The sequence below is a fragment of the Taudactylus pleione genome, unplaced genomic scaffold, assembly GCF_031769625.1.
Source record: "Taudactylus pleione unplaced genomic scaffold, aTauple2 ptg001760l, whole genome shotgun sequence".
NCBI classification, from domain to species: Eukaryota; Metazoa; Chordata; class Amphibia; order Anura; family Myobatrachidae; genus Taudactylus; species Taudactylus pleione.
In genome coordinates this window covers 47536-191714 of record NW_028286157.1, presented here as the reverse complement: position 1 = coordinate 191714, position 144179 = coordinate 47536, and the positions used below count along the sequence as shown (strand labels likewise).

Below are 144179 nucleotides of genomic sequence, written 5' to 3'. Positions count from 1 at the left end.
CTGTGTATATACCATCATTTGTGTCCTGATCCCCTCAGTGTAGAGAATAATGTCAGAGTACTGTGTATATATCATCATTTGTGTCCTGATCCCCTCAGTGTAGAGAATAATGTCAGAGTACTGTGTATATATCATCATTTGTGTCCTGATCCCCTCAGTGTAGGGAATAATGTCAGAGTACTGTGTATATCATCATTTGTGTCCTGATACCCTCAGTGTAGAGAATAATGTCAGAGTACTGTGTATATATCATCATTTGTGTCCTGATCCCCTCAGTGTAGAGAATAATGTCAGAGTACTGTGTATATATCATCATTTGTGTCCTGATCCCCTCAGTGTAGAGAATAATGTCAGAGTACTGTGTATATATCATCATTTGTGTCCTGATCCCCTCAGTGTAGGGAATAATGTCAGAGTACTGTGTATATCATCATTTGTGTCCTGATCCCCTCAGTGTAGGGAATAATGTCAGAGTACTGTGTATATCATCATTTGTGTCCTGATCCCCTCAGTGTAGGGAATAATGTCAGAGTACTGTGTATATATCATTTGTGTCCTGATACCCTCAGTGTAGGGAATAATGTCAGAGTACTGTGTGTATATCATCATTTGTGTCTTGATCCCCTCAGTGTAGAGAATAATGTCAGAGTACTGTGTATATATCATCATTTGTGTCCTGATCCCCTCAGTGTAGAGAATAATATCAGAGTACTGTGTATATATCATCATTTGTGTCCTGATCCCCTCAGTGTAGGGAATAATGTCAGAGTACTGTTTATATATCATCATTTGTGCCCTGATCCCCTCAGTGTAGGGAATAATGTCAGAGTACTGTGTATATATCATCATTTGTGTCCTGATCCCCTCAGTGTAGGGAATAATATCAGAGTACTGTGTGTATATATCATCATTTGTGCCCTGATCCCCTCAGTGTAGGGAATAATGTCAGAGTACTGTGTATATCATCATTTGTGTCCTGATCCCCTCAGTGTAGAGAATAATGTCAGAGTACTGTGTATATATCATCATTTGTGTCCTGATCCCCTCAGTGTAGGGAATAATATCAGAGTACTGTGTGTATATATCATCATTTGTGTCCTGATCCCCTCAGTGTAGGGAATAATGTCAGAGTACTGTATATATCATCATTTGTGTCCTGATCCCCTCAGTGTAGAGAATAATGTCAGAGTACTGTGTATATCATCATTTGTGTCCTGATCCCCTCAGTGTAGGGAATAATGTCAGAGTACTGTGTGTATATATCATTTGTGTCCTGATCCCCTCAGTGTAGAGAATAATGTCAGAGTACTGTGTATATCATCATTTGTGTCCTGATCCCCTCAGTGTAGGGAATAATGTCAGAGTACTGTGTATATCATCATTTGTGTCCTGATCCCCTCAGTGTAGGGAATAATGTCAGAGTACTGTGTATATATCATCATTTGTGTCCTGATCCCCTCAGTGTAGGGAATAATGTCAGAGTACTGTGTATATCATCATTTGTGTCCTGATCCCCTCAGTGTAGGGAATAATGTCAGAGTACTGTGTATATATCATCATTTGTGTCCTGATCCCCTCAGTGTAGAGAATAATGTCAGAGTACTGTGTGTATATATCATTTGTGTCCTGATCCCCTCAGTGTAGGGAATAATGTCAGAGTACTGTGTGTATATCATCATTTTTGTCCTGATACCCTCAGTGTAGGGAATAATGTCAGTGTACTGAGTATATCATCATTTGTGTCCTGATCCCCTCAGTGTAGGGAATAATGTCAGAGTACTGTGGATATCATCATTTGTGTCCTGATCCCCTCAGTGTAGGGAATAATGTCAGAGTACTGTGTATATATCATCATTTGTGCCCTGATCCCCTCAGTGTAGAGAATAATATCAGAGTACTGTATATATCATCATTTGTGTCCTGATCCCCTCAGTGTAGAGAATAATGTCAGAGTACTGTGTATATCATCATTTGTGTCCTGATCCCCTCAGTGTAGAGAATAATGTCAGAGTACTGTGTGTATATCATCATTTGTGTCCTGATCCCCTCAGTGTAGGGAATAATGTCAGAGTACTGTGTATATATCATCATTTGTGTCCTGATCCCCTCAGTGTAGAGAATAATGTCAGAGTACTGTGTATATATCATCATTTGTGTCCTGATCCCCTCAGTGTAGGGAATAATGTCAGAGTACTGTATATATCATCATTTGTGTCCTGATCCCCTCAGTGTAGGGAATAATGTCAGAGTACTGTGTGTATATCATCATTTGTGTCCTGATCCCCACAGTGTAGAGAATAATGTCAGAGTACTGTGTATATATCATCATTTGTGTCCTGATCCCCTCAGTGTAGGGAATAATGTCAGTGTACTGTGTCATTTGTGTCCTGATCCCCTCAGTGTAGGGAATAATGTCAGAGTACTGTGTATATATCATCATTTGTGTCCTGATCCCCTCAGTGTAGAGAATAATGTCAGAGTACTGTGTATATCATCATTTGTGTCCTGATCCCCTCAGTGTAGAGAATAATGTCAGAGTACTGTGTATATATCATCATTTGTGTCCTGATCCCCTCAGTGTAGAGAATAATATCAGAGTACTGTGTATATATCATCATTTGTGTCCTGATCCCCTCAGTGTAGAGAATAATGTCAGAGAACTGTGTATATATCATTTGTGTCCTGATCCCCTCAGTGTAGGGAATAATGTCAGACTATTGTGTGTATATCATCATTTGTGTCCTGATACCCTCAGTGTAGGGAATAATGTCAGACTATTGTGTGTATATCATCATTTGTGTCCTGATCCCCTCAGTGTAGAGAATAATGTCAGAGTACTGTGTATATATCATCATTTGTGTCCTGATCCCCTCAGTGTAGGGAATAATGTCAGAGTACTGTGTATATATCATCATTTGTGTCCTGATCCCTCAGTGTAGGGAATAATATCAGAGTACTGTGTGTATATATCATCATTTGTGTCCTGATCCCCTCAGTGTAGGGAATAATGTCAGAGTACTGTGTATATCATCATTTGTGTCCTGATACACTCAGTGTAGAGAATAATGTCAGAGTACTGTGTATATATCATCATTTGTGTCCTGATCCCCTCAGTGTAGAGAATAATATCAGAGTACTGTGTGTATATATCATCATTTGTGTCCTGATCCCCTCAGTGTAGATAATAATGTCAGAGTACTGTGTATATCATCATTTGTGTCCTGATCCCCTCAGTGTAGAGAATAATGTCAGAGTACTGTGTGTATATCATCATTTGTGTCCTGATCCCCTCAGTGTAGAGAATAATGTCAGAGTACTGTGTATATATCATCATTTGTGTCCTGATCCCCTCAGTGTAGATAATAATGTCAGAGTACTGTGTATATCATCATTTGTGTCCTGATCCCCTCAGTGTAGGGAATAATGTCAGAGTACTGTGTGTATATCATCATTTGTGTCCTGATCCCCTCAGTGTAGGGAATAATGTCAGAGTACTGTGTGTATATCATCATTTGTGTCTTGATCCCCTCAGTGTAGAGAATAATGTCAGAGTACTGTGTATATCATCATTTGTGTCCTGATCCCCTCAGTGTAGAGAATAATGTCAGAGTACTGTGTATATATCATCATTTGTGTCCTGATCCCCTCAGTGTAGGGAATAATGTCAGAGTACTGTGTATATATCATCATTTGTGCCCTGATCCCCTCAGTGTAGGGAATAATGTCAGAGTACTGTGTATATACCATCATTTGTGCCCTGATCCCCTCAGTGTAGGGAATAATGTCAGTGTACTGAGTATATCATCATTTGTGTCCTGATACCCTCAGTGTAGGGAATAATGTCAGAGTACTGTGGATATCATCATTTGTGTCCTGATCCCCTCAGTGTAGGGAATAATGTCAGAGTACTGTGTAGATCATCATTTGTGTCCTGATCCCCTCAGTGTAGAGAATAATGTCAGAGTACTGTGTATATATCATCATTTGTGTCCTGATCCCCTCAGTGTAGGGAATAATATCAGAGTACTGTGTGTATATATCATCATTTGTGTCCTGATCCCCTCAGTGTAGAGAATAATGTCAGAGTACTGTGTATATATCATCATTTGTGTCCTGATCCCCTCAGTGTAGGGAATAATGTCAGAGTACTGTGTGTATTATCATTTGTGTCCTGATCCCCTCAGTGTAGGGAATAATGTCAGAGTACTGTGTATATATCATCATTTGTGTCCTGATCCCCTCAGTGTAGAGAATAATATCAGAGTACTGTGTATATCATCATTTGTGTCCTGATCCCCTCAGTGTAGGGAATAATGTCAGAGTACTGTGTATATATCATCATTTGTGTCCTGATCCCCTCAGTGTAGGGAATAATGTCAGAGTACTGTGTATATCATCATTTGTGTCCTGATCCCCTCAGTGTAGGGAATAATGTCAGAGTACTGTGTGTATATATCATTTGTGTCCTGATCCCCTCAGTGTAGAGAATAATGTCAGAGTACTGTGTGTATATCATCATTTGTGTCCTGATCCCCTCAGTGTAGGGCATAATGTCAGTGTACTGAGTATATCATCATTTGTGTCCTGATACCCTCAGTGTAGGGAATAATGTCAGAGTACTGTGGATATCATCATTTGTGTCCTGATCCCCTCAGTGTAGGGAATAATGTCAGAGTACTGTGTATATCATCATTTGTGTCCTGATCCCCTCAGTGTAGAGAAAAATGTCAGAGTACTGTGTATATATCATCATTTGTGTCCTGATCCCCTCAGTGTAGGGAATAATGTCAGAGTACTGTATATATCATCATTTGTGTCCTGATCCCCTCAGTGTAGAGAATAATGTCAGAGTACTGTATATATATCATCATTTGTGTCCTGATCCCCTCAGTGTAGGGAATAATGTCAGAGTACTGTGTATATATCATCATTTGTGTCCTGATCCCCTCAGTGTAGGGAATAATGTCAGAGTACTGTGTATATCATCATTTGTGTCCTGATCCCCTCAGTGTAGAGAATAATGTCAGAGTACTGTGTGTATATCATCATTTGTGTCCTGATCCCCTCAGTGTAGGGAATAATATCAGAGTACTGTGTATATCATCATTTGTGTCCTGATCCCCTCAGTGTAGGGAATAATGTCAGAGTACTGTGTGTATATCATCATTTGTGTCCTGATCCCCTCAGTGTAGGGAATAATGTCAGAGTACTGTGTATATACCATCATTTGTGTCCTGATCCCCTCAGTGTAGAGAATAATGTCAGAGTACTGTGTATATATCATCATTTGTGTCCTGATCCCCTCAGTGTAGGGAATAATGTCAGAGTACTGTGTGTATATCATTTGTGTCCTGATCCCCTCAGTGTAGGGAATAATGTCAGAGTACTGTGTATATATCATTTGTGTCCTGATCCCCTCAGTGTAGAGAATAATGTCAGAGTACTGTGTATATCATCATTTGTGTCCTGATCCCCTCAGTGTAGGGAATAATGTCAGAGTACTGTGTGTATATCATCATTTGTATCCTGATCCCCTCAGTGTAGGGAATAATGTCAGAGTACTGTATATATCATCATTTGTGTCCTGATCCCCTCAGTGTAGAGAATAATGTCAGAGTACTGTGTATATCATCATTTGTGTCCTGATCCCCTCAGTGTAGAGAATAATGTCAGAGTACTGTGTATATCATCATTTGTGTCCTGATCCCCTCAGTGTAGAGAATAATGTCAGAGTACTGTGTATATATCATCATTTGTGTCCCGATAACCTCAGTGTAGAGAATAATATCAGAGTACTGTGTGTATATCATCATTTGTGTCCTGATACCCTCAGTGTAGAGAATAATGTCAGAGTACTGTGTATATATCATCATTTGTGTCCTGATCCCCTCAGTGTAGGGAATAATGTCAGAGTACTGTGTATATATCATCATTTGTGTCCTGATCCCCTCAGTGTAGAGAATAATGTCAGAGTACTGTGTATATCATCATTTGTGTCCTGATCCCCTCAGTGTAGAGAATAATGTCAGAGTACTGTGTATATCATCATTTGTGCCCTGATCCCCTCAGTGTAGGGAATAATATCAGAGTACTGTGTATATATCATCATTTGTGTCCTGATCCCCTCAGTGTAGAGAATAATGTCAGAGTACTGTGTATATATCATCATTTGTGTCCTGATCCCCTCAGTGTAGAGAATAATATCAGAGTACTGTGTATATCATCATTTGTGTCCTGATCCCCTCAGTGTAGAGAATAATGTCAGAGTACTGTGTGTATATCATCATTTGTGTCCTGATCCCCTCAGTGTAGAGAATAATGTCAGAGTACTGTGTATATATCATCATTTGTGTCCTGATCCCCTCAGTGTAGGGAATAATGTCAGAGTACTGTATATATCATCATTTGTGTCCTGATCCCCTCAGTGTAGGGAATAATGTCAGAGTACTGTGTGTATATCATCATTTGTGTCCTGATCCCCACAGTGTAGAGAATAATGTCAGAGTACTGTGTATATATCATCATTTGTGTCCTGATCCCCTCAGTGTAGGGAATAATGTCAGAGTACTGTGTATATATCATCATTTGTGTCCTGATCCCCTCAGTGTAGAGAATAATGTCAGAGTACTGTGTATATCATCATTTGTGTCCTGATCCCCTCAGTGTAGAGAATAATGTCAGAGTACTGTGTATATATCATCATTTGTGTCCTGATCCCCTCAGTGTAGAGAATAATATCAGAGTACTGTGTGTATATCATTTCTGTCCTGATACCCTCAGTGTAGAGAATAATGTCAGAGTACTGTGTATATATCATCATTTGTGTCCTGATCCCCTCAGTGTAGGGAATAATGTCAGAGTACTGTGTATATATCATCATTTGTGTCCTGATCCCCTCAGTGTAGAGAATAATGTCAGAGTACTGTGTATATCATCATTTGTGTCCTGATCCCCTCAGTGTAGCGAATAATGTCAGAGTACTGTATATATCATCATTTGTGTCCTGATCCCCTCAGTGTAGAGAATAATGTCAGAGTACTGTGTATATATCATCATTTGTGTCCTGATCCCCTCAGTGTAGAGAATAATGTCAGAGTACTGTGTATATCATCATTTGTGTCCTGATCCCCTCAGTGTAGAGAATAATGTCAGAGTACTGTGTATATATCATCATTTGTGTCCTGATCCCCTCAGTGTAGGGAATAATGTCAGAGTACTGTGTATATCATCATTTGTGTCCTGATACCCTCAGTGTAGGGAATAATGTCAGACTATTGTGTGTATATCATCATTTGTGTCCTGATCCCCTCAGTGTAGGGAATAATGTCAGACTATTGTGTGTATATCATCATTTGTGTCCTGATCCCCTCAGTGTAGAGAATAATGTCAGAGTACTGTGTATATATCATCATTTGTGTCCTGATCCCCTCAGTGTAGGGAATAATGTCAGACTATTGTGTGTATATCATCATTTGTGTCCTGATCCCCTCAGTGTAGAGAATAATGTCAGAGTACTGTGTATATATCATCATTTGTGTCCTGATCCCCTCAGTGTAGAGAATAATGTCAGAGTACTGTGTGTATATCATCATTTGTGTCCTGATCCCCTCAGTGTAGGGAATAATGTCAGAGTACTGTGTATATCATCATTTGTGTCCTGATACCCTCAGTGTAGAGAATAATGTCAGAGTACTGTGTATATATCATCATTTGTGTCCTGATCCCCTCAGTGTAGATAATAATGTCAGAGTACTGTGTATATCATCATTTGTGTCCTGATCCCCTCAGTGTAGGGAATAATGTCAGAGTACTGTGTATATCATCATTTGTGTCCTGATCCCCTCAGTGTAGGGAATAATGTCAGAGTACTGTGTATATATCATTTGTGTCCTGATACCCTCAGTGTAGGGAATAATGTCAGAGTACTGTGTGTATATCATCATTTGTGTCTTGATCCCCTCAGTGTAGAGAATAATGTCAGAGTACTGTGTATATATCATCATTTGTGTCCTGATCCCCTCAGTGTAGAGAATAATATCAGAGTACTGTGTATATATCATCATTTGTGTCCTGATCCCCTCAGTGTAGGGAATAATGTCAGAGTACTGTTTATATATCATCATTTGTGCCCTGATCCCCTCAGTGTAGGGAATAATGTCAGAGTACTGTGTGTATATATCATTTGTGCCCTGATCCCCTCAGTGTAGGGAATAATATCAGAGTACTGTGTGTATATATCATCATTTGTGCCCTGATCCCCTCAGTGTAGGGAATAATGTCAGAGTACTGTGTATATCATCATTTGTGTCCTGATCCCCTCAGTGTAGAGAATAATGTCAGAGTACTGTGTATATATCATCATTTGTGTCCTGATCCCCTCAGTGTAGGGAATAATATCAGAGTACTGTGTGTATATATCATCATTTGTGTCCTGATCCCCTCAGTGTAGGGAATAATGTCAGAGTACTGTATATATCATCATTTGTGTCCTGATCCCCTCAGTGTAGAGAATAATGTCAGAGTACTGTGTGTATATATCATTTGTGTCCTGATCCCCTCAGTGTAGAGAATAATGTCAGAGTACTGTGTATATCATCATTTGTGTCCTGATCCCCTCAGTGTAGGGAATAATGTCAGAGTACTGTGTATATATCATCATTTGTGTCCTGATCCCCTCAGTGTAGAGAATAATGTCAGAGTACTGTGTGTATATATCATTTGTGTCCTGATCCCCTCAGTGTAGGGAATAATGTCAGAGTACTGTGTGTATATCATCATTTTTGTCCTGATACCCTCAGTGTAGGGAATAATGTCAGTGTACTGAGTATATCATCATTTGTGTCCTGATCCCCTCAGTGTAGGGAATAATGTCAGAGTACTGTGGATATCATCATTTGTGTCCTGATCCCCTCAGTGTAGGGAATAATGTCAGAGTACTGTGTATATATCATCATTTGTGCCCTGATCCCCTCAGTGTAGAGAATAATATCAGAGTACTGTGTATATATCATCATTTGTGTCCTGATCCCCTCAGTGTAGAGAATAATGTCAGAGTACTGTGTATATCATCATTTGTGTCCTGATCCCCTCAGTGTAGAGAATAATGTCAGAGTACTGTGTGTATATCATCATTTGTGTCCTGATCCCCTCAGTGTAGGGAATAATGTCAGAGTACTGTGTATATATCATCATTTGTGTCCTGATCCCCTCAGTGTAGAGAATAATGTCAGAGTACTGTGTATATATCATCATTTGTGTCCTGATCCCCTCAGTGTAGGGAATAATGTCAGAGTACTGTATATATCATCATTTGTGTCCTGATCCCCTCAGTGTAGGGAATAATGTCAGAGTACTGTGTATATCATCATTTGTGTCCTGATCCCCACAGTGTAGAGAATAATGTCAGAGTACTGTGTATATATCATCATTTGTGTCCTGATCCCCTCAGTGTAGGGAATAATGTCAGTGTACTGTGTATATATCATCATTTGTGTCCTGATCCCCTCAGTGTAGGGAATAATGTCAGAGTACTGTGTATATATCATCATTTGTGTCCTGATCCCCTCAGTGTAGAGAATAATGTCAGAGTACTGTGTATATCATCATTTGTGTCCTGATCCCCTCAGTGTAGAGAATAATGTCAGAGTACTGTGTATATATCATCATTTGTGTCCTGATCCCCTCAGTGTAGAGAATAATATCAGAGTACTGTGTATATATCATCATTTGTGTTCTGATCCCCTCAGTGTAGAGAATAATGTCAGAGAACTGTGTATATATCATTTGTGTCCTGATACCCTCAGTGTAGAGAATAATATCAGAGTACTGTGGATATATCATCATTTGTGTCCTGATCCCCTCAGTGTAGGGAATAATGTCAGACTATTGTGTGTATATCATCATTTGTGTCCTGATCCCCTCAGTGTAGCGAATAATGTCAGACTATTGTGTGTATATCATCATTTGTGTCCTGATCCCCTCAGTGTAGCGAATAATGTCAGAGTACTGTATATATCATCATTTGTGTCCTGATCCCCTCAGTGTAGAGAATAATGTCAGAGTACTGTATATATCATCATTTGTGTCCTGATCCCCTCAGTGTAGGGAATAATGTCAGAGTACTGTGTGTATATCATCATTTGTGTCCTGATCCCCTCAGTGTAGGGAATAATGTCAGAGTACTGTATATATCATCATTTGTGTCCTGATCCCCTCAGTGTAGGGAATAATGTCAGAGTACTGTGTATATCATCATTTGTGTCCTGCTACCCTCAGTGTAGGGAATAATGTCAGAGTACTGTGGATATATCATCATTTGTGTCCTGATCCCCTCAGTGTAGGGAATAATGTCAGACTATTGTGTGTATATCATCATTTGTGTCCTGATACCCTCAGTGTAGGGAATAATGTCAGACTATTGTGTGTATATCATCATTTGTGTCCTGATCCCCTCAGTGTAGAGAATAATGTCAGAGTACTGTGTGTATATCATCATTTGTGTCCTGATCCCCTCAGTATAGGGAATAATGTCAGAGTACTGTGTGTATATATCATCATTTGTGTCCTGATCCCTCAGTGTAGGGAATAATATCAGAGTACTGTGTGTATATATCATCATTTGTGTCCTGATCCCCTCAGTGTAGGGAATAATGTCAGAGTACTGTGTATATCATCATTTGTGTCCTGATACCCTCAGTGTAGAGAATAATGTCAGAGTACTGTGTATATATCATCATTTGTGTCCTGATCCCCTCAGTGTAGATAATAATGTCAGAGTACTGTATATATCATCATTTGTGTCCTGATCCCTCAGTGTAGGGAATAATATCAGAGTACTGTGTATATCATCATTTGTGTCCTGATCCCCTCAGTGTAGAGAATAATGTCAGAGTACTGTGTATATATCATCATTTGTGTCCTGATCCCCTCAGTGTAGATAATAATGTCAGAGTACTGTGTATATCATCATTTATGTCCTGATCCCCTCAGTGTAGGGAATAATGTCAGAGTACTGTGTATATATCATTTGTGTCCTGATCCCCTCAGTGTAGGGAATAATGTCAGAGTACTGTGTGTATATCATCATTTGTGTCCTGATCCCCTCAGTGTAGGGAATAATGTCAGAGTACTGTGTATATATCATCATTTGTGTCCTGATCCCCTCAGTGTAGGGAATAATGTCAGAGTACTGTGTGTATATCATCATTTGTGTCTTGATCCCCTCAGTGTAGAGAATAATGTCAGAGTACTGTGTATATATCATCATTTGTGTCCTGATCCCCTCAGTGTAGAGAATAATATCAGAGTACTGTGTATATATCATCATTTGTGTCCTGATCCCCTCAGTGTAGGGAATAATGTCAGAGTACTGTGTATATATCATCATTTGTGCCCTGATCCCCTCAGTGTAGGGAATAATGTCAGAGTACTGTGTATATATCATCATTTGTGCCCTGATCCCCTCAGTGTAGGGAATAATGTCAGTGTACTGAGTATATCATCATTTGTGTCCTGATACCCTCAGTGTAGGGAATAATGTCAGAGTACTGTGGATATCATCATTTGTGTCCTGATCCCCTCAGTGTAGGGAATAATGTCAGAGTACTGTGTATATCATCATTTGTGTCCTGATCCCCTCAGTGTAGAGAATAATGTCAGAGTACTGTGTATATATCATCATTTGTGTCCTGATCCCCTCAGTGTAGAGAATAATGTCAGAGTACTGTGTATATATCATCATTTGTGTCCTGATCCCCTCAGTGTAGGGAATAATGTCAGAGTACTGTGTGTATTATCATTTGTGTCCTGATCCCCTCAGTGTAGGGAATAATGTCAGAGTACTGTGTATATATCATCATTTGTGTCCTGATCCCCTCAGTGTAGAGAATAATGTCAGAGTACTGTGTGTATATCATCATTTGTGTCCTGATCCCCTCAGTGTAGGGAATAATGTCAGAGTACTGTGTATATATCATCATTTGTGTCCTGATCCCCTCAGTGTAGGGAATAATGTCAGAGTACTGTGTATATCATCATTTGTGTCCTGATCCCCTCAGTGTAGGGAATAATGTCAGAGTACTGTGTGTATATATCATTTGTGTCCTGATCCCCTCAGTGTAGAGAATAATGTCAGAGTACTGTGTGTATATCATCATTTGTGTCCTGATCCCCTCAGTGTAGGGCATAATGTCAGTGTACTGAGTATATCATCATTTGTGTCCTGATACCCTCAGTGTAGGGAATAATGTCAGAGTACTGTGTATATCATCATTTGTGTCCTGATCCCCTCAGTGTAGGGAATAATATCAGAGTACTGTGGATATCATCATTTGTGTCCTGATCCCCTCAGTGTAGGGAATAATGTCAGAGTACTGTGTATATCATCATTTGTGTCCTGATCCCCTCAGTGTAGAGAAAAATGTCAGAGTACTGTGTATATATCATCATTTGTGTCCTGATCCCCTCAGTGTAGGGAATAATGTCAGAGTACTGTATATATCATCATTTGTGTCCTGATCCCCTCAGTGTAGAGAATAATGTCAGAGTACTGTATATATATCATCATTTGTGTCCTGATCCCCTCAGTGTAGGGAATAATGTCAGAGTACTGTGTATATATCATCATTTGTGTCCTGATCCCCTCAGTGTAGGGAATAATGTCAGAGTACTGTGTATATCATCATTTGTGTCCTGATCCCCTCAGTGTAGAGAATAATGTCAGAGTACTGTGTGTATATCATCATTTGTGCCCTGATCCCCTCAGTGTAGGGAATAATGTCAGAGTACTGTGTGTATATCATCATTTGTGTCCTGATCCCCTCAGTGTAGGGAATAATGTCAGAGTACTGTGTATATACCATCATTTGTGTCCTGATCCCCTCAGTGTAGAGAATAATGTCAGAGTACTGTGTGTATATCATCATTTGTGTCCTGATCCCCTCAGTGTAGGGAATAATATCAGAGTACTGTGTATATATCATCATTTGTGTCCTGATCCCCTCAGTGTAGAGAATAATATCAGAGTACTGTGTATATCATCATTTGTGTCCTGATCCCCTCAGTGTAGAGAATAATGTCAGAGTACTGTGTATATATCATCATTTGTGTCCTGATCCCCTCAGTGTAGGGAATAATGTCAGAGTACTGTGTATATACCATCATTTGTGTCCTGATCCCCTCAGTGTAGAGAATAATGTCAGAGTACTGTGTATATATCATCATTTGTGTCCTGATACCCTCAGTGTAGAGAATAATGTCAGAGTACTGTGTATATATCATCATTTGTGTCCTGATCCCCTCAGTGTAGAGAATAATGTCAGAGTACTGTGTATATCATCATTTGTGTCCTGATACCCTCAGTGTAGAGAATAATGTCAGAGTACTGTGTGTATATCATCATTTGTGTCCTGATCCCCTCAGTGTAGGGAATAATGTCAGAGTACTGTGTATATATCATCATTTGTGTCCTGATCCCCTCAGTGTAGAGAATAATGTCAGAGTACTGTGTATATATCATCATTTGTGTCCTGATACCCTCAGTGTAGAGAATAATGTCAGAGTACTGTGTATATCATCATTTGTGTCCTGATCCCCTCAGTGTAGGGAATAATGTCAGAGTACTGTGTATATCATCATTTGTGTCCTGATCCCCTCAGTGTAGAGAATAATGTCAGAGTACTGTGTATATCATCATTTGTGTCCTGATCCCCTCAGTGTAGAGAATAATATCAGAGTACTGTGTATATATCATCATTTGTGTCCTGATCCCCTCAGTGTAGAGAATAATGTCAGAGTACTGTATATATCATCATTTGTGTCCTGATCCCCTCAGTGTAGAGAATAATGTCAGAGTACTGTGTATATATCATCATTTGTGTCCTGATCCCCTCAGTGTAGGGAATAATGTCAGAGTACTGTGTATATATCATCATTTGTGTCCTGATCCCCTCAGTGTAGGGAATAATGTCAGAGTACTGTATATATCATCATTTGTGTCCTGATCCCCTCAGTGTAGAGAATAATGTCATAGTACTGTGTATATCATCATTTGTGTCCTGATACCCTCAGTGTAGGGAATAATGTCAGAGTACTGTGTATATATCATCATTTGTGTCCTGATACCCTCAGTGTAGAGAATAATGTCAGAGTACTGTGTATATATCATCATTTGTGTCCTGATCCCCTCAGTGTAGGGAATAATGTCAGAGTACTGTGTATATATCATCATTTGTGTCCTGATACCCTCAGTGTAGAGAATAATGTCAGAGTACTGTGTATATATCATCATTTGTGTCCTGATCCCCTCAGTGTAGGGAATAATGTCAGAGTACTGTGTATATCATCATTTGTGTCCTGATCCCCTCAGTGTAGAGAATAATGTCAGAGTACTGTGTATATATCATCATTTGTGTCCTGATCCCCTCAGTGTAGAGAATAATATCAGAGTACTGTGTATATATCATCATTTGTGTCCTGATCCCCTCAGTGTAGGGAATAATGTCAGAGTACTGTGGATATATATCATAATTTGTGTCCTGATACCCTCAGTGTAGGGAATAATGTCAGAGTACTGTGTATATCATCATTTGTGTCCTGATCCCCTCAGTGTAGGGAATAATGTCAGAGTACTGTGTATATATCATCATTTGTGTTCTGATCCCCTCAGTGTAGGGAATAATGTCAGAGTACTGTGTATATATCATCATTGTGTCCCGATCCCCTCAGTGTAGAGAATATCAGAGTACTGTGTATATATCATCATTTGTGTCCTGATACCCTCAGTGTAGAGAATAATGTCAGACTATTGTGTATATATCATCATTTGTGTCCTGATCCCCTCAGTGTAGGGAATAATATCAGAGTACTGTGTATATTATCATTTGTGTCCTGATCCCCTCAGTGTAGGGAATAATGTCAGAGTACTGTGTATATCATCATTTGTGTCCTGATCCCCTCAGTGTAGAGAATAATGTCAGAGTACTGTGTATATATATCATTTGTGTCCTGATCCCCTCAGTGTAGGGAATAATGTCAGACTATTGTGTGTATATCATCATTTGTGTCCTGATACCCTCAGTGTAGGGAATAATGTCAGAGTACTGTGTATATATCATAATTTGTGTCCTGATCCCCTCAGTGTAGGGAATAATGTCAGAGTACTGTGTATATCATCATTTGTGTCCTGATCCCCTCAGTGTAGAGAATAATATCAGAGTACTGTATATATCATCATATGTGTCCTGATCCCCTCAGTGTAGAGAATAATATCAGAGTACTGTGTATATCATCATTTGTGTCCTGATCCCCTCAGTGTAGAGAATAATGTCAGAGTACTGTGTGTATATCATCATTTGTGTCCTGATCCCCTCAGTGTAGAGAATAATATCAGAGTACTGTGTATATCATCATTTGTGTCCTGATCCCCTCAGTGTAGAGAATAATGTCAGAGTACTGTGTATATATCATCATTTGTGTCCTGATCCCCTCAGTGTAGAGAATAATGTCAGAGTACTGTGTATATATCATCATTTGTGTCCTGATCCCCTCAGTGTAGAGAATAATGTCAGAGTACTGTGTATATATCATCATTTGTGTCCTGATCCCCTCAGTATAGGGAATAATGTCAGAGTACTGTGTATATCATCATTTGTGTCCTGATCCCCTCAGTGTAGGGAATAATGTCAGAGTACTGTGTATATCATCATTTGTGTCCTGATCCCCTCAGTGTAGAGAATAATGTCAGAGTACTGTGTATATCATCATTTGTGTCCTGATCCCCTCAGTGTAGAGAATAATGTCAGAGTACTGTGTATATATCATCATTTGTGTCCTGATCCCCTCAGTGTAGAGAATAATGTCAGAGTACTGTGTGTATATCATCATTTGTGTCCTGATCCCCTCAGTGTAGGGAATAATATCAGAGTACTGTGTATATCATCATTTGTGTCCTGATCCCCTCAGTGTAGGGAATAATGTCAGAGTACTGTGTATATCATCATTTGTGTCCTGATCCCCTCAGTGTAGAGAATAATATCAGAGTACTGTGTATATCATCATTTGTGTCCTGATCCCCTCAGTGTAGAGAATAATGTCAGAGTACTGTGTGTATATCATCATTTGTGTCCTGATCCCCTCAGTGTAGGGAATAATGTCAGAGTACTGTGTATATATCATCATTTGTGTCCTGATCCCCTCAGTGTAGAGAATAATGTCAGAGTACTGTATATATCATCATATGTGTCCTGATCCCCTCAGTGTAGAGAATAATGTCAGAGTACTGTGTATATATCATCATTTGTGTCCTGATCCCCTCAGTGTAGGGAATAATGTCAGAGTACTGTGTATATATCATCATTTGTGTCCTGATCCCCTCAGTGTAGGGAATAATGTCAGAGTACTGTATATATCATCATTTGTGTCCTGATCCCCTCAGTGTAGGGAATAATGTCAGAGTACTGTGGATATATATCATAATTTGTGTCCTGATACCCTCAGTGTAGGGAATAATGTCAGAGTACTGTATATATCATCATTTGTGTCCTGATCCCCTCAGTGTAGGGAATAATGTCAGAGTACTGTGTATATATCATCATTTGTGTTCTGATCCCCTCAGTGTAGGGAATAATGTCAGAGTACTGTGTATATATCATCATTTGTGTCCCGATCCCCTCAGTGTAGAGAATATCAGAGTACTGTGTATATATCATCATTTGTGTCCTGATACCCTCAGTGTAGAGAATAATGTCAGACTATTGTGTATATATCATCATTTGTGTCCTGATCCCCTCAGTGTAGGGAATAATATCAGAGTACTGTGTATATTATCATTTGTGTCCTGATCCCCTCAGTGTAGGGAATAATGTCAGAGTACTGTGTATATATCATTTGTGTCCTGATACCCTCAGTGTAGAGAATAATGTCAGAGTACTGTGTGTATATCATCATTTGTGTCCTGATCCCCTCAGTGTAGAGAATAATGTCAGAGTACTGTGTATATATATCATTTGTGTCCTGATCCCCTCAGTGTAGGGAATAATGTCAGAGTACTGTGTATATATCATCATTTGTGTCCTGATCCCCTCAGTGTAGGGAATAATGTCAGAGTACTGTGTATATATATCATTTGTGTCCTGATCCCCTCAGTGTAGGGAATAATGTCAGAGTACTGTGTATATCATCATTTGTGTCCTGATCCCCTCAGTGTAGAGAATAATGTCAGAGTACTGTGTGTATATCATCATTTGTGTCCTGATCCCCTCAGTGTAGAGAATAATGTCAGAGTACTGTGTATATATCATCATTTGTGTCCTGATCCCCTCAGTGTAGGGAATAATGTCAGAGTACTGTGTATATATCATCATTTGTGTCCTGATCCCCTCAGTGTAGGGAATAATGTCAGAGTACTGTGTATATATCATCATTTGTGTCCTGATCCCCTCAGTGTAGAGAATAATGTCATAGTACTGTGTATATCATCATTTGTGTCCTGATACCCTCAGTGTAGGGAATAATGTCAGAGTACTGTGTATATATCATCATTTGTGTCCTGATACCCTCAGTGTAGAGAATAATGTCAGAGTACTGTGTATATACCATCATTTGTGTCCTGATCCCCTCAGTGTAGAGAATAATGTCAGAGTACTGTGGATATCATCATTTGTGTCCTGATACCCTCAGTGTAGAGAATAATGTCAGAGTACTGTGTATATATCATCATTTGTGTCCTGATCCCCTCAGTGTAGGGAATAATGTCAGAGTACTGTGGATATATATCATAATTTGTGTCCTGATACCCTCAGTGTAGGGAATAATGTCAGAGTACTGTATATATCATCATTTGTGTCCTGATCCGCTCAGTGTAGGGAATAATGTCAGAGTACTGTGTATATATCATCATTTGTGTTCTGATCCCCTCAGTGTAGGGAATAATGTCAGAGTACTGTGTATATATCATCATTTGTGTCCTGATCCCCTCAGTGTAGAGAATATCAGAGTACTGTGTATATATCATCATTTGTGTCCTGATACCCTCAGTGTAGAGAATAATGTCAGACTATTGTGTATATTATCATTTGTGTCCTGATCCCCTCAGTGTAGGGAATAATGTCAGAGTACTGTGTATATATCATTTGTGTCCTGATACCCTCAGTGTAGAGAATAATGTCAGAGTACTGTGTGTATATCATCATTTGTGTCCTGATCCCCTCAGTGTAGAGAGTAATGTTGTGTCCTGATCCCCTCAGTGTAGAGAATAATGTCAGAGTACTGTGTATATCATCATTTGTGTCCTGATCCCCTCAGTGTAGGGAATAATATCAGAGTACTGTGTATATATCATCATTTGTGTCCTGATCCCCTCAGTGTAGAGAATAATGTCAGAGTACTGTGTATATATCATCATTTGTGTCCTGATCCCCTCAGTGTAGGGAATAATGTCAGAGTACTGTGTATATCATCATTTGTGTCCTGATCCCCTCAGTGTAGAGAATAATGTCAGAGTACTGTGTATATATCATCATTTGTGTCCTGATCCCCTCAGTGTAGGGAATAATGTCAGAGTACTGTGTATATATCATCATTTGTGTCCTGATAACCTCAGTGTAGAGAATAATGTCAGAGTACTGTGGATATCATCATTTGTGTCCTGATACCCTCAGTGTAGGGAATAATGTCAGAGTACTGTGTGTATATATCATCATTTGTGTCCTGATCCCCTCAGTGTAGAGAATAATGTCAGAGTACTGTGTGTATATATCATCATTTGTGTCCTGATCCCCTCAGTGTAGAGAATAATGTCAGAGTACTGTGTATATATCATCATTTGTGTCCTGATCCCCTCAGTGTAGGGAATAATGTCAGAGTACTGTGTATATATCATCATTTGTGTCCTGATCCCCTCAGTGTAGGGAATAATGTCAGAGTACTGTGTATATATCATCATTTGTGTCCTGATCCCCTCAGTGTAGAGAATAATGTCAGAGTACTGTATATATATCATCATTTGTGTCCTGATATCCTCAGTGTAGAGATAATGTCAGAGTACTGTGTATATATCATCATTTGTGTCCTGATCCCCTCAGTGTAGGGAATAATGTCAGAGTACTGTGTGTATATCATCATTTGTGTCCTGATCCCCTCAGTGTAGAGAATAATGTCAGAGTACTGTGTGTATATCACCATTTGTGTCCTGATCCCCTCAGTGTAGGGAATAATATCAGAGTACTGTGTATATCATCATTTGTGTCCTGATCCCCTCAGTGTAGAGAATAATGTCAGAGTACTGTGTGTATATATCATCATTTGTGTCCTGATCCCCTCAGTGTAGAGAATAATGTCAGAGTACTGTGTATATCATCATTTGTGTCCTGATCCCCTCAGTGTAGAGAATAATGTCAGAGTACTGTGTGTATATCATCATTTGTGTCCTGATCCCCTCAGTGTAGGGAATAATGTCAGAGTACTGTGTATATATCATCATTTGTGTCCTGATCCCCTCAGTGTAGAGAATAATGTCAGAGTACTGTGTATATATCATCATTTGTGTCCTGATCCCCTCAGTGTAGGGAATAATGTCAGAGTACTGTGTATATATCATCATTTGTGTCCTGATCCCTCAGTGTAGGGAATAATATCAGAGTACTGTGTGTATATATCATCATTTGTGTCCTGATCCCCTCAGTGTAGGGAATAATGTCAGAGTACTGTGTATATCATCATTTGTGTCCTGATACACTCAGTGTAGAGAATAATGTCAGAGTACTGTGTATATATCATCATTTGTGTCCTGATCCCCTCAGTGTAGAGAATAATATCAGAGTACTGTGTGTATATATCATCATTTGTGTCCTGATCCCCTCAGTGTAGATAATAATGTCAGAGTACTGTGTATATCATCATTTGTGTCCTGATCCCCTCAGTGTAGAGAATAATGTCAGAGTACTGTGTGTATATCATCATTTGTGTCCTGATCCCCTCAGTGTAGAGAATAATGTCAGTACTGTGTATATATCATCATTTGTGTCCTGATCCCCTCAGTGTAGATAATAATGTCAGAGTACTGTGTATATCATCATTTGTGTCCTGATCCCCTCAGTGTAGGGAATAATGTCAGAGTACTGTGTGTATATCATCATTTGTGTCCTGATCCCCTCAGTGTAGGGAATAATGTCAGAGTACTGTGTGTATATCATCATTTGTGTCTTGATCCCCTCAGTGTAGAGAATAATGTCAGAGTACTGTGTATATCATCATTTGTGTCCTGATCCCCTCAGTGTAGAGAATAATGTCAGAGTACTGTGTATATATCATCATTTGTGTCCTGATCCCCTCAGTGTAGGGAATAATGTCAGAGTACTGTGTATATATCATCATTTGTGCCCTGATCCCCTCAGTGTAGGGAATAATGTCAGAGTACTGTGTATATACCATCATTTGTGCCCTGATCCCCTCAGTGTAGGGAATAATGTCAGTGTACTGAGTATATCATCATTTGTGTCCTGATACCCTCAGTGTAGGGAATAATGTCAGAGTACTGTGGATATCATCATTTGTGTCCTGATCCCCTCAGTGTAGGGAATAATGTCAGAGTACTGTGTAGATCATCATTTGTGTCCTGATCCCCTCAGTGTAGAGAATAATGTCAGAGTACTGTGTATATATCATCATTTGTGTCCTGATCCCCTCAGTGTAGGGAATAATATCAGAGTACTGTGTGTATATATCATCATTTGTGTCCTGATCCCCTCAGTGTAGAGAATAATGTCAGAGTACTGTGTATATATCATCATTTGTGTCCTGATCCCCTCAGTGTAGGGAATAATGTCAGAGTACTGTGTGTATTATCATTTGTGTCCTGATCCCCTCAGTGTAGGGAATAATGTCAGAGTACTGTGTATATATCATCATTTGTGTCCTGATCCCCTCAGTGTAGAGAATAATATCAGAGTACTGTGTATATCATCATTTGTGTCCTGATCCCCTCAGTGTAGGGAATAATGTCAGAGTACTGTGTATATATCATCATTTGTGTCCTGATCCCCTCAGTGTAGGGAATAATGTCAGAGTACTGTGTATATCATCATTTGTGTCCTGATCCCCTCAGTGTAGGGAATAATGTCAGAGTACTGTGTGTATATATCATTTGTGTCCTGATCCCCTCAGTGTAGAGAATAATGTCAGAGTACTGTGTGTATATCATCATTTGTGTCCTGATCCCCTCAGTGTAGGGCATAATGTCAGTGTACTGAGTATATCATCATTTGTGTCCTGATACCCTCAGTGTAGGGAATAATGTCAGAGTACTGTGGATATCATCATTTGTGTCCTGATCCCCTCAGTGTAGGGAATAATGTCAGAGTACTGTGTATATCATCATTTGTGTCCTGATCCCCTCAGTGTAGAGAAAAATGTCAGAGTACTGTGTATATATCATCATTTGTGTCCTGATCCCCTCAGTGTAGGGAATAATGTCAGAGTACTGTATATATCATCATTTGTGTCCTGATCCCCTCAGTGTAGAGAATAATGTCAGAGTACTGTATATATATCATCATTTGTGTCCTGATCCCCTCAGTGTAGGGAATAATGTCAGAGTACTGTGTATATATCATCATTTGTGTCCTGATCCCCTCAGTGTAGGGAATAATGTCAGAGTACTGTGTATATCATCATTTGTGTCCTGATCCCCTCAGTGTAGAGAATAATGTCAGAGTACTGTGTGTATATCATCATTTGTGTCCTGATCCCCTCAGTGTAGGGAATAATATCAGAGTACTGTGTATATCATCATTTGTGTCCTGATCCCCTCAGTGTAGGGAATAATGTCAGAGTACTGTGTGTATATCATCATTTGTGTCCTGATCCCCTCAGTGTAGGGAATAATGTCAGAGTACTGTGTATATACCATCATTTGTGTCCTGATCCCCTCAGTGTAGAGAATAATGTCAGAGTACTGTGTATATATCATCATTTGTGTCCTGATCCCCTCAGTGTAGGGAATAATGTCAGAGTACTGTGTGTATATCATTTGTGTCCTGATCCCCTCAGTGTAGGGAATAATGTCAGAGTACTGTGTATATATCATTTGTGTCCTGATCCCCTCAGTGTAGAGAATAATGTCAGAGTACTGTGTATATCATCATTTGTGTCCTGATCCCCTCAGTGTAGGGAATAATGTCAGAGTACTGTGTGTATATCATCATTTGTATCCTGATCCCCTCAGTGTAGGGAATAATGTCAGAGTACTGTATATATCATCATTTCTGTCCTGATCCCCTCAGTGTAGAGAATAATGTCAGAGTACTGTGTATATCATCATTTGTGTCCTGATCCCCTCAGTGTAGAGAATAATGTCAGAGTACTGTGTATATCATCATTTGTGTCCTGATCCCCTCAGTGTAGAGAATAATGTCAGAGTACTGTGTATATATCATCATTTGTGTCCCGATAACCTCAGTGTAGAGAATAATATCAGAGTACTGTGTGTATATCATCATTTGTGTCCTGATACCCTCAGTGTAGAGAATAATGTCAGAGTACTGTGTATATATCATCATTTGTGTCCTGATCCCCTCAGTGTAGGGAATAATGTCAGAGTACTGTGTATATATCATCATTTGTGTCCTGATCCCCTCAGTGTAGAGAATAATGTCAGAGTACTGTGTATATCATCATTTGTGTCCTGATCCCCTCAGTGTAGAGAATAATGTCAGAGTACTGTGTATATCATCATTTGTGCCCTGATCCCCTCAGTGTAGGGAATAATATCAGAGTACTGTGTATATATCATCATTTGTGTCCTGATCCCCTCAGTGTAGAGAATAATGTCAGAGTACTGTGTATATATCATCATTTGTGTCCTGATCCCCTCAGTGTAGAGAATAATATCAGAGTACTGTGTATATCATCATTTGTGTCCTGATCCCCTCAGTGTAGAGAATAATGTCAGAGTACTGTGTGTATATCATCATTTGTGTCCTGATCCCCTCAGTGTAGAGAATAATGTCAGAGTACTGTGTATATATCATCATTTGTGTCCTGATCCCCTCAGTGTAGGGAATAATGTCAGAGTACTGTATATATCATCATTTGTGTCCTGATCCCCTCAGTGTAGGGAATAATGTCAGAGTACTGTGTGTATATCATCATTTGTGTCCTGATCCCCACAGTGTAGAGAATAATGTCAGAGTACTGTGTATATATCATCATTTGTGTCCTGATCCCCTCAGTGTAGGGAATAATGTCAGAGTACTGTGTATATATCATCATTTGTGTCCTGATCCCCTCAGTGTAGAGAATAATGTCAGAGTACTGTGTATATCATCATTTGTGTCCTGATCCCCTCAGTGTAGAGAATAATGTCAGAGTACTGTGTATATATCATCATTTGTGTCCTGATCCCCTCAGTGTAGAGAATAATATCAGAGTACTGTGTGTATATCATTTCTGTCCTGATACCCTCAGTGTAGAGAATAATGTCAGAGTACTGTGTATATATCATCATTTGTGTCCTGATCCCCTCAGTGTAGGGAATAATGTCAGAGTACTGTGTATATATCATCATTTGTGTCCTGATCCCCTCAGTGTAGAGAATAATGTCAGAGTACTGTGTATATCATCATTTGTGTCCTGATCCCCTCAGTGTAGCGAATAATGTCAGAGTACTGTATATATCATCATTTGTGTCCTGATCCCCTCAGTGTAGAGAATAATGTCAGAGTACTGTGTATATATCATCATTTGTGTCCTGATCCCCTCAGTGTAGAGAATAATGTCAGAGTACTGTGTATATCATCATTTGTGTCCTGATCCCCTCAGTGTAGAGAATAATGTCAGAGTACTGTGTATATATCATCATTTGTGTCCTGATCCCCTCAGTGTAGGGAATAATGTCAGAGTACTGTGTATATCATCATTTGTGTCCTGATACCCTCAGTGTAGGGAATAATGTCAGACTATTGTGTGTATATCATCATTTGTGTCCTGATCCCCTCAGTGTAGGGAATAATGTCAGACTATTGTGTGTATATCATCATTTGTGTCCTGATCCCCTCAGTGTAGAGAATAATGTCAGAGTACTGTGTATATATCATCATTTGTGTCCTGATCCCCTCAGTGTAGGGAATAATGTCAGACTATTGTGTGTATATCATCATTTGTGTCCTGATCCCCTCAGTGTAGAGAATAATGTCAGAGTACTGTGTATATATCATCATTTGTGTCCTGATCCCCTCAGTGTAGAGAATAATGTCAGAGTACTGTGTATATATCATCATTTGTGTCCTGATCCCCTCAGTGTAGGGAATAATGTCAGAGTACTGTGTATATCATCATTTGTGTCCTGATACCCTCAGTGTAGAGAATAATGTCAGAGTACTGTGTATATATCATCATTTGTGTCCTGATCCCCTCAGTGTAGATAATAATGTCAGAGTACTGTGTATATCATCATTTGTGTCCTGATCCCCTCAGTGTAGGGAATAATGTCAGAGTACTGTGTATATCATCATTTGTGTCCTGATCCCCTCAGTGTAGGGAATAATGTCAGAGTACTGTGTATATATCATTTGTGTCCTGATACCCTCAGTGTAGGGAATAATGTCAGAGTACTGTGTGTATATCATCATTTGTGTCTTGATCCCCTCAGTGTAGAGAATAATGTCAGAGTACTGTGTATATATCATCATTTGTGTCCTGATCCCCTCAGTGTAGAGAATAATATCAGAGTACTGTGTATATATCATCATTTGTGTCCTGATCCCCTCAGTGTAGGGAATAATGTCAGAGTACTGTTTATATATCATCATTTGTGCCCTGATCCCCTCAGTGTAGGGAATAATGTCAGAGTACTGTGTGTATATATCATTTGTGCCCTGATCCCCTCAGTGTAGGGAATAATATCAGAGTACTGTGTGTATATATCATCATTTGTGCCCTGATCCCCTCAGTGTAGGGAATAATGTCAGAGTACTGTGTATATCATCATTTGTGTCCTGATCCCCTCAGTGTAGAGAATAATGTCAGAGTACTGTGTATATATCATCATTTGTGTCCTGATCCCCTCAGTGTAGGGAATAATATCAGAGTACTGTGTGTATATATCATCATTTGTGTCCTGATCCCCTCAGTGTAGGGAATAATGTCAGAGTACTGTATATATCATCATTTGTGTCCTGATCCCCTCAGTGTAGAGAATAATGTCAGAGTACTGTGTGTATATATCATTTGTGTCCTGATCCCCTCAGTGTAGAGAATAATGTCAGAGTACTGTGTATATCATCATTTGTGTCCTGATCCCCTCAGTGTAGGGAATAATGTCAGAGTACTGTGTATATATCATCATTTGTGTCCTGATCCCCTCAGTGTAGAGAATAATGTCAGAGTACTGTGTGTATATATCATTTGTGTCCTGATCCCCTCAGTGTAGGGAATAATGTCAGAGTACTGTGTGTATATCATCATTTTTGTCCTGATACCCTCAGTGTAGGGAATAATGTCAGTGTACTGAGTATATCATCATTTGTGTCCTGATCCCCTCAGTGTAGGGAATAATGTCAGAGTACTGTGGATATCATCATTTGTGTCCTGATCCCCTCAGTGTAGGGAATAATGTCAGAGTACTGTGTATATATCATCATTTGTGCCCTGATCCCCTCAGTGTAGAGAATAATATCAGAGTACTGTGTATATATCATCATTTGTGTCCTGATCCCCTCAGTGTAGAGAATAATGTCAGAGTACTGTGTATATCATCATTTGTGTCCTGATCCCCTCAGTGTAGAGAATAATGTCAGAGTACTGTGTGTATATCATCATTTGTGTCCTGATCCCCTCAGTGTAGGGAATAATGTCAGAGTACTGTGTATATATCATCATTTGTGTCCTGATCCCCTCAGTGTAGAGAATAATGTCAGAGTACTGTGTATATATCATCATTTGTGTCCTGATCCCCTCAGTGTAGGGAATAATGTCAGAGTACTGTATATATCATCATTTGTGTCCTGATCCCCTCAGTGTAGGGAATAATGTCAGAGTACTGTGTGTATATCATCATTTGTGTCCTGATCCCCACAGTGTAGAGAATAATGTCAGAGTACTGTGTATATATCATCATTTGTGTCCTGATCCCCTCAGTGTAGGGAATAATGTCAGTGTACTGTGTATATATCATCATTTGTGTCCTGATCCCCTCAGTGTAGGGAATAATGTCAGAGTACTGTGTATATATCATCATTTGTGTCCTGATCCCCTCAGTGTAGAGAATAATGTCAGAGTACTGTGTATATCATCATTTGTGTCCTGATCCCCTCAGTGTAGAGAATAATGTCAGAGTACTGTGTATATATCATCATTTGTGTCCTGATCCCCTCAGTGTAGAGAATAATATCAGAGTACTGTGTATATATCATCATTTGTGTCCTGATCCCCTCAGTGTAGAGAATAATGTCAGAGAACTGTGTATATATCATTTGTGTCCTGATACCCTCAGTGTAGAGAATAATATCAGAGTACTGTGGATATATCATCATTTGTGTCCTGATCCCCTCAGTGTAGGGAATAATGTCAGACTATTGTGTGTATATCATCATTTGTGTCCTGATCCCCTCAGTGTAGCGAATAATGTCAGACTATTGTGTGTATATCATCATTTGTGTCCTGATCCCCTCAGTGTAGCGAATAATGTCAGAGTACTGTATATATCATCATTTGTGTCCTGATCCCCTCAGTGTAGAGAATAATGTCAGAGTACTGTATATATCATCATTTGTGTCCTGATCCCCTCAGTGTAGGGAATAATGTCAGAGTACTGTGTGTATATCATCATTTGTGTCCTGATCCCCTCAGTGTAGGGAATAATGTCAGAGTACTGTATATATCATCATTTGTGTCCTGATCCCCTCAGTGTAGGGAATAATGTCAGAGTACTGTGTATATCATCATTTGTGTCCTGCTACCCTCAGTGTAGGGAATAATGTCAGAGTACTGTGGATATATCATCATTTGTGTCCTGATCCCCTCAGTGTAGGGAATAATGTCAGACTATTGTGTGTATATCATCATTTGTGTCCTGATACCCTCAGTGTAGGGAATAATGTCAGACTATTGTGTGTATATCATCATTTGTGTCCTGATCCCCTCAGTGTAGAGAATAATGTCAGAGTACTGTGTGTATATCATCATTTGTGTCCTGATCCCCTCAGTATAGGGAATAATGTCAGAGTACTGTGTGTATATATCATCATTTGTGTCCTGATCCCTCAGTGTAGGGAATAATATCAGAGTACTGTGTGTATATATCATCATTTGTGTCCTGATCCCCTCAGTGTAGGGAATAATGTCAGAGTACTGTGTATATCATCATTTGTGTCCTGATACCCTCAGTGTAGAGAATAATGTCAGAGTACTGTGTATATATCATCATTTGTGTCCTGATCCCCTCAGTGTAGATAATAATGTCAGAGTACTGTATATATCATCATTTGTGTCCTGATCCCTCAGTGTAGGGAATAATATCAGAGTACTGTGTGTATATATCATCATTTGTGTCCTGATCCCCTCAGTGTAGGGAATAATATCAGAGTACTGTGTATATCATCATTTGTGTCCTGATCCCCTCAGTGTAGAGAATAATGTCAGAGTACTGTGTGTATATCATCATTTGTGTCCTGATCCCCTCAGTGTAGAGAATAATGTCAGAGTACTGTGTATATATCATCATTTGTGTCCTGATCCCCTCAGTGTAGATAATAATGTCAGAGTACTGTGTATATCATCATTTGTGTCCTGATCCCCTCAGTGTAGGGAATAATGTCAGAGTACTGTGTATATATCATTTGTGTCCTGATCCCCTCAGTGTAGGGAATAATGTCAGAGTACTGTGTATATATCATCATTTGTGTCCTGATCCCCTCAGTGTAGGGAATAATGTCAGAGTACTGTGTGTATATCATCATTTGTGTCTTGATCCCCTCAGTGTAGAGAATAATGTCAGAGTACTGTGTATATATCATCATTTGTGTCCTGATCCCCTCAGTGTAGAGAATAATATCAGAGTACTGTGTATATATCATCATTTGTGTCCTGATCCCCTCAGTGTAGGGAATAATGTCAGAGTACTGTGTATATATCATCATTTGTGCCCTGATCCCCTCAGTGTAGGGAATAATGTCAGTGTACTGAGTATATCATCATTTGTGTCCTGATACCCTCAGTGTAGGGAATAATGTCAGAGTACTGTGGATATCATCATTTGTGTCCTGATCCCCTCAGTGTAGGGAATAATGTCAGAGTACTGTGTATATCATCATTTGTGTCCTGATCCCCTCAGTGTAGAGAATAATGTCAGAGTACTGTGTATATATCATCATTTGTGTCCTGATCCCCTCAGTGTAGGGAATAATATCAGAGTACTGTGTGTATATATCATCATTTGTGTCCTGATCCCCTCAGTGTAGAGAATAATGTCAGAGTACTGTGTATATATCATCATTTGTGTCCTGATCCCCTCAGTGTAGGGAATAATGTCAGAGTACTGTGTGTATTATCATTTGTGTCCTGATCCCCTCAGTGTAGGGAATAATGTCAGAGTACTGTGTATATATCATCATTTGTGTCCTGATCCCCTCAGTGTAGATAATAATGTCAGAGTACTGTGTGTATATCATCATTTGTGTCCTGATCCCCTCAGTGTAGGGAATAATGTCAGAGTACTGTGTATATATCATCATTTGTGTCCTGATCCCCTCAGTGTAGGGAATAATGTCAGAGTACTGTGTATATCATCATTTGTGTCCTGATCCCCTCAGTGTAGGGAATAATGTCAGAGTACTGTGTGTATATATCATTTGTGTCCTGATCCCCTCAGTGTAGAGAATAATGTCAGAGTACTGTGTGTATATCATCATTTGTGTCCTGATCCCCTCAGTGTAGGGCATAATGTCAGTGTACTGAGTATATCATCATTTGTGTCCTGATACCCTCAGTGTAGGGAATAATGTCAGAGTACTGTGGATATCATCATTTGTGTCCTGATCCCCTCAGTGTAGGGAATAATGTCAGAGTACTGTGTATATCATCATTTGTGTCCTGATCCCCTCAGTGTAGAGAAAAATGTCAGAGTACTGTGTATATATCATCATTTGTGTCCTGATCCCCTCAGTGTAGGGAATAATGTCAGAGTACTGTATATATCATCATTTGTGTCCTGATCCCCTCAGTGTAGAGAATAATGTCAGAGTACTGTATATATATCATCATTTGTGTCCTGATCCCCTCAGTGTAGGGAATAATGTCAGAGTACTGTGTATATATCATCATTTGTGTCCTGATCCCCTCAGTGTAGGGAATAATGTCAGAGTACTGTGTATATCATCATTTGTGTCCTGATCCCCTCAGTGTAGAGAATAATGTCAGAGTACTGTGTGTATATCATCATTTGTGCCCTGATCCCCTCAGTGTAGGGAATAATGTCAGAGTACTGTGTGTATATCATCATTTGTGTCCTGATCCCCTCAGTGTAGGGAATAATGTCAGAGTACTGTGTATATACCATCATTTGTGTCCTGATCCCCTCAGTGTAGAGAATAATGTCAGAGTACTGTGTATATATCATCATTTGTGTCCTGATCCCCTCAGTGTAGGGAATAATGTCAGAGTACTGTGTATATACCATCATTTGTGTCCTGATCCCCTCAGTGTAGAGAATAATGTCAGAGTACTGTGTATATATCATCATTTGTGTCCTGATACCCTCAGTGTAGAGAATAATGTCAGAGTACTGTGTATATATCATCATTTGTGTCCTGATCCCCTCAGTGTAGAGAATAATGTCAGAGTACTGTGTATATACCATCATTTGTGTCCTGATCCCCTCAGTGTAGAGAATAATGTCAGAGTACTGTGTATATATCATCATTTGTGTCCTGATCCCCTCAGTGTAGGGAATAATGTCAGAGTACTGTGTATATACCATCATTTGTGTCCTGATCCCCTCAGTGTAGAGAATAATGTCAGAGTACTGTGTATATATCATCATTTGTGTCCTGATACCCTCAGTGTAGAGAATAATATCAGAGTACTGTGTATATATCATCATTTGTGTCCTGATCCCCTCAGTGTAGAGAATAATGTCAGAGTACTGTGTATATCATCATTTGTGTCCTGATACCCTCAGTGTAGAGAATAATGTCAGAGTACTGTGTGTATATCATCATTTGTGTCCTGATCCCCTCAGTGTAGGGAATAATGTCAGAGTACTGTGTATATATCATCATTTGTGTCCTGATACCCTCAGTGTAGAGAATAATGTCAGAGTACTGTGTGTATATCATCATTTGTGTCCTGATCCCCTCAGTGTAGAGAATAATGTCAGAGTACTGTGTATATATCATCATTTGTGTCCTGATCCCCTCAGTGTAGAGAATAATGTCAGAGTACTGTGTATATATCATCATTTGTGTCCTGATACCCTCAGTGTAGAGAATAATGTCAGAGTACTGTGTGTATATCATCATTTGTGTCCTGATCCCCTCAGTGTAGGGAATAATGTCAGAGTACTGTGTGGATATCATCATTTGTGTCCTGATCCCCTCAGTGTAGGGAATAATGTCAGAGTACTGTGTATATATCATCATTTGTGTCCTGATCCCCTCAGTGTAGGGAATAATATCAGAGTACTGTGTATATCATCATTTGTGTCCTGATCCCCTCAGTGTAGGGAATAATGTCAGAGTACTGTGTATATCATCATTTGTGTCCTGATCCCCTCAGTGTAGAGAATAATGTCAGAGTACTGTGTATATCATCATTTGTGTCCTGATCCCCTCAGTGTAGAGAATAATATCAGAGTACTGTGTATATATCATCATTTGTGTCCTGATCCCCTCAGTGTAGAGAATAATGTCAGAGTACTGTATATATCATCATTTGTGTCCTGATCCCCTCAGTGTAGAGAATAATGTCAGAGTACTGTGTATATATCATCATTTGTGTCCTGATCCCCTCAGTGTAGGGAATAATGTCAGAGTACTGTGTATATATCATCATTTGTGTCCTGATCCCCTCAGTGTAGGGAATAATGTCAGAGTACTGTATATATCATCATTTGTGTCCTGATCCCCTCAGTGTAGAGAATAATGTCATAGTACTGTGTATATCATCATTTGTGTCCTGATACCCTCAGTGTAGGGAATAATGTCAGAGTACTGTGTATATATCATCATTTGTGTCCTGATACCCTCAGTGTAGAGAATAATGTCAGAGTACTGTGTATATATCATCATTTGTGTCCTGATCCCCTCAGTGTAGGGAATAATGTCAGAGTACTGTGTGTATATCATCATTTGTGTCCTGATCCCCTCAGTGTAGAGAATAATGTCAGAGTACTGTATATATCATCATTTGTGTCCTGATCCCCTCAGTGTAGGGAATAATGTCAGAGTACTGTGTATATATCATCATTTGTGTCCTGATACCCTCAGTGTAGAGAATAATGTCAGAGTACTGTGTATATATCATCATTTGTGTCCTGATCCCCTCAGTGTAGGGAATAATGTCAGAGTACTGTGTATATCATCATTTGTGTCCTGATCCCCTCAGTGTAGAGAATAATGTCAGAGTACTGTGTATATATCATCATTTGTGTCCTGATCCCCTCAGTGTAGGGAATAATATCAGAGTACTGTGTATATATCATCATTTGTGTCCTGATCCCCTCAGTGTAGGGAATAATGTCAGAGTACTGTGTGTATATCATCATTTGTGTCCTGATACCCTCAGTGTAGAGAATAATGTCAGAGTACTGTGTGTATATCATCATTTGTGTCCTGATCCCCTCAGTGTAGAGAATAATGTCAGAGTACTGTGTATATATATCATTTGTGTCCTGATCCCCTCAGTGTAGGGAATAATGTCAGACTATTGTGTGTATATCATCATTTGTGTCCTGATACCCTCAGTGTAGGGAATAATGTCAGAGTACTGTGTATATATCATAATTTGTGTCCTGATCCCCTCAGTGTAGGGAATAATGTCAGAGTACTGTGTATATCATCATTTGTGTCCTGATCCCCTCAGTGTAGAGAATAATATCAGAGTACTGTGTATATCATCATTTGTGTCCTGATCCCCTCAGTGTAGAGAATAATGTCAGAGTACTGTGTATATATCATCATTTGTGTCCTGATCCCCTCAGTGTAGAGAATAATGTCAGAGTACTGTGTATATATCATCATTTGTGTCCTGATCCCCTCAGTGTAGAGAATAATGTCAGAGTACTGTGTATATATCATCATTTGTGTCCTGATCCCCTCAGTATAGGGAATAATGTCAGAGTACTGTGTATATCATCATTTGTGTCCTGATCCCCTCAGTGTAGGGAATAATGTCAGAGTACTGTGTATATCATCATTTGTGTCCTGATCCCCTCAGTGTAGAGAATAATGTCAGAGTACTGTGTATATCATCATTTGTGTCCTGATCCCCTCAGTGTAGAGAATAATGTCAGAGTACTGTGTATATCATCATTTGTGTCCTGATCCCCTCAGTGTAGGGAATAATATCAGAGTACTGTGTATATATCATCATTTGTGTCCTGATCCCCTCAGTGTAGAGAATAATGTCAGAGTACTGTGTGTATATCATCATTTGTGTCCTGATCCCCTCAGTGTAGGGAATAATATCAGAGTACTGTGTATATCATCATTTGTGTCCTGATCCCCTCAGTGTAGGGAATAATGTCAGAGTACTGTGTATATCATCATTTGTGTCCTGATCCCCTCAGTGTAGAGAATAATGTCAGAGTACTGTGTATATCATCATTTGTGTCCTGATCCCCTCAGTGTAGAGAATAATATCAGAGTACTGTGTATATCATCATTTGTGTCCTGATCCCCTCAGTGTAGAGAATAATGTCAGAGTACTGTGTGTATATCATCATTTGTGTCCTGATCCCCTCAGTGTAGGGAATAATGTCAGAGTACTGTGTATATATCATCATTTGTGTCCTGATCCCCTCAGTGTAGAGAATAATGTCAGAGTACTGTATATATCATCATATGTGTCCTGATCCCCTCAGTGTAGAGAATAATGTCAGAGTACTGTGTATATATCATCATTTGTGTCCTGATCCCCTCAGTGTAGGGAATAATGTCAGAGTACTGTGTATATATCATCATTTGTGTCCTGATCCCCTCAGTGTAGGGAATAATGTCAGAGTACTGTATATATCATCATTTGTGTCCTGATCCCCTCAGTGTAGAGAATAATGTCATAGTACTGTGTATATCATCATTTGTGTCCTGATACCCTCAGTGTAGGGAATAATGTCAGAGTACTGTGTATATATCATCATTTGTGTCCTGATACCCTCAGTGTAGAGAATAATGTCAGAGTACTGTGTATATACCATCATTTGTGTCCTGATCCCCTCAGTGTAGAGAATAATGTCAGAGTACTGTGTATATATCATCATTTGTGTCCTGATCCCCTCAGTGTAGGGAATAATGTCAGAGTACTGTGGATATATATCATAATTTGTGTCCTGATACCCTCAGTGTAGGGAATAATGTCAGAGTACTGTATATATCATCATTTGTGTCCTGATCCCCTCAGTGTAGGGAATAATGTCAGAGTACTGTGTATATATCATCATTTGTGTTCTGATCCCCTCAGTGTAGGGAATAATGTCAGAGTACTGTGTATATATCATCATTTGTGTCCCGATCCCCTCAGTGTAGAGAATATCAGAGTACTGTGTATATATCATCATTTGTGTCCTGATACCCTCAGTGTAGAGAATAATGTCAGACTATTGTGTATATATCATCATTTGTGTCCTGATCCCCTCAGTGTAGGGAATAATATCAGAGTACTGTGTATATTATCATTTGTGTCCTGATCCCCTCAGTGTAGGGAATAATGTCAGAGTACTGTGTATATATCATTTGTGTCCTGATACCCTCAGTGTAGAGAATAATGTCAGAGTACTGTGTGTATATCATCATTTGTGTCCTGATCCCCTCAGTGTAGAGAATAATGTCAGAGTACTGTGTATATATATCATTTGTGTCCTGATCCCCTCAGTGTAGGGAATAATGTCAGAGTACTGTGTATATATCATCATTTGTGTCCTGATCCCCTCAGTGTAGGGAATAATGTCAGAGTACTGTGTATATATATCATTTGTGTCCTGATCCCCTCAGTGTAGGGAATAATGTCAGAGTACTGTGTATATCATCATTTGTGTCCTGATCCCCTCAGTGTAGAGAATAATGTCAGAGTACTGTGTGTATATCATCATTTGTGTCCTGATCCCCTCAGTGTAGAGAATAATGTCAGAGTACTGTGTATATATCATCATTTGTGTCCTGATCCCCTCAGTGTAGGGAATAATGTCAGAGTACTGTGTATATATCATCATTTGTGTCCTGATCCCCTCAGTGTAGGGAATAATGTCAGAGTACTGTGTATATATCATCATTTGTGTCCTGATCCCCTCAGTGTAGAGAATAATGTCATAGTACTGTGTATATCATCATTTGTGTCCTGATACCCTCAGTGTAGGGAATAATGTCAGAGTACTGTGTATATATCATCATTTGTGTCCTGATACCCTCAGTGTAGAGAATAATGTCAGAGTACTGTGTATATACCATCATTTGTGTCCTGATCCCCTCAGTGTAGAGAATAATGTCAGAGTACTGTGGATATCATCATTTGTGTCCTGATACCCTCAGTGTAGAGAATAATGTCAGAGTACTGTGTATATATCATCATTTGTGTCCTGATCCCCTCAGTGTAGGGAATAATGTCAGAGTACTGTGGATATATATCATAATTTGTGTCCTGATACCCTCAGTGTAGGGAATAATGTCAGAGTACTGTATATATCATCATTTGTGTCCTGATCCGCTCAGTGTAGGGAATAATGTCAGAGTACTGTGTATATATCATCATTTGTGTTCTGATCCCCTCAGTGTAGGGAATAATGTCAGAGTACTGTGTATATATCATCATTTGTGTCCTGATCCCCTCAGTGTAGAGAATATCAGAGTACTGTGTATATATCATCATTTGTGTCCTGATACCCTCAGTGTAGAGAATAATGTCAGACTATTGTGTATATTATCATTTGTGTCCTGATCCCCTCAGTGTAGGGAATAATGTCAGAGTACTGTGTATATATCATTTGTGTCCTGATACCCTCAGTGTAGAGAATAATGTCAGAGTACTGTGTGTATATCATCATTTGTGTCCTGATCCCCTCAGTGTAGAGAGTAATGTTGTGTCCTGATCCCCTCAGTGTAGAGAATAATGTCAGAGTACTGTGTATATCATCATTTGTGTCCTGATCCCCTCAGTGTAGGGAATAATATCAGAGTACTGTGTATATATCATCATTTGTGTCCTGATCCCCTCAGTGTAGAGAATAATGTCAGAGTACTGTGTATATATCATCATTTGTGTCCTGATCCCCTCAGTGTAGGGAATAATGTCAGAGTACTGTGTATATCATCATTTGTGTCCTGATCCCCTCAGTGTAGAGAATAATGTCAGAGTACTGTGTATATATCATCATTTGTGTCCTGATCCCCTCAGTGTAGGGAATAATGTCAGAGTACTGTGTATATATCATCATTTGTGTCCTGATAACCTCAGTGTAGAGAATAATGTCAGAGTACTGTGGATATCATCATTTGTGTCCTGATACCCTCAGTGTAGGGAATAATGTCAGAGTACTGTGTGTATATATCATCATTTGTGTCCTGATCCCCTCAGTGTAGAGAATAATGTCAGAGTACTGTGTGTATATATCATCATTTGTGTCCTGATCCCCTCAGTGTAGAGAATAATGTCAGAGTACTGTGTATATATCATCATTTGTGTCCTGATCCCCTCAGTGTAGGGAATAATGTCAGAGTACTGTGTATATATCATCATTTGTGTCCTGATCCCCTCAGTGTAGGGAATAATGTCAGAGTACTGTGTATATATCATCATTTGTGTCCTGATCCCCTCAGTGTAGAGAATAATGTCAGAGTACTGTATATATATCATCATTTGTGTCCTGATCCCCTCAGTGTAGAGAATAATGTCAGAGTACTGTGTATATCATCATTTGTGTCCTGATCCCCTCAGTGTAGGGAATAATGTCAGAGTACTGTGTATATATCATCATTTGTGTCCTGATCCCCTCAGTGTAGAGAATAATATCAGAGTACTGTGTATATCATCATTTGTGTCCTGATCCCCTCAGTGTAGAGAATAATGTCAGAGTACTGTATATATATCATCATTTGTGTCCTGATATCCTCAGTGTAGAGATAATGTCAGAGTACTGTGTATATATCATCATTTGTGTCCTGATCCCCTCAGTGTAGGGAATAATGTCAGAGTACTGTGTGTATATCATCATTTGTGTCCTGATCCCCTCAGTGTAGAGAATAATGTCAGAGTACTGTGTGTATATCATCATTTGTGTCCTGATCCCCTCAGTGTAGGGAATAATATCAGAGTACTGTGTATATCATCATTTGTGTCCTGATCCCCTCAGTGTAGAGAATAATGTCAGAGTACTGTGTGTATATATCATCATTTGTGTCCTGATCCCCTCAGTGTAGGGAATAATGTCAGAGTACTGTGTGTATATCATCATTTGTGTCCTGATCCCCTCAGTGTAGAGAATAATGTCAGAGTACTGTGTATATCATCATTTGTGTCCTGATCCCCTCAGTGTAGAGAATAATGTCAGAGTACTGTGTATATCATCATTTGTGTCCTGATCCCCTCAGTGTAGAGAATAATGTCAGAGTACTGTGTATATCATCATTTGTGTCCTGATCCCCTCAGTGTAGGGAATAATATCAGAGTACTGTATATATCATCATTTGTGTCCTGATCCCCTCAGTGTAGAGAATAATGTCAGAGTACTGTGTGTATATCATCATTTGTGTCCTGATCCCCTCAGTGTAGAGAATAATGTCAGAGTACTGTGTGTATATCATCATTTGTGTCCTGATCCCCTTAGTGTAGAGAATAATGTCAGAGTACTGTATATATTATCATTTGTGTCCTGATCCCCTCAGTGTAGAGAATAATGTCAGAGTACTGTGTATATCATCATTTGTGTCCTGATACCCTCAGTGTAGGGAATAATGTCAGAGTACTGTGTGTATATATCATCATTTGTGTCCTGATCCCCTCAGTGTAGGGAATAATGTCAGAGTACTGTGTATATATCATCATTTGTGTCCTGATCCCCTCAGTGTAGAGAATAATGTCAGAGTACTGTGTATATATCATCATTTGTGTCCTGATCCCCTCAGTGTAGAGAATAATGTCATAGTACTGTGTATATCATCATTTGTGTCCTGATACCCTCAGTGTAGGGAATAATGTCAGAGTACTGTGTATATATCATCATTTGTGTCCTGATCCCCTCAGTGTAGAGAATAATGTCAGAGTACTGTGTATATTATCATTTGTGTCCTGATCCCCTCAGTGTAGGGAATAATATCAGAGTACTGTGTATATATCATCATTTGTGTCCTGATCCCCTCAGTGTAGGGAATAATGTCAGAGTACTGTGTATATCATCATTTGTGTCCTGATCCCCTCAGTGTAGAGAATAATGTCAGAGTACTGTGTATATACCATCATTTGTGTCCTGATCCCCTCAGTGTAGAGAATAATGTCAGAGTACTGTGGATATCATCATTTGTGTCCTGATACCCTCAGTGTAGAGAATAATGTCAGAGTACTGTGTATATATCATCATTTGTGTCCTGATCCCCTCAGTGTAGGGAATAATGTCAGAGTACTGTGGATATATATCATAATTTGTGTCCTGATACCCTCAGTGTAGGGAATAATGTCAGAGTACTGTGTATATATCATCATTTGTGTCCTGATCCCCTCAGTGTAGGGAATAATGTCAGAGTACTGTGTATATATCATCATTTGTGTCCTGATCCCCTCAGTGTAGGGAATAATGTCAGAGTACTGTGTATATATCATCATTTGTTTCCTGATCCCCTCAGTGTAGAGAATAATATCAGAGTACTGTGTATATACCATCATTTGTGTCCTGATCCCCTCAGTGTAGAGAATAATGTCAGAGTACTGTGGATATCATCATTTGTGTCCTGATACCCTCAGTGTAGGGAATAATGTCAGAGTACTGTGTATATCATCATTTTTGTCCTGATCCCCTCAGTGTAGAGAATAATGTCAGAGTACTGTGTGTATATCATCATTTGTGTCCTGATCCCCTCAGTGTAGAGAATAATGTCAGAGTACTGTGTATATATCATCATTTGTGTCCTGATCCCCTCAGTGTAGGGAATAATGTCAGAGTACTGTGTATATCATCATTTGTGTCCTGATCCCCTCAGTGTAGAGAATAATGTCAGAGTACTGTATATATATCATCATTTGTGTCCTGATATCCTCAGTGTAGAGATAATGTCAGAGTACTGTGTATATATCATCATTTGTGTCCTGATCCCCTCAGTGTAGGGAATAATGTCAGAGTACTGTGTATATATCATCATTTGTGTCCTGATCCCCTCAGTGTAGGGAATAATGTCAGAGTACTGTGTGTATATCATCATTTGTGTCCTGATCCCCTCAGTGTAGAGAATAATGTCAGAGTACTGTGTATATATCATCATTTGTGTCCTGATCCCCTCAGTGTAGAGAATAATGTCAGAGTACTGTGTATATATCATCATTTGTGTCCTGATCCCCTCAGTGTAGAGAATAATGTCAGAGTACTGTGTATATATCATCATTTGTGTCCTGATCCCCTCAGTGTAGGGAATAATGTCAGAGTACTGTGTGTATATCATCATTTGTGTCCTGATACCCTCAGTGTAGAGAATAATATCAGAGTACTGTGTATATATCATTTGTGTCCTGATCCCCTCAGTGTAGGGAATAATGTCAGAGTACTGTGTATATCATCATTTGTGTCCTGATCCCCTCAGTGTAGGGAATAATGTCAGAGTACTGTGTATATATCATTTGTGTCCTGATACCCTCAGTGTAGAGAATAATATCAGAGTACTGTGTATATATCATCATTTGTGTCCTGATCCCCTCAGTGTAGAGAATAATATCAGAGTACTGTGTATATCATCATTTGTGTCCTGATCCCCTCAGTGTAGGGAATAATATGTGTCCTAATCCCCTCAGTGTAGGGAATAATATCAGAGTACTGTGTATATCATCATTTGTGTCCTGATCCCCTCAGTGTAGAGAATAATGTCAGAGTACTGTGTATATATCATCATTTGTGTCCTGATCCCCTCAGTGTAGAGAATAATGTCAGAGTACTGTATATATCATTTGTGTCCTGATCCCCTCAGTGTAGAGAATAATGTCAGAGTACTGTATATATCATTTGTGTCCTGATCCCCTCAGTGTAGGGAATAATGTCAGAGTACTATGTATATATCATCATTTGTGTCCTGATCCCCTCAGTGTAGAGAATAATGTCAGAGTACTGTGTATATATCATCATTTGTGTCCTGATCCCCTCAGTGTAGGGAATAATGTCAGAGTACTGTGTATATATCATCATTTGTGTCCTGATCCCCTCAGTGTAGGGAATAATGTCAGAGTACTGTGTGTATATCATCATTTGTGTCCTGAACCCCTCAGTGTAGAGAATAATGTCAGAGTACTGTGTATATATCATCATTTGTGTCCTGATCCTCTCAGTGTAGAGAATAATGTCAGAGTACTGTATATATCATCATTTGTGTCCTGATCCCCTCAGTGTAGAGAATAATGTCAGAGTACTGTGGATATCATCATTTGTGTCCTGATCCCCTCAGTGTAGGGAATAATGTCAGAGTACTGTGTGTATATCATCATTTGTGTCCTGATCCTCTCAGTGTAGAGAATAATGTCAGAGTACTGTGTATATATCATCATTTGTGTCCTGATCCCCTCAGTGTAGGGAATAATGTCAGAGTACTGTGTGTATATCATCATTTGTGTCCTGATCCTCTCAGTGTAGAGAATAATGTCAGAGTACTGTGTATATATCATCATTTGTGTCCTGATCCCCTCAGTGTAGAGAATAATGTCAGAGTACTGTGTGTATATATCATTTGTGTCCTGATCCCCTCAGTGTAGAGAATAATGTCAGAGTACTGTGTATATCATCATTTGTGTCCTGATCCCCTCAGTGTAGGGAATAATGTCAGAGTACTGTGTATATATCATCATTTGTGTCCTGATCCCCTCAGTGTAGAGAATAATGTCAGAGTACTGTATATATCATCATTTGTGTCCTGATCCCCTCAGTGTAGGGAATAATATCAGAGTACTGTGTATATATCATCATTTGTGTCCTGATCCCCTCAGTGTAGGGAATAATGTCAGAGTACTGTGGATATCATCATTTGTGTCCTGATACCCTCAGTGTAGAGAATAATGTCAGAGTACTGTGTATATATCATCATTTGTGTCCTGATCCCCTCAGTGTAGGGAATAATGTCAGAGTACTGTGGATATATATCATAATTTGTGTCCTGATACCCTCAGTGTAGGGAATAATGTCAGAGTACTGTGTATATATCATCATTTGTGTCCTGATCCCCTCAGTGTAGGGAATAATGTCAGTGTACTGTGTATATACCATCATTTGTGTCCCGATCCCCTCAGTGTAGGGAATAATGTCAGAGTACTGTGTATATATCATCATTTGTGTCCTGATCCCCTCAGTGTAGGGAATAATGTCAGAGTACTGTGTATATATCATCATTTGTGTCCTGATCCCCTCAGTGTAGAGAATAATATCAGAGTACTGTGTATATACCATCATTTGTGTCCTGATCCCCTCAGTGTAGAGAATAATGTCAGAGTACTGTGGATATCATCATTTGTGTCCTGATACCCTCAGTGTAGGGAATAATGTCAGAGTACTGTGTATATCATCATTTTTGTCCTGATCCCCTCAGTGTAGAGAATAATGTCAGAGTACTGTGTGTATATCATCATTTGTGTCCTGATCCCCTCAGTGTAGAGAATAATGTCAGAGTACTGTGTATATCATCATTTGTGTCCTGATCCCCTCAGTGTAGAGAATAATGTCAGAGTACTGTGTGTATATCATCATTTGTGTCCTGATCCCCTCAGTGTAGAGAATAATGTCAGAGTACTGTATATATCATCATTTGTGTCCTGATCCCCTCAGTGTAGAGAATAATGTCAGAGTACTGTGTATATATCATCATTTGTGTCCTGATCCCCTCAGTGTAGGGAATAATGTCAGAGTACTGTGTGTATATCATCATTTGTGTCCTGATCCCCTCAGTGTAGAGAATAATGTCAGAGTACTGTGTATATATCATCATTTGTGTCCTGATCCCCTCAGTGTAGGGAATAATGTCAGAGTACTGTGTGTATATCATCATTTGTGTCCTGATCCCCTCAGTGTAGAGAATAATGTCAGAGTACTGTGTATATATCATCATTTGTGTCCTGATCCCCTCAGTGTAGGGAATAATGTCAGAGTACTGTGTGTATATCATCATTTGTGTCCTGATACCCTCAGTGTAGAGAATAATATCAGAGTACTGTGTATATATCATTTGTGTCCTGATCCCCTCAGTGTAGGGAATAATGTCAGAGTACTGTGTATATCATCATTTGTGTCCTGATCCCCTCAGTGTAGGGAATAATGTCAGAGTACTGTGTGTATATATCATTTGTGTCCTGATACCCTCAGTGTAGAGAATAATATCAGAGTACTGTGTATATATCATCATTTGTGTCCTGATCCCCTCAGTGTAGAGAATAATATCAGAGTACTGTGTATATCATCATTTGTGTCCTGATCCCCTCAGTGTAGGGAATAATATCAGAGTACTGTGTATATCATCATTTGTGTCCTGATCCCCTCAGTGTAGAGAATAATGTCAGAGTACTGTGTATATCATTTGTGTCCTGATCCCCTCAGTGTAGAGAATAATGTCAGAGTACTGTATATATCATTTGTGTCCTGATCCCCTCAGTGTAGGGAATAATGTCAGAGTACTATGTATATATCATCATTTGTGTCCTGATCCCCTCAGTGTAGGGAATAATGTCAGAGTACTGTGTATATATCATCATTTGTGTCCTGATCCCCTCAGTGTAGGGAATAATGTCAGAGTACTGTGTGTATATCATCATTTGTGTCCTGAACCCCTCAGTGTAGAGAATAATGTCAGAGTACTGTATATATCATTTGTGTCCTGATCCCCTCAGTGTAGGGAATAATGTCAGAGTACTGTGTGTATATCATCATTTGTGTCCTGATCCTCTCAGTGTAGAGAATAATGTCAGAGTACTGTGTATATATCATTTGTGTCCTGATTAGAGATGAGCGGTTCGGATTCTGTGGAATCCGAACCGCTCCGAACATTGGGGATCCGAGTCCACCCGAACCCTGTTCGGGTGTTCACCGCCTGACTCGGATCCCCGTTCGGGGCCGAACGGCGGCCGCCTGATGTCGGATTCTCACTAGAGAATCCGACATCAGGTCTCCTCGCGTGTAGGGCAGAGCGCAGTGATAGCGCTCTGCCCTACACAGACACAGACACACAGCCGCCAGCGGCAGCTGTGTGTTTGTTACAGCAGCCAATGAGAGTCACACAGACTCTCATTGGCTGCTGCACGGAGGGAGCCGGCTGGAGCTCACACATGAGCTCCGTCTTCCGGCTCCCTCCTCAGCGTGTGACAGAGCGGACGGCGCGGGAGCGGGGATACAGGTAAGTTTTATTTTTTTTATTTTTTTACTTGTCAAAGGTCCGGGGGCGCTACTGGGGGGGGGGTCTGCACTACTGGGGGGGTCTGCTACTGGGGGGGGGCTATACTACTGGGGGGGCCATACTACAGAGGGGCCTGCTACTGGGGGGGCTATACTACTGGGGGGGGGGTCTGCACTACTGGGGGGGGGTCTGCTACTGGGGGAGGCAATACTACTGGGGGGGCCATACTACAGAGGGGCCTGCTACTGGGGGGGGCTATACTACTGGGGGGGGGTCTGCTACTGGGGGGGCCATACTACTGGGGGGGCCTACTACAGGGGGGGCCATACTACAGGGGGGGCCCATACTACAGGGGGGGCTACTACTGGAGCAGCCTACTACTGGGGGGGCCTGCTACTGGGGCAGCCTACTACTGGGGGAGCCATACTACTGGGGGGGCATACTACTGGGTGGCATGCTAATGGGGGGCATACTACTGGGGGGGCCTGCTAATGGGGGACATACTACTGGGGGGGCCTGCTAATGGGGGGCATACTACTGGGGAGCATTCAACTGGGGGCACTGCATAGTGGACCGTACTACTAAGGGGACTGCATAGGGGGCACCACTGCTGGGGGACATTGTGTAAGGGACACCGCTACTGTGGGCATTGTGTAAAAGGGTCACTACTGTGGGCATTGTGTAAAAGGGGCACTACTGTGTGTCGTAACATAAATAAGAGACACTACTTTATGGTGTAATGTGAATCAGGCCCTATGTGCGGTGTAATGCTAATAAGATTGTGCACTGTGACTCCTAGGGCCGTAGCCCACTTTGTAAACAAGTACTGTGACTCTGCTGGCCGTACCCCACTGGGTGGGTGCACTACTTTTCATTTCTGCCACTGCTGTGTGGCAATGTGTCATAGATGTGCTTTATACTGTGGTGTCTGTGTCGTTGTGCCGCTGCTTTGTCGCTTAGTAACCAGTCAGCTCACTGCAACCTTTGGCCAATAATGTTGAAAACAATATTATAAGCTGTGATATGGTCTAAATTGACTGGAAATTAATGTTATTGAGGTTAATAATACTCTAGGAAGAAAAAAAAGACCAATTTATGTGATTTTAGCTTTTTTTGTCAATTTTTGTAAAAAAATCCAAATCCAAATCCAAATCCAAATCCAAAGCCAGTCACCGCAGTTTGGCAAATCCAAATCCAAAGCCGGACGACGAATTAGAACCAAATCCAAATCCGGCAAAAATGGTCCGGCGCACATCCCTAGTCCTGATCCCCTCAGTGTAGAGAATAATGTCAGAGTACTGTGTATATCATCATTTGTGTCCTGATCCCCTCAGTGTAGAGAATAATGTCAGAGTACTGTGTATATCATCATTTGTGTCCTGATCCCCTCAGTGTAGGGAATAATGTCAGAGTACTGTGTATATATCATCATTTGTGTCCTGATCCCCTCAGTGTAGAGAATAATGTCAGAGTACTGTATATATCATCATTTGTGTCCTGATCCCCTCAGTGTAGAGAATAATGTCAGAGTACTGTGTATATCATCATTTGTGTCCTGATCCCCTCAGTGTAGGGAATAATGTCAGAGTACTGTGTATATATCATCATTTGTGTCCTGATCCCCTCAGTGTAGAGAATAATGTCAGAGTACTGTATATATCATCATTTGTGTCCTGATCCCCTCAGTGTAGGGAATAATGTCAGAGTACTGTGTATATATCATCATTTGTGTCCTGATCCCCTCAGTGTAGGGAATAATGTCAGAGTACTGTGTATATATCATCATTTGTGTCCTGATCCCCTCAGTGTAGGGAATAATATCAGAGTACTGTGTATATATCATCATTTGTGTCCTGATCCCCTCAGTGTAGGGAATAATATCAGAGTACTGTGTATATATCATCATTTGTGTCCTGATCCCCTCAGTGTAGAGAATAATGTCAGAGTACTGTGTATATATCATCATTTGTGTCCTGATCCCCTCAGTGTAGGGAATAATGTCAGAGTACTGTGTATATATCATCATTTGTGTCCTGATCCCCTCAGTGTAGGGAATAATGTCAGAGTACTGTGTATATATCATCATTTGTGTCCTGATCCCCTCAGTGTAGGGAATAATATCAGAGTACTGTATATATATCATCATTTGTGTCCTGATCCCCTCAGTGTAGAGAATAATGTCAGAGTACTGTGTATATATCATCATTTGTGCCCTGATCCCCTCAGTGTAGGGAATAATGTCAGAGTACTGTGTATATATCATCATTTGTGTCCTGATCCCCTCAGTGTAGAGAATAATGTCAGAGTACTGTGTGTATATCATCATTTGTGTCCTGATCCCCTCAGTGTAGAGAATAATGTCAGAGTACTGTGTGTATATATCATTTGTGTCCTGATCCCCTCAGTGTAGGGAATAATGTCAGAGTACTGTGTATATATCATCATTTGTGTCCTGATCCCCTCAGTGTAGGGAATAATGTCAGAGTACTGTGTGTATATCATCATTTGTGTCCTGATCCCCTCAGTGTAGAGAATAATATCAGAGTACTGTGTATATCATCATTTGTGTCCTGATCCCCTCAGTGTAGAGAATAATGTCAGAGTACTGTGTGTATATCATCATTTGTGTCCTGATCCCCTCAGTGTAGGGAATAATGTCAGAGTACTGTGTATATATCATCATTTGTGTCCTGATCCCCTAAGTGTAGAGAATAATGTCAGAGTACTGTGTGTATATCATCATTTGTGTCCTGATCCCCTCAGTGTAGGGAATAATGTCAGAGTACTGTGTATATCATCATTTGTGTCCTGATCCCCTCAGTGTAGAGAATAATGTCAGTGTACTGTGTATATATCATCATTTGTGTCCTGATCCCCTCAGTGTAGAGAATAATATCAGAGTACTGTGTGTATATCATCATTTGTGTCCTGATCCCCTCAGTGTAGGGAATAATGTCAGAGTACTGTGTATATATCATCATTTGTGTCCTGATCCCCTCAGTGTAGAGAATAATGTCAGAGTACTGTATATATCATCATTTGTGTCCTGATCCCCTCAGTGTAGAGAATAATGTCAGAGTACTGTGTATATATCATCATTTGTGTCCTGATCCCCTCAGTGTAGGGAATAATGTCAGAGTACTGTGTATATATCATCATTTGTGTCCTGATCCCCTCAGTGTAGAGAATAATGTCAGAGTACTGTGTATATCATCATTTGTGTCCTGATCCCCTCAGTGTAGAGAATAATGTCAGAGTACTGTGTATATATCATCATTTGTGTCCTGATCCCCTCAGTGTAGAGAATAATGTCAGAGTACTGTGTATATCATCATTTGTGTCCTGATCCCCTCAGTGTAGGGAATGTCAGAGTACTGTGTATATCATCATTTGTGTCCTGATCCCCTCAGTGTAGGGAATAATATGTGTCCTGATCCCCTCAGTGTAGGGAATAATATGTGTCCTGATCCCCTCAGTGTAGGGAATAATGTCAGAGTACTGTGTATATCATCATTTGTGTCCTGATCCCCTCAGTGTAGGGAATAATGTCAGAGTACTGTGTATATATCATTTGTGTCCTGATCCCCTCAGTGTAGAGAATAATGTCAGAGTACTGTGTATATATCATCATTTGTGTCCTGATCCCCTCAGTGTAGGGAATAATATCAGAGTACTGTGTATATATCATCATTTGTGTCCTGATCCCCTCAGTGTAGGGAATAATGTCAGAGTACTGTGTATATCATCATTTGTGTCCTGATCCCCTCAGTGTAGAGAATAATGTCAGAGTACTGTATATATCATCATTTGTGTCCTGATCCCCTCAGTGTAGAGAATAATGTCAGAGTACTGTGTATATATCATTTGTGTCCTGATCCCCTCAGTGTAGAGAATATCAGAGTACTGTGTATATATCATCATTTGTGTCCTGATACCCTCAGTGTAGAGAATAATGTCAGACTATTGTGTATATTATCATTTGTGTCCTGATCCCCTCAGTGTAGGGAATAATGTCAGAGTACTGTGTATATATCATTTGTGTCCTGATACCCTCAGTGTAGAGAATAATGTCAGAGTACTGTGTGTATATCATCATTTGTGTCCTGATCCCCTCAGTGTAGAGAGTAATGTTGTGTCCTGATCCCCTCAGTGTAGGGAATAATGTCAGAGTACTGTATATATCATCATTTGTGTCCTGATCCCCTCAGTGTAGGGAATAATGTCAGAGTACTGTGTATATATCATCATTTGTGTCCTGATCCCCTCAGTGTAGAGAATAATGTCAGAGTACTGTGTATATATCATCATTTGTGTCCTGATCCCCTCAGTGTAGGGAATAATATCAGAGTACTGTGTATATCATCATTTGTGTCCTGATCCCCTCAGTGTAGAGAATAATGTCAGAGTACTGTGTATATATCATCATTTGTGTCCTGATCCCCTCAGTGTAGGGAATAATGTCAGAGTACTGTGTATATCATCATTTGTGTCCTGATCCCCTCAGTGTAGGGAATAATGTCAGAGTACTGTGTATATCATCATTTGTGTCCTGATCCCCTCAGTGTAGAGAATAATGTCAGAGTACTGTGTATATCATCATTTGTGTCCTGATCCCCTCAGTGTAGGGAATAATGTCAGAGTACTGTGTGTATATCATCATTTGTGTCCTGATCCCCTCAGTGTAGGGAATAATGTCAGAGTACTGTGTATATCATCATTTGTGTCCTGATACCCTCAGTGTAGAGAATAATGTCAGAGTACTGTGTGTATATCATCATTTGTGTCCTGATCCCCTCAGTGTAGAGAATAATGTCAGAGTACTGTGTATATATCATCATTTGTGTCCTGATCCCCTCAGTGTAGGGAATAATATCAGAGTACTGTGTATATATCATCATTTGTGTCCTGATCCCCTCAGTGTAGAGAATAATGTCAGAGTACTGTGTATATATCATCATTTGTGTCCTGATCCCCTCAGTGTAGAGAATAATGTCAGAGTACTGTGTATATCATCATTTGTGTCCTGATCCCCTCAGTGTAGGGAATAATGTCAGAGTACTGTGTGTATATATCATTTGTGTCCTGATCCCCTCAGTGTAGGGAATAATATCAGAGTACTGTGTATATATCATCATTTGTGTCCTGATCCCCTCAGTGTAGAGAATAATGTCAGAGTACTGTGTATATATCATCATTTGTGTCCTGATCCCCTCAGTGTAGGGAATAATGTCAGAGTACTGTGTATATATCATCATTTGTGTCCTGATCCCCTCAGTGTAGAGAATAATGTCAGAGTACTGTGTATATATCATCATTTGTGTCCTGATCCCCTCAGTGTAGGGAATAATGTCAGAGTACTGTGTATATCATCATTTGTGTCCCGATAACCTCAGTGTAGGGAATAATGTCAGAGTACTGTGTATATCATCATTTGTGTCCTGATCCCCTCAGTGTAGAGAATAATGTCAGAGTACTGTGTATATATCATTTGTGTCCTGATCCCCTCAGTGTAGGGAATAATGTCAGAGTACTGTGTATATATCATCATTTGTGTCCTGATCCCCTCAGTGTAGAGAATAATGTCAGAGTACTGTGTATATATCATCATTTGTGTCCTGATCCCCTCAGTGTAGGGAATAATGTCAGAGTACTGTGTATATCATCATTTGTGTCCTGATCCCCACAGTGTAGAGAATAATGTCAGAGTACTGTGTATATCATCATTTGTGTCCTGATCCCCTCAGTGTAGAGAATAATGTCAGAGTACTGTGTATATATCATCATTTGTGTCCTGATCCCCTCAGTGTAGAGAATAATGTCAGAGTACTGTGTATATCATCATTTGTGTCCTGATCCCCTCAGTGTAGAGAATAATGTCAGAGTACTGTGTATATATCATCATTTGTGTCCTGATCCCCTCAGTGTAGAGAATAATGTCAGAGTACTGTGTATATCATCATTTGTGTCCTGATCCCCTCAGTGTAGGGAATGTCAGAGTACTGTGTATATCATCATTTGTGTCCTGATCCCCTCAGTGTAGGGAATAATATGTGTCCTGATCCCCTCAGTGTAGGGAATAATATGTGTCCTGATCCCCTCAGTGTAGGGAATAATGTCAGAGTACTGTGTATATCATCATTTGTGTCCTGATCCCCTCAGTGTAGGGAATAATGTCAGAGTACTGTGTATATATCATTTGTGTCCTGATCCCCTCAGTGTAGAGAATAATGTCAGAGTACTGTGTATATATCATCATTTGTGTCCTGATCCCCTCAGTGTAGAGAATAATGTCAGAGTACTGTGTGTATATATCATTTGTGACCTGATCCCCTCAGTGTAGGGAATAATGTCAGAGTACTGTGTATATCATCATTTGTGTCCTGATCCCCTCAGTGTAGGGAATAATGTCAGAGTACTGTGTATATATAATCATTTGTGTCCTGATCCCCTCAGTGTAGAGAATAATGTCAGAGTACTGTGTATATATCATCATTTGTGTCCTGATCCCCTCAGTGTAGAGAATAATGTCAGAGTACTGTGTATATATCATCATTTGTGTCCTGATCCCCTCAGTGTAGGGAATGTCAGAGTACTGTGTATATCATCATTTGTGTCCTGATCCCCTCAGTGTAGGGAATAATATGTGTCCTGATCCCCTCAGTGTAGGGAATAATATGTGTCCTGATCCCCTCAGTGTAGGGAATAATGTCAGAGTACTGTGTATATATCATCATTTGTGTCCTGATCCCCTCAGTGTAGAGAATAATGTCAGAGTACTGTGTATATATCATCATTTGTGTCCTGATCCCCTCAGTGTAGAGAATAATGTCAGAGTACTGTGTATATATCATCATTTGTGTCCTGATCCCCTCAGTGTAGGGAATAATGTCAGAGTACTGTGTATATATCATCATTTGTGTCCTGATCCCCTCAGTGTAGATAATAATGTCAGAGTACTGTGTATATCATTATTTGTGTCCTGATCCCCTCAGTGTAGGGAATAATGTCAGAGTACTGTGTATATCATCATTTGTGTCCTGATCCCCTCAGTGTAGGGAATAATGTCAGAGTACTGTGTATATATCATCATTTGTGTCCCGATCCCCTCAGTGTAGGGAATAATGTCAGAGTACTGTGTATATATCATCATTTGTGTCCCGATCCCCTCAGTGTAGGGAATAATGTCAGAGTACTGTGTATATCATCATTTGTGTCCCGATCCCCTCAGTGTAGGGAATAATGTCAGAGTACTGTGTATATCATCATTTGTGTCCCGATCCCCTCAGTGTAGAGTATAATGTCAGAGTACTGTGTATATATCATCATTTGTGTCCCGATCCCCTCAGTGTAGGGAATAATGTCAGAGTACTGTGTATATATCATCATTTGTGTCCCGATCCCCTCAGTGTAGAGAATAATGTCAGAGTACTGTGTATATATCATCATTTGTGTCCCGATCCCCTCAGTGTAGAGAATAATATCAGAGTACTGTGTATATCATCATTTGTGTCCTGATCCCCTCAGTGTAGAGAATAATATCAGAGTACTGTGTATATATCATCATTTGTGTCCTGATCCCCTCAGTGTAGAGAATAATGTCAGAGTACTGTGTATATATCATCATTTGTGTCCTGATCCCCTCAGTGTAGGGAATAATGTCAGAGTACTGTGTATATATCATCATTTATGTCCTGATCCCCTCAGTGTAGAGAATAATGTCAGAGTACTGTGTATATATCATCATTTGTGTCCTGATCCCCTCAGTGTAGGGAATAATGTCAGAGTACTGTGTATATATCATCATTTATGTCCTGATCCCCTCAGTGTAGAGAATAATATCAGAGTACTGTGTATATCATCATTTGTGTCCTGATCCCCTCAGTGTAGGGAATAATGTCAGAGTACTGTGTATATCATCATTTGTGTCCTGATCCCCTCAGTGTAGGGAATAATGTCAGAGTACTGTGTATATACCATCATTTGTGTCCTGATCCCCTCAGTGTAGAGAATAATATCAGAGTACTGTGTATATCATCATTTGTGTCCTGATCCCCTCAGTGTAGAGAATAATATCAGAGTACTGTGTATATCATCATTTGTGTCCTGATCCCCTCAGTGTAGGGAATAATGTCAGAGTACTGTGTATATCATCATTTGTGTCCTGATCCCCTCAGTGTAGAGAATAATATCAGAGTACTGTGTATATATCATTTGTGTCCCGATCCCCTCAGTGTAGGGAATAATGTCAGAGTACTGTGTATATATCATCATTTGTGTCCCGATCCCCTCAGTGTAGAGAATAATGTCAGAGTACTGTGTATATATCATCATTTGTGTCCTGATCCCCTCAGTGTAGGGAATAATGTCAGAGTACTGTGTATATCATCATTTGTGTCCTGATCCCCTCAGTGTAGAGAATAATGTCAGAGTACTGTGTATATCATCATTTGTGTCCTGATCCCCTCAGTGTAGGGAATAATATCAGACTATTGTGTATATATCATCATTTGTGTCCTGATCCCCTCAGTGTAGGGAATAATGTCAGAGTACTGTGTATATATCATCATTTGTGTCCTGATCCCCTCAGTGTAGAGAATAATATCAGAGTACTGTGTATATATCATCATTTGTGTCCTGATCCCCTCAGTGTAGAGAATAATGTCAGAGTACTGTGTATATATCATCATTTGTGTCCTGATCCCCTCAGTGTAGAGAATAATGTCAGAGTACTGTGTATATATCATCATTTGTGTCCTGATCCCCTCAGTGTAGGGAATAATATCAGAGTACTGTGTATATATCATCATTTGTGTCCTGATCCCCTCAGTGTAGAGAATAATATCAGAGTACTGTGTATATATCATCATTTGTGTCCTGATCCCCTCAGTGTAGAGAATAATGTCAGAGTACTGTGTATATATCATCATTTGTGTCCTGATCCCCTCAGTGTAGGGAATAATGTCAGAGTACTGTGTATATATCATCATTTGTGTCCTGATCCCCTCAGTGTAGAGAATAATGTCAGAGTACTGTGTATATATCATCATTTGTGTCCTGATCCCCTCAGTGTAGAGAATAATGTCAGAGTACTGTGTATATATCATCATTTGTGTCCTGATCCCCTCAGTGTAGAGAATAATATCAGAGTACTGTGTATATCATCATTTGTGTCCTGATCCCCTCAGTGTAGAGAATAATGTCAGAGTACTGTGTATATATCATCATTTGTGTCCTGATCCCCTCAGTGTAGAGAATAATGTCAGAGTACTGTGTATATATCATCATTTGTGTCCTGATCCCCTCAGTGTAGAGAATAATGTCAGAGTACTGTGTATATCATCATTTGTGTCCTGATCCCCTCAGTGTAGAGAATAATGTCAGAGTACTGTGTATATCATCATTTGTGTCCTGATCCCCTCAGTGTAGAGAATAATGTCAGAGTACTGTGTATATATCATCATTTGTGTCCTGATCCCCTCAGTGTAGGGAATAATGTCAGAGTACTGTGTATATCATCATTTGTGTCCTGATCCCCTCAGTGTAGAGAATAATGTCAGAGTACTGTATATATCATCATTTGTATCCTGATCCCCTCAGTGTAGGGAATAATATCAGAGTACTGTATATATCATCATTTGTGTCCTGATCCCCTCAGTGTAGGGAATAATGTCAGAGTACTGTGTATATATCATCATTTGTGTCCTGATCCCCTCAGTGTAGAGAATCATTTTATAAAAGAAAAAAATAATAAAATAGTAAAAAATAAAATCAAATTTGATACAAGTAACAAGAAAACACTTTATTTACATATTTCCATACAAAATCATACAGAATATATACATATATAACAGTTGTATGTACACACAGCTAACCTACTGTATCTATATACAGAAAATATATACAATGAATACTGAACGCAAATAGATATTGCCTCCTATATAGGAGAGGGAGAGATGGGGGGGGAGAGAGAGGAGAAAGGGAGAGATGGGGGGGGGAGAGAGAGGAGAAAGGGAGAGATGGGGGGGAGGGAGAGGGAGAGAGAGAGGGGGATATGGAGAGATGGGGGGGGGGAGAGAGGAGAAAGGGAGAGGGAGAGAGAGAGGGGGAGTTTAGGGGAGAGGGGAGACCGGCCCGTGTCACCCGGTTCCGGTCTTTAAAAAGAACAAAGCATAAAAAAATATGTATTTAGATGACCTAGGGTATGTCCCATGATGCTCAGCCAGCTCCCAGGCACATCTTAGATGCAGGGTTAGATCAGTATCATCCATTGACAGCCAGTGACACAGGAAACATCCAAAGTCCATTATACAGTCCTACTAAATGGATGGTGGGTGGTGCCACATCCGGGTGAGGGTCACCAGCTATACTCCTTAGGCATGATGGGAGTTGTAGTAGCAGAACAGTTGGAGGCTACGTCTCACAGCGGAAAGAGCCATCATTCCTGCTGTACAATTATACAAGTGGGAGAATCATGAATAGGAGAGAGAGTGTGACATGTGGGGACAGGTGAGGACAGTACCAAACAGCCAGACCCCTCCCGCTGAGTAACGGAGGAACACGCTGCTGTACAATTATACATCATAATTAGGAGAGAGAGTGACATGTAGGGACAGGTGAGGACAGTACCAAACAGCCAGACCCCTCCCGCTGAGTAACGGAGGAACACGCTGCTGTACAATTATACATCATAAATAGGAGAGAGTGACATGTGGGGACAGCTGAGGGCAGTACCAAACAGCCAGACCCCTCCCGCTGAGTAACGGGGGAACACGCTGCTGTACAATTATACATCATAATTAGGAGAGAGAGTGACATGTAGGGACAGGTGAGGACAGTACCAAACAGCCAGACCACTCCCGCTGAGTAACGGGGGAAGACGCTGCTGTACAATTATACATCATAAATAGGAGAGAGTGACATGTGAGGACAGGTGAGGGCAGTACCAAACAGCCAGACCCCTCCCGCTGAGTAACGGGGGATACGCTGCTGTTACTCTGATACCTGGGACAGGTGAGGGCAGTACCATACAGCCAGACCCCTCCCGCTGAGTAACGGGGGAACACGCTGCTGTACAATTATACATCATAATTAGGAGAGAGAGTGACATGTAGGGACAGGTGAGGACAGTACCAAACAGCCAGACCACTCCCGCTGAGTAACGGGGGAAGACGCTGCTGTACAATTATACATCATAAATAGGAGAGAGTGACATGTGAGGACAGGTGAGGGCAGTACCAAACAGCCAGACCCCTCCCGCTGAGTAACGGGAGATATGCTGCTGTTACTCTGATACCTGGGACAGGTGAGGGCAGTACCATACAGCCAGACCCCTCCCGCTGAGTAACGGGGGAACACGCTGCTGTACAATTATACATCATAATTAGGAGAGAGAGTGACATGTAGGGACAGGTGAGGACAGTACCAAACAGCCAGACCACTCCCGCTGAGTAACGGGGGAAGACGCTGCTGTACAATTATACATCATAAATAGGAGAGAGTGACATGTGAGGACAGGTGAGGGCAGTACCAAACAGCCAGACCCCTCCCGCTGAGTAACGGGGGATACGCTGCTGTTACTCTGATACCTGGGACAGGTGAGGACAGTACCATACAGCCAGACACCTCCCGCTGAGTAACGGGGGATACGCTGCTGTTACTTTGATACCCGGGGACAGTAGTATCCAGGGAGCCTGATACAGAGATGGACGCAATGACAATATTGTCGCAGAACGGCCGATTGTTTGCTACTGCGCACGCTCAGCGATTGCATTGGTAACTCTTGTATACAGGAACCACTTGCAGAGTGACAGGTAGTCAGCGTTTGGGGCTGATAACGAGGGGAAGGGGGTTAGAAAAACGCAGGTGCTTACACGCCATGTCATGGCTGTGCATAAATTAGCCACTGCGATCTCCGGCGCGGCATGACAGCTCTCTGCAGTGTTTGCGGCTGGTCAGACTCGATGTTACCGATGAGTAGAGATAGTAGTGTTGCGCTTTGGGGCAGTCTTAGTGTGTGCTGACTAAGGGATGTGACCATATAATTATGAAAAAACCTTTATGTTCCTAATGGGTAACAAACGTCCCGACTTTGAATCTGTAGGTTGGGTGTTCTTAAATGTCCAATGTCCACAAACGCATAAGTTTCTTGTATGTAAAGAATCGTGTTAATGGTCCCAAAAGTTTTTATAGTCTTAATGGGTTAACCCCATATTATCTGTAGGATGGGTGTTCTTTATGGCGTTACTTGACCGTAATGCGCACCTCCTTGCTCTCCTCTCCACCTCAAATACAACACATGGTTTGGTGATGAAGAGTCTGGGTAGTTTAAAACATCCTATTACAGGATATAGATAGTCTCTATCCTGTAATAGGATGTTGTTGTAAACTACCCAGACTCTTTTGAGTCATACAGGGGAATTCAATATGGGAGCGATAACATAGTTTTTGCGTTAATATCGCACTTTTGACGTCATTATCGCAGGTTTGACTGTTACACCCTATTCAATTTCAAAGACTTATCGCAGTTTTGAAAAGTCTTTCATAAAAAACGGGGATAACTTTTCACCATTGAATAGGTGTCGAAAAAAAGTTTTAGGGGTGCAGGCTTAAAAAAAAATAGCCTGCACCCCTGGGAATGACATTTAAAAATGAACTGTGTCAAAAAAAGTTTAAAAAAAAAATAGGGACACCCCAAAAAATTAATTTAAAAATTGGGGTGAAAAAAAAAAAAAAAGGGAAAAAATGGTTTAAGAATAGGGAAATAGGTTCAGGGCTGTTCTGCATGTATGCGGCAGGTGTCTTCTAGAATAGAATTATAGCGGCAGGTGTATTCTAGAATAGATTATTAGCGGCAGGTGTATTCTAGAATAGGCTATTAGCGGCAGGTGTCTTCTAGAATAGAATTATAGCGGCAGGTGTATTCTAGAATAGATTATTAGCGGCAGGTGTCTTCTAGAATAGAATTATAGCAGCAGGTGTATTCTAGAATAGATTATTAGCGGCAGGTGTATTCTAGAATAGATTATTAGCGGCAGGTGTCTTCTAGAATAGGTTATCAGCGGCAGGTGTATTCTAGAATAGATTATTAGCGGCAGGTGTATTCTAGAATAGATTATTAGCAGCAGGTGTATTCTAGAATAGATTATTAGCGGCAGGTGTATTCTAGAATAGGCTATTAGCGGCAGGTGTATTCTAGAATAGATTATTAGCGGCAGGTGTATTCTAGAATAGATTATTAGCGGCAGGTGTATTCTAGAATAGATTATTAGCGGCAGGTGTATTCTAGAATAGATTATTAGCGGCAGGTGTCTTCTAGAATAGGTTATCAGCGGCAGGTGTCTTCTAGAATAGGCTATTAGCGGCAGGTGTATTCTAGAATAGATTTATAGCGGCAGGTGTATTCTAGAATAGATTATTAGCGGCAGGTGTATTATAGAATAGGCTATTAGCGGCAGGTGTATTCTAGAATAGATTATTAGCGGCAGGTGTATTCTAGAATAGATTATTAGCGGCAGGTGTGTATTCTAGAATAGGCTATTAGCGGCAGGTGTATTCTAGAATAGATTATTAGCGGCAGGTGTATTATAGAATAGGCTATTAGCGGCAGGTGTTTTCTAGAATAGATTATTAGCGGCAGGTGTATTATAGAATAGGCTATTAGCGGCAGGTGTTTTCTAGAATAGATTATTAGCGGCAGGTGTATTCTAGAATAGGTTATTAGCGGCAGGTGTATTCTAGAATAGATTATTAGCGGCAGGTGTATTCTAGAATAGATTATTAGCGGCAGGTGTATTCTAGAATAGATTATTAGCGGCAGGTGTTTTCTAGAATAGATTATTAGCGGCAGGTGTATTATAGAATAGGCTATTAGCGGCAGGTGTCTTCTAGAATAGGCTATTAGCGGCAGGTGTCTTCTAGAATAGGCTATTAGCGGCAGGTGTCTTCTAGAATAGATTTATAGCGGCAGGTGTATTCTAGAATAGATTATTAGCGGCAGGTGTATTCTAGAATAGGCTATTAGCGGCAGGTGTATTCTAGAATAGGCTATTAGCGGCAGGTGTATTCTAGAATAGATTATTAGCGGCAGGTGTATTATAGAATAGGCTATTAGCGGCAGGTGTTTTCTAGAATAGATTATTAGCGGCAGGTGTCTTCTAGAATAGATTATTAGCGGCAGGTGTCTTCTAGAATAGATTATTAGCGGCAGGTGTTTTCTAGAATAGGCTATTAGCGGCAGGTGTTTTCTAGAATAGATTATTAGCGGCAGGTGTCTTCTAGAATAGATTATTAGCGGCAGGTGTCTTATAGAATAGATTATTAGCGGCAGGTGTCTTATAGAATAGGCTATTAGCGGCAGGTGTTTTCTAGAATAGATTATTAGCGGCAGGTGTATTCTAGAATAGATTATTAGCGGCAGGTGTATTCTAGAATAGATTATTAGCGGCAGGTGTATTATAGAATAGGCTATTAGCGGCAGGTGTATTATAGAATAGATTATTAGCGGCAGGTGTATTCTAGAATAGATTATTAGCGGCAGGTGTTTTCTAGAATAGGCTATTAGCGGCAGGTGTTTTCTAGAATAGATTATTAGCGGCAGGTGTATTCTAGAATAGATTATTAGCGGCAGGTGTCTTCTAGAATAGATTATTAGCGGCAGGTGTCTTCTAGAATAGATTATTAGCGGCAGGTGTCTTCTAGAATAGATTATTAGCGGCAGGTGTATTCTAGAATAGATTATTAGCGGCAGGTGTATTATAGAATAGGCTATTAGCGGCAGGTGTTTTCTAGAATAGATTATTAGCGGCAGGTGTGTATTCTAGAATAGATTATTAGCGGCAGGTGTGTATTCTAGGATAGATTATTAGCGGCAGGTGTATTCTAGAATAGATTATTAGCGGCAGGTGTGTATTCTAGAATAGATTATTAGCGGCAGGTGTGTATTCTAGAATAGATTATTAGCGGTAGGTGTCTTCTAGAATAGGCTATTAGCGGCAGGTGTATTATAGAATAGGCTATTAGCGGCAGGTGTTTTCTAGAATAGATTATTAGCGGCAGGTGTTTTCTAGAATAGATTATTAGCGGCAGGTGTATTCTAGAATAGATTATTAGCGGCAGGTGTATTCTAGAATAGATTATTAGCGGCAGGTGTATTCTAGAATAGATTATTAGCGGCAGGTGTATTATAGAATAGGCTATTAGCGGCAGGTGTATTCTAGAATAGATTATTAGCGGCAGGTGTATTATAGAATAGATTATTAGCGGCAGGTGTATTATAGAATAGATTATTAGCGGCAGGTGTATTATAGAATAGATTATTAGCGGCAGGTGTTTTCTAGAGTAGAATATTAGCGGCAGGTGTATTCTAGAATAGATTATTAGCGGCAGGTGTATTCTAGAATAGATTATTAGCGGCAGGTGTATTCTAGAATAGATTATTAGCGGCAGGTGTATTATAGAATAGGCTATTAGCGGCAGGTGTATTCTAGAATAGATTATTATGGCAGGTGTATTCTAGAATAGATTATTAGCGGCAGGTGTCTTCTAGAATAGGCTATTAGTGGCAGGTGTCTTCTAGAATAGGCTATTAGCGGCAGGTGTCTTCTAGAATAGATTATTAGCGGCAGGTGTATTCTAGAATAGATTATTAGCGGCAGGTGTCTTCTAGAATAGGCTATTAGCGGCAGGTGTATTCTAGAATAGATTATTAGCGGCAGGTGTATTATAGAATAGGCTATTAGCGGCAGGTGTATTCTAGAATAGATTATTATGGCAGGTGTATTCTAGAATAGATTATTAGCGGCAGGTGTATTATAGAATAGGCTATTAGCGGCAGGTGTCTTCTAGAATAGGCTATTAGCGGCAGGTGTCTTCTAGAATAGGCTATTAGCGGCAGGTGTATTCTAGAATAGATTTATAGCGGCAGGTGTATTCTAGAATAGATTATTAGCAGCAGGTGTATTCTAGAATAGATTATTAGCAGCAGGTGTATTCTAGAATAGATTATTAGCGGCAGGTGTATTCTAGAATAGGCTATTAGCGGCAGGTGTTTTCTAGAATAGATTATTATGGCAGGTGTATTCTAGAATAGGCTATTAGCGGCAGGTGTTTTCTAGAATAGGCTATTAGCGGCAGGTGTCTTCTAGAATAGATTATTAGCGGCAGGTGTATTCTAGAATAGATTATTATGGCAGGTGTATTCTAGAATAGGCTATTAGCGGCAGGTGTATTCTAGAATAGATTATTAGCGGCAGGTGTATTCTAGAATAGAATTATAGCGGCAGGTGTATTCTAGAATAGAATTATAGCGGCAGGTGTATTCTAGAATAGAATTATAGCGGCAGGTGTATACTAGAATTATAGCGGCAGGTGTATTATCGAATAGGCTATTAGCGGCAGGTGTATTCTAGAATAGATTTATAGCGGCAGGTGGTTTTGAAGAATAGAATTATAGCGGCAGGTGTATTATAGAATAGATTTATAGCGACAGGTGCACAAATGCAGAATTTTTAAAAACTTACTTTAGGGACACCAAAATATGCTAGTACCCATTTTCATGTACCCCAAATTTGATGGGACCACTTAAAAAATACGAAAATAATAACCTAAGTGCTCTTCTGCATCACTTCTTCAATGTCGGGAAAAAACACCTGCTGCGGCTATTTAAATCCCCGACTTTCAATTAAAGGCTAAAACGGGGGTACCCATAGTGTTCCCCCCATGTTTTTACTACTTTAGGGGGGGTCCTACAATTTTTTTAAGGAAAAATTCGTAACTTTACGCAAATCCAACTTCGGAGTTTCCCGTTTTCGTTAATTTTATATTGAATACGGTTATAAGCGGGAGCGCGCCCGATACTTTAACGCAGGTAAAAACTCCTATATGAAACGTTAACTTCGACAGTGAAGTTAACGTTTCATATTGAATACCCCTGATAGTGTTCAGTGCATTGCAGCAATAAAAGCTTATTAGACTACAGTTGGAGTATATTCCATTTATGACCCCGCAGCACCACCTTGCCACACATTCATCACAAACCTTTCTGACCATCTGTACCAGCACCGGTACTGGGAGAACCAGCAGGATCTGCAACATAGTGTTCACAAAGTCCCTGATACTGTGCCCATGTGTTGTATTTGAGGTGGAGAGGAGAGCAAGGGTGCGCATTACGGTCAAGTAACGCCATAAAGAACACCCATCCTACAGATAATATGGGGTTAACCCATTAAGACTATAAAAACTTTTGGGACCATTAACACGATTCTTTACATACAAGAAACTTATGCGTTTGTGGACATTGGACATTTAAGAACACCCAACCTACAGATTCAAAGTCGGGACGTTTGTTACCCATTAGGAACATAAAGGTTTTTTCATAATTATATGGTGACATCCCTTAGTCAGCGCACACTAAGACTGCCCCAAAGCGCAACACTACTATCTCTGCTCATTGTATTAATTACAGGTTGGGATACCTCTACAAGTGGAGCAGCTAGGTACGACCTTGAGATAAGACCAAGAGCGCTGGATACCCATACCCTTATAATATCGATGTTACACGTCGGCGGACGGATATGGGAAGGCAGCATTGGGCGTCCCTATGCCCGGCTGCGCTTGGGAAGGCATTAGCATATTTTAGTAACTGCGGTCCGTGAGAGAACACAGCGGAGATATCATTAGCGTCTATCTCAGAATCAGGCCCTGTGTGTGTGACTGAGCCGCTCTGCGCAGTGACTAACGTGATGTCATTAGCGTCTATCTCAGAATCAGGCCCCTGTGTGTGTGACTGAGCCGCTCTGCGCAGTAACGAAGGCGATGTCATTAGCGTCTATCTCAGAATCAGGCCCTGTGTGTGTGACTGAGCCGCTCTGCGCAGTGATGAACGTGATGTCATTAGCGTCTATCTCAGAATCAGCCCCTGTGTGTGTGACTGAGCTGTTCTGCGCAGTGACGAACGTGATGTCATTAGCGTCTATCTCAGAATCAGCCCGTGTGTGTGACTGAGCTGCTCTGCGCAGTGACGAACGTGATGTCATTAGCGTCTATCTCAGAATCAGCCCGTGTCTGTGACTGAGCTGCTCTGCGCAGTCTCGAAGGTGATGTCATTAGCGTCTATCTCAGAATCAGGCCCTGTGTGTGTGACTGAGCCGCTCTGCGCAGTGACGAACGTGATGTCATTAGTGTCTATCTCAGAATCAGGCCCTGTGTTGTGACTGAGCCGCTCTGCGCAGTAACGAACGTGATGTCATTAGCGTCCATCTCAGAATGAGGCCCTGTGTTGTGACTGAGCCGCTCTGCGCAGTAACGAAGGCGATGTCATTAGCGTCTATCTCAGAATCAGGCCCTGTGTGTGTGACTGAGCCGCTCTGCGCAGTGATGAACGTGATGTCATTAGCGTCTATCTCAGAATCAGCCCCTGTGTGTGTGACTGAGCTGTTCTGCGCAGTGACGAACGTGATGTCATTAGCGTCTATCTCAGAATCAGCCCGTGTGTGTGACTGAGCTGCTCTGCGCAGTGACGAACGTGATGTCATTAGCGTCTATCTCAGAATCAGCCCGTGTCTGTGACTGAGCTGCTCTGCGCAGTCTCGAAGGTGATGTCATTAGCGTCTATCTCAGAATCAGGCCCTGTGTGTGTGACTGAGCCGCTCTGCGCAGTGACGAACGTGATGTCATTAGTGTCTATCTCAGAATCAGGCCCTGTGTTGTGACTGAGCCGCTCTGCGCAGTAACGAACGTGATGTCATTAGCGTCCATCTCAGAATGAGGCCCTGTGTTGTGACTGAGCCGCTCTGCGCAGTAACGAAGGCGATGTGCACACAGACTGAGCAGTACGTTGGGTCAGCAATGGATTTATGCAATAACCTGTGAGATGCGGATACGGGCACCATTCCTGCCAGTTAGTCGGTGAGGCAATCTTGCCCGCACCGGCATCTCCCCGGATATTACGTATGGCTCATGGGGTCTATTTGAGGTGTAATTGGAGAAATATTTAACATGTCAGCATTTCTAGGCCTCTCATTGGACGTCTATCTGTACCTAGCTCCAAGCACTGACATACGTCCCCCCATTGTAATCTGCATGTAGTACGGACACACAGTTACATGGACACACGGACCAGCTGTGAGGAGAAGAAGTACCTGGGCTGGATCTGGCCAGCGTCACACTGTGGTCATGACCTTCAGGGACCCTGTATGAAATCTCATTATCTTTTTTTTAAGTGCCTGAGAGGCTTTCACTTTAAACATTTGTGGGTGCCCTTCAGCATCCCGGGGGGGCAGCTGCATAGGCCAGACAAGGTCCCCCTCTTCCTCCTTCTCTTCCCCTTCTGAATCCACCCTGGCCTCTCCCTCCGGCACCCCTGCGCTGATCTCAGCGGTGGATCGCCACTTTCTGCATGGAGGACCTATCCTTACTGATGGACCTCTAGCTTCTCTGCCCAACGTGTAACAGCGGCCACCTCGGGGATCCCCCCATTCCTGCACAAAGCCTTGATGATCTGCCCACCCCTCCGTTTGGGCCCTGGTATGTGCCCAACTCTCTTTATGATTTCTGGGATTAACCCACCCGTCTAGGTTTCCTCTGGACCCCTCCCAAACTTCCTTATGGACCCCGAGATCTACATTTTCCTCTGGCTGCTGACTAGGGTCCCTTAGACTAGTCTCAGATAAGGACCGTGGAGTCCTTCGCCCACCCCTTTTGCGTGGTGGCTCCTCAGCAGAAAGACATTTCCTCGGAGGTCTTGGTGGAGACCCTTCCACGCTGTGGCCCTTTAAGAGAGGGGGGTGCTTTCTGCGTGGGCCCCGATGAGGTGGGGTGCAAGAGGAATTGGCCATTCTACATGCAGGGGCAGGCGGGGGAGGACGCTCTGTACTAACGGAGCGTAGGTAGGGGGTTCGGAGCTGGCGACGCAGAAGAGAAAGGATATAGCCTTCAGCTCGGCGAGTGGGAGGAGGGGGAGGAGGAGGAGGTGGTGGAGGAGGTGGAGGAGATGAGGGAGAGGGGTAAGGAGCAGACATTGAACGAGGCACCAGAAGACGAGAAGAGGAGGAACGAGGGTGGTGGGATCCCACAACCAGATCACCTGAGGGTAGAAAGAAGAGTGGGGCAGTTATATATAAGAGGAGGACAGGGGGTGGCAGAATATTCTGTGGCTGCAGTTATGGTGCGTCTCACCTGCGCTCTTGGGGCGCTCACTAGCGTAATGCATGCGAGCCTCCGTCTGTCCTGCGCGAGATGGACGATCCACAAACACGTCACATGACTCGGGGCCCTCCGCTTCATACTCCGCTGTGGAGGGGGGAGAAAAGTAAGTGTTAGGTCACCACTTCATTACCCACTGACGCATTTATATCTGTTGGGCTCAATCCTATTAACTGCGAAGGGGGCGAGTTACCATCGCAACAACTCTGGCAAGGGCACCACAACTCACCCCGCTCGCAACCCGATTTCGCCCCAGACTCACGGTATTATGTACGCAGCCCCGTGTGACATACAGCCGTCACTCGCGGCTAATATGATGGAGCCCATTATATCCACAAACACCTGGTTAGCCTCAGTTACATTATACATAAGCACACCTAGGATATAGAGATGACAGCCAGATCGTTCCATCTAAGCCGCCATCAGAGGCGCAGATGATTATCAGACACAGCGCAGCTTCAGACTGGCCACACAGGAAACACGCTACTAATCCAACGCTTGCAGCAATTAGAATCTGAGCTTTCTGTGAGGAAGCCGCTATTCCTACGGGAATCATCCCACACGGCAGATGGGCCCACAGGCCTGCAGCACCGTAATAGGCAGCGACAAAATGTTTTTTAAAAAGAAACGCTCTATCCGACCAGACACAGAACACGCAGACACAAAACACGCAGACACAGAACACGCAGACACAGAACACGCAGACACAGAACACGCAGACAAGGAGGTCGCCACAGTGCTAATGAGCACTGCGCATCCAGGAGAGAAAGACCTCACATAGATCATATGGACAATAGTATTATTATGGCTGTGGAGTCAAAACTTACTATATAAATATCAGCGATCACATTAACGCAAGTAAAAGGCGTCTCTGCCTCGCCATTCCCAGGCTGACAGGCGCCCCTCTGTGTCAGTCTCACGCATCTCTGAACACGAACCTGATTATTACCTTACAGAAAGGAAACGCTAAACGGCAGGAGGAGAAAGCCAATAAATTGTTGGTGACCAAGAATAAAAAATACCTGGAGACCAGCACAGCAGTGTTTGTTCTCTGTTCTGAAAACAATAAAGTTGTGTTCAAAACAGAAAAAGAACTAGCGGCATAGTGACGTGTCCTGTGTGTAGACTGACCTGCGCGGGTGTAAGTAACAGATAACATGATACTAATACCGATGGTAGGGGTACAGAACAGGCCGGGGATAAGCGAGGAGTACTAACTAAGCTAATGTACCGCAGGCACAATGGGGTATCTATAATGGGTACATGGTGTGCCACTACACTGCGATAATTACCCCACTATACTGCGAATTACCCCATGCTACTGCTGTCACCCACTACACTGAGATAATTACCCCACTATACTGCGAATTACCCCATGCTACTGCTGTCACCCACTACACTGATAATTACCCCATGCTACTGCTGTCACCCACTACACTGAGATAATTACCCCATGCTACTGCTGTCACCCACTACACTGATAATTACCCCATGCTGCTGCTGTCACCCACTACACTGATAATTACCCCATGCTGCTGCTGACACCCACTACACTGAGATAATTACCCCATGCTGCTGCTGACACCCACTACACTGAGATAATTACCCCATGCTGCTGCTGTCACCCACTACACTGAGATAATTACCCCATGCTACTGCTGTCACCCACTACACTGAGATAATTACCCCATGCTACTGCTGTCACCCACTACACTGAGATAATTACCCCATGCTACTGCTGTCACCCACTACACTGAGACAATTACCCCATGCTGCTGCTGTCACCCACTACACTGATAATTACCCCATGCTGCTGCTGACACCCACTACACTGAGATAATTACCCCATGCTGCTGCTGACACCCACTACACTGAGATAATTACCCCATGCTGCTGCTGTCACCCACTACACTGAGATAATTACCCCATGCTACTGCTGTCACCCACTACACTGAGACAATTACCCCATGCTACTGCTGTCACCCACTACACTGAGACAATTACCCCATGCTGCTGCTGTCACCCACTACACTGAGATAATTACCCCATGCTACTGCAGTCACCCACTACACTGAGACAATTACCCCATGCTACTGCTGTCACCCACTACACTGAGATAATTACCCCATGCTACTGCTGTCACCCCCTACACTGAGATAATTACCCCATGCTACTGCTGTCACCCACTACACTGAGACAATTACCCCATGCTACTGCTGTCACCCACTACACTGAGACAATTACCCCATGCTGCTGCTGTCACCCACTACACTGCGATAATTACCCCATGCTACTGCTGTCACCCACTACACTGCGATAATTACCCCATGCTACTGCTGTCACCCACTACACTGCGATAATTACCCCATGCTGCTGCTGTCACCCACTACACTGCGATAATTACCCCATGCTGCTGCAGTCACCCACTACACTGCGATAATTACCCCATGCTGCTGCAGTCACCCACTACACTGCGATAATTACCCCATGCTGCTGCAGTCACCCACTACACTGCGATAATTACCCCATGCTGCTGCAGTCACCCACTACACTGCGATGATTACCCCATGCTGCTGCTGTCACCCACTACACTGCGATGATTACCCCATGCTGCTGCTGTCACCCACTACACTGCGATAATTACCCCATGCTGCTGCTGTCACCCACTACACTGCGATGATTACCCCATGCTGCTGCTGTCACCCACTACACTGCGATAATTACCCCATGCTGCTGCTGTCACCCACTACACTGCGATGATTACCCCATGCTGCTGTCACACACTACACTGCGATGATTACCAGTTACCCCATGCGGCCATCACACACTACACTGCGATGATTACCAGTCACCACATGCGGCCATCACACAATACACTGCGATGATTACCAGTCACCACATGCGGCCATCACACAATACACTGCGATGATTACCAGTCACCACATGCGGCCATCACACAATACACTGCGATGATTACCAGTCACCACATGCGGCCATCACACACTACACTGCGATGATTACCATTCACCACATGCGGCCATCACACACTACACTGCGAGGATTACCAGTTACCACATGCGGCCATCACACACTACACTGCGAGGATTACCAGTTACCACATGCGGCCATCACACACTACACTGCGAGGATTACCAGTTACCACATGCGGCCATCACACACTACACTGCGAGGATTACCAGTCACCACATGCGGCCATCACACAATACACTGCGAGGATTACCAGTTACCACATGCGGCCATCACACACTACACTGCGAGGATTACCAGTCACCACATGCGGCCGTCACACTGGGATATTAAACCTTAATGATATCATGTTGCACAGAATTACCCTCAGGTTCAAATTCTTTGTCTAGAGAGGATGTAGGTAAAATGTACATTTGTCACTATGAGGGATTTAGAGTTGAAGTTGTGGTGTACAGAGCGCAGAGCCCAGGTTATAGCACCACAAAACCTATCCCTATGTATCAATGCCCATTTCCCTATAGAGTGTGAGCCTGCGAGCAGGACCCTCCTACCACTGTCTGTTACACCACAGTCTCGTTTTAGCACTGTTTTGTTCACAAACGGAATATGCTAGTGCTGTATAAGTAACGGTTATTAAATAATACATAATGCTCTAGTTATCCTATAGCTACATATGTACTTCTCTATTGGAGGGCCAGCTGCGCTATGTACTATTGATGTTATATACTGGTGACGTGGTGTAGAGATGGGTAATATCACAGACACTGATCACTGCTGGCAGCGTACTGGCAAAGCATGACACATCCGCAATGTGCAGGACAGTACATATGGAGGACCAGCTGCGCCATGTACTATGATGTTATGCGCTGGTGACGTGGTGTAGAGATGGGTAATATCACAGACACTGATCACTGCTGGCAGCGTACTGGCAAAGCATGACACATCCGCAGTGTGCAGGACATTACATATGGAGGACCAGCTGCGCTATGTACTATTGAGGTTATACACTGGTGACGTGGTGTAGAGATGGGTAATATCAGACGCTGATCACTGCTGGCAGCGTACTGGCAAAGCATGACACATCCGCAATGTGCAGGACAGTACATATGGAGGACCAGCTGCGCTATGTACTATTGATGTTATACACTGGTGACGTGGTGTAGAGATGGGTAATATCACAGACGCTGATCACTGCTGGCAACGTACTGGCAAAGCATGACACATCCGCAATGTGCAGGACAGTACATATGGAGGACTTTGGTGGGTGTAAGAGATGGGGCGGTCTGACGGGCGAGGTAGGGGGAGAAGGGGAATGGGAGCAGCGCTCTGTACAAGGTTTGGCAGGTTATGGGGATCTCCGCAGGGAGCGGCTATGGGGGAAGAAGCTGGAATCATTCTGGCCACATAGTAGCAGTAATCTGTGCAGGGTATCAGCCGCTGGATTTAGAGATCTTGTCCTTGGACCGTGGGCACTGACTACAGACCCTGCACCCCAAACACTCTCACATTGACATTGAAGTGGTTAAATCTAAATACAGACACTCAGAGAGACACCAGTGTAGATCTATTCTTTACCTTACAGAACCATCAAACAGGCCGAGAGACAGACTTACAGTCTCCTAGGTAACGGATACGGTCAGTCTGTAAGGAAAGATCCTTCTTGTCATCCCAATTTCCCCTCCTTTCACAATGGCAGTCCCCAATTTCTACCTAGACTAACACTTGCCTGGTTTGCTGACAACTGTCCCTCTTTTTCTCCTGATATAGATTTTATGTTAATTTAGGCCCCTATAGATCACATACCGGTCTGTCCATCCATATGTGACACCATGATGGGTTCCTGGCTCTGTGGCGGCTGTGCTCTACGTACAGTACAGAGTATGGAGGACAGAAAGAATATGGCGGCTCCATCCAGGAAGGGTAAGCGAGTCGCGTAATTCTCGGGGAGTCATACGATGCGTCGGTGTACACGCGAGGACTGAGGGGGCCGCACTAACTGCAGAATGTAAACCTACATGTACCTGTAACATTCATAAAGGCTTCTTTATTATATACACAGAAAGCAGCGATATCAGACATGAGAGGATCAGGAAGGGGGGGCCGAGGTAATATAAATGGCGTAATACATTATAACATACAGCGCGGTACTGAGAGTCATCCGCTTACACTTCCCATCTATGAGGACACAGTCGCTGTACACACAACAACAGCAGCAGCATCAGCAGAAATTAATTCCAGCAATTTCCGTCCGATGCGAACGCCGCGCCGGCTGATTGATCTGATGGATCCGGTCCATGGAGCAGGACTCCGCAGTGTCAGCAGTTATCTCAGGTAACTCCAATACCAAACTCTATAAACCCCGGAGCCCCCAGGACAGACAGGAGCACATTGTATTACTGCTGCATGTTCTCCCACAGTAACAATAATCTCTACACCTGTGACGCCATCGCTACCACAAAACTCAAAGCGATCACCGCTCAGTCCTCCACGTGCTGCGCAAAGCGTCACAGGTTCTGTACTGTCTGCAGTGCTGGCCAGCGAACGCATTTGCCTCTTCTGTGGCTGTATGAGGAGGGATGGGACTAATGTGCCTGACACACCGGCCGACATGCCAGTGTGTACGGATAGCTCTGTGAACGACGTCAATCAGACTTATTGCGTCGGCTGTGCAGCACAGATGATGGCAAATATATTTGCCCGTCGTGCTATGTGTACGGGCGGTCGGACGACCATCCGTATACTTGTTGCACAGGTCGCACCCCCCGACCATGTATGGGGGTCACCGCTCCCCCATTCCATAAAGTGATCGCAATCAGCAATGTATGGGGGTCACCGCTCGCCCATTCCATAAAGTGATCGCAATCAGCAATGTATGGGGGTCACCGCTCGCCCATTCCATAAAGTGATCGCAATCAGCAATGTATGGGGGTCACCGCTCCCCCCATTCCATAAAGTGATCGCAATCAGCAATGTATGGGGGTCACCGCTCGCCCATTCCATAAAGTGATCGCAATCAGCAATGTATGGGGGTCACCGCTCGCCCATTCCATAAAGTGATCGCAATCAGCAATGTATGGGGGTCACCGCTCGCCCATTCCATAAAGTGATCGCAATCAGCAATGTATGGGGGTCACCGCTCGCCCATTCCATAAAGTGATCGCAATCAGCAATGTATGGGGGTCACCGCTCGCCCATTCCATAAAGTGATCGCAATCAGCAATGTATGGGGGTCACCGCTCCCCCATTCTATAAAGTGATCGCAATCAGCAATGTATGGGGGTCACCGCTCGCCCATTCTATAAGTTGATCGCAATCAGCAAATTGGGATTTCCAACATGTGGGATTTTGCTGATCAATCGAGGGAATGGAGGCAGCAGGAAGTCACAGACAGAGTTATATAGTGGGAGGAGCAGGGACCTTAGCAGCACAGAGTATATCAGGAGATGAGTGATGTGGTATAAGGCATTAGTAAATGTGCCATTTCTAAAGGTCATTTAGTGTTAAGGGGTAAACTTAAAGACCTACAAACTGTAGTGGATAGATAACATGTAATAGAGGAGACAAAGACGGCGACTGAGGACAGGCGGGAAGAGGAGACAGAGACGGCGACTGAGGACAGGCGGGAAGAGGAGACAGAGACGGCGACTGAGGACAGGCGGGAAGAGGAGACAGAGACGGCGACTGAGGACAGGCGGGAAGAGGAGACAGAGACGGCGACTGAGGACAGGCGGGAAGAGGAGACAGACGGCGACTGAGGACAGGCGGGAAGAGGAGACAGAGACGGCGACTGAGGACAGGCGGGAAGAGGAGACAGAGACGGCCGACTGAGGACAGGCGGGAAGAGGAGACAGAGACGGCGACTGAGGACAGGCGGGAAGAGGAGACAGAGACGGCGACTGAGGACAGGCGGGAAGAGGAGACAGAGACGGCGACTGAGGACAGGCGGGAAGAGGAGACAGAGACGGTGACTGAGGACAGGCGGGAAGAGGAGACAGACGGTGATATATAATATAACATACTCTTCTGTGTTGCAATATTTAGGAGTGTATGTAACTGTACTAGCAGAACTCACCACTCTCACTGTCACTCTCAGCTCTCAGTCTAAGTTCCCCGAGTTGTCTCTCCAGCTCCCACAGCTGTCTATCCAGATCCTAGGAAGAGACATTATTATTATTATTATCATCCTTCATTTATGTGGCGCCACAAGGGTTCTGCAGCGTACAACAAAATACATAATCAAATAGGCAAAAACAAGAAAACTGTGATATACAGTACAATATGGTGCAGTATACACATTGCTACATTAGCAACCACAACACTCATACAGGCAGCAGGGAGTCAGCAACCAAGTGTTAGGAGCCATTCAGGGAGTAAGGAGTAGGGAATAGTAAGGGAAGCAGAAATATTATATATATATATATATATATATGTGTGTGTGTGTGTGTGTGTGTATGTGCATGTATATATATATATCTCTCTCTTAAAATATAAAGCAAAGAGGGAGCTCCATGTTCATACAGTCAGGTGCATAAATATTGGGACATTGACAGAATTGTCATATTTTGGCCTCTATTCACCACCACAATGGCTTTGAAATGAAACAAACAAGATGTGCTTTACCTGCAGACTTTCAGATTTAATTTGAGGGTAATTACATCCAAATCAGGTGAACGGTGTAGGAATTACGGTTTCTATATGTGCCTCCCACTTTTTAAGGGGCCAAAAATAATGGGACTATCAACTCAAAAGCTATTTCATGGACAGGTGTGAGCTATTCCCTCGTTATTTCATTATCAATTAAGCAGGTAAAAGGTCTGGAGTTGATTCTAGGTGTGACATTTGCATTTGGAATCAGTTGCTGTCGACTCTCAATATGAGATCCAAAGAGCTGTCACTATCAGTGAAGCAAGCCATCATTAGGCTGAAAAATCAAAACAAACCCATCAGAGAGATAGCAAAACATTAGGTGTGGCCAAATCAACTGTTTGGAACATTCTTAAAAAGAAAGAACGCACCGGAGAGCTCAGCATCACCAAAAGACCCGGAAGACCACGGAAAACAACTGTGGTGGATGACAGAAGAATTATTTCCCTGGTGAAGAAAAACCCCTTCACAACAGTTGGCCAAATCAAGAACACTCTCCAGGAGGTAGGTGTATTTGTGTCAAAGTCTACAATCAAGAGAAGACTTCACAAGAGTGAATATAGAGGGTTCACCACAAGATGTAAACCATTGGTGAGCTACAAAAACAGGAAGACCAGATTAGAGTTTGCAAAACAACATCTAAAAAAGCCATTACAGTTCTGGAACAACATCCTATGGACAAATGAGACAGATCAACTTGTACCTTGTACCAACTTGTATGGAGAAGGAAAGGAACTGCTCATGATCCAAAACATACCACCTCATCAGTGAAGCATGGTGGTGGTAGTAGTGTCATGGCGTGGGCATATATGGCTGCCAATGGAACTGGCTCCCTTGTATTTATTGATGATGTGACTGCTGACAAAAGTAGCAGAATGAAATCTGAAGTGTTTCGTGCAATATTATATGCTCATATTCAGTCAAATGCTTCAGAACTCATTTGAAGGTGCTTCACAGTGCAGATGGACAATGACCCGAAGCAAACTGCAAAAGCAACCAAATAGTTTTTTAAGGCTAAAAAGTGGAATGTTATGCAATGGCCAAGTCAATCCCCTGACCTGAATCCGATTGAGCATGCATTTCACTTGATGAAGACAAAACTGAAGGGAAAATTCCCCAAGAACAAGCAGGAACTGAAGACATTTGCAGTAGAGGCCTGGCAGAGCATCACCATGGATGAAACCCAGCGTCTGGTGATGTCTATGTGTTCCAGACTTCAGGCTGTAATTGCCTGCAAAGGATTTGCAACAAAGTATTAATAAGTGAAAGTTAGATTTAGGATTGTTTAGTTTGTCCCATTACTTTTGGCCCCTTAAAAAGTGGGAGGCACATATAGAAACCGTTGTAATTCCTACACCGTTCACCTGATTTGGATGTAATTACCCTCAAATTAAATCTGAAAGTCTGCAGTTAAAGCACATCTTGTTTGTTTCATTTCAAAGCCATTGTGGTGGTGAATAGTGGCCAAAATATGAAAATTCTGTCAATGTCCCAATATTTATGCACCTGACTGTATGTGTGTGTGTGTGTGTATATATATATATATATATATATATATTTATTTATTGAGTTCTCCTGTTAAAAACTAAATACATCCCACAGTGTTGTTATTATTCAAGATAAAAATACAAGGAGAACAGTACAGAGTTAGAACAATAATATGTGGAACGAATACAGAGTATGTAGAAATCATATAAATGATGATATTAAATCCATCAGTATTAATACAGAGGGATACTATATAGTACTTACAAATATGTATATAGTGATTATAAACAAAATACAGAATTTTAAAAGGGATGATACACATAGGGATCATGTATAAGAGAATAAAAAAATCATAGAACATAAAGAAATCATATATAAGGATAATCTATATAATAAAATTGAATGCTGATAACAAATGATGTCATCACGTTGGCATAATGGCAGCTGTTTTGAATTCTGACCCCTCCCACCAGTGGGGTTACTTCTAGAGAGACATCACTGAGACGGATGGGAAACACGGAGTGCACATCTGGCAAAGTCCCAATGTGGAAAGTGCCTGGCTAGCCCCAGCAAGTTATATTTCAGGGCTGCATCCCGATTTAGCATTAACATATAATGGTGATGGGAACATGCTCATTTGTTAAGGAAAGAATAAGCCTACACTACTGAGTATATCAGGGGAGGAAACAGGGGAAGTGTTTGATTAATTAATGAGATCATAGCGGCTAGAGATGGGATTATCATGGCAGCCAGCCGGAAACAGGCGCATCATAACGTTTGTCACATGCATGTTCCTCAGTAACTACTCCACATAAACACTTTGGTCATATAGTCCTATACATTGTGTGTGACGGTTACCTCAGATAATCCAATACATAGTGTGTGCAGGATAGTTACCTCAGATAATGCTATACATAGTATGTGCAGTATAGTTACCTCAGATAATCCGATACATAGTGTGTGACGGTTACCTCAGATAATGCTATACATAGTGTGTGCAGGATAGTTACCTCAGATAATGATATACATAGTGTGTGCAGGATAGTTACCTCAGATAATGCTATACATAGTGTGTGCAGTATAGTTACCTCAGATAATCCAATACATAGTGTGTGCAGGATAGTGACCTCAGATAATGCTATACATAGTGTGTGCAGTATAGTTACCTCAGATAATGCTATACATAGTGTGTGACTGTTACCTCAGATAATCCTATACATAGTGTGTGCAGGATAGATACCTCAGATAATCCAATACTTAGTATGTGCAGTATAGTTACCTCAGATAATGCTATACATAGTGTGGGCAGTATAGTTACCTCAGATAATCCAATACATAGTGTGTGCAGGATAGTTACCTCAGATAATGCTATAAATAGTGTGTGCAGGATAGTTACCTCAGATAATCCAATACATAGTATGTGCAGTATAGTTACCTCAGATAATGCTATACATAGTGTGTGACGGTTACCTCAGACAATCCAATACTTAGTATGTGCAGTATAGTTACCTCAGATAATGCTATACATAGTGTGTGCAGGATAGTTACCTCAGATAATCCAATACATAGTATGTGCGGTATAGTTACCTCAGATAATCCAATACTTAGTATGTGCAGTATAGTTACCTCAGATAATGCTATACATAGTGTGTGCAGTATAGTTACCTCAGATAATCCAATACATAGTGTGTGCAGGATAGTTACCTCAGATAATGCTATACATAGTATGTGCAGTATAGTGACCTCAGATAATGCTATACATAGTGTATGCAGTATAGTTACCTCAGACAATCCAATACATAGTGTGTGCAGGATAGTTACCTCAGATAATGCTAGACATAGTGTGTGCAGGATAGTGACCTCAGATAATGCTATACATACTGTATGTAGTATAGTTACCTCAGATAATGCTATACATAGAGTGTGCAGGATAGTTACCTCAGATAATGCTATATATAGTGTGTGCAGGATAGTTACCTCAGATAATGCTATATATAGTGTGTGCAGGATAGTTACCTCAGATAATGCTAGACATAGTGTATGCAGTATAGTTACCTCAGATAATGCTATACATAGAGTGTGTGACTGTTACTTCAGATAATGCTATACATAGTGTATGCAGTATAGTTACCTCAGATAATGCTATACATACTGTATGCAGTATAGTTACCTCAGATAATGCTAGACATAGTGTGTGCAGGATAGATACCTCAGATAATGCTATACATAGAGTGTGTGACGGTTACCTCAGATAATGCTATACATAGTGTATGCAGTATAGTTACCTCAGATAATGCTACACATAGTGTGTGCAGGACAGTTACCTCAGATAATGCTATACATAGTGTGTGCAGGATAGTTACCTCAGATAATGCTATACATAGTGTATGCAGGACAGTTACCTCAGATAATGCTAGACATAGTGTGTGCAGGATAGTTACCTCAGATAATGCTATACATAGTGTATGCAGTATAGTTACCTCAGATAATGCTATACATAGTGTATGCAGTATAGTTACCTCAGATAATCCAATACATAGTGTGTGCAGGATAGTTACCTCAGATAATGCTATATATAGTGTGTGCAGGATAGTTACCTCAGATAATGCTATATATAGTGTGTGCAGGATAGTTACCTCAGATAATGCTAGACATAGTGTGTGCAGGATAGTTACCTCAGATAATGCTATACATAGTGTATGCAGTATAGTTACCTCAGATAATGCTATACATACTGTATGCAGTATAGTTACCTCAGATAATGCTAGACATAGTGTGTGCAGGATAGATACCTCAGATAATGCTATACATAGTGTATGACGGTTACCTCAGATAATGCTATACATAGTGTATGCAGTATAGTGACCTCAGATAATGCTATACATAGTGTGTGCAGGATAGTGACCTCAGATAATGCTATACATAGTGTATGCAGTATAGTTACCTCAGATAATGCTATACATAGAGTGTGTGACGGTTACCTCAGATAATGCTATACATAGTGTGTGCAGGATAGTGACCTCAGATAATGCTATACATACTGTATGCAGTATAGTTACCTCAGATAATGCTAGACATAGTGTAAGCAGTATAGTTACCTCAGATAATGCTATACATAGAGTGTGTGACGGTTACCTCAGATAATGCTATACATAGTGTGTGCAGGATAGTGACCTCAGATAATGCTATACATACTGTATGCAGTATAGTTACCTCAGATAATGCTAGACATAGTGTGTGCAGGATAGATACCTCAGATAATGCTATACATAGTGTGTGCAGGATAGTTACCTCAGATAATGCTATACATACTGTATGCAGGATAGTTACCTCAGATAATGCTAGACATAGTGTGTGCAGGATAGTTACCTCAGATAATGCTATACATAGTGTGTGCAGTATAGTTACCTCAGATAATCCAATACATAGTGTGTGCAGGATAGTTACCTCAGATAATGCTATACATAGTATGTGCAGTATAGTGACCTCAGATAATGCTATACATAGTGTATGCAGTATAGTTACCTCAGATAATGCTAGACAGTGTGTGCAGGATAGATACCTCAGATAATGCTATACATAGTGTGTGCAGTATAGTTACCTCAGATAATGCTATACATAGTGTATGCAGTATAGTTACCTCAGATAATGCTAGACAGAGTGTATGACGGTTACCTCAGATAATGCTATACATAGTGTATGCAGTATAGTTACCTCAGATAATGCTATACATAGTGTATGCAGTATAGTTACCTCAGATAATGCTACACATAGTGTGTGCAGGACAGTTACCTCAGATAATGCTATACATAGTGTGTGCAGTATAGTTACCTCAGATAATGCTATACATAGTGTGTGCAGTATAGTTACCTCAGATAATGCTATACATAGTGTGTGCAGGATAGTGACCTCAGATAATGCTATACATAGTGTGTGCAGGATAGTGACCTCAGATAATGCTATATATAGTGTGTGACGGTTACCTCAGATAATGCTATACATAGTGTGTGCAGGATAGTGACCTCAGATAATGCTATACATACTGTATGCAGTATAGTTACCTCAGATAATGCTAGACAGTGTGTGCAGGATAGTTACCTCAGATAATGCTATACATAGTGTGTGCAGGATAGTTACCTCAGATAATGCTATACATACTGTATGCAGTATAGTTACCTCAGATAATGCTATACATAGTGTGTGCAGGATAGTTACCTCAGATAATGCTATACATAGTGTGTGCAGGATAGTTACCTCAGATAATGCTATACACACTGTATGCAGGATAGTTACCTCAGATAATTCTAGACATAGTGTGTGCAGGATAGATACCTCAGATAATGATATACATAGAGTGTGTGACGGTTACCTCAGATAATGCTATATATAGTGTGTGCAGGATAGTTACCTCAGATAATGCTATACATAGTGTGTGATAGTTACCTCAGATAATGCTATACATAGTGTGTGATAGTTACCTCAGGTCAGGTTATACATAGTGTGTGATAGTTACCTCAGATAATGCTATACATAGTGTGTGCAGGATAGTTACCTCAGATAATGCTATACATAGTGTGTGCAGTATAGTAACCTCAGATAATCCAATACATAGTGTGTGCAGGATAGTGACCTCAGATAATGCTATACATAGTGTGTGCAGTATAGTTACCTCAGATAATGCTATACATAGTGTGTGACTGTTACCTCAGATAATCCTATACATAGTGTGTGCAGGACAGTTACCTCAGATAATCCAATACTTAGTATGTGCAGTATAGTTACCTCAGATAATGCTATACATAGTGTGGGCAGTATAGTTACCTCAGATAATCCAATACATAGTGTGTGCAGTATAGTTACCTCAGATAATGCTATACATAGTATGTGCAGTATAGTTACCTCAGATAATGCTATAGTGTGTGCAGGATAGTTACCTCAGATAATCCAATACATAGTATGTGCAGTATAGTTACCTCAGATAATGCTATACATAGTGTGTGCAGGATAGTTACCTCAGATAATGCTATACATAGTGTATGCAGTATAGTTACCTCAGATAATGCTATACATAGAGTGTGTGACGGTTACCTCAGATAATGCTAGACATAGTGTATGCAGTATAGTTACCTCAGATAATGCTATACATACTGTATGCAGTATAGTTACCTCAGATAATGCTAGACATAGTGTGTGCAGGATAGATACCTCAGATAATGCTATACATAGTGTGTGACGGTTACCTCAGATAATGCTATACATAGTGTATGCAGTATAGTTACCTCAGATAATGCTACACATAGTGTGTGCAGGACAGTTACCTCAGATAATGCTATACATAGTGTGTGCAGGATAGTGACCTCAGATAATGCTATACATAGTGTGTGCAGTATAGTGACCTCAGATAATGCTATACATAGTGTGTGCAGGATAGTGACCTCAGATAATGCTATACATAGTGTGTGCAGGATAGTGACCTCAGATAATGCTATACATAGTGTGTGCAGGATAGTGACCTCAGATAATGCTATACATAGTGTGTGCAGGATAGTGACCTCAGATAATGCTATACATAGTGTATGCAGTATAGTGACCTCAGATAATGCTATACATAGTGTATGCAGTATAGTGACCTCAGATAATGCTATACATACTGTGTGCAGGAGTGACCTCAGATAATGCTATACATAGTGTGTGCAGGTTAGTGACCTCAGATAATGCTATACATAGAGTGTGTGACGGTTACCTCAGATAATGCTAGACATAGTGTATGCAGTATAGTTACCTCAGATAATGCTATACATAGTGTATGCAGTATAGTGACCTCAGATAATCCAATACATAGTGTGTGCAGGGTAGTTACCTCAGATAATGCTATACATAGTGTATGCAGTATAGTGACCTCAGATAATGCTATACATAGTGTATGCAGTATAGTGACCTCAGATAATCCAATACATAGTGTGTGCAGGATAGTGACCTCAGATAATGCTATACAGTGTATGCAGTATAGTTACCTCAGATAATGCTATACATAGTGTATGCAGTATAGTTACCTCAGATAATCCAATACATAGTGTGTGCAGGATAGTTACCTCAGATAATGCTATACAGTGTATGCAGTATAGTTACCTCAGATAATGCTATACATAGTGTATGCAGTATAGTTACCTCAGATAATGCTAGACATAGTGTGTGCAGGATAGATACCTCAGATAATGCTATACATAGAGTGTGTGACGGTTACCTCAGATAATGCTATACATAGTGTGTGCAGTATAGTTACCTCAGATAATGCTATACATACTGTATGCAGTATAGTTACCTCAGATAATGCTAGACATAGTGTGTGCAGGATAGATACCTCAGATAATGCTATACATAGAGTGTGTGACGGTTACCTCAGATAATGCTATACATAGTGTGTGCAGGATAGTTACCTCAGATAATGCTATACATACTGTATGCAGTATAGTTACCTCAGATAATGCTAGACATAGTGTGTGCAGGATAGATACCTCAGATAATGCTATACATAGTGTGTGACGGTTACCTCAGATAATGCTATACATAGTGTATGCAGTATAGTTACCTCAGATAATGCTACACATAGTGTGTGCAGGACAGTTACCTCAGATAATGCTATACATAGTGTGTGCAGGATAGTGACCTCAGATAATGCTATACATAGTGTATGCAGTATAGTGACCTCAGATAATGCTATACATAGTGTATGCAGTATAGTGACCTCAGATAATGCTATACATAGTGTGTGCAGGATAGTGACCTCAGATAATGCTATACATAGTGTGTGCAGTATAGTGACCTCAGATAATGCTATACATAGTGTGTGCAGGATAGTGACCTCAGATAATGCTATACATAGTGTGTGCAGGATAGTGACCTCAGATAATGCTATACATAGTGTGTGCAGGATAGATACCTCAGATAATGCTATACATAGAGTGTGTGACGGTTACCTCAGATAATGCTATACATAGTGTGTGCAGGATAGTGACCTCAGATAATGCTATACATAGTGTGTGCAGGATAGTGACCTCAGATAATGCTATACATAGTGTATGCAGTATAGTGACCTCAGATAATGCTATACATACTGTGTGCAGGAGTGACCTCAGATAATGCTATACATAGTGTGTGCAGGTTAGTGACCTCAGATAATGCTATACATAGAGTGTGTGACGGTTACCTCAGATAATGCTATACATAGTGTGTGCAGGATAGTGACCTCAGATAATGCTATACATACTGTATGCAGTATAGTGACCTCAGTTAATGCTAGACATAGTGTGTGCAGGATAGATACCTCAGATAATGCTATACATAGTGTGTGCAGGATAGTGACCTCAGATAATGCTATACATAGTGTGTGGAGGATAGTGACCTCAGATAATGCTATACATAGTGTGTGCAGGATAGTGACCTCAGATAATGCTATACATAGTGTATGCAGTATAGTTACCTCAGATAAAGCTATACATAGAGTGTGTGACGGTTACCTCAGATAATGCTAGACATAGTGTGTGCAGGATAGATACCTCAGATAATGCTATACATAGTGTGTGCAGGATAGTTACCTCAGATAATGCTACACATACTGTATGCAGGATAGTTACCTCAGATAATGCTATACATAGTGTGTGCAGGATAGTGACCTCAGATAATGCTATACATAGTGTGTGCAGGATAGTTACCTCAGATAATGCTATACATAGTGTATGCAGTATAGTTACCTCAGACAATCCAATACATAGTGTGTGCAGGGTAGTTACCTCAGATAATGCTATACATAGTGTATGCAGTATAGTGACCTCAGATAATGCTATACATAGTGTATGCAGTATAGTGACCTCAGATAATCCAATACATAGTGTGTGCAGGATAGTTACCTCAGATAATGCTATACAGTGTATGCAGTATAGTTACCTCAGATAATGCTATACATAGTGTATGCAGTATAGTTACCTCAGATAATCCAATACATAGTGTGTGCAGGATAGTTACCTCAGATAATGCTATACAGTGTATGCAGTATAGTTACCTCAGATAATGCTATACATAGTGTATGCAGTATAGTTACCTCAGATAATGCTAGACATAGTGTGTGCAGGATAGTGACCTCAGATAATGCTAGACATAGTGTGTGCAGTATAGTGACCTCAGATAATGCTATACATAGTGTGTGCAGGATAGTGACCTCAGATAATGCTATACATAGTGTATGCAGTATAGTGACCTCAGATAATGCTATACATACTGTGTGCAGGAGTGACCTCAGATAATGCTATACATAGTGTGTGCAGGATAGTGACCTCAGATAATGCTATACATAGAGTGTGTGACGGTTACCTCAGATAATGCTATACATAGTGTGTGCAGGATAGTGACCTCAGATAATGCTATACATACTGTATGCAGTATAGTTACCTCAGTTAATGCTAGACATAGTGTGTGCAGGATAGATACCTCAGATAATGCTATACATAGAGTGTGTGACGGTTACCTCAGATAATGCTATACATAGTGTGTGCAGGACAGTTACCTCAGATAATGCTATACATAGTGTGTGCAGTATAGTGACCTCAGATAATGCTATACATAGTGTGTGCAGGATAGTGACCTCAGGTCAGGTTATACATAGTGTGTGATAGTTACCTCAGATAATGCTATACATAGTGTGTGCAGGATAGTTACCTCAGATAATGCTATACATAGTGTATGCAGTATAGTGACCTCAGATAATGCTATACATACTGTGTGCAGGATAGTGACCTCAGATAATGCTATACATAGTGTGTGCAGGATAGTGACCTCAGATAATGCTATACATAGTGTATGCAGTATAGTGACCTCAGATAATGCTATACATAGTGTGTGCAGGATAGTGACCTCAGATAATGCTATACATAGTGTGTGCAGGATAGTGACCTCAGATAATGCTATACATAGTGTGTGCAGGATAGTGACCTCAGATAATGCTATACATAGTGTATGCAGTATAGTGACCTCAGATAATGCTATACATAGAGTGTGTGACGGTTACCTCAGATAATGCTATACATAGTGTGTGCAGGATAGTGACCTCAGATAATGCTATACATACTGTATGCAGTATAGTTACCTCAGATAATGCTAGACATAGTGTGTGCAGGATAGATACCTCAGATAATGCTAGACATAGTGTGTGCAGGATAGTTACCTCAGATAATGCTATACATACTGTATGCAGGATAGTTACCTCAGATAATGCTAGACATAGTGTGTGCAGGATAGATACCTCAGATAATGCTATACATAGAGTGTGTGACGGTTACCTCAGATAATGCTAGACATAGTGTGTGCAGGATAGTTACCTCAGATAATGCTAGACATAGTGTGTGCAGGATAGTTACCTCAGATAATGCTATACATAGTGTATGCAGTATAGTTACCTCAGATAATCCAATACATAGTGTGTGCAGGATAGTTACCTCAGATAATGCTATACATAGTGTGTGCAGGATAGTTACCTCAGATAATGCTATACATAGTGTGTGCAGGATAGTTACCTCAGATAATGCTATACATACTGTATGCAGTATAGTTACCTCAGATAATGCTAGACATAGTGTGTGCAGGATAGATACCTCAGATAATGCTAGACAGTGTGTGCAGGATAGATACCTCAGATAATGATATACATAGAGTGTGTGACGGTTACCTCAGATAATGCTATACATAGTGTATGCAGTATAGTTACCTCAGATAATGCTATACATAGTGTATGCAGTATAGTTACCTCAGATAATGCTAGACATAGTGTGTGCAGGATAGCTACCTCAGATAATGCTAGACATAGTGTGTGCAGGATAGTTACCTCAGATAATGCTATACATAGTGTGTGCAGTATAGTTACCTCAGATAATGCTATACATAGTGTGTGCAGGATAGTTACCTCAGATAATGCTAGACATAGTGTGTGCAGGATAGTTACCTCAGATAATGCTAGACATAGTGTGTGCAGGATAGTTACCTCAGATAATGCTATATATAGTGTGTGACGGTTACCTCAGATAATGCTAGACATAGTGTGTGCAGGATAGTTACCTCAGATAATGCTAAATATAGTGTGTGCAGGATAGTTACCTCAGATAATCCAATACATAGTGTGTGACGGTTACCTCAGATAATGCTATACATAGTGTGTGCAGGATAGTTACATCAGATAATGCTATACATAGTGTGTGCAGGATAGTTATCTCAGATAATCCAATACATAGTGTATGACGGTTACCTCAGATAATGCTATACATAGTGTGTGCAGGATAGTTACCTCAGATAATGCTAAATATAGTGTGTGCAGGATAATTACCTCAGATAATGCTATATAGAGTGTGTGATAGTTACCTCAGATAATGGTATACATAGTGTGTGATAGTTACCTCAGATAATGCTATACATAGTGTGTGCAGGATAGTTACCTCAGAAAATGCTATACATAGTGTGTGCAGGATAGTTACCTCAGATAATGCTATACATAGTGTGTGCAGGATAGTTACCTCAGAAAATGCTATACATAGTGTGTGCAGGATAGTTACCTCAGAAAATGCTATACATAGTGTGTGCAGGATAGTTACCTCAGATAATGATATACATAGTGTGTGCAGGATAGTTACATCAGATAATGCTATACATAGTGTGTGCAGGATAGTTACCTCAGATAATCCAATACATAGTGTGTGACGGTTACCTCAGATAATGCTATACATAGTGTGTGCAGGATAGTTACATCAGATAATGCTATACATAGTGTGTGCAGGATAGTTACATCAGATAATGCTATACATAGTGTGTGCAGGATAGTTACCTCAGATAATCCAATACATAGTGTGTGACGGTTACCTCAGATAATGCTATACATAGTGTGTGCAGGATAGTTACCTCAGATAATGCTACACATAGTGTGTGCAGGACAGTTTCCTCAGATAATGCTATACATAGTGTGTGCAGGATAGTTACCTCAGATAATGCTATACATAGTGTGTGCAGGATAGTTACCTCAGATAATGCTATACATAGTGTGTGCAGGATAGTTACCTCAGATAATGCTATACATAGTGTATGCAGTATAGTTACCTCAGATAATGCTAGACATAGTGTGTGCAGGATAGTTACCTCAGATAATGCTATACATAGTGTGTGCAGGATAGTTACATCAGATAATGCTATACATAGTGTGTGCAGGATAGTTACCTCAGATAATGCTATACATAGGGCGGAATTCAATTGTTTTCGCGGCCCGCATCTCCCGTCTAAAGTGACAGGAGATCGCGGGCCGCTATGCAATTGTCCCAGATTTTCGTGCTGAACGCGCCCAAAGTGGTCAGGTTTAGCCGCGTAAAGCAGCTAAACCCGACCAAAGTGCTGGGCGCCATCGTGAAAAAAGTGATGTTTGGGCGCCCAAACATGTCACTTTTTGCACATTTCAGCTCTCATCCCCCAGGGGCTGCGAGCTGAAATGTAGCGCTGCCAGCTGATCGCGCCCAACAGAAGCAAGAATTTAATAGCTCCGTCTGGCGCGATGGGGGCAGGAATCATTTGAATTCCGCCCATAGTGTGTGATAGTTACCTCAGATAATGCTATACAGTACATAGGGGTCTATTTACTAAGCAGTGTTAGGAGACAGAGTGAAAAGTGATAAGGTACCAGCCAATCAGCTCCCAACTGTCATTTTTCAAACACAGCCTGTGAGATGACAATTGGGAGCTGATTGGCTGGCACCTTATCACTTTTCACTCTGTCTCCTAACACTGCTTAGTAACTAGACCCCATAGTGTGTGATAGTTACCTCAGATAATGCTAGACATAGTGTGTGCAGGATAGTTACCTCAGATAATGCTATACATAATGTATGCAGGATAGTTACCTCAGATAATGCTATACATAGTGTGTGCAGGATAGTTACCTCAGATAATGCTATACATAATGTATGCAGGATAGTTACCTCAGATAATGCTATACATAGTGTGTGCAGGATAGTTACCTCAGATAATGCTAGACATAGTGTATGCAGGATAGTTACCTCAGATAATGCTATATATAGTGTGTGCAGGATAGTTACCTCAGATAATGCTAGACATAGTGTGTGTGACAGTTACCTCAGATAATGCTATACATAGTGTGTGCAGGATAGTTACCTCAGATAATGCTAGACATAGTGTATGCAGGATAGTTACCTCAGATAATGCTAGACATAGTGTATGCAGGATAGTTACCTCAGATAATGCTAGACATAGTGTGTGTGATAGTTACCTCAGATAATGCTATACATAGTGTGTGCAGGATAGTTACCTCAGATAATGCTATACATAGTGTGTGCAGGATAGTTACCTCAGATAATGCTATACATAGTGTGTGCAGGATAGTTACCTCAGAAAATGCTATAGTGTGTGCAGGATAGTTACCTCAGATAATGCTATACATAGTGTGTGATAGTTACCTCAGATAATGCTATACATAGTGTGTGCAGGATAGTTACCTCAGATAAAGCTATATATAGTGTGTGCAGGATAGTTACCTCAGATAATGCTATACATAGTGTATGCAGGACAGTTACCTCAGATAATGCTAGACATAGTGTGTGCAGGATAGTTACCTCAGATAATGCTATACATAGTGTATGCAGTATAGTTACCTCAGATAATGCTATACATAGTGTATGCAGTATAGTTACCTCAGATAATCCAATACATAGTGTGTGCAGGATAGTTACCTCAGATAATGCTATATATAGTGTGTGCAGGATAGTTACCTCAGATAATGCTATATATAGTGTGTGCAGGATAGTTACCTCAGATAATGCTAGACATAGTGTGTGCAGGATAGTTACCTCAGATAATGCAATACATAGAGTGTGTGACGGTTACCTCAGAAAATGCTATACATAGTGTATGCAGTATAGTTACCTCAGATAATGCTATACATACTGTATGCAGTATAGTTACCTCAGATAATGCTAGACATAGTGTGTGCAGGATAGATACCTCAGATAATGCTATACATAGTGTATGACGGTTACCTCAGATAATGCTATACATAGTGTATGCAGTATAGTGACCTCAGATAATGCTAGACATAGTGTGTGCAGGATAGATACCTCAGATAATGCTATACATAGTGTATGACGGTTACCTCAGATAATGCTATACATAGTGTGTGCAGGATAGTGACCTCAGATAATGCTATACATAGTGTGTGCAGGATAGTGACCTCAGATAATGCTATACATACTGTATGCAGTATAGTTACCTCAGATAATGCTAGACATAGTGTAAGTAGTATAGTTACCTCAGATAATGCTATACATAGAGTGTGTGACGGTTACCTCAGATAATGCTATACATAGTGTGTGCAGGATAGTGACCTCAGATAATGCTATGCATACTGTATGCAGTATAGTTACCTCAGATAATGCTAGACATAGTGTGTGCAGGATAGATACCTCAGATAATGCTATACATAGTGTGTGCAGGATAGTTACCTCAGATAATGCTATACATACTGTGTGCAGGATAGTTACCTCAGATAATGCTACACATAGTGTGTGCAGGACAGTTACCTCAGATAATGCTATACATAGTGTGTGCAGTATAGTTACCTCAGATAATGCTATACATAGTGTATGCAGTATAGTTACCTCAGATAATGCTATACATAGTGTGTGCAGGATAGTAACCTCAGATAATGCTATACATAGTGTGTGCAGGATAGTGACCTCAGATAATGCTATATATAGTGTGTGACGGTTACCTCAGATAATGCTATACATAGTGTGTGCAGGATAGTGACCTCAGATAATGCTATACATACTGTATGCAGGATAGTTACCTCAGATAATGCTAGACATAGTGTGTGCAGGATAGTTACCTCAGATAATGCTATATATAGTGTGTGCAGGATAGTTACCTCAGATAATGCTAGACAGTGTGTGCAGGATAGTTACCTCAGATAATGCTATACATAGTGTATGCAGTATAGTTACCTCAGATAATCCAATACACAGTGAGTGCAGGATAGTTACCTCAGATAATGCTATACATAGTGTGTGCAGGATAGTTACCTCAGATAATGCTATACATAGTGTGTGCAGGATAGTTACCTCAGATAATGCTATACATAGTGTATGCAGGACAGTTACCTCAGATAATGCTAGACATAGTGTGTGCAGGATAGTTACCTCAGATAATGCTATACATAGTGTATGCAGTATAGTTACCTCAGATAATGCTATACATAGTGTATGCAGTATAGTTACCTCAGATAATCCAATACATAGTGTGTGCAGGATAGTTACCTCAGATAATGCTATATATAGTGTGTGCAGGATAGTTACCTCAGATAATGCTATATATAGTGTGTGCAGGATAGTTACCTCAGATAATGCTAGACATAGTGTGTGCAGGATAGTTACCTCAGATAATGCAATACATAGAGTGTGTGACGGTTACCTCAGAAAATGCTATACATAGTGTATGCAGTATAGTTACCTCAGATAATGCTATACATACTGTATGCAGTATAGTTACCTCAGATAATGCTAGACATAGTGTGTGCAGGATAGATACCTCAGATAATGCTATACATAGTGTATGACGGTTACCTCAGATAATGCTATACATAGTGTATGCAGTATAGTGACCTCAGATAATGCTAGACATAGTGTGTGCAGGATAGATACCTCAGATAATGCTATACATAGTGTATGACGGTTACCTCAGATAATGCTATACATAGTGTGTGCAGGATAGTGACCTCAGATAATGCTATACATAGTGTGTGCAGGATAGTGACCTCAGATAATGCTATACATACTGTATGCAGTATAGTTACCTCAGATAATGCTAGACATAGTGTAAGTAGTATAGTTACCTCAGATAATGCTATACATAGAGTGTGTGACGGTTACCTCAGATAATGCTATACATAGTGTGTGCAGGATAGTGACCTCAGATAATGCTATGCATACTGTATGCAGTATAGTTACCTCAGATAATGCTAGACATAGTGTGTGCAGGATAGATACCTCAGATAATGCTATACATAGTGTGTGCAGGATAGTTACCTCAGATAATGCTATACATACTGTATGCAGGATAGTTACCTCAGATAATGCTACACATAGTGTGTGCAGGACAGTTACCTCAGATAATGCTATACATAGTGTGTGCAGTATAGTTACCTCAGATAATGCTATACATAGTGTATGCAGTATAGTTACCTCAGATAATGCTATACATAGTGTGTGCAGGATAGTAACCTCAGATAATGCTATACATAGTGTGTGCAGGATAGTGACCTCAGATAATGCTATATATAGTGTGTGACGGTTACCTCAGATAATGCTATACATAGTGTGTGCAGGATAGTGACCTCAGATAATGCTATACATACTGTATGCAGGATAGTTACCTCAGATAATGCTAGACATAGTGTGTGCAGGATAGTTACCTCAGATAATGCTATATATAGTGTGTGCAGGATAGTTACCTCAGATAATGCTAGACAGTGTGTGCAGGATAGTTACCTCAGATAATGCTATACATAGTGTATGCAGTATAGTTACCTCAGATAATCCAATACACAGTGAGTGCAGGATAGTTACCTCAGATAATGCTATACATAGTGTGTGCAGGATAGTTACCTCAGATAATGCTATACATAGTGTGTGCAGGATAGTTACCTTAGATAATGCTATACATACTGTATGCAGTATAGTTACCTCAGATAATGCTAGACATAGTGTGTGCAGGATAGATACCTCAGATAATGCTATACATAGAGTGTGTGACGGTTACCTCAGATAATGCTATACATAGTGTATGCAGTATAGTTACCTCAGATAATGCTAGACATAGTGTGTGCAGTATAGTTACCTCAGATAATGCTAGACATAGTGTGTGCAGGATAGATACCTCAGATAATGATATACATAGAGTGTGTGACGGTTACCTCAGATAATGCTATACATAGTGTGTGCAGGATAGTTACCTCAGATAATGCTAGACATAGTGTGTGCAGGATAGTTACCTCAGATAATGCTAGACATAGTGTGTGCAGGATAGTTACCTCAGATAATGCTATACATAGTGTGTGCAGGATAGTTACCTCAGATAATGCTAGACATATTGTGTGCAGGATAGTTACCTCAGATAATGCTAGACATAGTGTGTGCAGGATAGTTACCTCAGATAATGCTAGACATAGTGTGTGCAGGATAGTTACCTCAGATAATGCTATATATAGCGTGTGCAGGATAGTTACCTCAGATAATGCTATATATAGTGTGTGACGGTTACCTCAGATAATGCTAGACATAGTGTGTGCAGGATAGTTACCTCAAATAATGCTATATATAGTGTGTGCAGGATAGTTACCTCAGATAATGCTATATATAGTGTGTGATAGGTACCTCAGATAATGGTATACATAGTGTGTGATAGTTACCTCAGATAATGCTATACATAGTGTGTGCAGGATAGTTACCTCAGATAATGCTATACATAGTGTGTGCAGGATAGTTACATCAGATAATGCTATACATAGTGTGTGCAGGATAGTTACCTCAGATAATGCTATACATAGTGTGTGCAGGATAGTTACCTCAGATAATGCTATACATAGGGCGGAATTCAATTGTTTTCGCGGCCCGCATCTCCCGTCTAAAGTGACAGGAGATCGCGGGCCGCTATGCAATTGTCCCAGATTTTCGTGCTGAACGCGCCCAAAGTGGTCAGGTTTAGCCGCGTAAAGCAGCTAAACCCGACCAAAGTGCTGGGCGCCATCGTGAAAAAAGTGATGTTTGGGCGCCCAAACATGTCACTTTTTGCACATTTCAGCTCTCATCCCCCAGGGGCTGCGAGCTGAAATGTAGCGCTGCCAGCTGATCGCGCCCAACAGAAGCAAGAATTTAATAGCTCCGTCCGGCGCGATGGGGGCAGGAATCATTTGAATTCCGCCCATAGTGTGTGATAGTTACCTCAGATAATGCTATACAGTACATAGGGGTCTATTTACTAAGCAGTGTTAGGAGACAGAGTGAAAAGTGATAAGGTACCAGCCAATCAGCTCCCAACTGTCATTTTTCAAACACAGCCTGTGAGATGACAATTGGGAGCTGATTGGCTGGCACCTTATCACTTTTCACTCTGTCTCCTAACACTGCTTAGTAACTAGACCCCATAGTGTGTGATAGTTACCTCAGATAATGCTAGACATAGTGTATGCAGGATAGTTACCTCAGATAATGCTATAGTGTGTGCAGGATAGTTACCTCAGATAATGCTATATATAGTGTGTGCAGGATAGTTACCTCAGATAATGCTATACATAGTGTGTGATAGTTACCTCAGATAATGCTATACATAGTGTGTGCAGGATAGTTACCTCAGATAATGCTATATATAGTGTGTGCAGGATAGTTACCTCAGATAATGCTATACATAGTGTGTGCAGGATAGTTACCTCAGATAATGCTATACATAGTGTGTGATAGTTACCTCAGATAATGCTATACATAGTGTGTGATAGTTACCTCAGGTCAGGTTATACATAGTGTGTGATAGTTACCTCAGATAATGCTATACATAGTGTGTGCAGGATAGTTACCTCAGATAATGCTATACATAGTGTGTGCAGTATAGTTACCTCAGATAATCCAATACATAGTGTGTGCAGGATAGTGACCTCAGATAATGCTATACATAGTGTGTGCAGTATAGTTACCTCAGATAATGCTATACATAGTGTGTGACGGTTACCTCAGATAATCCTATACATAGTGTGTGCAGGACAGTTACCTCAGATAATCCAATACTTAGTATGTGCAGTATAGTTACCTCAGATAATGCTATACATAGTGTGGGCAGTATAGTTACCTCAGATAATCCAATACATAGTGTGTGCAGGATAGTTACCTCAGATAATGCTATACATAGTATGTGCAGTATAGTTACCTCAGATAATGCTATAGTATGTGCAGTATAGTTACCTCAGATAATGCTATACATAGTGTGTGACGGTTACCTCAGACAATCCAATACATAGTGTATGCAGTATAGTTACCTCAGATAATGCTATACATAGTGTATGCAGTATAGTTACCTCAGATAATCCAATACATAGTGTGTGCAGGATAGTTACCTCAGATAATGGTATACATAGAGTGTGCAGGATTATTACCTCAGATAATGCTAGACATAGTGTGTGCAGGATAGTTACCTCAGATAATGCTATACATAGAGTGTGTGACGGTTACCTCAGATAATGCTATACATAGTGTATGCAGTATAGTTACCTCAGATAATGCTATACATAGTGTGTGACGGTTACCTCAGACAATCCAATACATAGTGTATGCAGTATAGTTACCTCAGATAATGCTATACATAGTGTATGCAGTATAGTTACCTCAGATAATCCAATAAATAGTGTGTGCAGGATAGTTACCTCAGATAATGGTATACATAGAGTGTGCAGGATTATTACCTCAGATAATGCTAGACATAGTGTGTGCAGGATAGTTACCTCAGATAATGCTATACATAGAGTGTGTGACGGTTACCTCAGATAATGCTATACATAGTGTATGCAGTATAGTTACCTCAGATAATGCTATACATACTGTATGCAGTATAGTTACCTCAGATAATGCTACACATAGTGTGTGCAGGACAGTTACCTCAGATAATGCTATACATAGTGTGTGCAGGATAGTTACCTCAGATAATGCTATACATAGTGTATGCAGTATAGTTGCCTCAGATAATGCTAGACATAGTGTGTGCAGGATAGTTACCTCAGATAATGCTATACAGTGTATGCAGTATAGTTACCTCAGATAATGCTATACATAGAGTATGCAGTATAGTTACCTCAGATAATCCAATACATAGTGTGTGCAGGATAGTTACCTCAGATAATGCTATACATAGAGAGTGCAGGATAGTTACCTCAGATAATGCTAGACATAGTGTGTGCAGGATAGTTACCTCAGATAATGCTATATATAGTGTGTGCAGGATAGTTACCTCAGATAATGCTATATATAGTGTGTGCAGGATAGTTACCTCAGATAATGCTATACATAGTGTGTGCAGGATAGTTACCTCAGATAATGCTATACATAGAGTGTGTGACGGTTACCTCAGATAATGCTATACATAGTGTATGCAGTATAGTTACCTCAGATAATGCTATACATACTGTATGCAGTATAGTTACCTCAGATAATGCTAGACATAGTGTGTGCAGGATAGATACCTCAGATAATGCTAGACATAGTGTGTGACGGTTACCTCAGATAATGCTATACATAGTGTATGCAGTATAGTTACCTCAGATAATGCTACACATAGTGTGTGCAGGACAGTTACCTCAGATAATGCTAGACAGTGTGTGCAGGATAGATACCTCAGATAATGCTATACATAGTGTGTGACGGTTACCTCAGATAATGCTAGACATTGTGTGTGCAGGATAGATACCTCAGATAATGCTATACATAGTGTGTGCAGTATAGTTACCTCAGATAATGCTAGACAGAGTGTATGACGGTTAACTCAGATAATGCTACACATAGTGTGTGCAGGACAGTTACCTCAGATAATGCTACACATAGTGTGTGCAGGACAGTTACCTCAGATAATGCTATACATAGTGTGTGCAGGACAGTTACCTCAGATAATGCTACATAGTGTGTGCAGTATAGTTACCTCAGATAATGCTATACATAGTGTGTGCAGGATAGTGACCTCAGATAATGCTATACATAGTGTGTGCAGGATAGTGACCTCAGATAATGCTATACATAGTGTGTGCAGGATAGTGACCTCAGATAATGCTATATATAGTGTGTGACGGTTACCTCAGATAATGCTATACATAGTGTGTGCAGGATAGTGACCTCAGATAATGCTATACATACTGTATGCAGTATAGTTACCTCAGATAATGCTAGACATAGTGTGTGCAGGATAGATACCTCAGATAATGCTATACATAGAGTGTGTGACGGTTACCTCAGATAATGCTATACATACTGTATGCAGTATAGTTACCTCAGATAATGCTAGACATAGTGTGTGCAGGATAGATACCTCAGATAATGCTAGACATAGTGTGTGCAGGATAGATACCTCAGATAATGATATACATAGAGTGTGTGACGGTTACCTCAGATAATGCTATACATAGTGTATGCAGTATAGTTACCTCAGATAATGCTATACATAGTGTGTGCAGGATAGTTACCTCAGATAATGCTATACATAGTGTATGCAGTATAGTTACCTCAGATAATGCTAGACATAGTGTGTGCAGGATAGATACCTCAGATAATGATATACATAGAGTGTGTGACGGTTACCTCAGATAATGCTATACATAGTGTATGCAGTATAGTTACCTCAGATAATGCTATACATAGTGTATGCAGTATAGTTACCTCAGATAATGCTAGACATAGTGTGTGCAGGATAGTTACCTCAGATAATGCTAGACATAGTGTGTGCAGGATAGTTACCTCAGATAATGCTATACATAGTGTATGCAGTATAGTTACCTCAGATAATGCTATACATAGTGTGTGCAGGATAGTTACCTCAGATAATGCTAGACATAGTGTGTGCAGGATAGTTACCTCAGATAATGCTAGACATAGTGTGTGCAGGATAGTTACCTCAGATAATGCTAGACATAGTGTGTGCAGGATAGTTACCTCAGATAATGCTATATATAGTGTGTGACGGTTACCTCAGATAATGCTATACATAGTGTGTGCAGGATAGTTACCTCAGATAATGCTATACATAGTGTGTGCAGGATAGTTACCTCAGATAATGATATACATAGTGTGTGCAGGATAGTTACATCAGATAATGCTATACATAGTGTGTGCAGGATAGTTACCTCAGATAATCCAATACATAGTGTGTGACGGTTACCTCAGATTATGCTATACATAGTGTGTGCAGGATAGTTACATCAGATAATGCTATACATAGTGTGTGCAGGATAGTTACATCAGATAATGCTATACATAGTGTGTGCAGGATAGTTACCTCAGATAATCCAATACATAGTGTGTGACGGTTACCTCAGATAATGCTATACATAGTGTGTGCAGGATAGTTACCTCAGATAATGCTAAATATAGTGTGTGCAGGATACTTACCTCAGATAATGCTATATATAGTGTGCGATAGTTACCTCAGATAATGGTATACATAGTGTATGCAGGATAGTTACCTCAGATAATGCTATACATAGTGTGTGCCGGATAGTTACCTCAGATAATGCTATATATAGTGTGTGCAGGATAGTTACCTCAGATAATGCTATATATAGTGTGTGCAGGATAGTTACCTCAGATAATGCTATACATAGTGTGTGATAGTTACCTCAGATAATGCTATACATAGTGTGTGCAGGATAGTTACCTCAGAAAATGCTATACATAGTGTGTGCAGGATAGTTACCTCAGAAAATGCTATACATAGTGTGTGCAGGATAGTTACCTCAGATAATGCTATACATAGTGTGTGCAGGATAGTTACCTCAGATAATGCTATACATAGTGTGTGCAGGATAGTTACCTCAGATAATCCAATACATAGTGTGTGACGGTTACCTCAGATAATGCTATACATAGTGTGTGCAGGATAGTTACCTCAGATAATGCTACACATAGTGTGTGCAGGACAGTTACCTCAGATAATCCAATACTTAGTATGTGCAGTATAGTTACCTCATATAATGCTATACATAGTGTGGGCAGTATAGTTACCTCAGATAATCCAATACATAGTGTGTGCAGGATAGTTACCTCAGATAATGCTATATATAGTGTGTGATAGTTACCTCAGATAATGGTATACATAGTGTGTGATAGTTACCTCAGATAATGCTATACATAGTGTGTGCAGGATAGTTACCTCAGATAATGCTATACATAGTGTGTGCAGGATAGTTACCTCAGATAATGATATACATAGTGTGTGCAGGATAGTTACATCAGATAATGCTATACATAGTGTGTGCAGGATAGTTACCTCAGATAATCCAATACATAGTGTGTGACGGTTACCTCAGATAATGCTATACATAGTGTGTGCAGGATAGTTACATCAGATAATGCTATACATAGTGTGTGCAGGATAGTTACATCAGATAATGCTATACATAGTGTGTGCAGGATAGTTACCTCAGATAATCCAATACATAGTGTGTGACGGTTACCTCAGATAATGCTATACATAGTGTGTGCAGGATAGTTACCTCAGATAATGCTACACATAGTGTGTGCAGGATAGTTACCTCAGATAATGCTATATATAGTGTGTGATAGTTACCTCAGATAATGCTATACATAGTGTGTGCAGGATAGTTACCTCAGATAATGCTATACATAGTGTATGCAGTATAGTTACCTCAGATAATGCTAGACATAGTGTGTGCAGGATAGTTACCTCAGATAATGCTATACATAGTGTGTGCAGGATAGTTACATCAGATAATGCTATACATAGTGTGTGCAGGATAGTTACCTCAGATAATGCTATACATAGGGCGGAATTCAATTGTTTTCGCGGCCCGCATCTCCCGTCTAAAGTGACAGGAGATCGCGGGCCGCTATGCAATTGTCCCAGATTTTCGTGCTGAACGCGCCCAAAGTGGTCAGGTTTAGCCGCGTAAAGCAGCTAAACCCGACCAAAGTGCTGGGCGCCATCGTGAAAAAAGTGATGTTTGGGCGCCCAAACATGTCACTTTTTGCAAATTTCAGCTCTCATCCCCCAGGGGCTGCGAGCTGAAATGTAGCGCTGCCAGCTGATCGCGCCCAACAGAAGCAAGAATTTAATAGCTCCGTCTGGCGCGATGGGGGCAGGAATCATTTGAATTCCGCCCATAGTGTGTGATAGTTACCTCAGATAATGCTATACAGTACATAGGGGTCTATTTACTAAGCAGTGTTAGGAGACAGAGTGAAAAGTGATAAGGTACCAGCCAATCAGCTCCCAACTGTCATTTTTCAAACACAGCCTGTGAGATGACAATTGGGAGCTGATTGGCTGGCACCTTATCACTTTTCACTCTGTCTCCTAACACTGCTTAGTAACTAGACCCCATAGTGTGTGATAGTTACCTCAGATAATACTAGACATAGTGTGTGCAGGATAGTTACCTCAGATAATGCTATACATAGTGTATGCAGGATAGTTACCTCAGATAATGCTATACATAGTGTGTGCAGGATAGTTACCTCAGATAATGCTATATATAGTGTGTGCAGGATAGTTACCTCAGATAATGCTAGACATAGTGTGTGTGACAGTTACCTCAGATAATGCTATACATAGTGTGTGCAGGATAGTTACCTCAGATAATGCTAGACATAGTGTATGCAGGATAGTTACCTCAGATAATGCTATACATAGTGTGTGCAGGATAGTTACCTCAGATAATGCTATACATAGTGTGTGCAGGATAGTTACCTCAGATAATGCTATATATAGTGTGTGCAGGATAGTTACCTCAGATAATGCTATACATAGTGTGTGATAGTTACCTCAGATAATGCTATACATAGTGTGTGCAGGATAGTTACCTCAGATAATGCTATATATAGTGTGTGCAGGATAGTTACCTCAGATAATGCTATACATAGTGTGTGACAGTTACCTCAGATAATGCTATACATAGTGTGTGCAGGATAGTTACCTCAGATAATGCTATACATAGTGTGTGATAGTTACCTCAGATAATGCTATACATAGTGTGTGATAGTTACCTCAGGTCAGGTTATACATAGTGTGTGATAGTTACCTCAGATAATGCTATACATAGTGTGTGATAGTTACCTCAGGTCAGGTTATACATAGTGTGTGATAGTTACCTCAGATCAGGTTATACATAGTGTGTGATAGTTACGGAGTTATGATGCGTACACACTGGGCGATAAAGTGGACGACTGAACGATATCGTTATCGTTCAGTCGTCCACTTTATCGTCCATTTTTAACACCAAAAAGATGACGACGACGCGCGTTCCCGCGGGTCGTTCGTCATCATCGTTCATCGGGCTGACATGCAGGCCAACCTGACGATCTTGTCAGGTTGCTGCATGTCAGGGAATGGGGGAGAGAGCCCGACACTGAGCACAGCCTGCCGGGGACAACACTACACGATATCGCTTAGGGAGCATATCGTGTAGTGTGTACCCACCATTACTATAGCCAAAGTTATCCTGCAGATACCATTCAGGGGGCCACAGACTACATGATTACTCAGCCGCCCTATCTGGTGAAGTTGGCGCTTACAGATTCATATTGGGTTTTCCTTTGATGGTCAGTAGCCTACCGGTGCAGACCATTTCTATCGGTGTCACTCACTGAGTGTAGCGTGCCAGCTGTGCACCACTTGCAGGAGAGGAGAAACAGTTACTACTGGATGTAGCTGCTGCAGCGCCTCTTTGCTGGTGAGCATGGCTGGTGCTGCCAGACTGCTTACTGTGGCTCAGAACTGCAGGACAGGAGGCTGAGCAGTGAATGAGGATACAGGGTTCTGCACAGGACAGCCTGGGAGCACAGTAGAAGGTCTCCTCTCATACATAGGCGACAGGATTGCAGCAGACAGAGGGTCAGATTCTGAGCATTCTGTGTATGCAGCACAAGAACAAATCGGTGACCGCCCATGCACCGGGTCAGGCATAAGCACACAGATGGAGATCGCTATTGCACACGGATTGACCCATCCATGGACCACATTTTCTGTGAAATGGGCGGTAACCATGCGATCGCACAGAATTGTTCTGTATTGTGACTGTTTAGGTGAAGCTAAGCCGGCTTCCATGCTGGAACGCAGGTGGGACGCTTCTTTCATCTGGATCATTTGCATGCTGCATGGGGTGGGTTCCATCACAGATACTAACAATCAGGGGCGCCGAGAGGGGCCTAGGCTTGTTGGAGGGGCCCGGGTCAGCTACGCTTGAATCTCTGTGCATAGAATTAGCAAGTGACCTCATGTGACGTTTACTTCTACCCGGTCACTCATCTCCTCTTTACAGCACAGTAATAGCGAACTCTGGGCAATCAGATTCCCAAATAAACCCATGAGCCATCATTGGGACATTTCCTATTACTAGACTTGTCTCAGCAAGACTCCACAATGTGCAGCCAAAAAATGAAATAAAACAATGCAGTGGTCAATGTAAGACCACCCCCCTACCTGAGCTCAGAGTACATGCTGGAAGAATATGTGATCTCCTGAGTCACAGGGCTATACTTGCTACGCGTCACGTATTCTAAGACACAGGCCGCACTGCGCCAATAATAGAGACAAATCTATGATAGAAGTTATTCCTTCCTATGTTTGAGTCGTCTCATAGTACATCCCTATGTTACTACCCCTGACCGTCACCTGCACTCCTAACCAGATCTTTCACGGCGTCTCTGTAATAATGACACATCCTGGGCTCGTGGTGTGGGACGCGGATCCGGCTCTTCGCCCATCACAGGAGTCTGCAGTTACACTTCTTAGGTTGCAATATTTTCTTTAATAACAATGGTAACAATATGTTAAGAATAAACATAGGCTTGCAACTCACCCAGAGACCTAATTCCAAGCCTGCAATGGGCCTTCATCAGATGCTCTCCCCCCACTAAGTCAATGCTGCTTGGGATGTGGTTGTGAGATATTCTACGGTTCTTTCATTACGACTAATGGGGACAGGCTCACTGATCTGTAGTCCCAGCCTCTTTCCTGTTCTTTCCCAGTTCTCTGGGACTGCTCACAGTGACTGCTGGATTCCACGGTGATTCCAGTCTGGCTCCATTGTCCACGTTCAGCTACAGTCTGTCAGTGGACTTGTGTCTCCATCCTACATTCCAATGTCCTTACTACTTCACTATGGCCCCTTCTCCGATGAAGCTAACTGAAGTCATGGAGGATTCATTTTAAGTAGTGGCAGCTACAAGGTACCCATCAGCGATGCTGGCAAAACGATTACACTTTCAAGCATCTCCTTGGGATTATCCAGCTTTAGAAAACACCACAAGTGAAGTCTGGAGCCCTTCGTCTCATGGGCTAAGTGGTGGGGGGATATGAAGTTCTGGCGTACCTTGGTGATTGGTGTTTGTGCCCTCAAAGGAAATAACATAATGGTGAAGGTGCAACATTGGCTTCTAGAAGAACGGCCTTAAGCTGTCTTTTGGGAAATGCCGGCTCTGCAGGATGAACTATTGTCACTGCCAGGATGGAAACTGTACCCAACTGGCAAAGGCTGACGAACATGGGGGAGGTGAGATCCTTAGATACCACAGGAGATTTCTAACCACTCCCAAAGGGGGTATTCCCACCAAAGATGGGGCCGGAGAAGAAGAGTTATACTGGAGTGAATGAACCCTATAGAGATAGACCGATCTAGGAGTATGGGGCAGTCTTCCACAACCTGAAGACTCTAGTCCTGCCAATCCTGCAATGGAGGGACTAGGGCAGTTCTGTGTCAGGAACATAAAGATGGGCTGCTCCAGGGTATTATGGTAGCTGAAACTCAGTGAATCCTATTCACCCCCTTCAATCCCTTGAGATGAAGTGGGCGCTGGAAGACAAGTAGCACCTCTATCCTCACGGAGCACTCGCACTTACATGGTCACAGCAAAGCCTGATGCTACAGGGTACAGGTAGATTGGTACACAGATGGAAGCCTCATGTACTATGTGATCAGGTCCAACACAGACGCTCTGTCAAGGTACCTTGGTCCGACATACCACGGGAAGGTGTCAGCCACAGAAGAAATATGTATATGCCAAAAAAGTGATGTTCTTTTACCACTAGTCAAAGACGGCATTAACTTGCTGGGTGCTAGAGGCGAAGTGATAGCAGACCGTTATTGCCAAATAATCAGGAGAGCTGCTGATCGGTCCCTCAGTAGGGATATGGATGAAAATGTAGAAGTCATTGAAATGACCTGGTGATGAGAGAGGGTGGGGGCGGGGGGCGGGGGCGCTGTTACCGCAACATATCTTGGAGAACATGAATAACCAGGAAATTCTGAAAGACTGACATGCGTGCTCCACATGGACACTTGGGAGTAGACAAGACTCCGGGTCTGGCCTCGGACTGATGCTACTGGTCTGGCATTCCGCAAGAGGTGGAGTGCTACTATCACCATTTAGAGGGTTGTACCCTCCAGGATAGGATACACAGGGATTACATAGGATACACAGGGATTACATAGGATACACAGGGATTATGACGTGATAATCTCAAATATGTGGCAATAACACACCCCAAAAAATTACTGGTAGGTGCATTGGTGTCTGAAAAAATACCCTTGTGTGTGTGTGTACATATATACACACACACACACACTATATATATATATATATATATATATATATATATATATAAACGACAGGCTCAATCCACGGCACTCGACCATCTGGGGTGCCCTTGGTATGTGACCACACCGATATTTTTTATATATATATATATATATATATATATATATATATATATATATATATATATATATATATATAATTTCACAATTTAGACTGTAAAGTGGAATTGGCCAGGGTCGGATGCCAATATCTAAATATCTGGTAACTACTAGATAATAATAGAATGTGAGGATAATATAGATTATATAGGGGAATAATACAGATTATAAATAGATCAACTGAAATATATGAAATGTATAGGATACATGTCGATCATATAAAATGCATAGAGGTGATATAGAGACATACAGAGGGATCACACCTAGGATGGGGGGAATAACAGAGCATATGGGAGTCACACAGAGGTAAAGAGGGGCGAATGTCATACAGAGGGATCACATACATAGGGGGGGGATCACATTGACCATATGGGGTCACACAGAGGGTAGGGTGAGAGGCTACATTCACATAGGAGGGAAATGTCATACAAAGGGGTCACACACACACGGGTAAGACAAACATAGGAGGGGGATGTCATACAGAGGGGTCACACACATGAAGGTCACACACACAAAGGGGGATGCCATACAGAAGGGTCAGACAAACATAGGAGGGGGATGTCATACAGAGGGGTCACACATGCATGAAGGTCACACACACAAAGGGGGATGCCATACAGAGGGGTCAGAAACATAGGAGGGGGATGCCATACAGAGGGGTCAGACAAACATAGGAGGGGGATGTCATACAGAGGAGTCACACACACATGGAGGTCACACACACAAAGGGGGATGCCATACAGAGGGGTCAGAAACATAGGAGAGGGATGCCATACAGAGGGGTCAGACAAACATAGGAGGGGAATGTCATACAGAGGGGTCACACACACACATAGGAGGAATGTCACACACACATTGGGGGAATGTCATACAGGGGGTGACAGACACATAGGGAGAATGTCATACAGGGGGTGACAGACACATAGGGAGAATGTCATACAGGGGGGTGACACACATAGGGGGAATGTCATACAGGGGGGTGACACACATAGGGGAAATGTCATACAGTGGGGGTGACACACACATGGGGGAATGTCATACAGGGGGGGACACTTGGAGGGGAGACAGAGCATATGAGGGGGTATATCAGACACATAGGGGGAATGTCATACGGGGGGGGTGACACTTGGAGGGGAGACAGAGCATATGGGGGGGTATATCAGACACATAGGGGGAATGTCATAGGGGGGGTGACACTTGGAGGGGAGACAGAGCATATGGGGGGGTATATCAGACACATAGGGGGAATGCCATACAGGGGGGGAACACACATAGGAGTAATGTCATACAGGGGGGGTGACACACATAGGGGAAATGTCATACAGTGGGGGTGACACACACATGGGGGAATGTCATACAGTGGGGGTGACACACATGGGGGGAATGTCATACTGGGGGGGTGACACATGGGGGAATGTCATACGGGGAGGGTGACACACACACACATAGGGGGAATGTCATACTGGGGAGGTTGACACACATAGGAGGAATGTCATACAGGGGGTAACACACATAGGGGGAATGTCATTTGGGGGGGTGACACACATGGGGGAATGTCATACAGGGGGGTGACACACACAGGGGGAATGTCATACAGGGGGGTGACACTTGGAGGGGAGACAGCATATGGGGGGGATATATCAGACACATAGAGGAAATGTCATACTGGGGGGGTGACACACACATAGGGGGAATGTCATACAGGGGGGTGACACACACATAGGGGGAATGTCATACAGGGGGGGAACACACACATAGGAGTAATGTCATACAGGGGGGTGACACACACATAGGGGGAATGTCATACAGGGGGGGACACTTGGAGGGGAGACAGAGCATATGAGGGGGTATATCAGACACATAGGGGGAATGTCATACGGGGGGGGGTGACACTTGGAGGGGAGACAGAGCATATGGGGGGGTATATCAGACACATAGGGGGAATGTCATAGGGGGGGTGACACTTGGAGGGGAGACAGAGCATATGGGGGGGTATATCAGACACATAGGGGGAATGCCATACAGGGGGGGAACACACATAGGAGTAATGTCATACAGGGGGGTGACACACACATAGGGGGAATGTCATACAGGGGGGGACACTTGGAGGGGAGACAGAGCATATGGGGGGGTATATCAGACACATAGGGGGAATGTCATACAGGGGGGGGTATATCAGACACATAGGGGGATTGTCATACAGGGGGGGTATATCAGACACATAGGGGGAATGTCATACAGGGGGTGGACTCTTGGAGGGGAGACAGAGCATATGGGGGGGGTATATCAGACACATAGGGGGAATGTCATACGGGGGGGGGGTGACACTTGGAGGGGAGACAGAGCATATGGGGGGGATATATCAGACACATAGGGGGAATGTCATACAGGGGGGGGGACACTTGGAGGGGAGACAGAGCATATGGGGGGGTATATCAGACACATAGGGGGAGTCATACAGGGGGGGGGTGACACTTGGAGGGGAGACACAGAGCATATGGGGGGGTATATCAGACACATAGGGGGAATGTCATACAGGGGGGGGTATATCAGACACATAGGGGGATTGTCATACAGGGGGGGGGGTATATCAGACACATAGGGGGAATGTCATACAGGGGGGGGTATATCAGACACATAGGGGGGAATGTCATACAGGGGGGGGGGTATATCAGACACATAGGGGGAATGTCATACAGGGGGGGGGTATATCAGACACATAGGGGGAATGTCATACAGGGGGGGGGTATATCAGACACATAGGGGGAATGTCATACAGGGGGGGGGTATATCAGACACATAGGGGGAATGTCATACAGGGGGGGGGTATATCAGACACATAGGGGGAATGTCATACAGGGGGGGGGGGTATATCAGACACATAGGGGGAATGTCATACAGGGGGGGGTATATCAGACACATAGGGGGAATGTCATACAGGGGGGGGTATATCAGACACATAGGGGGAATGTCATACAGGGGGGGGGTTTATCAGACACATAGGGGGAATGTCATACAGGGGGGGGTATATCAGACACATAGGAGGAATGTCATACAGGGGGGGGGGTATATCAGACACATAGGGGGAATGTCATACAGGGGGGGGGTATATCAGACACATAGGGGGAATGTCATACAGGGGGGGGTATATCAGACACATAGGGGGAATGTCATACAGGGGGGGGTATATCAGACACATAGGGGGAATGTCATACAGGGGGGGGTATATCAGACACATAGGGGGAATGTCATACAGGGGGGAGTATATCAGACACATAGGGGGAATGTCATACAGGGGGGGGTATATCAGACACATAGGGGGAATGTCATACAGGGGGGGGGGGTATATCAGACACATAGGGGGAATGTCATACAGGGGGGGGTATATCAGACACATAGGGGGAATGTCATACAGGGGGGGTATATCAAACACATAGGGGGAATGTCATACAGGGGGGGGTATATCAGACACATAGGGGGAATGTCATACAGGGGGGGGTATATCAGACACATAGGGGGAATGTCATACAGGGGGGAGTATATCAGACACATAGGGGGAATGTCATACAGGGGGGGTATATCAGACACATAGGGGGAATGTCATACAGGGGGGGGTATATCAGACACATAGGGGGAATGTCATACAGGGGGGGGGTATATCAGACACATAGGGGGAATGTCATACAGGGGGGGGGTATATCAGACACATAGGGGGAATGTCATACAGGGGGGGGGGTATATCAGACACATAGGGGGAATGTCATACAGGGGGGGGGGGTATATCAGACACATAGGGGGAATGTCATACAGGGGGGGGGTATATCAGACACATAGGGGGAATGTCATACAGGGGGGGGTATATCAGACACATAGGGGGAATGTCATACAGGGGGGGGTATATCAGACACATAGGGGGAATGTCATACAGGGGGGGGTATATCAGACACATAGGGGGAATGTCATACAGGGGGGAGTATATCAGACACATAGGGGGAATGTCATACAGGGGGGGGGGTATATCAGACACATAGGGGGAATGTCATACAGGGGGGGGGTATATCAGACACATAGGGGGAATGTCATACAGGGGGGGTATATCAGACACATAGGGGGAATGTCATACAGGGGGGGGGGGTATATCAGACACATAGGGGGAATGTCATACAGGGGGGGTATATCAGACACATAGGGGGAATGTCATACGGGGGGGGGGGGTATATCAGACACATAGGGGGAATGTCATACAGGGGGGGGGTATATCAGACACATAGGGGGAATGTCATACGGGGGGGGGGGGTATATCAGACACATAGGGGGAATGTCATACAGGGGGGGTATATCAGACACATAGGGGGAATGTCATACAGGGGGGGGGTATATCAGACACATAGGGGGAATGTCATACAGGGGGGGGTATATCAGACACATAGGGGGAATGTCATACAGGGGGGGGGTATATCAGACACATAGGGGGAATGTCATACAGGGGGGGGTATATCAGACACATAGGGGGAATGTCATACAGGGGGGGGGTATATCAGACACATAGGGGGAATGTCATACAGGGGGGGGGTATATCAGACACATAGGGGGAATGTCATACAGGGGGGAGTATATCAGACACATAGGGGGAATGTCATACAGGGGGGGGTATATCAGACACATAGGGGGAATGTCATACAGGGGGGGGGGGTATATCAGACACATAGGGGGAATGTCATACAGGGGGGGGTATATCAGACACATAGGGGGAATGTCATACAGGGGGGGGGTATATCAGACACATAGGGGGAATGTCATACAGGGGGGGGGGTATATCAGACACATAGGGGGATGGGGGATACACAGACAGACAGACAGAGCCGGCGCCTCCTTACCTCTCCTCCTCGCAGCGCCCTCCGCACCCGCACCTCCTGACGCTCCCGCAGCAGCCTCAGCTCGCAAAGACCGGCCACACTCCCCCGCAGCAGCTGACGGAGACGCCCCCGCTCCGCGACACCTCCCGACCCCAGCATGTCACCCAGGAGCCGGCTGAAATCTGACTGAGCGGCCGCAGCAAGAGCAGAGGGGCCCCGAGCGACGATGCAGCCAATCACAGCGGGCCAAAGTCTTGACACTATTGCCTCCTGCCAATCACAGCGAGAGCCAGTGACAAACCACGCCCCCTTCCCCCCTTTCTTGCGCGTCAGCCAATAAAACTGGGACTCATTTGCATAGTAGTGACGGACAGCTAACTACGCCCAGAGCCCAGCAACATTTGGGACCTCAAGCCACGCCTCTCACGAATCATACGCCTCAAAAAAAAAATGATGAGCGTTTCATAAGCCAATAAGAAGAACGGCCAGTTTCCAGCATCCAATGACACGGAGGATCGGCCATTCCATCCTCCAGTGATCGCCAGTTGCCTAGGCTGCAAAAATACATACGGCCCTCATTAGCATAGCCACGCCTACAGTCCTTTGCCACGTCAGGGTGAGAATGTGTGGGAGGAGCTATTTATATTCCGCAGAGCAGCAGCAGGGGGCGGGACATACTGGCGACAGCTGCGTAGGGGGCGGGACACATGACTATTCCGCTACTGCTATAATGTCCGTCTCATACTGAACAATAAAGTTTCACAGAGAAACGATGAGGGGGCGGAGCCTAGGGAGCAGGAAACCACGTGGGATATACATGTAACGGAGCTGCTGAGGTAACTGAGAGACGGTCAACCAGGTAGGTGTAGGGACTGTGTATGCGGGGAGGTGTGACTGTAGGGACTGTGTATGCGGGGAGGTGTGACTGTAGGGACTGTGTATGCGGGGAGGTGTGACTGTAGGGACTGTGTATGCGGGGAGGTGTGACTGTAGGGACTGTGTATGCGGGGAGGTGTGACTGTAGGGACTGTGTATGCGGGGAGGTGTGACTGTAGGGACTGTGTATGCGGGGAGGTGTGACTGTAGGGACTGTGTATGCGGGGAGGTGTGACTGTAGGGACTGTGTATGCGGGGAGGTGTGACTGTAGGGACTGTGTATGCGGGGAGGTGTGACTGTAGGGACTGTGTATGCGGGGAGGTGTGACTGTAGGGACTGTGTATGCGGGGAGGTGTGACTGTAGGGACTGTGTATGCGGGGAGGTGTGACTGTAGGGACTGTGTATGCGGGGAGGTGTGACTGTAGGGACTGTGTATGCGGGGAGGTGTGACTGTAGGGACTGTGTATGCGGGGAGGTGTGACTGTAGGGACTGTGTATGCGGGGAGGTGTGACTGTAGGGACTGTGTATGCGGGGAGGTGTGACTGTAGGGACTGTGTATGCGGGGAGGTGTGACTGTAGGGACTGTGTATGCGGGGAGGTGTGACTGTAGGGACTGTGTATGCGGGGAGGTGTGACTGTAGGGACTGTGTATGCGGGGAGGTGTGACTGTAGGGACTGTGTATGCGGGGAGGTGTGACTGTAGGGACTGTGTATGCGGGGAGGTGTGACTGTAGGGACTGTGTATGCGGGGAGGTGTGACTGTAGGGACTGTGTATGCGGGGAGGTGTGACTGTAGGGACTGTGTATGCGGGGAGGTGTGACTGTAGGGACTGTGTATGCGGGGAGGTGTGACTGTAGGGACTGTGTATGCGGGGAGGTGTGACTGTAGGGACTGTATGCGGGGAGGTGTGACTGTAGGGACTGTGTATGCGGGGAGGTGTGACTGTAGGGACTGTGTATGCGGGGAGGTGTGACTGTAGGGACTGTGTATGCGGGGAGGTGTGACTGTAGGGACTGTGTATGCGGGGAGGTGTGACTGTAGGGACTGTGTATGCGGGGAGGTGTGACTGTAGGGACTGTGTATGCGGGGAGGTGTGACTGTAGGGACTGTGTATGCGGGGAGGTGTGACTGTAGGGACTGTGTATGCGGGGAGGTGTGACTGTAGGGACTGTGTATGCGGGGAGGTGTGACTGTAGGGACTGTGTATGCGGGGAGGTGTGACTGTAGGGACTGTGTATGCGGGGAGGTGTGACTGTAGGGACTGTGTATGCGGGGAGGTGTGACTGTAGGGACTGTGTATGCGGGGAGGTGTGACTGTAGGGACTGTGTATGCGGGGAGGTGTGACTGTAGGGACTGTGTATGCGGGGAGGTGTGACTGTAGGGACTGTGTATGCGGGGAGGTGTGACTGTAGGGACTGTGTATGCGGGGAGGTGTGACTGTAGGGACTGTGTATGCGGGGAGGTGTGACTGTAGGGACTGTGTATGCGGGGAGGTGTGACTGTAGGGACTGTGTATGCGGGGAGGTGTGACTGTAGGGACTGTGTATGCGGGGAGGTGTGACTGTAGGGACTGTGTATGCGGGGAGGTGTGACTGTAGGGACTGTGTATGCGGGGAGGTGTGACTGTAGGGACTGTGTATGCGGGGAGGTGTGACTGTAGGGACTGTGTATGCGGGGAGGTGTGACTGTAGGGACTGTGTATGCGGGGAGGTGTGACTGTAGGGACTGTGTATGCGGGGAGGTGTGACTGTAGGGACTGTGTATGCGGGGAGGTGTGACTGTAGGGCTCATTGTAGGGACTGTGTGTGCGGGGGATGTGGCTGTAGGGACTGTATGCAGGGAGGTGTGGCTGTAGGGATCATTGTAGGGACTGTATGCAGAGGTGTGACTGTAGGGATCATTGTAGGGACTGTATGCGTGGAGGTGTGACTAGGGATCATTGTAGGGACTGTATGCAGAGGTGTGACTGTAGGGACTGTGCGGGGATGTGACTTTAGGGATCATTGTAGGGACTGTATGTGGGGAGGTGTGACTGTAGGGATCATTGTAGGGACTGTATGCGTGGAGGTGTGACTAGGGATCATTGTAGGGACTGTATGCAGAGGTGTGACTGTAGGGACTGTGCGGGGATGTGACTGTAGGGATCATTGTAGGGACTGTATGTGGGGAGGTGTGACTGTAGGGATCATTGTAGTGACTATGCGGGGAGGTGTGACTGTAAGGATCAGTATGTGTGTATATATATATATCTCCCTCCCTAGGAAAAACCGCACTCACTTTATCATACACCATGGGTGCTGCAATCACATAGTACATTATACAGATTGTTGCATTGATCCTGAGCGATCAAAATTGAAGTCCGTACACCAGACAGGATTCATCAAAAAAAGTTCACTTGTAATTTCAACGTAGCCAACAACAGCAGCAGCAGCACGTCACAGCGAGATTGCAGACTGGATACGTAACAGTGCCTGGCGACCACATGCGTTATGTAGAGTCATATGAAGGCACTGTTAAGTATCCAGTCTGCAATTTAGCTGTGACATGCTGAGATATATATATATAATGTGTGTGTGTGTGTATATATATATATATATATATATATATATATATATATATATATATATATTTAGTAAAGTAAGAATGCTTTCAAAAACAGAAGTATTAATAGTTAATTTTTATCAATTAACAAAATGCAAAGTGAATGAACAGAAGAGAAATCTAAATCAATATTTGGTGTGACCGCGCTTTGCCTACAAATCCGCATCAGTTCTTCTAGGTACACTTACACACAGTGTTTGTAGGAACTCTGCAGGGAGGTTATCACCTAACCTTTCCCCACTTACCTTCGTTCGGGATCCCGGCTGTTGGGATTTCGGCGCTGGGCTAAAGATAGACGTCAGGATTCCGACGGCTGGCATTCGGAATGAAGGTTAGCTGGGACAGGTTAGGTGACAGCCGCGGGGTTGACTACGTCCCGTTCCAGACATCTTGGAGAACTGACCATAGATCTTCTGTGGATGTAGTCTCCTCAGATCCTTCGTTCTCTTAATGTAATCACAGACAGACTCTGTGATGGTGAGATCAGGGCTCTGTGGGGCCATATCATCACTTCCAGGACTCCTTGTTCTTCTTTACACTGAGGATAGTTCTTAATGACATTGGCTCTATGTTTGGGGTCGTTGTCCTGCCGCAGAATAAATTTGGAGCCAGTCAGATGCCTCCCTGATGGTATTACATGATGGCTAAGCACCTGCCTGTATTTCTCAGCATTGAGGACACCATTAATCCTGACTAATCCCCAACTCCATATGCTGAAATACAGCCCCAAACTTGCAAGGATCCTCCACCATGCGTCACTGCTGCCTGCAGACACTCATTATTGTACCACTCTCCAGCCCTTCGGTGAACAAAACTCCCTCTGTTACAGCCAAATAGCTCACATTGTGACCCTCAGTACAGAGCACCTGCTGCCATTTTTCTGCACCCCAGGTCCTATGTTTTCATGCATAGTAGAGTCGCTTGGTCTTGTTTCCATGTAGCAGGTATGGCTTTTTGTCTGTAATTCTTCCATGAAGACCACTTCTGGCCAAACTTCTCCAAACAGTAGATGGGTGTACCTGGGTCCCACTGGTTTCTGCCAGTTCTGAGCTGATGGCACTGCTGGACATCTTCCGATTTCAAAGGGAAGTAAGCATGATGTGTCTTTCTACTTCAGGGTCCATAGGGTATCCACAGGATACCTTGGGGTATAGGTGTGACGTCAGTCGCAGGGCACCAAAGAGTTAAGCTTTCAGCCTCCCAGGATGCACTAGGTCCCCCTCCTATACCCCGCCCCCGGGCCAAGGCACCTCAGTTTAGTTTGGTGCCCGGCCGGAGTCGGGTGCACCTGTTGGAGTGGGGGCTAGAAGAGCCCCTGAAGCTTTTTCTTCATGCAGCTGTGGCTGCACATCTGGATGAACAGCATGGACAGTCAGTCCTGACGTCCATGCTGTCTTCCCTACACCCCGCCGGTACTAGAACGCCGGTACTGATCCGGGGATGCTGGTGGGCGTCTGGGGTCACAGCTAGCGGTGACCCCAGATGCTCCGGACCATGGCCGGATTCAAGGGGGACAGAGGTAAGCAGCGGGGTCCCGCGGTGGGTCCCCGCTGATCACATGGTCCTAAGTTCCCAGGCAGGGGGCTCCCTGGGGACTGGCTGCAGCGTGGAGCCAGGCGACCAACCTGCGCTTCCACTACCCCCTGGGACAGCGGACCGCAGCAGAGCGGTAGCGCTGCGGCGTCCCAGGGGTTAAATGCATGCCAGGGGAGCGCGCCTTCCCTGTCTCACAGCCGGCGCCTCCCCCGCTGCACACAGCCCTCTCTGCACTGTGCTGACTGGTCCTGTGTCAGCGCTCCTCCCCCAGGCCAGCTTCTCTCTGCTCCTCGGCGGCCATCTTCTCTGCAACGCATGGTGAACGCTGCTGGAAGTCTGGAAGGAAGCATCGTGGTCTGGGTCCCCCCGCATACCTCTCCTCCGCTGTGGCTCAGGTCTGTGTATGCAGCGCTGTGTCCTACCAGGCCCTGTGTCTGTGTAGTTGAGTGATCAGCGCTGTTAGTGCAGGAATTGTTATTTCTCTGCATTGTATGTGACTGTGCTAGCGCTGCCTGTAACTTTTCTTCTCTAAACTGTCAGCTTTATTACTGTCCCTGTTCTTTCTGCTAAAGCCCTTGCGGTGCGGTGCTGCAGGGTGGTCTCTCGCCTATTTAATACTTAATTGGTGAGAGAGGTCACATACGTGGTGCCATCATGTCTGAAAGTGATTTTCCCCTCCGGCTACAGTGTACCACGTGCAAAGTACCGTTAGCGGAGGGGGAGGGTAGCGCGGAGGGCCTTTGCCGGCAGTGTTTGTCCATGGCGCGGCCTATTACGGTTACAGCACTGGTACAGGAGCCGCCCTGGGCTTGTTTCGCTCAGGCGTTAACAGCTTTAGTGGGCCAGTTAGCTCCGCAGCCCGCATTTACTCCGATGGGTTTGTCCCAGCAGTCTGTGGTGTCGTCACCCATGCAGGGGTTCCCACGACAATTGGTGGTACCCCACAGTCTCCCTATTTCCCCGCTCCCGGGTTCTCAGGAGCCAGCGTGGGTTAACTCCCTGACGAGTTCTGTACAGCACTTGTCGGATGTGTTGCAAGGGGAGTCTGTGATGCGGCCTCATAAAAGGCCGGTGGCGTCTCTGTCCGCTCCTTATGAGGATGACGAAGGGACGTCTGATGATGGGGAGATTCTGGATCCTTACGATCAGGAACCTCTCCATACTAAGGACGCTGATGCTAAGTCCAAAGTATATATTCCTGGACTTATTCGGGCGGTCCGCACAGCCTTGGTGATTGAGGACGAAGTTCCCCCAGCGGCTAAATCTAAGTATGCCTTTTTCAAAGATGTGAAGGGCGATGCCACAGTCTTTCCTCTTTCGGGTCAGTTGGTGGACCATTTAGAGGAGGCGTGGAAACAACCTGGCAAAAGATACCAGCCGCAGAGACGCCTGGTGGTGGCTTATCCGTTCGCGGATAATTATTTTGCTAAGTGGGAATCCCCTCCACAGGTGGATTCTCACGTGACCCGTCTTGTCCGTAGTGCCACATTGCCGATGCCATCCATGTCCTCCCTTAAGGATGCTACGGACCGCAAGGTAGAAATCTGCCTGAAGTCCGCTTATTCCCTTGCAGGGGGGGGGCAGCACGGCCGGCTATGGCCATTTGCTGGGTTGCCAGAGCGATGGAGCGCTGGGCGGATTCATTAGAGGCTTCTTTTGAATCCGACTGTCCGGCCGAACAGGCGGAGTTGATTGGCAATCTCCGTGATTCGGCCACCTACATCAACGAGGCGGCTCTAGACATTAGTACTCTGGTGTCTAGAGTTTCTTCAGCAGCGGTAGCTGCTCGTCGCACCTTGTGGCTGCGATCCTGGAAGGCGGACGCAGATTCCAAGAAAGGTCTGGAAGCGTTGCCGTTTACCGGAGAAGTTCTCTTCGGTCCGGATCTGGATAAGATTGTGGCCACGCTGGCGGCAGCCAAATCTGCTTGTCTCCCGTCGGCCGCTGCTCCTTCTGGTTCTGGACCATTGTCCTTTCGGTCATCTAGGGCCCAGGGCAGGCCCAAACCACAGTCGTTTCCTCGACAGGCTGGCCCTAAGAAATCGGTCAAGCCCCGGAAACAGGCATGGAGTACCAGATGTCCGGCCCCCAAGCCAGATGACAAGCCTGCGGCCTGACGGTCCGGGTCTCCCCTTGGGGGATCCCAGGGTGGGAGGCCGCCTGCTGCAGTTCTCCCGGTGTTGGTCGTTCACTACGACAGACACTTGGGTTCTGGAGGTGGTCTCCCACGGGTACGCCCTCTCCTTCCGGCACAGACCCCCGGCTCGATTCTTCACCACGGGTCTACCATCAGACCGGAACAAGGCTACGGAGCTGCGGAAGGTATTGCACACTATGCTCCAGGCTGGAGTTATAGTGCCTGTTCCATTCTCCCAGAGGGGCCAGGGTTTCTATTCAAATCTATTTTTGGTACAGAAACCCAATGGGTCATATCGTCCGATTCTCAACCTCAAAGCACTCAACAAGTCTTTGCGGGTCCCGAAGTTTCGGATGGAGACCCTACGGTCCATCATTCTGGCGCTGGAACCTGGGGACTACATGGTGTCATTGGACATACAGGACGCTTACCTGCATGTCCCTATTCTTTTGCGCCATCAAGAGTTCCTTCGGTTTGCAATCCGCAGCGACCACTTCCAGTTTCGGGCGTTACCTTTTGGCCTGGCGACAGCACCACGTGTTTTCACCAAGGTGATGGCGGTCATGGCGGCTTCTCTGCGGCTGCAAGGAGTCCGCATGTTGCCGTACTTGGACGACCTGTTATTGGTGGCAGGATCTCCAGAGCTCCTGTTACACCACTTGGACCTGACCATTGCACTGCTGCAACGGCACGGCTGGCTAATCAACTGGCAGAAGTCCACTCTAATCCCGTCTCGGAGGATTCTGCATCTTGGAGCCTTATTGGACTCGGGACAGCAAAGGATCTTCGTGACGGAGGACAAGATCTCTGCTTTACAGTCAAGGGTGCGCAGTTGTCTGCACAGCCGCCGGGTGTCCTTACACTCGGCGATGAGGTTACTGGACTCCATGGTGTCGGTGTTCGACATGGTGGAATACGACCAGTTTCACTCCAGACCTCTGCAGCACCTGATCCTGTCCAAGTGGAACGGGCTGCCTCAGTCTCTGAAGTTCCAGACGATTGTGCTCACCCCGGAGGTTCGCCTGTCCCTTGCGTGGTGGTTAAAGACGACCCACCTCAACAAGGGACGTCCGTTCTGGGTTCCAAATTGGGTCCTGTTGACAACGGACGCCAGTCTTCGGGGCTGGGGAGCAGTTTCGGGTCCACACTTGTTCCAGGGCAGGTGGACGCCGACAGAAGCGGAGCTTCCAATAAATATCTTGGAACTCCGTGCGGTCTTCAATGCTCTCCTGCAGGCACAGCGGTTTCTCCAGGGTCACCCGGTGCAGGTCCAGTCGGACAATGCTACCACCGTGGCCTACATAAACAGGCAAGGAGGAACTCGCAGTCGGGCGGCTCTCGTAGAGGTCTCTCGGATTTTGGTTTGGGCGGAGCGCAATCTTCCGGCCATATCAGCGGTCTTCATCCCGGGAGTGCTAAATTGGGAGGCGGACTTTCTAAGTCGCCAGGACGTTCATCCAGGGGAATGGTCCCTGCACCCGGACGTTTTTCAACTACTGGTGGACAGGTGGGGTCTTCCAGAAATCGACCTCATGGCGTCCCGGCACAACAACAAGTTGCCGGTGTACGGGTCTCGCACAAGAGACGAAGGGGCGTCTCTGGTGGATGCTCTGTCCGTCCGGTGGACGTTCAGGTTCGCATACCTGTTCCCTCCGGTCTCCCTTCTTCCACGGGTAATCCGGAAATTCAAACAGGAAGGAGGGACGCTCCTGTTGATAGCTCCCGCGTGGCCCAGACGGCACTGGTTCTCAGACCTTCAGGGTCTGTCCGTGGACAGTCCTCTGCGGTTGCCGCTACGACCGGACCTTCTGTCTCAGGATCCTTGTCTTCACCCGGACCTGACTCGGCTGTCTTTGGCGGCGTGGCTGTTGAGACGGCCATGCTGAGGTCCCGGGGGTTTTCCAGCTCTGTGGTGCGTACCATGTTACGAGCTCGGAAACCGTCTTCCGCGAGGATATACCATCGCGTGTGGCATACGTTCTTCCAGTGGTGTCGACCGAGAGGTTATGCACCGCGGGAGTTTCGTCTGTCTCGGATTCTCGCCTTCCTGCAAGCGGGACTAGATCATGGGCTTCGCCTTGCTTCTTTGAAGGTACAGGTTTCGGCCCTATCTGTCTGGTTTCACCGTAGGATTGCTACAATCCCGGATGTGCGCACCTTTATGCAAGGTGTTCTCCGTATTCAGCCGCCCTTTGTTCCACCTGTGGCGCCTTGGGATTTGGCTGTGGTTCTGAGGGCTCTCCAAGGACCGCCGTTTGAACCACTGGGCTCAGTGGATATTAAATGGCTAACAGCTAAGACTGTTTGTTTTCCTTCTGGCCGTTGCTTCGGCCAGACGTGTTTCTGAGTTAGGGGCTCTTTCTTGTAGACCCCCTTTCTTGGTTTTTCATGGGAACAGGGCAGTGCTCCGCACTCGGCCCGAGTTTCTTCCCAAAGTTGTTTCCCAGTTTCATGTTAACGAGGAAATAGTTGTTCCGGCCTTTAACTCACCGGGTCTTTCCGTGGGTGAGGCCTCTTTGGATGTTGTGCGGGCCTTAAGGACTTATGTTGACCGCACTTCTTCGTTTAGGAAGTCTGACGCTTTGTTGTCCTCTATGGCTTCTGTAAAAAGGGTTGGCCTGCTTCAAAGCAAACTTTGGCAGCCTGGATCCGTATGGCTATTTCTGAAGCTTATCTTCATGAAGGCCTACCGGTCCCTCCTTCTCTGAAGGCTCATTCCACTAGGTCTGTGGGTCCTTCGTGGGCAGCTCGACGTGGTGCCTCGGCAGTTCAGATCTGCAAGGCTGCTACGTGGTCTTCTGTCCATACCTTCGTGAGGTATTACAGGTTTGACACCTTCGCCTCTCAGGATGCTTCCTTCGGGCGGCGGATTCTCCTTTCTGCACAGGAGCGTCCCCACCCTTAAAGGATACTGCTTTGGGACATCCCCAAGGTATCCTGTGGATACCCTATGGACCCTGAAGTAGAAAATATGAGATATGGTAAGAACTTACCTTTGTTATCTCTATTTCTACGAAGTCCATAGGGTTCCACAGGACTCCCGCCCTGTCGCACCTGTGCTGCAGATGGGCTTTGCTCTGGTCACCGGTTTTCCGTCTCCCTCTGGTGAGAATGTGATTCTTGTATGTGTCCAGATCTTTGTTCTCTCTCTTCCTTCTCCTCCTCCGGCCTATGGCTTGGTAACTAACTGAGGTGCCTTGGCCCGGGGGCGGGGTATAGTAGGGGGACCTAGTGCATCCTGGGAGGCTGAAAGCTTAACTCTTTGGTGCCCTGCGACTGACGTCACACCTATACCCCAAGGTATCCTGTGGAACCCTATGGACTTCGTAGAAATAGAGATAACAAGGGTAAGTTCTTACCATATCTCATATTTCTACTTCAGGGTCCATAGGGGGTCCACAGGGTTGACCTTGGGGTTATAGCTGGAACAGGATCCATGGGCACCACACAGTTAAGCTTTTAGCTCCCAGGATGCACTTGGGTCCTCCTCTATACCCCGCCCCCGAGCCACAGGCACCTCAGTGTAAGCTGGTGCCCGGCCGGAGTCGGTCACCGCGCAGGGGGGCTGCAGGAGCAGCCCCCAGAAGCTTTTTATTTTAAGTTAAATTTTATTTATTTTTAATCTTTTTACTACAGACGGCAGCGAAGGGCTGTCTGTACAGACGCCCACGCTGCCGCTCTGATCCCCGACTGGCGCCGCGACGCCAGTACTGATCTGGGGATCGCGGCGGGAGGACAGAGTCCGTACTAGCCGGACTCTGTCTACCTCCCAGGACTGCTGCCGGAGTCGCCGGGGATTCAGGTAAGCCGCGTGTCGCTGGCTAGCGGCGGCGCGCGGAATGCCTTAAATGCAGTCCTTTAGCCTCCGGTCCGGGGGACAGACCGGAGGCTGCTGGCAGTGGCGGCGGGCCCCCCCATAACCTGTGGGACCACTAGACCACCAGGGATAACCGGCAAGCGGGAAGCCAGCATCCCTGGGGTTATGGCCAGCCAGGGGAGGAAGCCTTCCCTGTCAGCGGCTCCTCCCCTCAGCTCAGCGCGCCTTTCAGCACGTAGTCTGGCGTCGCTGAGCTGCAGATTCCTCGGCCACTCCTCCTCTGAGGTCTCCAGCGGCCATTTTCCCAGTGGCAGCGCAGATCTCAGGGAGCACGCGGACCGGTCCCCCTGTGTACCTCTCCCCTGATTAAGGATAGCGTACACAGCACTATAGCCCTCCCAGACACTGAATCTGGGCAGGTTGATTGTAGTGTAGTGAGTATATCTTCCTGCATGGTATGTGACTTTTTGCTAGTGCTGCCTGTCTGTGCTTATTTTCCGCTTACTGTCAGCTTATACCTATCCCTTTACTTCTCCTACAAGCCCTGCAGGTGTGTGGGGGAGGGGCGTTTCTACTAACCTCACTTATATAGATCACGTATTTGTGAGGTCCGTCACATACAGTTGTGTGCTACTCAGTGCCATATTGTGGGCTGTTGTTCAGCACACCGGTGAATGCGTTTTACTTCTACCCTGGTGCCAGATATATAATATATTCTGTCATGTCAGACGAGGAGGTTGAGCGCTCAGTGGCTCCGGTGTTGGCCTCCTGCGGACGCTGTTCTGCAGGAGTAGATAGGGAGGATTTGTCACAGGATGGCCTGTGTAGTCGATGCCAGGTGGCTCCTGGTCCATCCAGACCTTCTCTGGCGCAGGAACCACCGTGGGCGATGTTTTCTCAAGTGCTGGTGTCTATTGCGGACCGTCTGTCGGTCCCGACTGCTCTCCCTACTAGGGCGGTGCCCCAGCCGACCATCCCCCATTCCCCGGGTGTCCCGCAGTTATTGCGGAGTCCTCCTGGGTCTCAATCAGTTGGTCCCTATGCGGGGTTGCCTATGTATATACAGGCTTCCCCTGTGCCGCAGCAGCCTGTGGTACCTTTTCAGGCCCCTATGGCGACGCCTCCACCATGGGTGGATGTGCTCTCCAACTCCGTGCAAAATTTGGCGGCCGCTTCCTCGGCTTTTCAGTCAATGTTGCAGACTGACATGCCTTCTAGGATTTCTAAACGCCCACTCATGACACGGGCTGCTCAGGTATCGGACTCAGAGGGTTCCTCAGATGATGGGGAGGTCCCTGATGACACGGACTCGGACGCCTCGGTCCAGGAAATGGATACCAAGTCGTCCATTAATGTGCGAGCACTAGTTAGGGCGGTGCGAGCTATTCTTCTTATAGAGGATGAGGCACCGGTTCCTAGGTCGAAGTTTCCTAGTTTCAAAAAAACTAAGGTGGCTTCTGCGGTGTTTCCCCTGTCGGATCAGTTGACGGATCATATGGCGGTAGCTTGGCAGGCGCCCAGTAAGAGATTCCTTCCTCAGAAGCGGTTGGCTTCTAATTACCCCTTCCCTGAGGCACATTGTAAAAAATGGGAAACTCCACCGGCGGTGGATTCCCATGTCACCCGTTTAACTCGGGGCGCCACCTTACCATTACCGTCGATATCCTCGCTGAAGGATCCCACGGACAGGAAAGTTGAGACTTGCTTAAAGTCTATTTACTCCCTCTCCGGGGCGGTGGCCCGACCGTCCATGGCCATTTCCTGGGTGGCCAAGGCCATTGAGGGGTGGGCCAATGCATTGGAAGATACCTTCCCGGACGACGCTCCGGATGTCCAGCGGGCGTTGTTGGGACAAATGAGGGACGCCGCTTCTTACATTGGAGAAGCTTCTTTGGATGCTAGTCTGCTGACCTCGCGGGTATCGGCTGCAGCGGTGTCTGCCCGCCGATCCTTATGGTTGCGGTCCTGGAGAGCAGACTCTGATTCAAAGAAAGGTCTGGAGGCCTTACCTTTCAATGGGGAATTACTATTTGGTCCGGACTTGGACAAAATAGTGGACACCCTGGCTAAATCCAAGTCGGCCTTCCTCCCTTCGGCGGCACTGCCTGCTAAGGTTCGGAGTTCGGCTTTTCGTTCCTTTCGGGTTCAGGGTAAGGCGAAAGGTCAGTCCTTCCCGAGACAGTCTGCGAGTAAGACGGCCTCTAAACCCAAGAAGCAAGCCTGGAGTGCTCGGCGCCCTTCTTCCAAGCAGGAAGATAAACCTGCGGCCTGATGGGACGGGCCTCCCTCTGGGGGACCTCAGAGTGGGAGGCCGACTTCTTCTATTTGCCCAGTGCTGGCACAATACCACCACGGATGCCTGGGTTCGAGAAGTGGTCTCCCAGGGGTACGTCCTGTCTTTTCGGCACAGACCACCCCACCAGTTTTTCTGCACAAGTCCTTCTCAGAACAAGACCAAGGCGTTACAGGTTCAGGAGGCTATAGAGTCCTTGCTGAAAGCAGGGGTCATTGTTCCCGTTCCTCTATCACAACGAGGGACGGGGTATTATTCGTCTCTGTTTCTGGTGCAGAAACCCAATGGTTCTCATCGCCCTATCCTCAACTTGAAGTCTCTGAACAAATTCCTCAGAGTTCCCAAGTTCAGGATGGAAACGTTACGTTCCATCATTCTGGCGATGGAACCGGGGGATTACATGGTGTCCCTGGACATCCAGGACGCCTACCTCCATGTTCCGATAGCATCTTCACACCAGCGGTATCTGAGGTTCGCTATCCTTCAACACCACTATCAGTTCCGGACGCTACCCTTTGGTCTCTCCACGGCACCGAGGGTGTTCACGAAGATTATGGCGGTCATGGCCGCACATCTTCGGAACCAGAATGTACGGCTACTGCCGTACCTGGACGACCTCCTGTTGCTGGCGAGCTCCCCGGAGGTACTGCTTCAACATCTCCACCTGACGATCGCTTGCCTGCAAGCACACGGGTGGTTGATAAATTGGAAAAAGTCCTCTCTGATTCCATCACAGCGGATGGTTCATTTGGGAGCCCTGCTGGATTCGCGTCAGCAAAGGATCTTCCTGACTCCGGAGAAGGTCGCCTCACTACAGCTGCGGATACGCAGTTGCCTGAGCCGTTGCCGCCTGTCGGTCCATTCGGCTATGAGAGTTCTGGGGTCCATGGTGTCGACATTCGACATGGTGGAATTTGCCCAGTTCCATTCCCGGCCCCTGCAGGGGCTGATTCTATCAGAATGGAACGGGTTACCTCACCGGATCCGCTCTCAGGTGCTGGTGTTGTCTCCGGACGTTCAGCTATCTTTGGCTTGGTGGCTTCAGACAGCTCATCTGGTCGAGGGGCGCCCATTTTGGATCCCGGACTGGGTCCTGCTCACGACGGATGCCAGTCTCCGGGGTTGGGGGGCAGTGACCGGCTCTTTGTCGCTTCAGGGTCGTTGGTCAGCGGAAGAAGCACTTCTCCCCATCAACATCCTGGAACTGCGGGCAGTATACAAGGCCCTGCAGTCGTCCGGCCCCGCTCTTCACGGAAGGGCGGTACAGGTGCAGTCCGACAACGCCACCACGGTGGCGTATATCAATCACCAAGGCGGAACTCGCAGTCAGGCAGCGATGTCGGAGGTGTCTCGTATCCTGTCTTGGGCGGAGGGTCACATTCCAGCGATCTCGGCGGTCTTCATCCCCGGAGTCCTCAATTGGGAGGCGGACTTCCTCAGCCGTCACGACGTGCATCCCGGGGAATGGTCGCTTCACCCAGAGGTGTTTCAGCTACTCGTGGACAGGTGGGGACTGCCGGAGCTGGACTTGATGGCCTCCCGTCACAATCACAAGTTGCCCGTTTACGGGTCAAGGACAAGAGACGCAGGTGCAAGTCTGGTGGACGCGCTGTCGGTGACATGGACGTTTCACCTGGCGTATCTGTTTCCTCCGATATCCCTGCTTCCTCGGGTTCTGCGGAAATTCAAGCAGGACGGCGGCATGCTCGTGCTGGTAGCTCCGGCGTGGCCCAGACGTCCTTGGTACTCCGATCTGAGGAGCCTCTCCATCGACGCTCCGTACCTTCTTCCTCAACGTCGGGACCTGTTGTCTCAGGGGCCCTGCCTTTACCCGGATCTGGGTCGGCTGTCTTTGACGGCGTGGCTCTTGAGACAGCCGTCTTGAGGTCTCGGGGCTTCTCCAGTTCGGTTATTGGTACGATGCTCAGGGCACGCAAGCCTGCTTCAGCACGGATTTATCACAGAGTGTGGCACACTTACTTTCAGTGGTGTGAGTCCAGACTTTATGATCCTCAGGTGTTCCGAGTTTCTAGGATCTTGGAATTTCTTCAGTCAGGATTGGATCTCGGCTTACGCCTTGCATCTCTGAAGGTTCATGTGTCCGCCTTGTCCGTGTGGTTTCAACGGCGGATTGCAATACTACCAGACGTTCACACCTTTTTCCAAGGTGTTCTCAGGATCCAGCCTCCCTTTGTGCCTCCTGTGGCTCCTTGGGACTTGGCGGTGGTGCTACGGGTCCTGCAGGGTCCTCCGTTTGAGCCTCTTGAGGCGGTGGAGCTCAAGTGGCTGACATTTAAGACGATTTTTCTCCTGGCAATTGCTTCGGCCAGGAGGGTGTCTGAAGTGGGGGCGCTTTCCTGTCGCCCTCCTTTCCTGATTTTTCACCAGGACAGAGCGGTGCTCCGCACTCGTCCTGAGTTTTTGCCCAAAGTGGTCTCGAAGTTCCATATTAATCAGGAACTTGTTGTGCCAGCTTTTCAGTCCCCTGATCTTTCAGCTGGTGAGACTTCCTTAGATGTGGTCCGGGCGCTTAGAATTTATGTAGACCGGACGGCTTCGGTTAGGAAGTCTGATTCCTTGTTTATCCTCTTTGGTTTTCACAAGAGGGGTTGGCCTGCCAACAAACAAACGTTAGCCCGTTGGCTTCGTTCCGTTATTTGTGAGGCTTATGCACAGGAGGGCTTACCTGTGCCAGCCTCTGTTAAGGCTCATTCCACTCGTTCTGTGGGTCCCTCTTGGGCTGCTAGACGTGGCGCTTCTGCTGTTCAGCTGTGTAGGGCGGCCACTTGGTCTTCAATTCAAACGTTTTTGAGGTTCTATGCGTTTGACACCTTTGCCTCTCAGGATGCATCCTTTGGGCGCCGGGTACTCCTTTCAGCACAGGAGCGTCCCCGCCCTTAGTTGTACTGCTTTGGGACATCCCCAAGGTCAACCCTGTGGACCCCCTATGGACCCTGAAGTAGAAAACAAGAGATATGGTAAGAACTTACCTTTGTTATCTCTGTTTCTACGAAGTCCATAGGGTCCACAGGGCGCCCGCCCTGACGCACCTGGCTTCAAATGGGCTGTGTGGCTGGTCACCGGTTTTCCGTCTCCTATTGCTGTGAGTATGGTTTCTTGTGTGTTCCAGTCTTCCTTCTCTCTGTTCCATATTCTCCTCCGGCCTAGGCTGCTTACCAACTGAGGTGCCTGTGGCTCGGGGGCGGGGTATAGAGGAGGACCCAAGTGCATCCTGGGAGCTAAAAGCTTAACTGTGTGGTGCCCATGGATCCTGTTCCAGCTATAACCCCAAGGTCAACCCTGTGGACCCTATGGACTTCGTAGAAACAGAGATAACAAAGGTAAGTTCTTACCATATCTCTTGTTTTTCATCTGCTGCACTAAAGGTGCGTACACATTGTACGATGCCGCTCAACGATCTATCTTTCATATCGTTCATTTTTATGCAGTGAACGACCAACGATGCGTATTCCCGCATGAACGATAATATCTATGATCGTCCGTACATGCAGGTCAACTTGCACGATATCGACAACTTTCCCTCTTCAGGGATGTGGCAGGATGACTTCACTGAAAGATATATCTTTCAAGTCACTGGTGGTACAGATCATACCGTGTGTATGCACCTTTATCCCCACACTCACATATAGCCAACACCTCTACACGTCACTGGTGGTACAGATCATACTGTGTATGCAGCTTTATCCCCACACTCACATATAGCCAACACCTCTACACATCACTGGTGATACAGATCATACTGTGTATGCAGCTTTATCCCCACACTCACATATAGCCAACACCTCTACAAGTCACTGGTGGTACAGATGGTACCGCGTGTATGCAGCTTTATCCCCACACTCTCACATATAGCCAACACCTCTACACGTCACTGGTGATACAGATCGTACCGTGTGTATGCAGCTTTATCCCCACACTCACATATAGCCAACACCTCTACACGTCACTGGTGGTACCATGTGTATGCAGCTTTATCCCCACACCTGTACCACCAAGGACTTGTAGAGGTGTTGGCTATATATATCATACAGTGTGTATGCAGCTTTAGTTTCATTGACCGACCCCCTGCGTGTATGGTCCTCAACATTGCCTGTTTCTTTGTGCTTCTTCGAGAGACCTTGAACAGCACATCCTGAAACCCCGGTCTGCTTGAAATCATTGCCTGGGAGAGACCTTGCTGGTGCAGTATAATTACATTATGTCTTGTTGCTGTGCTCAGTCTTGCTATGGTGCATGACCTGTGACATGAAACTGTCTAATACCCCTTTTACACCGGAGCTAAAACCCGGGTTTTTGAAGGGTTAACCCGGGCAGCTGCCTGGTGTAAAAGGGCAGAGAGTTGGATCGCCGGGTCGAGTGACCCGGCAATCCAACCCAGGTAAGTAGCAGGGTTTAACACGGGCGTAGCCCGTGAAACCCTGCTGTGAGAACAGTGCACTCCGGGTTACGATGACCTGGAGTGCGCTGCTAGCCGGCCGATTGGTCCGGCTTCAGTGGCGCTTGGAGATGACATCTTCTCTAAGCGACCGCTTTCACTCCGCAAAAGCCGGGTCTATGCAGACCCGACTGCGGTGTGAGCGGCGCTGACTCGGGAATATCCCGAGTCGGCAAAATTCTGGGTCTGATCCGGATAGGAACTTTGTTCCAACTCCGGGTCAGACCAGGAATTTAGGTGGAAAAGGGGTATTACACAACTTCACCTTTGTAGCAGAGTTTGGCTGTTCCTCACCCAGTTTTAAGCCTCCTACACAGCTGTTTCTGTTTCAGTTAATGAGTGTTTCAGCCTACATATGAAAATTATCATTATCACCTGTTTGCTATGATTGGTTATTCATACACCTGACTATAATCCTCCAAAATTCCTGACTGTGTGCAAGTGTACCTAGAAGAAATTATGCTGTTTAGAAGGCAAAGGGCGGTCACACCACATACTGATTTGATTTAGATTTCTCTTCTGTTCATTCACTTTGCATTTTGTTTATAAAATATAAACTAATATCACTTGTATGTGTGAAAGCATTCTTACTTTACAGCATTTTGTTCCATCACCTGCCTAAATATTGTATGTGGGAAGATGTGGCTATAGGGATCAGTGTGGGTATAGGGATCAGTGCATGGAGGTGTGGCTATAAGGGGGTCTGTGTAGGGATCTGAATGCAGGGAGGTGTGGGTGTAGGGATCTGTGTAGAATATATGTATCGGGGAGGTGTGGGTGTAGGGATCTGTGTAGAATGTATGTATGGGGCAGGTGTGGGTGTAGGGATCTGTGTAGGACGTGTATGTATGGGGGAGGTGTGGGTGTAGGGATCTGTGTAGGACGTGTATGTATGGGGTGGGTGTAGGGATCTGTGTAGGACGTGTATGTATGTATGGGGGAGGTGTGGGTGTAGGGATCTGTGTAGAATGTATGTATCGGGGAGGTGTGGGTGTAGGGATCTGTGTAGAATGTATGTATGGGGGAGGTGTGGGTGTAGGGATCTGTGTAGAATGTATGTATGGGGGAGGTGTGGGTGTAGGGATCTGTGTAGGACGTGTATGTATGGGGGAGGTGTGGGTGTAGGGATCTGTGTAGGACGTGTATGTATGGGGGAGGTGTGGGTGTAGGGATCATTGTTGGGGCATGTGGCTATAGGGGGTTAGTGTAGGGACATGGGCATATATGTAGGGAGGTGTGACTGTAAGGATCAATGTAGGGACGTGGTGTGTAGCGATCAGTGTCGGGACCTGTATGTGTGGTTGTAGGGACAGGTGTATGTATGCGGGGAGGTGTGGAGACACGTATGTATAAGGAAAGGTGTGACTAAGGATCAGTGTACGGACATGTGTATGTAGGTGGGGAGGTGTGGCCGTAGTGATCAATGTAGGGACATGGGTGTAGGGACCAGTGTAAACTAGCGATGAGAATACTGGAGGGCAGTCACTGAAGAGAACAGAGAGGCCGGCTCAGCACATGTCCCTAGAGGTGGTTCCTGTGCAGGAGGCGCGGCTCAGTACTAGTCCCTAGAGGTGGTTCCTGTGCAGGAGGCGCGGCTCAGTACATGTCCCTAGAGGTGGTTCCTGTGCAGGTGGTGTGGCTCAGTACTAGTCCCTACAGGTGTTCCCTATGCGGGAGGCGTGGCTCAGTACATGTCCCTAGAGGTGGTTCCTGTGCAGGAGGTGCGGCTCAGTACCAGTCCCTAGAGGTGGTTCCTGTGCAGGAGGTGTGGCTCAGTACAAGTCCCTAGAGGTGGTTCCTGTGCAGGAGGCGCGGCTCAGTACAAGTCCCTAGAGGTGGTTCCTGTGCAGGAGGTGCGGCTCAGTACCAGTCCCTAGAGGTGGTTCCTGTGCAGGAGGTGTGGCTCAGTACAAGTCCCTAGAGGTGGTTCCTGTGCAGGAGGTGCGGCTCAGTACAAGTCCCTAGAGGTGGTTCCTGTGCAGGAGGAGCGGCTCAGTACATGTCCCTAGAGGTGGTTCCTGTGCAGGAGGTGCGGCTCAGTACATGTCCCTAGAGGTGGTTCCTATGCGGGAGGCGCGGCTCAGTACAAGTCCCTAGAGGTGGTTCCTGTGCAGGAGGTGCGGCTCAGTACCAGTCCCTAGAGGTGGTTCCTGTGCAGGAGGTGTGGCTCAGTACAAGTCCCTAGAGGTGGTTCCTGTGCAGGAGGCGCGGCTCAGTACATGTCCCTAGAGGTGGTTCCTGTGCAGGAGGCGCGGCTCAGTACAAGTCCCTAGAGGTGGCCGTTGGTAAATGTGTGCCGGATAGTGTGGCCGTTGGTAAATGTGTGCCAGATAGTGTGGCCTTCAGTATGATAGTGCTCCATGGTGAGCAGAGAAACATATTTCATACATGGGACATGTAGAAAGAAATGAGGCGATATAACAATACACAGACTGAGTACAGGATGGAAAACAATATCCCACTGACCATACAGAGGATTCCCGAGCCAGTAACGCCTGCTCCCTGACTGAGGACATGGGGCTACAGTACAGATACTGTGTTACACTTGCCCCATATAATCATTCCCTCCCCTCCGAATACATTCCTTACCCCATATAATCACCTCCCTTGAATACATCCCTTAACTTGTATAATAACTACCCCTTACCCCATATAATCACCCCCCTCCAATACATCCCTTAACCCATATAATCACTCCCTCCCCCTCCAATACATCCCTTACCCCATATAATCACTCCATCCCCCTCTAATACATCTCTTACCCCATATAATCACCCCCTCCAATACATCTCTTGCCCTATATAATCACTCCCTCCCCCCTCCAATACATCCCTTACCCCATATAATCACATCACCCCCCTCCAATACATCCCTTACCCCATATAATCACTCCCTCTATCAGTCTGCGATGTGGGACCGTGTTAAAAGCCTTACTAAGGTCTAGATAAGATACATCTATGCCCGCCCTTTATCTGTTACTGTAGTCACCCAGTCACAAAGTCAGTAAGATTAGTGTGACATGATCTCCCCCCAGTATATCCATGCTGTCTGGGGTCCTGTAAATTGTTGGATCTGAGATAATCTACGACTCTCTCTTATAATAGCGTTTCCATCATTTTCCCTACTACTGATGTCCTGTCACTGGCCGGTAGCCACTGGCTGCTTCTTTGCTGCCACTTTTGTGCAGTCCCCTGGAATCGCTCCTGATACTAGTGACTGGTGTTAAGCTTTAAGCTCTTTTAGTATCCTTGGCTGTATCCCATCCGGCCCCATTGATTTAATTCTGTTAGGACCCTCTCCTCTCATGTACCCTCATTTTTATGAATGCTGATCCTCAGATAGTAACTGAGCGCTGTGTGGACTGAGGGCAGTTCCAGCAGAAATCAGAACTGTGTGCTGGAGCAGGGACGGGGGAAGCGGAGACCTGGCGCTGATGCCTGATTCTTTTTGTAGCCGTTGTCATTGCAGGTTTATTAGGATGCTTCAATTATAATTTCACCACAAGGTGGCGCTAATAGTGAGCAGGAATCTATCACTCTGCTTTGGAGGACGGTTCTGCAGAAATATCGGTTAGGATTGCAGGAGGGCGCATACATCTATGAAATGAAAGGTGACTGAAGGCGGACAGCCCTTATGTATGTCGGCAGTGTAAATATGGTCCTTTCTGGTTTGCAATGCTCTGCGCTAAAGGTGAAATGATTTTGTCTCCTCAGGCTCCCCGTCCTCTCTGCTGTGTGTGATGGGTTGAAGATGCGCTGCCCGTTGTGCCATATGCTGGTTGCCGTAACTCTGCTCTGCAATGTTCTGCTGCTCTATTATACATGGCACCTACATGTCCGTCCAGCAGGACGACAAAGCCCCCTGTCCACATTGTCCCCCGGGATCACCGTCATTGTACGAGAGTTCTACACCTTCGAGCATGGCCTGGCCGAATTAAACCGCTCCTTCCTCCGCTCCCGCCCCTCTGTCAGTCTTCTGGTTGCATCTGATGCTCTTCCGTACCCTCCAGTACAAGGCATAAGCATTCTGAGGCTTCATCCCTCCCCGGAACAGCCTGGCTCTGCTTTCCGACTAGAGTCCCACATTCACACTCGTCTTGTAGCCTTGGTTCCAGACGGCACAGTCCTAGATCCCCCAGATCTGTTGGATCGAATGGCTCGTGGACTACGCGATTCCCCAGCGGGAGTGAGAATAGTAGCAGCTGGTGCCGGCACGGTGCTCCGATGTTTCCATCTTAATGTGTCCCTACGCCAGTGGACGGCGGAGTACAGCCCAGCAGGAACTGGTGACATTTGTGGAGCCATCTCGGGAACCGCTGTCCTCCTGATGCGATCCCGCGACTTATTTGACTTGCCATTTCCTCTCTCGCGTCCAGTGCAGGCAGCCATCTTTATTCAGGCTGCGCTGCGTAGTTGGGGAGTAAAGGTGCTGGAAGGAGCCACGTTTCCTCGTACTCTTCTACCAGCTACAGACCACGGGCGCTGGAAGGCAGAGCAGGCCACGCGTGCTGAGGAGGCTGCTACCATGCGAGCTCTGGGTGTCAGACTGGTCCGTGGGCTCGACGGTGGGGATCGGTGGTACGGCTGCTCTAAGGAGACCCCACGCTGCTTTGGGACTGTGGTTGGGGAGACACCAGACTACCTCTATGAAGGACGCTGGACCCCACCGTGCTGCCTCCGTTCCTTAAGGTCCACCACTCTCCATGTCATCAAGGTTCTTGAGGCCAGCAATGTACGTTACTGGCTGGAAGGTGGGAGCCTACTTGGGGCTGCTCGTCATGGAGACATCATCCCTTGGGACTATGATGTGGACCTTGGCATTTATCTGGAAGATATTACGCTCTGTCCAGAGCTGAGAGGGGCACAAGGCGGTTCTCTCATAGATGCAGAGGGCTTTGTTTGGGAGCGAGCGGTGGAAGGAGACTTTTTCAGGGTACAATACAGCCAAAGCAACCATCTGCATGTCGATTTGTGGCCCTTCTACCCTCGGGATGGATTGATGACCAGAGACTCGTGGACCGGCCATCCACAGGACATTGAGTTCCCGGAGAGCTTCTTGCAGCCCTTGCAGATTCTCCCCTTTGCAGGTGCTTCTGTTCAGGCCCCAAATCGTCATGTAGAGCTGCTAAAAATGAAGTTTGGAGAAAGAGCGATAGAGGAACCCCAGTACCCCAACCCTGCGTTACTGAGGATAAAAGGGAGGTGAGGTTGGGCAAGTGGCTGAAAAGTGCATGGAAGAGCGATATTGGCAATGTGGGACTATAGTGAGGGGACATGAGAGCGAGATCATACGGGGAGATTCTCACCAGCCGTACAGAGATAGGGAACTGCAGGACAAATACTGGACTGGCTGGGAATACGTCACAGTGTTGTGTATAATGTGTACGGTCTGAGCACATGCTGGAAGTGACCACTGGATGGCAGCACTGTACATTCTGCCAGCTGAGACAGCCATGACCTTGGAAATCCTGAGAAGCTGGTCTGCACACGGATGTATAGAGGAGACGGTGTGTGGGGCCCATCTGCGCTGATAGGACATAAACACTATGGGTCACCTCTAAGGAGGTTATGTACAGGAGTCACAATGAGGTAGCCATTACTGTATAACGAGGGGCTGTGTCTTACTGAGCTGATAAAATACACTGAATAACTTTACTGCATATACACTCCTGTGCATCAGGGGGAGGTGCTTCTAGAACAGATATGTACAGGGGTGGGACCAGTGATGTCACAGTAGCTGAGATGACTGCCATCTTAGCTTTTTGTCAGGACACTGGACCTCATTCAGAGCCTGTCGTAAGTGTCCGCTCGGTTGTACGCCTAACGACCGAGAAACTGAAAAAGGAAGCAATCGCACGGCCGGTCGGTCGCAACCAAAGTGACGCCCATACATGAACAATGCACCTCCTCTAGCTAGCGAGTGATAGCAGCTAGCGATCGAGTCAGTCGCTGTATGTCATATTTCTTCTGATTGTTGCGGCCGCTTGTGTTGTGTTGATGCCCACATGTCATGTTTCCATGCTCTATCCATCAGCTTGTTACTAGCTTGTTGACAATTATTATTCGCTAATGCAAACGCAACTGAATCAATTACAAGCCAATTAGCAGTGTTCTTAGCTACAACAAACGATTATTAGCTGCTTGCTTTGTGTGGCACAAAATAGAAACATCAATCCTAACATCAGTCACATTTGATAGTATCGATTATACTCTGGGGCTTGTGAGAGCTCCTACCCAACCTCAAGCTGTACGATCAGCCAGGCCTCTAACCTGCTCGCAGAGTGACGTTTTTCTACTTCCGGCCTTCTATGTCGGTCGTATAAGGTAATTTATGTACGCCCCTAAAATGCCCTGAAAATGGTGAGGAACGCCTGCGTTTTCAGACCACCACCCACAAACGGCCTTTCATGTCAATCAACTCTCGGAAGCCACTTCCTGCTCGTAAGCCGTACGATCGACAGCATTTTGGATCGCAAGGTCTCATATGCACAACGGAAGCGGTATGAAATATATCGCCGGCCGCAAGGTTCGATTCCCGGCAGCTCCTGGCCGACCAAAGTAGAGTTCCCGGCAGCGGAAGCCCGACAGCGCTGGAAATCCCGATCGTCGATAGGTAAGTATTGACTAACCCTCCTTAGGGGTATCTAACACTAATCCCCCCTTCCCCGCTGCCTACACCTAAGTCCCCCAGGGGGGTGCCTAACCCTCCCTCCCCTAGCCCTCCTGGGGGGGTGCCTAACCCTCCCTCCCCTAGCCCTCCTGGGGGGGTGCCTAACCCTCCCTCCCCTAGCCCTCCTGGGGGGGTGCCTAACCCTAAGTCCCCCCCAGGTGCCTTAAAACCTACCCGCGGCTGTCCGCTCGTGGCGCCCAGCATCCCTTTGATCTGGATGCCGGTCTACCGGCGTCGGGGGAAATGTCAGGCGTCTACATCTAGATGCCCAGCATTTCACCCTCGCTGGGATATGACAGTCGGCAAGCCGGCTGCCGGTATTAAGGCATCATGCGTGGTTTGGAAACATCGGATGCGTATGACCGAGCAGCCGCTTACGACCAACTCTGAATGAGGTCCACTGTCCTAATTATGTCTGAGGAGTTTATCTGTAATACAAAGAGCCGCTGTGGGGTGTCTGGGTAGCACTGAACAGTTTATTAACCTTTATGGTTTAAATATAAAAAATTATTTTTTCTTTTTTTGTAATGTGTTTTTTTTTTTTATAGAACTCACTTTCTGCTAATTATCATCCAAAGCAGGAGCAGTGACAATATCTATAGATTTACAAAGAAACTGAAAATGGCGGGGGGCCTGCAAGTGATAAATACTGACAGCAAAGAGAGATGAGAGACGCTATCCAGAGCGTAATCTGGGTGTGATAGAGGTGCTACCGCCTTTAGGGCAGACTCTGGTGCACTCAGAGGGGTCATCACAATTGTATGTAGGTGTTTTAAACACATTATCTTAAGGGGTAAATTTACTGAAGTCAGAGTTGTTAAAAGTGGAGATGTTGCCCATAGCAACCAATCAGATTCTAGCTATTATCCTCTAGAAAGTGCTAGTTACATAAGTAGAATGTGATTAGTTGCTATGGGAAACATCACCACTTCTAAGAACTCTCACCTTAATAAATTTACCCCTAAGTATCAGAATCCTGTGCTGGGAGTACTCCCTTCTGCAGAGGTACCAGCATTGCCAGTAGAGTAGGGTCCCTAACCAGTGGCTCATAGCGGGTCTCCTGTGCTGGGAGTACTCCCTTCTGCAGAGGTACCAGCATTGCCAGTAGAGTAGGGTCCCTAACCAGTGGCACATAGCAGGTCTCCTGTGCTGGGAGTACTCCCTTTTGCAGAGGTACCAGCATTGCCAGTAGAGAAGGCTATAGGAATACTAATGTCACAGCTCCGCAGCTTCCACTGAACAATACGGGGGGAGAAACTTCCACATGAAAGTGAAAAAAATCCAAAATATATATAGTAGAAAATGTTGGAAACATAAAGCTAAGCCCAGAGCAGTTATTGTCAGCTTGTAGCAGAGGTTATTATATCCACAGACGGCGTTATTATGGTGCTGAGCCCCAGGTTCCCCCAATAGGCCATGTGCTGAGGCTTCTGTCTGAAAGTACCTGTGCATGATTAAAGAGATCCACAAAACATGGCCTGCTGGTGGTTTATAGCATTGTCGCTCTGACACCTCAACAGGAAGAGACATCATCCACCGCCACCTAATGGCTGGACTGCGGGGGTGTAATTACAGCCTCTCCCCATGTCCTAGCTGGTGATTAGAGGAACGCTGGATGCCATGTTACACTATTCTATATTTCTACTACAGGGTCCTTAGGGATCCACAGGGATACCTTGGGTATAGGTATGGGCTTCGTCCATGGGCACCACAGTTAAAACGTTCATCCCAGGATGCATCGGGGCCCCCTCTCCTATACCCCGCCCCCAGGCCAAGGCACCTCAGTTTCAGTAGGTAGAGTCGTTTCACAGCCCCTGAAGATCTTCAAGAGCAGTAGCACGGACAGTCCGGCGGACGTCCGTGCTACCGCTCCGACACCCCCACCGGCGCCGACCACCAGTACCGATCCGGGGAACTCGGCGGGCTCTTGGGGGTTCCAGCTACCGGAACCCCCGGGGGCCTTGGACTGTGGCCAAATCCACGAGAGGGCAGTGAAAGGTAAGCATCGGGCGTCTGCGGTAGGCGCCTGCTGTTACACAGTCCGGTGTCCCCAGGGCTCCCTGGGGACAGCAGAATAGTGGAGCCAGGCACTGAGCCTGCGCTGCCGCTAGACCACCAGTGATGTGTGGCTGGACTGATACGTTCCAGCATCCCAGGGGGTTAAATGCCTGCCAGGGGGGGGGGGGGGGGCGTCTTCCCTGTTTAATGCACTCAGCGCCTTTCCACTGCGGTCTGAGGCAGCGATCCTTCATCGGGCCCACCTCCCTTGATTCCAACGGCGGCCATCTTTTGTTTTGTGCACATCGCTGGTGTCGGTGCGGAGCCTGGGTCCCCTTTACATACCTTTCCTCCATCTTAAAGGTCAGTGTATATAGCGCTATCCCTACCAGGCTGTTGGTCTGTGTAGTTGATAGCGCCATTGGTGCAGGCAATTTCTACATTGTATGTGACTTTATGCTAGCACTGTGTGTCTGATAATTCTGCTGTCAGCCATTTTACTATCCCTATTTCTTCTTCCTGCTCAGCCCTGTCAGGGTGAGAATTTATCTCACAGTATAAGGTATTTTCTTACTGTGAGAGAGAGTCACATACCAATATGTCAGGGAGTGAGGATTCTGTGTCCCTTGGTACATCTCTCCTATTTTCCTGCTCCAGGTGTAAAGCGGGTGTGGGGGGCGGTACTTCAGGATGGTGTATGTACGACATGCTTAGCCATTCCTGGTACTCCCGCTGTACCCAGCACCTCACAAGAACCTCCCTGGGCTTGTTTTGCACAAGCTTTGGATGTCCTAGTGGATAGGTAATCCGCTCGCCCTGTGTTCACCCAATTGGGGTTCACCCAGCAGGCGGCAGTCCTGTCCCCCGTACTAGAGGTTCCGGGACAGATGGTGGTAGCACAGCGTCCTCTTCAACAGGTTCTTTCTCAAAAGGAACCTGTCTGGACGAACTCTCTGTCCGCCAGAACATTACAGAGCAGGATCTGCCTAGACCTGCTAAAAGACCGTTATTGTCATTCCCGTCTACACAGTATGATGAGGATGACATGTCGTCTGATGATGGCGAGATTCTGGATTCTGTCTGACACTGACATCCCTCAATCAGGGGCGGAGGTTACGTGGAAGATATATATTCCAGGTCTCATACAGGCAGTCCGTACGGCCATGGTAATTACTGATGACAGCCTCCCTGCAACACCTACGTATTTTTTAATTTATTTTAAGGATGTTAAGGGTGCTGCAGTTTTTCCCCTATCTGGTCAGCTAGTGGATCATTTGGAGGAGGTGTGGAAGTCTAAGGGAAAAAGGCTTCAACCTTAAAAACATCTGGCACGTGCATATCCCTTTGCGGAAAATTTCACTAAATGGGAGTCTCCCCCTCAGGTGGATTCTCATGTGTCGCGCTTCGTGAAGAGTGCGACATTACCTATGCAGTCCATGCCCTCTCTGACTGACGCTACAGACCGTAGAATGGAAGTGTGCCTTAAGTCTATCCCCTCCAGAATGGCTATAGCAGTCTGCTGGGTGGCCCAGGCCATGGAAAGATGGGCGGACGCATTGGAGGCATCTTTTACTTCAAAGGTTACCAGTGAACAGGTTGTGTTAGTGGGTAATCTCCGGGATTCCGCTACGTATATTAATGAAGCGGCTTTGAGCCTACTTCTAGGATTTCCGCGGCGGCAGTGTCTGCTCGCCGCTTTTTGTGGCTACGCTCTTGGAGGATGGATGTTGAATACAAGAAGGGCTTGGAATGCTTACCTTATAATGGTCAGGTCCTGTTCGGGCCCGCTTGGACAAAATAGTGGACACGCTGGTGGCAGCCAAATCTGCATGTCTACCTTCAGCCCTGACTTCATCTGAGTCAAGGACCCCGTCCTTTCGACCCTATCACCCACAGGGCAAGCCTAAGGTGCAGTCCTTTTCGGGACCTTCAGGGTCCAAAAAGGCCACCAAGCCCAAGAAACAGGCTTGGAGTACCAGACGTCCGGCCGCCAAGCAGGATGACAAACCCTCAGCCTGACAGGCTGGGCCTTCCCTGGGGAGACCCCAAGGTGGGAGGCCAACTTCTGCAATTCGCCCAGTGCTGGTTCCAGACTACCACAGACACTTTGGTAATGGAAGTGATATCTCAGGGATATGCCCTCTCCTTCCGCAACAGGCCTTCCTTCAGATCCAGAGAAGGTTCTGGCGATCCAGAAGGTGGTGCACTCTGCTCCATACGGGAGTCATAGTGCCTGTTCAGTTACCCCCTAAGGGGGACAAGTTATTACTCCAACCTCTTTCTGGTTCAAAAACCAAATAGGTCATACCGACCTATCCTCAACCTCAAGTCCCTGAACAAGTTTCTAAGGGTCCCTCGGTTCCGAATAGAGACTCAGCGTTCTATTATTTTAGCTATGGAGCCTGGGGATTTTATGGTGTTTCTGGATATTCAGGATGCCTACCTACATAGCCCCATTGCCAGGGCTCATCAGCGTTCCCTCAGATTTGCGGTATTAGATCACCATTACCAGTTTCAGCCTCTCCACGGCCCCTCGGGTGTTTACAAAGATAATGGCGGTCATGGCGGCCCACCTGCAGTTGCAGGGGGTTCGCCTGTTACCCTACTTGGATGACCTTTTCTGTTGTTGGCAGGGTCTCCAGAAGTGCTTTGCAGTCATCTGCAACTGACAATATCAGTGTTGGTAAACTGGAAAAAATCCTCCCTAACTTCAGTGGATGGTCCATCTGGGGGCATTGTTGGGCTCTCAGCAGCAGAGGATCTTCTTGACGGAAGAAAAGATATTCATGTTGCAGTCCAGGATATGCAATTGCCTACAGAGTCGCCGAATGTATTTTCACTAGACAATGAGGCTCCTGGGTTCCATGGTGTCAAACGTTCGACATGGAGTATGCCCAGTTCATTCCAGGCCTCTACAGATGTTGATCCTCTATATGGGACGGAATACCCCGTCTGATAAAGACACAAATGATCATGCTCTCTCTGGAGGTGCGCCTGTCTCTGACTTGGTGGTTACAGAAGTCTCATCTAAACAGGGGACATCTGTTTTGGATCTCAGACTGGGTCCTTCTAACAACGGATGCCTGCTTTCAGGCCTGGGGCGCTGTGACTGGTCCACACGTCCTCCAGGGACGGTGGACGGCAGCAGAATGTGCCCTGCCGATCAATATATTGGAACTTCAGGCAGTGTTCAGAGCGCTGCAACAAGCAAGACTCATCCTGCACGGCAAACCCGTACAAATAAACAGTCAAGGAGGAACTCTAAGTTAGGCGGCCCTAAAAGAGGTATCCCTCATTCTGAAAGGCAATCTCCCAGCCATCTCGGAAGCATTCATTCCAGGGGTACTCAACTGGGAAGCAGACTTCCTCAGCCGTCACGATGTACATCCGGGGGAATGGTCTCTTTCCCCGGAGGATTTCAACTTCTGGTGGACAAGTGGGGCCTCCAGACACAACCGCAAGCTGCAGCTGTACGGATCCCGAACAAGAGACTCAGAGGCTCTCCTGGTAGATGCTCTATCAGTACGGTGGACCTTCTAGTTTGCGTACCTGTTTCCTCTGTTCTCCCTTATTCCTCGAGTACTTCGAAAGTTCAAGCAGGAAGGGAGGCAAGATCCTGCTCGTGACTCCAGACTGCATCAGTACTCGGATCTTTAGTGTCTCTCCACTGACACTCCGTTGCTGTTGCCTCAACGCCCAGACCTGTTGTCTCAGGATCCTTGCCTTTACCCAGACCTGGGTCATCTGTCTTTGACGGCGTGGCTCTTTCGACTTCCTTCCTAAGGTCTAATGGAGGGTACACATTGGGCGATCTGCAACCTGAACGACATCGCTGAATGATATTGCTGATCTTTCAAGATCAATTTTCGATCTTTTTCAACCTAGTACACCTTTTTTTTAAAACTATTTTGTCAATTATCAACATGTACAAATTGAACGATAACGTCATCGTCCACATCGGGCAGCATGTACTGAAGATGACCAATGTCAAAAACGACCAGCGGGAGTGCGCATTGCTGGTCATTTTTGACATTGAACAGAACGATTACTGAGCGATTAATGAACGATTAAACTATTATATCGTAATCGTTTAATCTTTCATTTTAATCGCCCAGTGTGTACGCACCTTAAGGGTTTCTCTAGATCTGTGGGGAATACCATGCTCGGAAACCTGCTTCGGCTAGAATTTACCACAGGGTGTAGCATACATAATTTGAGTGGTGTCACTCTAAAGGATAAGATCCCCAGTTTAGGATATCCAGAGTGCTGGCTTTCCTACAGGCGGGCTTGGATCTCGGTCTACGCCTCCCTTCCCTAAAGGTGCATGTCTCTGTCGGTGTGGTTTCAGCGTAGGATTGCTCCGCTATCCGCACATTTATGCAGGGTGTCCTTCGCATTCAGCCTCCCTTTGTCCCTCCAGTGGCTCCTTGGGATTTGGCTGTAGTTCTGAGGGCGCTCCAAGGTCCCCCATTTGAACTTTTGGGGTCAGTGGATTTGAAGTGGCTTACAGAAAAGACTGGCTATTGCTTCGGCCAGAAGGGTGTCAGATTTGGGGGCTCTCTTGTCGCCCTGCCTTTCTGATTTTTCATCAGGACAGGGCGGTACTTTGGACCCGCCCTGGTTTCCATCCTAAGGTGGTGTCTAGTTTCCACATTGTAGTTCCAGCCTTTAACTCATCGAATCTCTCGGCTGGTGAGGCTTCATTGGATGTGGTACGGGCTCTGCAGATGGCAAGGTGGATTTGCATGGCGATCTCTGAGGCTTACACTCATGAGGGTCTTCCAGTGCCACCGTCTGTTAAGGCTCATTCTACGAGGGCTGTGGGTTCGTTGTGGGCAGCTAGCCGTGGCTCCTCGGCTGTTAAGCTTTGCAAGGCGGCCACGTGGTCTTCTGCCATATCTTGTCAGGTATTACACTTTTGATACCTTTGCTTCTCAGGATGCTTCCTTCGGGCGGCGGATTCTCCTTTCTGCACAGGAGCGTCCCCTCCCTTGAATGATACTGCTTTGGGACATCCCCAAAGGATCCCTGTGGATCCCTAAGGACCCTGTAGTAGAAAACAAGAGAGATGGCAAGAACTTACCTTTGTTATCTCTATTTCTACGAAGTCCTTAGGGTCCACAGGACTCCTGCCCTGTGCTTCTGTAGGGTATTGTTCTGGTCACCAGTCTTCTGTCTCCTTTTGTGTGAGAATGTGATTCCTGTGTGTTCCAGACATTCTTCTCTTTCTCCTCCTCCTGCCTTGCTACTAAAACTGAGGTGCCTTGGCCTAGGGGCGGGGTATAGGAGAAGGGGCCCCAGTGCATCCTGGGTTGAAAGTTTTAAGTGTGTGGTGCCCATGGACGAAGCCCATACCTATACCCAAGGTATCTCTGTGGGCCATAAGGACTTCGTAGAAAGAGATAACAAAGGTAAGTTCTGACCACATCTATCAGAACACATTACTGGGGCGGCTTGTGGGGCCCATCATGTCCTGTCACATATACCTGTGTTACCATACATCTCTGCTCCCCCTAATACACTGTAATGTGCTATATGTGATAGTGCTGGGCTCCTCTATACCGTCCTGTCACATATAGACCTGTTACCATACAGCTCTCCTCCCTCTAATACACTGTAATGTGCTATATGTGATAGTGCTGGGCTCCTCTATACCGTCCTGTCACATATATACCTGTGTTACCATACATCTCTCCTCCCTCTAATACATTGTAATGTGCTATATGTGATAGTGCTGGGCTCCTCTATACGGTCCTGTCACATATAGACCTGTGTTACCATACATCTCTCCTCCCTCTAATACATTGTAATGTGCTATATGTGATAGTGCTGGGCTCCTCTATACGGTCCTGTCACATATAGACCTGTGTTACCATACATCTCTGCTCCCCATAATACACTGTAATGTGCTATATGTGATAGTGTTGGGCTCCTCTATAAGGTTCTATGTGTAAAAGTGCCGCACGTGGTAGTAACACAAGAAATGGTTTCTGTGCTGAGTAGCTTCCACTACCAGTGATATGTTACATTGTTAGTAGAGGAGAGACAATTCAGAGTTATGGTGTAACATACCTTAGATTATTTTTTTTGAGGTCCATAGGGTCCACAGAATCTATCTTGGGGTATGTATTGGAAACGATCCAGTACACCAAACAGCTTACAGCTTTGAAGCTCCCAGCATGCATCGGTCCTCCCTATATACCCCGCCCCCAAGGACGTACATCGCACACAACATACGAAGAGGGAATCAGTGATACAAAAAAAAAGCAAAAGAACAGATCCCAACTGAGGCCAGGTGCGTCAGGGAGGGTGCTCTGTGGACCTCGAAGCAAACGAATTATCTAAGGTATGTTATACCATAACCCATATTTTCTTCTTCAGGGTCCACAGAATCTACCTTGGGGATGTCCTAAAGCAGTTCCCTTAAGGGTTCCTGCGCAGAGTGGAGAATCCGCCGCCCAAAGGAAGCATCCTGGGATGCAAAAGTATCAAATGCATAGAATTTGATAAAGGTCTGGACGGAAGACAAAGTGGCTACCTTGCAAAGCTGTTCAGCGGCGGCGCTATGTCTAACCACCCACAAAAGTCCGCCAGACAGAGTAGAATGTGCTGTCACCTTGTTTGGGACAGGGAGATCAGCCTGTGTATAGACCTGAGAAAGTCATACGCAGCCAGCGAGCCAAAGTCTGCTGGCCAGCCTAGTTTGTGAAACCCTGATAACACAAAGAGCAAATCTGATTTCCTGATGGAGCTGGTACGAACTACGTCAATACGAAGGGCTCAAACCACATCCAGGGAAGCTTCACCTGAAGACAAAGCCCGGAACTACAATCTCCTTTGTGTGGAAACGGGAAACTACGTTTGGAAGTTAACCCGCCTTAGTACGGAGGACAGCTGTTTTGATGGAAAATCAAATATAGAGAGCGACATCACAGCGCTGCCAAGTAAGAAACTATCAGCCGAGGAGAAAGTGTCTTCGCTGTCAACCATCTTATGTCCACCATATCCGAAGGTTCGAAGGGAGCCGTCTGCAATGCCCTAAGAACTAAGGTCAAATCCCACGGTGCCACCGAAGGGACAAATGGAGGTTGCAGCCGGAGAACCCCCTGCAAGAATGTTCTAACAACCGGCAGAAGGGCAATTCTGTATTGGAACAAAACTGCCAATGCAGAAACCTGAACTCTCAAGGTAGCCAGACGCAGACCTAAGTCTAATCCCGCCTGAAGAAAAGCAAGTAGTCTTGCGACCTTGAAAATCTTTGGTAGGGTCATATTTTCTATGAGAACACCAAAGAAAAAATGAATGCCAAATTCTGTGATAGATGCGGGCGGAAACGGGCTTCCTTGCCATCAGCATCGTCTGAATCAAATAGGCTGAAAAACCTTTGGCCTTGAGGACAGCAGACTCAACAGCCATGATGCCAAAGCCAGTCGAGGTAAATCCTGCACTAGCAGATACAGCTGTAGAGGCAGTGGACTGTATGGATAGACATGGCAGGTCAGAGAACCAATGCCTCCTGGGGCCAGACAGGGGCTATTAGTATTCTGCCGCCTTCCTTCTTGAACTTTCTGATGACACTTGGGAGGAGGGAGATTGGAGGAAACAGGTATGCCCATCTGACCGCCAGAGCGTCCACGAAGGCAGCTGAGGGGTCTCTTGTTCTGGATCCGTACATGGGGACTTTGTGATTGTGACGTGACACCATGAGGTCTACATCCAGTAATCCCCACTTGTCCACCAGGAGTTGAAAGACATCCGGATGAAGAGCCCATTCTCCGGCGTGTATGTCCTGGCGATTTAGGAAGTCCGCTTCCCAGTTGAGAACACCTGGGATGAATATTTCCGAGATTGCAGGCAGATGGCATTCTGCCCACAGCAGAATTTCCACCACTTCCTTCATGACTGCCAGACATCATGTGCCTCCTTGATGAAGGCTACTGCTGTAGCATTATTGGACTGAATCTGGACAGACCTGCCTTGTAGGAGGTCCTGCACCAATATGAGCGCTCTGCACTGCACGAAGCTCCAGGATATTTATTGGTAGGAGACTTTCCTGAAAGTACCCAATCCGGGACCCATAATGGACAACCCATGTTTAAATGAGTTGTCTCCATGCACCAAGCAAGGGAGAGCCAAACCTCTGGTGAGATGCAGATCTGAGACTTTTTCCAATGATACTGACCATCCCAATGAGACAGAATCCATTGCTGCAGGGACCTGGAGTGGAACTGGGCATAAGCCACCATGTCGAATGTGGATTCCATGGAGCCCAGCACCTGCATTGCCAAGTGTACTGGCACTCTGCTTGCAAAGACTGCGCACACAAGACTGTAGTGCCACAATCTTGTCTTCTGGTAGAAGAATCCTCTGTTCCAGAGAATCCAGCAGCTTCCCCAAGTGCACCATCTGCTGGGTTGGAGAAAGGGGACTTTTTCCAATTTATTATCCAGCCATGCTCTTGTAGGCTGATAGTGGTCATCTAAAGATGACATTGTATCATCTCCAGAGATTGTGCAAATATTAGGAGGTCATCCAAATATGGCAGTATTCTTACTCCTTGTTGTCTGAGATGAGCAGTCATGACTGCCATTATCTTAACAAATACCCGAGGATCTGTGACCAGCCCAAAGGATAGAGCCTGAAATTGGTAATATTGCTATACTACCGCCAATCTCAAAAATCTTTGGTTGGATCGTACAATCGGAATATGCATCCTGTATGGCCAGGGAGACCATGAAATCCCGAGGCTCCATCGCCAGCATAATTGACCGTAGGGTTTCCATAAGGAATTTTGGCACATGGATGAACCCTGTTGAGACACTTCAGATTGAAGATAGGGAGATGTGACCCATTTGGTTTTTGAATCAAAAATAAATTTGAATGAAAACCCTTTCCCTGTTGCATCACAGGAACTGGGACTATGACTTCAGGAGGGCCCCAATAGACTGCTGGTAGACCAAAGCCCTGACTGGGTCTAAAGGAAGACTTGTAGCCACCAACCTCTGAGGGGGATGCCTCAACCCTGGGAGACCAGCTCTCGAACCCAGACATCCGTAGTTGTCTGACACCAGGCCTGGGAGAACTCTAAAAGTCGGTCTCCAACCCGGAGACCAACCCCATCAGACAGTAGACTTACTATCTGGCTTGGAGGCAGGACGTCTGTCTGGTCAAGATTTCTTGGGCTGACGTGTCCTGCGGCCATGACTGTCTAGAGGAGGACTGACCTTTGACCTTTCGCCCTACTCTCTGGGCGAAAGGACCAAGCTGCTGACTGCCTAAATTTAGGGGTAGTCGCGGATGGCAATTCAGACGACTTCGGTGTTGCCAGATTGGACCAGATCTGGATGACATAATGACCTATCAGTACCTTCCCTGCAAAAGGCAAAGATTCAAGAGCCTTCTTGGATCCAGCATCCACCTTCCAGGTTTTTAGCCAAAGCAATCTTTGGGCTGCAAACAAAGTTTCTGAGACCCTAGAAGCCAATGACCGCTTCCCCATATACACAGCTGCTTCTCATATCTGATAGAGAAAAGACTGCATTTCTCTAGTAGCATTAGGCATAGTACCTTCCAGAGATGTCGTCCATTCTTCCTTAGCTTTCGCTACCCAGGTTACAGCCATGGCTAGTCTGGAGCAATTTCAAATGATTGTCAAGTGTTTTCATCTGTAACCTCTTTTAAAGAGCATGCCGCAGGAATGGGTAACGTAGCGCTCCTAATCAACCTTGTGACATGAGCGTCTATCGTTGCAGGAACTTCCCATTGTTACACTCACCAAGTGCAAATAGGTACCAAGAGGTTATATTCCTTGTAGCATGGAAACGCTTCCCAGGAGTGTTCCATGCCTCAGACTGAAGAAAATAATCCCTAGCCACCTTCTGACACCTAAAGACCACCTTGGCTGTCAGCGGGGCCTCCTCTTCCTTTATACTGAGGACAGCTCTAACCACTCTCCCAGAGAGGGGATATCCACAAGAGCCTGATGGTTTTCTACTGAGTAAGACCCAGAACGCTGAGTATCAGAATTTAAAGAGGAGTCCGGGTCATCATGAGGCAACTGATAGGAACCTCTTATGCCCCTGCTATGCCATCACCTGGCTGCTGAGGAGCTATACACGGCGGAATACTCCAACTAGAGTGAGCAGGAGAATCAACCCAACAGGAATTCATGGGAGATAGATATATCTATCTATCACACTGCTCAAAAAAAATAAAGGGAACACTTAAACAACACAATGTTACTCCAAGTCATTTACACTTCTGTGAAATCAAACTGTCCCCTTATGAAGCAACATTGACAATCAATTTCACATGCTGTTGTGCAAATGGAATAGACAACAGGTGGAAATTATAGGCAATTAGCAATAAAGGAGTGGTTCTGCAGGTGGTGACCACAGACCACTTCTCAGTTCCTATGCTTTTTGGCTGATGTTTTGGTCACTCTTGAATGCTGGCGGTGCTTTCACTCTAGTGGTAGCATGAGACGGAGTCTACAACCTGCCAAGTGGCACAGGTAGTGCAACTCATCCAGGATGGCACATCAATGGGAGCTGTGGCAAGGTTTGCTGTGTCTGTCAGCATAGTGTCCAGAGCATGGAGGCGCTACCAAGAGACAGGCCAGTACATTAGGAGACGTGGAGGAGGCCGTAGGAGGGCAACAACCCAGCAGCAGGACCGCTACCTCCGCATTTGTGCAAGGAGGAACAGGAGCACTGCCAGAGCCCAGCAAAATGACCTCCAGCAGGCCACAAATGTGCATGTGTCTGCTCAGTCAGAAACAGACTCCATGAGGGTGGTATGAGGGTCCGACGTCCACAGGTGGGGACGTTTGGCATTTGCCAGATAACACCAAGATTGGCAAATTCGCCACTGGCGCCCTGTGCTCTTCACAGATGAAAGCAGGTTCACACTGAGCACATGTGACAGACGTGACAGAGTGGAGACATCAAGGAGAACGTTCTGCTGCCTGCAACATTCTCCAGCATGACCTGTTTGGCAGTGGGTCAGTAGTGGTGTGGGGTGGCATTTCTTTAGAGGACCGCACAGCCCTCCATGTGCTCTCTAGAGGTAGCCTGACTGCCATTAGGTACCGAGCCGAGATCCTCAGGCTGCTTGCGAGACCATATGCTGGTGCGGTTGGCCCTGGGTTCCTCCTAATGCAAGACAATGCTAGACCTCATGTGGCTCCAGTGTGTGAGCAGTTCCTGCAAGACGAAGGCATTGATGTTATGGACTGGCCCACCCGTTCCCCAGACCTGAATCCAATTGAGCACATCTGGGATGTCATGTCTCGCTCCATCCACCAACGCCACGTTGCACCACAGACTGTCCAGGAGTTGGCAGATGCTTTAGTCCAGGTTTGGGAGGAGATCCCTCAGGAGTCCATCCACCACCTCATCAGGAGCATGCCCAGGCATTGTAGGGAGGTCATACAGGCACATGGAGGCCACAAACACTACTGAGCCTCAGTTTGACTTGTTTTAAGGACATTACATCAATGTTGGAGCAGCCTGTAGTGTTTTGAGTGTGGCTCCAAAACCAGACCTCCATGGGTTAATAAATTTGATTTCCAATCATAATTTTTGTGTGATTTTGGTGTCAGCACATTCAAGTATGTAAAGAACAAAGTATTTAATAAGAACATTTCATTCAGATCTAGGATGTGTTATTTTAGTCTTCCCTTTATTTTTTTTGAGCAGTGTGTGTGTGTATATATATATATATATATATATAGCTTAATACCCCATAGAATGGGGAAATACCACAGCCAGAGCCCGCGCTTCTGCGATTTTGTCCACTAAGTGCGAGCATTACAGTCACATACAATGCATAAATACGCACTATTGCAAATGGTATTCGGAACCAACGATCCAGCCCCGCAGGGGTAATGGTAGGCTATAGAGTGCTATATAACAGGCCCAAAGGAGAGGTATACAGGGAGAGAGACCAACAGCTACAGCGTTACACACACGCGCGATCTGCGAGCGTCTCACCACAAGGTGGTCATATATAGCAAACCAGACTCCAAACTCCGCCCCAGAAATTGCATCTGGTTTGGGGGAAGAGCGCCTCATCTCCCCTAAGCTGCAATTTTGACGGCACGGGTACGCTGGCCTCATAATAGTGGACACTGACTAGGGCGCTCTAGTTAGTCTACTACCTATCCCTGGAGACAGACGATAAGGACACGTCACAGGAGATCTTCACCCTCAACTGCACCCGATGCGTCTCCTACACCGACTGCCGCGCACTTACCTGTCATCTCCGTGCCAGAACTCAGCACAGGCGCTAGCTAAGCCACGCCGAGGCCCGCTGAGAACCTCAGGGAATATAGCGGTACTGGTGTTTTCTGCCCTGGCGGAGGTCGTAGGAGTCGCAGTGCCTACGTCTTTACCGGCGCCTGTACTACTAAACTCGGTAGTTCAGAAAAACTACGTAAATAAAAGAAAAAAGCCTGAGACTGCCTAGGCAGTGCCGCTGTATAACATGTGCGTCTGAATACTTGCCGGGCATCAAACAAAAAACTGAATGGCTGGGGGCGGGGTATATAGGGAGGAGGACCAGTGCATGCTGGGAGTATTGGATCTATCCAACTACATACTCCAAGGTAGATTCTGTGGACCCTGAAGAAAATGTGTCATTTGGGGTAGATTCAAGGTTCGGGCTCCTTAGTCAGCAACAGGAACCTGTTAGTCCTCGTATTATACTAAGAACCTAAAGAGTCTTCCCTACACCCCCAGCACGAGATAATCACCATAGAAACGGGAAGCCAACGGTAGAAATGCCGACTTCCCGACTGTCAAATCCCGGCAGGGGTCTAATGATTGACGTTGAATTCCTGACACGTCAGGGGTAGGAGGGTTGGTTTTGCTTACCTTAATCCCACCGGGATCTTCACTGCTGCCGGTCATTCATATGGATTCCATAGAAACAGAATTTGATGGCAGATAAGAACCACTTGACACATCTAGTCTGCCCCTTATAGCATAGTGTATAGCTGCTCTGTCCATGCAATACACAGCGTAGGCCTACAGGGGGCATGGTCCTCATCTATGCCAGGACTTGTACATGCCCTAGTCAGGACCAAAAGCACCAATAACACAAAGAGCTTTAGGTCTGTCTTAGACTTTTACTTCATTCAATACAACTCAGTCACTCTGTGATCCTTCTGTAGCCACGATATACGTACCAGGTCTGTAGCAGAGCTTCTAGTAGAACAGACACAACCGCACTAGGTGGCAGGGACCCCGGCCGAGGCGGGTCCCATCCAGGTATCGGCACCAGATCAGAGAGGACACCACAGCAGCG

The 144179-nt window shown here is 44.4% G+C and overlaps 3 protein-coding genes across 7 annotated transcripts in view; 1 reads left to right on the top strand and 2 right to left on the bottom strand.

The window, feature by feature from the left end:
* Nucleotides 1-60164: 60164 nt before the first annotated feature.
* On the bottom strand, nucleotides 60165-104862 carry DACT3 (dishevelled binding antagonist of beta catenin 3). Its single transcript, XM_088464703.1, has 4 exons — nucleotides 104505-104862; nucleotides 70018-70096; nucleotides 62931-63044; nucleotides 60165-62838 (listed from the first exon to the last, which is right to left on the bottom strand). Exons 1-4 carry the CDS (start codon nucleotides 104640-104642, stop codon nucleotides 61916-61918), a joined length of 1254 nt encoding a protein of 417 aa, XP_088320829.1. The 5' UTR covers nucleotides 104643-104862; the 3' UTR covers nucleotides 60165-61915.
* A 404-nt stretch (nucleotides 104863-105266) lies between these two features.
* FKRP (fukutin related protein) lies at nucleotides 105267-130328 on the top strand. 5 transcript variants are annotated; one of them, XM_088464708.1, is made up of 3 exons: nucleotides 105268-105342; nucleotides 125658-125839; nucleotides 125918-130328. In XM_088464708.1, coding segments are annotated over exons 2-3 (1494 nt in total). In that variant the 5' UTR covers nucleotides 105268-105342; nucleotides 125658-125837; the 3' UTR covers nucleotides 127410-130328. The 5 variants fall into 5 exon arrangements, with proteins under 5 accessions (XP_088320839.1, XP_088320834.1, XP_088320837.1 ...); XM_088464713.1 differs by lacking the exon at nucleotides 125658-125839 and having other exon boundaries at nucleotides 105267-105319; XM_088464711.1 differs by lacking the exon at nucleotides 125658-125839.
* Nucleotides 130329-143980: 13652 nt separating this feature from the next.
* The window catches only part of SLC1A5 (solute carrier family 1 member 5), a 13992-nt gene continuing 13793 nt past the window's right edge, over nucleotides 143981-144179 (bottom strand). Inside the window, exon 8 of the mRNA XM_088464707.1 lies at nucleotides 143981-144179. This exon is cut by the window's right edge and continues 681 nt beyond it. The gene's annotated coding sequence lies outside the window, so the exon portion shown is untranslated.

What these genes read in the sequence shown, in the direction of transcription:
- DACT3 (XM_088464703.1), bottom strand. Translation starts at nt 104,642, where the DNA reads ATGCTGGGGTCGGGAGGTGTCGCGGAGCGGGGGCGTCTCCGTCAGCTG. An exon ending in TGAGAGTGACAGTGAGAGTG is followed by an intron (nt 63,045 to 70,017) that starts GTGAGTTCTGCT and finishes CCCCCTCCACAG; the next exon opens with CGGAGTATGAAGCGGAGGGC. An exon ending in TGAGCGCCCCAAGAGCGCAG is followed by an intron (nt 62,839 to 62,930) that starts GTGAGACGCACC and finishes TTCTACCCTCAG; the next exon opens with GTGATCTGGTTGTGGGATCC.